The sequence below is a fragment of the Cupressus sempervirens genome, chromosome 1 (assembly GCF_028749045.1).
Source record: "Cupressus sempervirens isolate cs-2001-9-10 chromosome 1, ASM2874904v1, whole genome shotgun sequence".
Lineage (NCBI taxonomy): Eukaryota > Viridiplantae > Streptophyta > Pinopsida > Cupressales > Cupressaceae > Cupressus > Cupressus sempervirens.
In genome coordinates this window covers 339,179,880-339,324,058 of record NC_143118.1, presented here as the reverse complement: position 1 = coordinate 339,324,058, position 144,179 = coordinate 339,179,880, and the positions used below count along the sequence as shown (strand labels likewise).

General features: G+C 34.5%; 1 protein-coding gene across 1 annotated transcript; it reads left to right on the top strand.

Moving 5' to 3' along the window:
* Window positions 1–57,395: 57,395 nt before the first annotated feature.
* Window positions 57,396–119,496, top strand: LOC149577595 (ABC transporter B family member 20-like). Its single transcript, XM_089824593.1, has 11 exons — window positions 57,396–59,449; window positions 61,148–61,202; window positions 61,433–61,608; window positions 61,798–61,998; window positions 87,554–87,813; window positions 87,949–88,259; window positions 88,386–88,606; window positions 88,710–89,050; window positions 89,713–90,503; window positions 90,638–90,879; window positions 117,259–119,496. The coding sequence occupies exons 1-11, from the start codon at window positions 59,075–59,077 to the stop codon at window positions 118,486–118,488; spliced, it is 4,203 nt and encodes a 1,400-aa protein (XP_089680719.1). The 5' UTR covers window positions 57,396–59,074; the 3' UTR covers window positions 118,489–119,496.
* Window positions 119,497–144,179: the final 24,683 nt, after the last annotated feature.

Below are 144,179 nucleotides of genomic sequence, written 5' to 3'. Positions count from 1 at the left end.
ATCTATTATTTTCTGATATTGGTTATATTTGCATGTAATTGTTATTTCTATATGTGGTTTAATCCTAACACAATGGTTCTCTTTATATTACTACTAGGGTTGTTTGTAATGCCCCACCACATGACCTAAAAGAAATTAACCTAAAGTTTCACTAAGTGTGACAAACATTTTTTTTAAAGATAACATATACAATAGAAATAGAATAGTGAAAGCAATAACATACACTAAAATAATAACACATAAACAAGTTACAACTTTTAACGGTTCCATGATGTTGAATCACATTTAATTTTAACTAACACTAAATCCAATATATAATGAGTCCTCATCAAAGAATAATGTGCAAGTATGAATTCATTTAAATAATATACAGTTATCTCGAATGCCACTTGGCAATAATCATAATGCACCATCATCCACTATACAGGTCACAGGGTATGAAGGACCAAAATAATATACATCATGAAATAAATTACATCATCTTGTAAGATCTATGAAATCAAATACAATACACTAAGTATAACCATCCATCATAGAAATACAAGAATAGATAGAAAGGAACATCTACACAAACACATCCACCAATGACATCTGATGGTCGGGTCTCAATGGCATAAGATAAAGCACTACCACCCAACCTCATGGAAATCAAAAAGGTCTGCTCCCACCACGCTAAGGAGATAAACTCAAGTCCCAAATAGATAACAAACTCAAAAGTCAAAAACCACATCTAAGTTCAAGGAATCACCTGAAAGCAAACTATCTCAAAGGGTACCAAGACACAAGTATCATATAATTCTAGAGGCAACACAAACACCTAGGAAATCTATTATGCGTGCGGGCAAGTGTCATTGCATGAACCAACTCTAGGGTTACCTGGCTAGTCTTTTAATCCTCTGGCCCCCTAGTGACTTTGCGGCACTAGTATCCTTTTGTACTGACAAGGCATACTAATGATGCAAGGTCACAACCAAGCATCCTCTCTACTCCCATCCTAGCCTATACTAGCACTCGAGGCATGGGCAAGGAAAACAATGACTCTTATTAATTCATTTAAAACCCATTTAATGAAATGTTTTCACTTATTAAACAACCTACAATGGGTTACCCATCAACCTCTTCAGGGGCTCAACCTCCATTGCAAGCCACTTCCCAACACGGCATATAGATAACCTACCCTAAGCTCAGTAAAATCAAAATATCATAAAAGACCACATATCATACATCAGTTCTTAAACAAGCAACTGACAAGTACTAAAAATCATTGATCATAATTACAGATTCCACCAAAATGATCATCCTAACAAGACTAATCCCAAAATCAATTATACATAAACCAAACCATATCATAACATGACATCACCAAGAACAAACCATACAAACACCTCAATCCTATACAAGTGATTGAAAAGCAATCCAAAAACAACTGATCGAAGACTCAAAGGTTATATCAAATAGGTCACACCATTCACCTCAATTTCATACAAGAACACTAGAAAGCAATAACAATAAATACATCAAAACACCTCATAGAGCATACCAGACACATTACCATGGTTAAGTATAAAAGATCATATACAACGCATCATCAGGACATCATAGACAAAACTCCCAAGCCTCTGGTAAACATCCTGACTAGTCAAAGCTAGGTCAACCCGATACCCAATAGTATAGTCACATGTCATAAAAAGAGTATATACAAAAGCCATTTTCCAATTCATTATGTTTTGAAAACATAACAGTTCAAGTTTCACTTATAAGTTTTCAAGTTTCCATTTCGTTATCAATATATCAGTTCATAATGTTTGTGATCTCAAACAGGGTTCTAGTTTTCATTTTCTCAAAGTATTATAATTACTAAGGTTTTCAAATAATAAAATTTTCCTAATGTTGATTTGCTAATGTTTGTGAATACACAAGAATAATAGATTTATAAATCTTATTGGAAGTCAATTAAACATGACCTTGAGTTGTTAACCAAAACAGAGTTGCCAATTTTTCCCAAATCACAATAAAAATCATTTTCATATAAAATTCATCAAGGAAAAACCCAAGTTCACCCATTAATCATTCACAACTTATAGTTCTAATTTATTTTAATAATAATTTAATTAAATGCTCTAATTAAATATTATTAAAATTCAATAATCATTTTTACTCCCCAAATACATTTTAATAATAATTAATTAAAACTTTTAATTAAATATCATTAAACTTCAACCAAAATCATTAATTTATTAATGATTGTAATTACCTTATTGATAACTTATTTTAAATTATTAATAAAATAACTATTAATCTATCAATAAAATTATAATTAACATTAGTAACAATTTAATTAATAAATTATATTAATTAAATGAATTAACAACAAATACAATGAACCCTTTATTAAATTATTTAAAAATTAAAAAATTAAAAATATTAAATTATATATTAAAAAAATTATTAAAATTTAATAACATTAATTTATTTTTTAAAATACATAATAAAACAAGTATAGCGCTTAAGGCCCATGCGGCCGACAGTAAAGTTGTCATAGTAGTAAATCGCTGTCGATGTGGGAGATAAAAGGTAGAAAGGGGGGGTGGGGGGTTGGTGGCCCCCACCCACCTAATAATTTATTAATTAATTTTTTAATATATTTTATTTAATAAAATAAACATCATAACAAAAAAAAAGCCTCCCACAAATAGGCAAGAGCCTACAACACAACAGTAAATTGTAAGCCTTTTACCGAAGAGGTCTTGGGTTCGAATATACTCGTGCTTAATAAAATAATAATTAATAACAATACATAATAATTAATCTTGGTTTCGGCCTCTTACCGAGCAAAAAAAAAGCCTCCCACAAATGGCTCTTTAATATATTGAATAATATAATTACTATGTAATTATGTTATTTTATATGTATATATTTATATAAATTTTCCAATACATATCTGATATAAAAATCCGAACCAACCAGTCGAATATTGTAAAATAAAATTTGTTTTCTTTTCAAAACCCAAAACCTGATTTCAACATCCAAGTACAAAATAAAGTTCTCCAATACATTTGATCTATTATTCAAACCCTACCTGCAATAAAATATAATTCTCCAAAATACACAAAGCGAGGTTTTCAACTAAATCCATTCATAGATATTCTCAAGAACAAAGAGCGATAATTCCAATACAAGGGTTTGAAATTCTCAAAGCATGAACATATATTTCTCAATCAAGAACAATTAACTCGGATACAAGAGTTTCAACCTAAAGCATTCTGAAACCAACATATGCAACAGACACAGAGAAGACAAAAGTTTGAAGAGCGAAAACTACTGTACAAATAAACCACGAGATCCTACCTGGATCTGATACTAAAATGATAACCACATAGAATATGCAACCATTCTCTTTTTTCTGAAAACCTTCCCATCTGAAATTGCTCCTCCAAAACCCAGTTAATGAAAAAAGAACTCTCAATTTCTGATATGGAGCTCTGTCCTAAATTCGGGGCACAGATTGTGCTATCACGCGAGGGAACTCATTGATCATAATCTTTTAACTCTTTATTTACTTATCTTTTACGTTTTCATGCATGCTTTTTGCAATATAAAAATATCTTTATTAAATTTATTTACTTTTTTTTTAAATTAATTTATTATATTTTAATTTCATCCATAAAATTTATGCAATTTTATTAAAATAAACTTTATTTAAATTATGTTTTCTCTCTCTTATTCAATCATGAGACGCTTTAATAATATATTTATTAATTCAACTAACAATATCATTTAGAGTTTATTAATTAAAATAAAACTCCTAAATAAATTATTATTAAATTAAATAAATATAAAACACCAAAATTAGAACTATAACTTTATCTTTAAATTGAATTTTTTTATTTAATTAATTCACGAGATTTTTTTAATAATATATTTATTAACTTAATTAATATCATTATTTAGAGTTTTTTATTAAAATAAAACTACTAAATGGTCAATGTAAAAATTTTAAGTCGGAATATCTCTCTTGAAAAATGACAGAGCAATGGTGGACTAAAAATCAAAGAAGATTTTCAGTGAACAACAGGAATGTAGAGTGGTTTGGGAAGTCAAGAAATGGATGGGAACCATTCAAGAGACATAAAGGAAGGGTTTACTGGGGGAATAGGAATGGGAGATGGCAAAATGGGAACAAATCTTTTAACAATAGCTTTTGATGGAAGAAAGTGGAACAAAACAATGAAGATAAATGGCAAAATGGGAGAGCAAGACAGAATGAAAGTGGCTGGAGAACTCACCTAATGCAAAGATTTACTTCAGTGAATTTGGGCGGGAAAGTGGTTTTTGAAAAATATAGCTAAAAATTTGAGAAAACCACAAGCTATCAAAAATCAGGAGAAGCAAATGGTTGAGGATCAGCAATGGACTCAATGCACAATGGATAAAGTAGTGTTAGATAGTAGCCTGATAAAGGGGAGAAGTGACTTTATGGAGAAAAATGTTTTATTTTTGAAATGGGGTGGGCCAAAGTTTGCAATAGAGAAGGTTAAAAAATGGTGTGATGAGAAATGGGGGGGAAGTGAAAGATTTTAAAACTTTGAAAAATGGTTTATGCATGGTAATAGTTGAAATAGCACAAGATAGAGACTGGATTCTAAATAGTGGACCATATTTTATGGATGGGTGTGGATTCTATTTAAAGAAATGGACCATCAACTTTGACCCAACAAAGGAGGTAATAAAGGAACTCCCTATCTGGATAGGGTTAAGAAATTTGCCTTAGGAATATCGGCAGGAACATTGTTACAGAGTGATTGGAAGCAAACTCATAACATTTATTAAGGTAGTAGAAATGGTGGATAAGAAAACTTTGCAATGCTCCCAAGGATATGCATAATGTGGAATGACTACCACCCAATCCTATAAATGATTAAGATATTTAGTGATGGAGTTGTGTGGAGATAGCCAGTGTCTATGGAAGAAGGGTTAAAGGTTTGTGAGTTTTGTCTAAGTGAAGAACATGATTCTGAAGAGTGCAAACAAGATGGACATAATAAAGAAAAGGAAGTGGAAAGGCTACTAAGGAGGGCGACAGAGATTGCAAAGAGTTTAGAAGTGAAGAATGGGGAGAATAAACAATGGTGGAAGAGGGATAATGTAGAAATAGAAAATGTGATGATGGTAAAAAGGAGAGCAAATAAGTATCAGGAAAGAGTTTGGAAGGGTTGTGAGTTTATGGAGAGAGATCAAATGATGGGGACAGATTTGGAAGCAAATGGAGTCTTAAATGTACAACATAATAAACAAATGGGTGATGCAGACAAGCAGTGGAGGTGTGAGCTAAAGATTTGTTAGATAGGGTTTGATACGAAGGCAAGGGAAGAAGAAGAAAAAGGAAGGATAGATAGAAGTGTAGAAGAAACTAAAATAAGTATTCACGGGGTAGAGACAGGAATGAAAGAAACTCAGGGGAGTGATTGCCAGTTAATAATGGTGTCAGAAAGACCAAAGGAAGGACATAAAAAATGGGAGGAGACTAAAGGGTATATAACTAGGCAAGAAGGTGATGTGGATAGGGGGATGGGGGAGGTTTTTAAGGATATTGAAATCTCCCCAATCAGAAACTTAAAAGGAAGATCAAGGGATTCAATTTTGGAGGAAAGTCTTAATGAGGAGGAAATAGATGGGGGTGCAGAGGAGGAGGAAGATTTTTTTGGGCTGGAGGAAAATTTGATCCTTAAAGAAAATAAAACCATTGAGAAATCTGAAAGTAAAAAACATAAAGTGTCGACTGGGGAAAGCCAAAAAAGGGGAAGATGAACAATCAATGCATTGATTCAGATAGCTGGAAGTGCTAGAGGAAAAAGTAAATTGAAGTTGGGAAGGGGTAAGAACCCCTCCTAGAAAGGATGAAGATCCTCTCATAGAATCTCAGGGGATGCAATACCCCTGACAAAACACGCTTGATCAGGAGAGGCCTAGATCAAGCAAAATTGGATTTAGTGTTCTTGCAAGAAACCAAGGTAAAGATAAGTGAGGTAGAAGGCATGAGAAGAAAGTTTTGTAGATGGGAAAGTGAATGGATAGCTACTGAAGGAGCCTCGGGAGGTTTAGGTGTCTTTTGGAAAAAGGAAATAGTAAATGGAATTGTAATGCAATCTAAAAGGAACTGGCAATGGTTAAAGGTCTCCTCAAAATAATTGGGATATGATCTCAATGTTATTAATGTATATGGTCCAAATCAAAGTAGAGGGAAGAAAGAACTTTGGAAAACACTAACAATTTACAAGATGAAATTACCATAGTAGGGGAGGATTTCAATGCTATATTATACTCAGGAGAAATAAAAAGGGAGGAAAAGGATGGAAGTCAATTTCACAGGAGGACTTTTTAGCCTTTGCGATGGATAATGGAGTAATCAATATTCCTTTCAAATGGGGATAGTTTACATGGAAAAATTGGAGGTAAGGTTTTGTTAATATTGCTGAAAATTTGGATAGGTTCCTTTTGGGGGGTGGGGGGGGGAGGGGGGCAGGGGATTGGACTAAAGTTGATTGGTTTGAAGATGCAGAGATTATGCCTATCCATGGTTCTGACCATTTTCTCATTAGTCTCAGATTATAGGAGGAACTCACTCCTGACCGGTGCCCTTTTAAATTTGAAGCTATGTGGCTGAGGGTGGATGGTTCTAAGGAAATAGTTGACAGGTGGTGGCAGGAAGCTCCAAAGAGGGAGGGGAACATGGCTTTTAAAATAGTCAAGAAGCTTCAATTTATAAAACGAAAACTAAAGGTGTGGAATAGAGAATCGTTTCAAAACATTTTTAAAAGGAAAGAAGAATTGGAAACTGATTTGAAAATCTTGAATGATAAAATAATTCAGGGTGGAATCGATGCAGATGATTTTAAAAATGAAAAGCGGCTAAAAAAAGAGTATGAGGAAACCTTGTTAAGAGAAGAAATGTTTTGGAGGCAGAAATATAGGGAAACATGGTTGAATGAAGGGGATAGGAACACAAAGTTTTTTCATAACTCAGTAAAAATCAGAAGAGCTCATAATAAAATCTTCTCAATTAAAAATGAAGAAGATGAGATGATAAATGACCCCATCATGATAAAAAAAAATGTTGCAGTCAATTTCTTCAAGGATAGAGGTAGATCAAAGGATGGGGGAGACGATTTAGATGAGGAGGTTTTGGAATGCATTACAGATGAGCAAAATGCAAGGTTAAATGTTGTGGTCTCTAAAGAGGAAGTAAAAAAGGCACTTTGGGGCTTAGGGAAAGACAAGAGTCTAGGACCGGATGGATTCACAAGAAGTTTCTTTAGACTCATATGGGAATGTATTGAAGATGAAATTTGGGAGATGGTGGAGGAATCAAGAAGGGGTGGTTTTGTTCTAAAAGATTTGAATAACACTTTTATAGCCTGTGTCCCAAAAAAGGAGGAATGTAACTCCTTTGAGGATTTTAGAACTATCTCTTTATGCAATATTGTGTATAAAATTATATCAAAGGTTGTGGCGAATAGGCTAAAGGAGGTACTAAAAGATGTAATCTCAAAGGAACAAAGTGGATTTTCTCTAGGAGGATCAATTTTTGAAGGGGTGATTATAGCTCATGAAATGATCCATTCAATCAGAACAAACAAGCTTTGCAAAATGATGGTCAAGCTAGATATAAGAAGAGCTTATGATGAGCTAAATAGAGTCTTTTTATTTAAAGTTTTGAAAAAAAATTGGTTTTAAAGAAGAATGGATTAGTTGGGTAAAGGGTTGTTTAAATTCAGTTAGGTTTTTAGTGCTTGTTAATGGGATAAGACAAGGTGATCCTCTATCTCCTTTCCTATTCATTATTTTGGTAGAAGTTTTAAGAAGGCTACTTAAGGAAAAAAGGGTTAAAGGCCTATGGAAAGGGGTCAAGGTTGCAAGGGGAGTAGACCCAATATCACATCTATAGTTTGTGGATAACACATTCCTCACGGAAGAAGCCTCGAAATGGGAAGCCAAATTAATGAAGAAAACTTTGGAAATTTATGGGAAAGTTTCAACACAAAAAATAAATTGGGCAAAGTCTAAAATTTTCTTTTAACACCCCTCTTTATAGAAGAAGAGCTATAGGAAGAATTTTGAATATAAGACAAGGAGTTCTGTCGAGAAAATATTTGGGCATCCCTCTATCCAAGGATAAAATAAAAGTGAAGTTTGGAAGGGATTAGCTAAGAAGTGTTTGAGGAAGATGGAAGGTTGGAAAGGTACGTGGCTAACCTCTGTAGGAAGGATTTTGTTATTAAAATCTATTGTTTCAGCACTTCCGATATTCTTAATGATGTGTTTGAAAATTTTGAAAAAGGTGATTAATTTAGTGGAAAGCCAGATGAATAAATTCTTCTGGAGTCAGGCAGGAGAGGGGAAAAAATGGCCTTTACTAAAGTGGGGGGAAAAATGCAAGCCTAAGAAATTTGGAGGGGCAGGTATTAGAGATTGGACTAGAATGATTATTGCTTTAGGGGCTAAATTAGTGTGGCAGTTGGCAAATGATGTTGAGCAGGTGTGGATGAGGATTTTAAAGGCTAAATATTTGGATTCAAATGAGAATATAAGGATTTTAACTATTCAAAACCTGATAAGAGGGTTAGCAATTTGGAATTTTAGGCTTTCATGCAAGCATGTCACTATTGACCATACATCTTAGGTCATAGGAAATGGAAATAGGGCAAAGTTCTAGGAGGATTCTTGGAATGGATACAAATATTTAGATGAGGATTTAGGTGATGAAAAGTTGAAATAGAATTTATGTGAGAGGTGGGGCAGGAATATTTTAGATTATATGGAGGAAAGTGATGGGGTTCTTGGGAAAAATTGGAATTAGAAAGACTGGAGAGCGGAGGGCCTTTCAAATGGACAACAAAAATCCCTAAGGGAGATCTTCAAGAGTAGGAAGGTTTGCATATTAAATAAATAAGATAGGATAAGTTGGCATGCAACAGCCTTGGGTAAATATTCAGTTAAGGTGAGCTATGAAATTTTATATTCTAAGGTTGATGAATGTTTTGAAGCAAGGGACTCATGTTGGAGTAAAGAAATTCTCCCAAAGGATGGCACATTTGCATGGCTAGCAATTCAAGGAAGAATCTTAACAGGAGATAGAAGATGAAGATTTGGTTTCCAAGGCCCTACAAAGTGTGTAATGTGTGGAAAGGATGAGGAGAATGTGGATCATTTACTATTAAATTGTGAGATAGCAGCAAAATGTTGGAGTCACCTTCAAGGAAAGCTAGGCTAGTAGGACCTTGGAGCCCCTCTCTCAAGGCTTTTTTCATTACATGGTCCAGGGGAGGAAGAAAAAACTATTTTGAATTCATTTGGAGAATATGCCCCTCAATGGCAATATGGGAAATATGGAAGGAAAGAAATAGGAGGATTTTTCAGGATAAATTAGAATCAATTGATTAGCTTTTAAATTGAGTAGATCATTCTATTGAAGAAGTGGTGCAACAGTCTTTAGGAAATTTTTATCAAATTGTGTATTTATGGACTCTAATAGGGCAATTCAGAATAGATGGCCAAGGATTAAAATTTGAAAGACATGAGATACATGATTAGCAAATTCTAATGCCAAGAAAAGGGAGGAGGTGAAGTGGGAGGCTCCTGAAATAGGATGGCTAAAAGTAAATTTTGATGGAGCCTCCAAAGGCAATCCAGGAAATTCATGGGTTGGATGCATTGTAAGGGATAATCTAGGGGATATAGTGGCTTATAGAGCATTAAGACTGAAGGATGGGACAAATAATGAGGTGGAGTTCCAAGATGCCTTGTTAGCTTTAAAATGTATAAAAAGATGTGGGGAGAGGAAAATTATTTTAGAAGGAGATTGAGTGGTGGTGGTGCAAGTGGTGAGTAAAAAATCAATTAATGCATGGCACTTAGAAAATATGTTAGAAACAATTATGGAGGGGTTAAATGGGTTTGAGGAGTTTAAAATATGTCATGTGTTTAGAGAAGCTAACAAGGAGGCAGATGCTTTGTCAAAATGGGCAATAGGTTTAGCTGGTGATGGGAAGCCAATCTTTGAATATTCTGGCCATTGGAATATGATGGAGGAAGTACAATTTCACATTGATTAAAAGTTTATCTTTTTAAGGCAGGTTGAATGCATTGGAGATAGAATGACTTGATGACTGACGTCATAAAGGACTGTCAGTAAGAGAGGAAGAGATTTGAGAAATCGACATTTATTACACTCATTATGATCAAGGGTGGCAATTTGCTGGTTTTGATATGTGGCAGAGAATGATGGGGTGTTGCTTCAAGGGGAAGGCTGTTGAAAAGCAATATAAAGTAATGAATGGAATGAAATTTAACCACCTAAATAGTAATCAATAGAAGTTAAAGAGGCAAATTTGAAAGCAAATGGAGGTGACCTTTACCTTTCGAACTAGTTGACAGCAAAAAGCTCTTTTTGGGCCTATGGAGGACAAAGGATTAGTGGATGTCATGAAAGAGATGGTGAGCTTTTTCAAAACTCCACACATCATTGGAAGATCAATGTGGACATTGTGGCAATCTTAATGGCGTGGGGACTGGAAGTTGAATGCCTGGTGGATGAGATGGAGTGGGTGATGAAGAACTTGTTCCCTATGGATTTAATTGTAAGAATAGACTCCTTTTAGAGTGGGCATGGCCAAGGAAAGGCTTTAATTATAGCGAATGCTATGAAGATTACGAGGAAGGAATGAGAAGAGGTCGAGTGGGATTCCTGTGGTGGTCAACAAGAGTGGAGAAAGAAGTTTATAAAGAAAGAGCAAAGGTGGCATGGACAAAATTGGTGGCAGAAATTGAAGTCTTTCTAAAGGAGAGTGGGTAGAGGGTTAGAGATTTTTTCATAAACCAACCAAGGAAGAGGAGAAGTGCAGGGGAAAGAAGGATAAGGAGGATGGATAAGGAGAAATTCCTAGTGCGAGTGAAAGAATGATGAAGATGAAAGCGAAGAAGGGAAATTTTGCTAAAAAATTTGTGGCATAAGCGACAGTTGTGTTCTAAGTGATCAAGGGAAGGGACTTTTTGAGGAAAGCTATGGATTCAAAAAGTGAAACAAAGAAATTCAAAGAAAAAAAGGATAGTTTTTGATGGCATGTTGTAGACAGCTGAGATATTGATGCTGAGGAACACGTGTAGGAGAAAGGGATGAAATGAGGGAAGGACAAGGATAAAGGAAAAACCTAAAATTGCAAATGATAAACTTTAATTAGGTTTCCTTTTGTTTTTTTTATGTTTTTGATGAAGCCAATTATGAATGGCTATGACGTATATGGGATGAGCTTTCTTAATAGGGGGGCTGAAGGATTTAGGAGTGTTGGTTTGTACAATTCAAGGGCTTCTAGTAAAAGAAATGTGTATGTAAAAAGGGTGGCCACCTTGGGAAGCTGATTGTAATTCTGTAATATTGATATTTTATTAATATAAAAGAACTTACTACCGAAAAAGATAAAAACTCCTAAATAATTATCATTAAATTAAATAAATATAAAAATGTCAAAAATAGAACTTTAATCAAAACTTCTAAATTTAATTCTTTTATTTAATTAATTTCTCAATTAATTAAATATAATTAAATATGGAATTTTCTTTATAAAATTCCCATTAAATTAAATCATTAAATTATCTTTTAATTTGATCTAATTATAACATAAAATCATCATAGACCCACAAAACCAAAAATGACAACTCAACTGAAGATAAAGAACATAATCAAACTCAAGGGTAGAAATCACGAATTCATGTCACTTGACAAATTCGAAAAGGTGAAACTAACTCAGATACTTGTCATATTTTCTAGGACAATTTGCTTAGGTTTTAGGATTTGGACTCAAGAGTTATCTCCCCACTTATACCATTAAAATTATGCAATAGGTTATGCTCATACTGGAAATTCAGGGAAGTTGATACCCAGTACCTACAATCTACATAAAATCCATGTATGTACAAATAGATATATTGTAAACTAAACAAACAATGGTAGGAAGTGGTTCATCATGTAGATCCTGACTAGAAGGTGACTATGAATCTCTTCCTCAACCACATCAAAAATGTCAAACATAAAGAAAACATACACGCACACCATACACATGCAAGTATGGGATAAGTATCTATAGAATCCACATAAAAATCATTTGTTTAACTAACATCATTAAATAACTAAAAGTCACTAAATGAACATATTTATCATCATCGAAATAATCATGAAATAACTAGTACTAAAGTAACTCAACACATATATTAACTAAATATGAATTACAATTAATCAATTATGGTAATCCACCACTGCTAATCATAAAACATAATAATATAACATACCTAAAAGAATCTAGTCAAAACAAATCAGAAAAGTCAAGTAGGGGTAGGCATTACATTGTTCATATCCCTTCCCATGGTTTTTTGATTGATACCTCTTCTACAGTCAATGTTATCACTGAAGAGCATATTTTTAACCAAATTATTACATAAGGATACCTATGAACATATGAAGCATAGGTTCAAACTTGTAATGGTTTCCTCTATCTCCCTCAGGGTTCTATATATCTTCCAGTGACCCTTTATGATAAGGTTGTATATACTACCTTTTTCATCCCTACTTTTGATCAATTTTATTCTAATCTTGGTATCCCATGGCTTTCTTCCATACAATATGTAGGTTATCATATACATAAATGCATTAAATTTTCTCACAATGGAGAAATTGTCTCTATTAGTTATTTTCTCTATCATACTTCTCATCCTCAAGATTGTATTGAAATATATTTCTTTTGGTCTTCTCTACCCCAAAAACCACTTACTCATTCATATCATCTTTATCAATCCTATCAGTAATATTAAGTAGATAAGAATCTAGAGCTTAGTGTCCCTAAAGTTTATCTTTTTGTAGCTCTCTTGCCTGCTCCAACTATTCCTTCTTTACATAACATCTCTAAACCCATAGTTGTTCCATCTTTAGACCTATGTTAGTTGATCACAATCCTTCAACTTTATCTTGTAAGACTATCCATAACCAACATTATCATCAACATTCCAATAATCATCATTGTAAGGCCAAGGCATGTGCTCTTGCTTCTTAAACTATATTGCCTTCTCAATATTTTCTTTCCTTTGATAAACCCATGCTTAAGCCCATGGAGGAAGATAATTACATTAGAAAATGAAAATGTATAACATGATGATTATATTCATATTTTAGATTCTATTGTGATTAATTTTGATTAGGAACATTGTTGTTGCACATGTTAGTGATGATGAATATGAGAACATTGATATGGATCATGATTTTCCTAATATGCTTTCTAAGCAGTTAACACTTACTCCTAGTATCAAGTACAGTGACTCCCACAAGAGCCCTTTCATGGATCTGGTTATTGTTCCTACTAAATTGGATGTTACTCCTCTCACAAGTTTCCCACCTATCTCTAATGTTACAAACAAAGGGGGTAGGAAACATATTTTGCATGGACTTCTCTCACATGGTATTTTTTGTGTGTTTGTATTATGTTTCCCTTGTACTTTATTTCTTATTATATGTTGTGTCTAGATTACCTTAGATGATCCTTGTTGCTCCATTGTATAAAGTGATAAAGTAATTGAACACATTGTATGCATTCTTGTATTTGTATCTCTTTCCTTCTACACATTGTTACATGTTATGTTATATATGTGTTATTTTTCATAAATGTTCCCTTATATAGTTTTCTTGGATTCTCGTGACATGGAAACATTGGTTTATTTTGGTATATGTGATGTCGGTGGAAAAGGACTCTTCTTTGTATCTCTTACGTGATTTTCCTCCATTATGTTTTTGTTCTACTTCCTTTTTGGAATGATGACATTTCATACTTGATATAACATTACATATGATCATAATGACCCCAAAATCAGTAGATCACTCTTATACTCTCTCTTTGTCATGTGTATATTTCCCTTGAAGTGTTCTCTCTTGAGGGAATTTCATTGTGGAAACATTTCTAGAAGATACATGTACACTTGTGTTAAAGTTATTGCTCTTATTGAGACATTTGCAATTACTTTAACGTGGGGGCATACACTTTTCTCACTTGTGAACACATGCACTTCAATGGTTTTTTTTTAGCTCCCTAGATACCTTTATAGAACTATTAACAATTCATGGGGCTTGATCCCTATAATTCTTTTGAATTCCTCTATCAAACTATCAACAATCTAGGGGCCTTGATCCTTGATTTTGAACCCTCTTTGGATTACTATTAATCATGGAGGCCTGATTGCCACTTTTTTACCTCTCTTTGGGTTACTAATATAATGGAAGGCCTGATCCTTACTCTTGACCTCTCCTTGGATTACTGAAAAATCTAGTAGGCTTGATCATTTCTTTTGATCCTTCGTTGGACTACTACCAATCTGTGAATCCTAGTTTTGTTTTTGTTTCCTTAAGGATAAACACATCCTTATAACTACGTCATTTTTTATTCCCCTTTTTTGACATGAAATTCTAGAGTGAATCTTTAATGGATTGACTAGCATACCCCACACACATTTGAAATCATTCAATTCATCTTCAATGGGCTGAATAGCATGCCACACATACTTTCTAGACTATTAATGTCATTCTTTGTTGTAGAACAATTTTTCATGTAGTTCACAATAAGGAACACAAACCTTATTGGGCAAGCTGACTACACTCTTTTCTCTTTGTTTCTTCTCAATAACATCTCACTTGTTATTATTTTGGATATGATGAAGACTCAAGTCTATTGGGATCTTGGTAGCTTCTTCATCTACTTAGTCATGCTAATATTAACTATTGCTTTTGATCTACTTTACTATGAGCATTAGATAGCTCATACTCCTGCTAAAGTGGGGGCTAAATATACCATCTTAAAATAGAAGCACCCATCATTTAAGATCTTTATGTCCCATCCTTTATAGTAATTTTACGGACCGTAGATGCATTTGTTCTCATTCTACCTTTTATCTTGCTTAGTTCCTCCTTTTCAAATTTCATCAATGTAGTTTTTGAGACCACAAGGTTACACCTTCTCAAGATAGCTTTGGTATAGGTCAACCCAAATGACCTATATTGGTATAGATCAACTAGATTGACATGTTCCCTATGTTATTTTGGTCCCACCACTAGTTTCCCTTAGGGATTTAATTTGGAAATTTAGATGACTTCATTGATTTGCTCAATTTTCAATCCCAAAAACTAATATAAAAGGAATCTTAGGCACCTTATTTTCACATTAAAGGACATCCACTAAACATTAATAAGAAACAAAAACCATACTTAAAGACACTCAAGCTAACAAATTCAAGGCATTTTTAAGCATTCATCAAGTATTCAGGGAGTATTCAAGATTCAAGGATCCTTTATGAGCAATCTAGTATTTTTTTGGCCATCAAGGGAGGAGATCTACATTGTGAGATTTATCTTCTTCTTCTTTGGTGGATGTTTACATCCATTTCTTCATGATTTGGTATTAGATCCATTGTATTTGTGGAGATTTCATATATCTTTCATTGAATATTCAACATCTACAACATTCAAGCATTGCAAAATCCTTATTGACAAGGGTTTCATCAAGCAAGGTCAATATTTAGATTTGTCTTGCTTTCTTACATACTTTCCATTTTATTTCCTTTTAATGTTAATTCCTAAATGGGGGATTAACCAAAGCAAGCCCCTTCCCCCTAACAAAAAACATTTTTTTCTTGTGTGTGGCAACATCGTATTGAAATTGCAAATTTGGATCCAGAAAGTGTTAGTCATAAGCTCTCACAAAAATCTAGGTTGACTTTATTTTGATGCTCTAGTAACATGTTCATCATTTCTTAAACCTATTGACAGACATCATCCAAATTGACTTGCATGTGGAGATCTAAGATTTTTGAGTTTTCTAAGTTTTTTGTCTTAATTATAGATCTACTGTCAAATTCTCACCATAGTTTTAGATCTGCAATTTTCAAAGCAAAAATGCATTATCCTTTGCACATTTCAAGGTTAGTTTCCCACCCTTATTTTTATCACTTATCCTATACATATTTCCATATTTTAATTTGGTTGATTGTATATTTCTCCTAGATCTATTAGAGTTTTGTCACTTTATCAATTGGTTAAATTTACATTTGCATTTGTACATTTAAAATTAATTAACAATGCATGAAAAAGAACTCACTTGCGTACTTCCTTAATATAATTTGGATTTAATATTGACATCCCTCCATCATATACGAGATTTTCTAATCTAACTTGAGTTATATTGAGATTTATCTTCAGAAGCCCCTCTTTCCCTTGTATTGAATGACTTGGTCTAAAAGTATATTATTAATGAATTTGTCTAATATAGTTTGCATTGCTAAATTAATTGATGCACATTCCCCCCCTAAACAAAATAAACCATTAATGATGCATGTTTCATATTGTTTTCACTAGAATATAGGGTGGTAAAAGGGGAATAAAAATCATTTCATGCAATAGCCAACCATAGATCCCTTAAAAGAACACAAAATTAAATCTTAACCTTGCCATGAAAGACACTAAGATAGATCACATAAATATGAAAAAAAAATCAATTGTCAAAATAGATCCATGAGAGGAGTGTATCTTTTTAGGGCAAGAATAATCATTAATTGTGTTTTGTCTCTTGGATTGATGTTAGAAATTCTAGAAATGGGAGTAGTATAAATGGTGGATTGCAAAAAACAAAATGCAATAAATTGCTTTCCTCGACACAAGTTGTTTTTAGAAAAAATATTTTTCTTTGCCTATCAATTGAGGTTGTTGGTTGCAAATTTAAAGTGGGAGTGTGTCCTTTTTCCTCAAAGTCAAAGGGGAGAAGGAAGTTCGTTCTATTTGCCAATGGTGTTGCCTTAATGAAAATGGGAGAGATTATTAACATTATATGCTCATACACCTTCTTAAAATGGAAGCACCCATCATCTTAGAACTTCTATCTCCCATCAAGTAGTGATATTATGGACCATGAATGTGTTTGTGCTCAATCAACATTTTCTCCTGCTCCTTTTCCTCTTTTCCAATTCTTTCTATGCTATTTCTAAGACCTTTAGATCATCTCTCTTTGGGACAATCCTAGTATAAGTCACCCAAGTTAGCCTATAATGGTATAGGTCTGCCAGGTTGACTTGTACCTTGGGAATTTTTTGTCTCTGGGTCAATTTTGTCTCAAGGATTTATTTTTGAAAATCGTGTGATCTCGTCAAATTGCCTCATCTTTTATCCCAAAAACTAGTATAAAAGGAAGCTTGGGCACCTCATTTTCATATATACTATACATCAAGAAGAAACCATAATCACACTACAAAATACTCAAGCTAGTAGATTTCATAAGGCATTCAAACATTCATTAAACATTCAAGGTATTCTTGAGATTTAAGGTGTTGGGATAATGGGTGTTGCACACATTGCATAGTTTTATTATTTTATTTTATTATGTAATGTTGTATCTAGGAGCACCTAGATGGACGTGCAACATGTAAAGATTCCCATGGGATATACTTGATGAGTTGTATTATAACATTGTGATAATAGTTGATATAATTATTTAATATTGGAGAAAAGAATTAAATTTCTAATATTAAATGTGGGGTCAATGGTTTAGGTAGCACATAGTTTATGTAATACCACTTGGTGGTTATGTGGGACTTACTACTATATAAGTAGCCACAAGGGTAGTTGTAGAGACAATGAGAAGACAAAAGGGAAAAAAATAAGAGTCAAGTGGGATAAGGTTTGACAGGTTAGCCAAGGGAGCATTTGTGAAGGATGGAAGCATGACATGGGATGTGTGGATTTATGTTTGTTCACATGGATTGCTTGGTAGTGGCTATGAATTTGAAGACTTCCATGGCTGTATTACAATGGTTTTTTTGTTGGATAATACATGGTGATGGATACTTTTGGAGGTTGGGGTTTTCCCTCAATGAGGGTTTCCCAGGGTATATCTTGTATCACATTTTTGTGGGTATGTTGTCTATTCTCTTGCATGTGGATTTTAAGTACATGTTTATTTCAGATCTATTATGAGTTATGTAGAAACAATTATATTCTTTGTTGCAATTTTTCTTACAAGTGGTATCAAAACTATGATTTTATTATTATAACCCTAGTTTGAATCCATGGGAATGCATAAGAGGATAAAAGAAAGGGCAGGATATATGGATTTTATAAGTTATTTATTATAGATTTGATGGTTTTGGATCTATTATTATGATGAGATGTTAATAGATTTTGGGCATATGAAATTGTTGGACAAAAGGTTTTATCGAATGTTTCATTTAAATGAGGGTTTTAGGGGGTAGCTTGCGGAAAAGACCTCCTAGGTAAAAACAAACCTCACCATTGGATCTAGGTAGATGTTTCCATAAATTTTGATATATAATATGCTCTAGTTTGGCCATGTTTAGAAGAAATGAAGGAGTTTTTAAGTTTCAGCCCATGATGGCCATCAAATTTAATCTTGTCAGAATTTTCGTCACAAAAAAAAAGTTGCAGTGAAAATGGTAAAAAGACTATCTTACTAAAATAACCATAACTTTCTCTCAAGATATCGGATCTCAAACTTCTTATAGGCGTTGGAAAGATAATTTAGAGCACTACAACTTGGTGTAGGTTTGGTTCTATGATTTTGACATTTTGTTAGGTTTTAAGGGCTCAATATTTAGATTTTATTTATTTTGAGCACAAATTATGGCATAACTTGGGCAGACGAAGTCAAATTTTAGACTTTGAATAGTCAATAGAAAGCTCTTGGAGAGCTCTACACATTGTAGGTTTGGCATGATTTATTTTGTGATATATTAATCTAAACAATTTATGGTACATATTGACTGTGGTAGCATTGTGAGTTTATGGCATTGTATATTTTGGAAATTTGGATTTGATGTCATTATATTATCAGTTCACATTTCAAATTGGTCTCATGATGATATAGTTATCAGTATTTGGTTTAGATATGTATGATGACTTGTTGTGTCTACAAGTTATGCAACATTGTAAGCAGTGTATACTTACAAGTTGCATTTATAGCGTGGTTATGAGTTGTCTTTGCCTATTGATCTTTCATTATTGATGCATATTCAGATTGGTGGCTTGGATTTGGGTTGTCCATGCCATTACGTCACATGATTTGCTAATTTTTTCTTCATCTACAAGGGATGATATGTTACCAGGTATAGTCATGGTGGAGGATTATGGTTGACTATTTTATGCTGATAGGTTGGACACATTGAGAGTTAGATACTTGGTTCATGGATGTGATCATGATTTCATGGATTTTAGCATGACATGATTGGACATATAGGTACATTCTTGATGTTCACTGGTTTGGATTCTTGATTTGGTTATGGTGGTATATCTTCTTGGTTGAGGATCATGGTTATTTGGTTTCTTTTGAGAAGATCATGATGTGCACTTTGAGTTCTTTGATGGTTTGATGTCTTGGTTGATTCTCATGGGTGGAGGATGTTTTTTTTATTATGATGTCATGGATAGCTTAGATACACAGTTTAGTGGGAGCTTATGATAGTGATGGGGTGATAGTGCATGATTAGTTCCTAGTTTGGTTTGTATCTTCTTGGTTTGGAGATCTTGGTTTCACTTGGTATTGACACTTTAGTTGTGTGAGTGTAGACCTGGAGGATCTTCATGTAGGAGATGGATTTTATGATTCCTTAGTACCATGGTTGAGTGAGAGTTCTTGGCATTGATATATTTATTGAGTGTTTGCAAATGTTGGAGATTTGTCTTAGATCATGTTGTTACAGAAGCATCTTTAACATTTGCATGGTGTACTTGGTTATCTTCATGGTGTATGAAGAGGGTTAGATCTTGAGGACTCATAGAGTTCTTGGTTATCTTCATGGTGTATGGAGATGATTCTTCATGTATGTGGAGATGGTTTTCTTCATGGTGAGTGGAGATGGTTGCATCTAGAGGACTCATAGGGTTCTTGGTAAAGGTGTAGTTTATACTTTCATTTGGCAATGGTCTTAGCTTAGTTTCTTGGTATTAAGTACATTAATCATAAGTTGTGTAAGGAAACTTGGCAACACAAAATATAACCATTTCCACATAACCCATAATAGATCTGAAATAAACATGGAATTAAAATTCACATGCAAGAGAATAGACAACATACCCACAAAATGTGACACAAGATATACCCTAAGAAACCCTCATTGAGGAAAAACCCAGCCTCCAAAAGCATCCATCACCATATATTATTCAGCAAAAATACCATTGCCATACAACCATGGAAGCCTTCATGGCCATAGCCACAACCGAGCAAACTATGTGAACAAGCATGAATCCACACATCCCATGCCATGCTTTCAACTTTCACAAATGCTCTCTTGGCTAACCTGTCAAGCCTTGTCCCTCTCGACTCTTGCCTTTCTCACTCTTTCTCTCTACAACAACTACCCTTGTGGCTGCTGATATAGTAGCAAGTCCCACAAAACCACCAAGTGGTATTACATAAACCATGTGCTAAAACCATGTGCTACCTAACCCACTGACCCCACATTTAATATTGGGAATTTAATTCTTTTCCTCAATATTAAATAATTACATGAAATATTTTCACAATGTTACAATACAACTCATCAAGAATATTCCATGGGAATCTTTACATGTTGCACATCCATCTAGGCACAACATTACATAATAAAATAAAATAATAAAATATAACAATATTATGCAATGTGTGCAACACCCATTATCTCAACAATCTCCCACTTGTTGTATACATTGCATAGGGTCAATCCGTAGCCACATAAATGAATAAGGGAACCTCTCAGCACATCCACCATCATGGATCAAAATACACCAAGTGCTCCATCCTAGTACTCGCAAAAAATCAAAGTATCCAGCATCTCAAACATGACCTCACCTCCTATTATGCCAACCACTGGACATACATAGAACCCATGCAAAGAGAAAGTCACCCAACTTGTTACATTAAAAGATCATAAAATCTTGTACCAACTGAAATTCCAAGCACAAAAACTTGATCCAAAGGTAATCACATGTATTCGTAGTTGTCAAAATATCCATAGCTAAAATAGCACCCACAGCAAAGTGCCAACCCATCCAACTATCCATACCTCAAAGGTGTAACAAGTGAATCTCATATCACCGACATATCCAATCTATAACCTATAATCACAAGTCTCAAGAGCAATACCTGCCACATATATACCAAGAAGCTCCCATTGCAAAAGATAATGTCAAATCTATAACCAATCCACTCAACACATCTCAAAGAAGTGAATCCATGTAGTATCAAGGACATCTATAATACATAAACTGATATCCTGTAAGAACAACTCTTATAACAAGTCTCCAATAGTCTTCCAAATTCTCCACAACCAACAGAGGAAAGAGATAAAGGAATAACCATATCATCTCTCACATGACATACATGAGCACAAACTAGTGATCACAATCTCTAACCAATCTCAAATCCAATGTAAGCAAAACTGAACATCTAGGAAGATAACCAAGACCAAAAAAACCATGCAAATCATAACCTGTATCGTGTCCTTCTACACACACCTCTAGATATAAATTGTGCAAGTATGATCTCCTCTATTAAACCCCAACAAGAAGCTTCAACAACACCCAAACCATACCATATAACTAATCATGGATGTAAGCCTCTCACAAGAAGATCAAACTCAATAAACCCATTCCTAAACCAAGGAATAACCATTCCTAATCCAAAGAATATGCCCAATATAAAACCATCTCCCAAACTCAACCAATATAACAACATATGCAAATGGAGATAACCAACGCGAAACCATCTCTCAAATGAACCCTCTAGAACTAACTCATGTACCATAGCTCAAGATCCATATCCATGAAAGACAAGCATAAATATAATGCAACTGAGAGAAACAATGGGCTATACCTCTCAAGTAGCAAACTACCGAGTAGACCAAGAGTGGGGAATGAGAATGCTCATCGAGATACCCAAGTCTCTAACCAAGACTCATCTAAGAACAATCTCCTCTCAAGTCCATATCAGGTGACTGCCCCTCGGACTTCCTGTTGAAACCATCAACCATCCCAACAAACACTTCTCTAATCCAAGAGAAATCAGCATCACCACTGTCTCTAAGTATCCATGAGCACCTGTAACCAATCAATCCATGCCAACTCCAAATGCAACATAGCAATATCATGAAGTATCCAACTTATGATCAGTGTACTCAATACCAAGAAACTAAACCAAGATCAATGTCAAAGTTCCAACCATGGCCTCAGGAACATAAACATGACAACATGATCTAACCATCTCAACCAAAGAGATAACATGCTCCACATGAACATACTATAACATGTCACAACTTTAAATGTGTATCAAGAGTATACCATGACATAATAATGAAACCATCCTCATACCAAGGATAACATATCAAATAAAAGCATAAACCACACCTTTGCCAAGAACCTTGTGAGTCCTCAAGATGCAACCATCTCCATACACCATGAAGAAGACCATCTCCACATACCAAGAAGAACCATCTCCACACACCATGAAGATAACCAAGAACTCCATGAGTCCTCAAGATCTAACCATCTTCACACACCATGAAGATAACAAGTGCACCATGCAAATGTCAAAGATGCTTCTGCAGCAACAGGATCTAAGACAAACCTCCAACATCTGCAAACACTCAATAAATATATCAATGCCAACAACTCCCACTCAACCGTGGTACCAAGTCACCTATGGCATCATAAAATCCATCTACATAAAGATCCAAACTAAACCAGGAACTAATCCTGCACTGTCACCCCATCACTGTCACAAGCTCCCACTAAATCATGTATCCAAGCTATCCATGACATAATGATGAAAAACCATCATCTAACCATGAGAATCAACCAAAGCATCAAACCATCAAAGAACTCAAAGTGCACATCATGAGCTCCTCAAAAGAAACCAAATAACCATGATCCTCAACCAAGAAGATATACCACCATAACTGAATCAAAAATTCAAGTTAATGAACATCAAGGATGAACTTGTATAACCAATCATGTCATGCCAAAATCCATGGCACTATGATCACGTCCATGAACCGAGCATCTGGCTTTCAAAGTGTCCAACCTATCAACATAAAATAGTCAACCAAAATCTTCCACCATGACTATACCTGGTAACAACATCTCATCCCTTCTACATGAAGAAAAATATCAGAAAATCATGTGACTTAGGGCATAGACAACGCAAATCCAAGCCACCAATATAAATATGCATCAATAATGAAAGATCAATGGACAAAGACAACCCATAACTAAGCCATAAATGCAACCTGTAAGTATAGACTGCTTACAACACTGCACAACTTGTAGATCCAGCAAGTCATCATACATATCCAAACCAAACACTGATAACCATATCATCATGAGACCAATCTGAAATATGAACTGAGTATACAATGACATCAAATCTTAAATCTCCAATGTCATAAACTCACAATGTTACCATAGTCAAAATATATCTATAAACTATTCAAATCAATATATCAACAAATAAATCATGTTAAACCTACGCCAAATCTAAACCAATGTGTAGAGCTCTTCAAGAGCTTTTTGTTGACTACTTGAAGTTCAAAATCTGACTTTGTATGCCCAAGTTATGTCCTAATCCGTGCTCAAAATAAATAACATCTGACTTTAAGGCTCTTAAAACTTGAAAAAATATCAAAATCATAGAACCAAACCTATACCATGTTGTAGTGCTTTGAATTAGCTTTCCAACGCCTATAAGAACTCTAAAATCCAATATTCTGAGAGAAAGTTATGGTCATTTTACTAAGACAGTCTTTTTACCATTTTCACTGCGATTTTTCATTTGTTATTTTTTATTTGTGATGAAAATTTCGACGGGATTAAATTTGACGGCCATCAAGGGCTGAAACTAAAAAACTCTTTCATTTTCTCTAAACATGGCCGAACTAGGGCATATTATATATCAAAATTTATGGAAACATTAATCCGGACCCAATGGTGAGGTCTGTTTTTACCCAGGAGGTCATTTCTGCATGCTACCCCCCAAAACCCTCATTTTAAATTAAACATCCGAAAAATTCTTTTGTCCAAAAAATTTCACATGCCCAAATCTTTTAACATCTCATCATAACAGCAAATCCAAAACCCTTAGATCTACAATAAATCATTCATATATCTTGCCCTTTTCTTTTATCCTCTCATGCATTCTCATGGATTCAATCTAGGGTTACAATAATAAAACCATAGCTCTGATACCACTTGTAAGGAAACTTGGCAACACAAAATATAACTGTTTCCACATAACCCATAATAGATCTGAAATAAACATGAAATTAAAATCCACATGCAAGAGAATAGACAACATACCCACAAAATGTGACACAAGATATACCCTGGGAAACCCTCATTGAGGGAAAAACCCAGCCTCCAAAAGCATCCATCACCATATATTATTCAGCAAAAATACCATTGTCATACAACCATGGAAGCCTTCATGGCCATAGCCACAATCGAGTAAACTATGTAAACAAGCATGAATCCACACATCTCATGCCATGCTTTCAACTTTCACAAATGCTCCCTTAGCTAACCTGTCAAGCCTTGTCCCGCTTGACTCTTGCCTTTCTCACTCTTTCTCTCTATAACAACTACCCTTGTGGCTACTGATATAGTAGCAAGTCCCACAAAACCACCAAGTGGTATTACATAAATCATGTGCTAAAACCATGTGCTACCTAACCCACTGACCCCACATTTAATATTGGGCATTTAATTATTTTCCCCAATATTAAATAATTACATGAAATATTTTCACAATGTTACAATACAACTCATCAAGAATATTCTATGAGAATCTTTACATGTTGCACATCCATCTAGGCACAACATTATATAATAAAATAAAATAATAAAATATAACAATATTATGCAATGTGTGCAACATCCATTATCTCAACAAGTTGGATACTCCATGATATTGTTATGCTGCATTTGTAGTTGGCATGGATTGATTGGTTACATATGCTCACGACTATTTAGAGATAGTAAGCATGTTGATTTCTCTTGGATTCGAGATATATTTGTTGGGATGGTTGATGGTTTCAGTAGGAAGTACAAGGGGCATTCACTTGATATGGACTTGAGAGGAGATTGTTCTCAGTTGTGTCCTGATTGGTGACTTGGATATCTTGATGAGCATTCTCATCCCCCACTCTTGGTCTACTCGGCGGTTTACTACTTGAGACGTATAGCCCATTGTTTCGCTCAGGTGCATTATGTTTATGCTTATCTTTCATGGATATGGATCTTGAGCTATGGTATGAGTTATTTCTGGAGGGTTCATTTGAGAGATAGTTTAGCATTGGTTATCTCCTTGTGCATATGTTATTGTTATGTTGGTTGAGTTTGGGAGATAGTTTTATATTAGGCATTTTCCTTGGATTGGGAATGGTTTATATTAGGCATTTTCCTTGGATTGGGAATGGTTTATGAGTTTGATCTTCTTGTGAGAGGCTTACATCCATGATTAGTTATATGATATGGTTTGGATGTTGTTTTGGCTTCTTGGTTGGGGTTTTATGGAGGAGATCATACTTGCACAATTTACATCTAGAAATGTCTGCAGAAGGACACAAGCTATGATTTGCATGGTTTCTCTTTGGTCTTGGTTATCTTCCTAGATGTTCAATTTTCCTTACATTAGATTTGAGATTGGTTAGAGATTGTGATCATTGGTTTGTGTTCATGTATGTCATGTGAGAGATGAAATGGTTATTCTTTTATCTCTTTCCTTTGTTGGTTGTGGAAAGCTTGGGTGATAATTAGAGATTTTTTATGAGAGTTGTTCTTGCAGATTATTGGTTTATGTGTTGTGTATGTCCTTGAGACTACATGGATTCGCTTCTTTGTGATGTTGTGAGTGGATTGTTTATAGATTTGACATTATCTTTTGCAGTGGGAGCTTCTTGGTACATACGTTGCATGTATTGCTCTTAAGGCTTGTGATTGTAAGTTACAAATTAGATATGTTGATGATGTGAGATTCTCTCAGTATACCTTTGGAGGTATGGATAGTTGGATGGGTTTGGCACTTGTTGTGGGTGCTATTTCAGCTATGAAAATTTTGACAATTATAGATAAATGTGATTACCTTTGGATCAAGTTTTTATGCTTGGCATTTTCAGTTGGTATAGGATTTTATGATCTTCTAATGCGATAAGTTAGGTGGCTTTCTCTTTGGATGGCTTCTAGGTATGTTTGGTGGTAGTGGCATAATAGGAGGTGAGATTATTCATGTTGGAGATGCTAGATACTTTGATTTTGTTGCAAGTACCAAGATGGAGCACTTCATGTACTTTGATCCATGATGGTGGATATGCTAGGAGGGATTGTTCCCTTGTTCATTTATGTGGCTATAGATTGACCCTATGCAATCTATACAACAAGTAGGAGATTATTGAGATAATGGGTGTTGCACACATTGCATAATTTTATTATGTAATGTTGTATCTAGGAGCACCTAGATGGACATGCATTATGTAAAGATTCCCATAGGATATACTTGATGAGTTGTATTGTAACATTGTGATAATATTTGATGTAATTATTTAATATTGGGAAAAAGAATTAAATTTCCAATTTTAAATGTGGGGTCAATGGGTTAGGTAGCACATGGTTTATGTAATAGCACTTGGTGGTTATGTGAGACTTGCTACTATATAAGCAGCCACAAGGGTAGTTGTAGAGATAGTGAGAAGACAAAAGGGAAAAAAGAAAGAGTTGAGTGGGTCAAGGCTTGATAGGTTAGCCAAGGGAGCATTTGTGAAGGTTAGAAGCATGGCATGGAATGTGTGGATTCATGCTTGTTCACATGGATTGTTTGGTAGTGGCTATGGCTTTGAAGGCTTTCATGGTTGTATTGCAAGGGTGTTTTTGTTGAATAATAAATGGTGATGGATGCTTTTGGAGGCTAGGTTTTTCTCTCAATGAGGGTTTCCCAGAGTATATCTTGTGTCACATTTTTGTGGGTATGTTGTCTACTCTCTTGCATGTGGATTTTAAGTACATATTTATTTTAGATCTATTATGGATTATGTGGATGGTTATATTCTTTGTTGCAAGTTTCCTTGCATAATGATCCTTCGTGACCATTTTCTCTTTAAGATCTAACATTTTGTTGGTCATCAAGGGAGGAGATCTACATTGTGGCATTAATCATTTTCTTCATTTTTGTACATCTATATCTGCAGCTCTATGATTTGGTATTGATTAGATTCATTGCATTTGTGGATATTTCATGCATTCATATTGAAGAATCAACATCACCAAAATCTAGCAATAGCAAAAACTCTTCCTAACAAGGATTTCATGAAGTAAGGTAAATCATTGCAGTTATCTTATTGATTTACATACTTTTCCATACTTGTCCCTTTCAAGGTTAATTCCTAAATGGGGGCTTGACAAAGGAAAGCCCCTCTCCCCAAAAAAAACCAAATTTTCTTGTTTGCAGGAACAGGTTATCAAAATCATAAATTCAGATCAAAAGACTTACAATCGGGAGCTTCTCAAATGTTCTAGGTTGATTTTATTTTTGTGCTCTAAGAGCATGTTCACCATCCTATAAACGTGCTAGTATGCATCACCCAGGTCAAGCTATACGTAGAGATCTAATATTTTTAGGGTTTTTTGTTCATATTCTAGATACACGATCAAATTTTGTGTTGTAATTTTAGATCAATAATTTTTGAAGTAGAAAGAAAATTTCCCTTGCACATTCTAAGGTCATATTTATCCACTCTTTTATCTTATATCATAGATATGTTTTCATACTTTTATTGGACTAATTGCATACATATTGCTCCTAGATCTAATTTAGCTTTGTCATTTAATCGATTGGTTCAATTTACTTTCACATTACACATCTAAAGTTAATGAGCATTACATGAAAGAGGACTTCTTACATACTTCTGATGAGCCTATAAAATGTCATATCTATATCCATTTTTTATAACACTTTAACCCATAGTTTCAATATATATCCAAGCCATTTCCACATATTAACTTGGTTTATGAAGCATTAACTATGATAAATGATGTATTGATTAACAATTGCATGTATAGCTAGTTGATGCTAGATTATGATAATTTATTGTGACAAATGATTAACATTGAATAATAATATTCTTGAAGTGGTTAACATGTTGTATGTGAGTTATTTTGGTCATTCATGCAGCTGGAAACAAGGAAAAGAAAGTTGACACTTGTCAAAATTCAACAAGTGCACGAAATGAGAAAAAATTAAAAGCTAGTTCCAAAAAAATAGGCATATCTTGCTCAATTCTTAATGAAATTAAGAATGGCTTACGGTTTTGGAAAGCTAAGACAAAGGAACATAAACCCTTTTGAGCATTTGAGTTGGTTCGAAGCAGTTAATGAGCAACATGGATCAAAAGTTGGTTGAGAAAAAAGTGGCACGTTTTCAGGCAGCATAAAACCACTTTCAGCAAAACGACCATAACTTCCACATTACTTAATGAAATTAAGATTTTCAAAATGATTTGAAAATTTTAAAAGGAGGAAAATAACATGGTAAAGTGGTTTGGTATAATTCTTAATAATGAAGGAGAGCCATGCGTTTGAGTTGACTGCTGAAAATGTGGAACTGAAATTCAGCACTTTGTCATTACTTTTGTAATAAGATTCTTCCTTATTTAAAAGGATGATGGGGAAAATTGTTAAGTAGTTAGAGGATTGTTAGAGGTAGAAGTAGAGGTAGAGAACTAGAGAGATGCAAACATTTATAGAGATGTAAATAGTTTAGATAATATACAGTTCCTGCAGCAACTACTGTACAGTTTCATGCAGCCATTACTGTGTATTTAAATTTATTTTCAGCATTGTTATTTTGCAACGATAGAATAACTTAGAGAATTTCATGGTGCATATACTTTGTAGACTTGTTTCAAGTATACGTCCTCAGGTTGATAATTTAAATGAACCTCATAATGGGAGAAATAGTCCCTAGTTTGAATATATTATTCCTAAGCAAGGCCTAGTGCATGACTATGATACACTTATTGTGAGGTAGTCAGCATAGTACTTTGGTAGTGAAGGATGTCCAATCCTGTAGCTAAAAAGGTATTATATTGGCCAGTCAATTTCCTTAGTATAATTTAGATTTAGTATTATCGTCCCTTCATCTTATTTGGTTTTTTCTAATCTAACTTTAATTATATTGAGAATTATGTTTGGAAGCCCATCTTTCTCTTGTATTGAAAGCTTATGGTGAAAGTGTTTAACTAATGAACTCAACTCATCTAGTTTACATTTTAAAGCTCCTTGATGTCATTTCCCCACTAAACAACTTTGTATTGTCATTTACATTGACTAATGGTGACATTGATGTCGATTTGTTAAGGTCAAGGATTTGTTGAGTTTGCGAAGCTAGTAAAAACAAAGTATGATGGTACAAGTATCGATTGATAAAGAAGATTTGAAGAATAATATTTTGAAAACAACATTTTATGTTTGATATGTTGGGACTAGGGCTTGAAGGATAATAAGTTTTTGGTATTGAGTGTTCATACTATGACACTTAGACAATACAAGGAATATCTAGAAGATGAAAATTCATTAAGATGAAATATGCAAGGAAAAGTATTTGACGACCTTAGAATATTCCAGATTCCTCTGCATAAGATGATGAGTACTTGCACTTGTAGTCCTAATGACTTTGCATTGTAAATATTGCACTACTATACTTACAAGTTACCAACCATACTTTTGAAGAAGTTACGATGCACTTATTGACAATAAGGTTTGCTATTAGGGATTAACTGAACATGCTTATAAAATGCTCTACATTGGCATTTCACATTCTGCAATTTGGTGAACATGGTGAGATGGTTTATGCAATGTTTCATTTCAAATATTATTTGATAAATTACTCCATAGGTGAAGATTTCTTGTCAGAACTATAATATTGTTGTCTATGTAGGCTTTTGGCTAACTCATCTATTTGCAATGATTAAATTTGAGTCTTATTGGATTGTATATAGGATAAGAAAAGAGTTAAGAGATTAATGGTGGTCGTGTCATAATTCAAATGGTGTTATGTGTGAATAATGTTTTGGAACCGATTGATAACATGTTTTAATGCCTTTCTACATGTTACCTCTGGGATTGGCTTTGTAGAATGATGAGATGTATGTGTCTTATTCATATGATCTTAGGAAGATTTATCATGATATACTTGGGTCCCTTATTTCATGGAGTGGACTACATTTAATATTTATGCTTATAATGATAGACTATGTACTAATACCACATTTTTTTCAAGGTTAATTTTGATGATTTTCTAATGGACAACCACTATATATGTTTCAGCAAATAAATGAGATAAGTAAGATATTTAGCGAGATAATTGTGAAGTGCATGTGCTGAATTAGACAAAATGTAATGCCTACCCCTACTTGACTTTTCTGATTTATTTTGATTGGATTCTTTTAGACCTATTCTATTATTATGTTTTATGATTAGTGGTGTTGAATTATTAGAATTGATTAGTTGTATTTCATATTCAGTTGATATATATATACATACATATATATATGTATATGTATATGTATATGTATATGTATATGTATATATATATATATATATATATATATATATATATATATAGATATATATGTATGTATATATATATACATGTATGTATATATACATGTATGTATATATATATACATACATATATATGTATATATATGTATGTATATATATATACATACATGTATATATATATATATATACATATACATATACATACATATATATCTATATATATATATATATATACATACATATGTATGTATATATATGTATGTATACATATATACATGTATGTATATATATATACATACATATATATACATATATATGTATGTATATATATACATATACATGCATATATATATATATACATACATATATATATATACATACATATATATACATATATATGTATGTATATATATACATATATATGCATATATATGTATGTATATATGTATACATACATATACATACATATATATGCATATATATGTATATATATACATACATATATGTATGTATATATATACATACATATATGTATGTATATGTATATACATATATATACATATATATGTATGTATATGTACATACATATATATGTATATATGTATGTATATATATATGTATATATATATATGTACACATATACACATACACATACACATACACATATACATGTATATATATATATATGTGTGTGTGTGTATGTGTATGTGTATATGTATATGTATATATGTGTGTGTGTGTCTGTATATATATATATATATATATATATATATATTGAGTTACTTAGTGCTAGTTATTTCAGTTATTGAATGATGTTAGTTAGACAAATGATTTTTATGTGGTTTTTAGGGATACTTACCCCATACTTGCATGTGTATGTTTTTTTTATGCTTGACATTTCTAATGTGGTTGAGGAAGGGAGTCCTAGTCACCTGCTAGTCGAGATCTACACGATGAACCACTTCCTGCCATTACATGTTTAGTTTAGAATAGTGTGTTTGTACATGTGTGGATTTTATGCAAATTGCAGGTACCGGGTATCGACTTCCCTGAATTGCCAGGATGAGCATACCCTATCACAGTATTTCAATGGTATAAGTGGGGAGATAACTCTTGAGTCCAAATCCTAAACCCTAAGCCAATTGTCCTAGAAAATAGGACAAGTATATGAGTTAATTTACCCATATGAATTTGTCAAGTGACATGAATTTGTGATTTTGATCTTAAAGTTTGATTATGTTCATTGCCTTTAGTTGAGTTGTCATTTTTGGTTTTGTGAGTATGTGGTATTTTTTGTTATAATTAAATCAAATTAAAAGATAATTTAATGATTTAATTTAATAAAAAAATAATAAAGAAATTTGATATTTAATTATATTTAATTAATTAAGAAATTAATTAGATAAAAGAATTAAATTTAAAGATTTTATTAAAGTTCTATTTTTGACGTATTTATATTTATTTAATTTAATGGTAATTATTTAAGAGTTTTATTTTAATAATAAAGTCTAAATAATGTTATTAATTAAGTTAATAAATATATTATTAAAAATGTCTAGTGAATTACTTAAATAAATGAATAAAATTTAAAGATAAAGTTATAGTTCTCATTTTGGCATATTTATAATTATTTAATTTAATAATAATTTATTTAGGAGTTTTATTTTAATTAATAAACTCTAAATAATATTATTAGTTAAATTAATAAATATGATATTAAAAACATCTCATGATTAATTAAAGTGAGAAAGAAGATTAATTCAATAAAGATATTTTTATTTTAATTGCTTAAAGTTGTTGCATGAAAATTGTATGTAGAAAATTCAATATTTAATTATATTTAATTGATTGAAAATTTAATTAAATAAAAAAATTAAATTTAAAAAGATTAAATTAAAGTTCTAATTTTAGCATATTTATATTTATTTAATTTAATAATTATTATTTAAGAGTTTTATCTTAATAATAAACTCTAAATAAGGAAATGTTACAGATTGTGCAATATGGAGCGAGAGTGGGAGTGATTTGGGCGAGGGCAGCAACGACTACCTACAAATAGAGGGGGAAAAACTAGATGGCAAGCAAATGCGCATTCAGATTTTCAACAGCATGAAGGATGGTCTTACAAGTAGTACAGCAAAAAAATGTTGGCCTTTGAATAGATATGTAAAAACAAGAAATCAAAGACCCGTGCCCTATTTGTAGAATCACGATCATTTCATCCCACCACAAAGGATTTATAGACAAAAATGGGGGAATGATAGGAAATGGGGAAAATAGCTACACAATCAAAAGCTGATCTACATGAAGTTTGATAGATTCGACTTCACAAAAATTGCACACAAGTTCTATAGACCAAAGCAGCAGCAACATGCAAAGCCAAAGGAGGTAGAGGCAGTCAAAGACCCTCCCCAAAAACCAGATGAGCATATCACCTATGAGGTAATGTCTACTATTCACTTAGATAATGCAAAATGGCAAGAAACTATTGGTGAGATATAGGAGAAAGCTTTCTTTTTCAAATGACTAGGTCCATGGCCTTCTGTAATAACGATAAGATTGGGTTGTAAAGCAAAATGGGGTAAGGAATGTAGGTTGAAAACCCTAACAAATGGTTTTTACATGGGGATTGCATCCAAAAAAGTAGATAAATTGAACATCCTAAACAATGGCCCTTACCTTCTAGAAGGTCAAGGAATCTTTATGAAGGATTGGGAGCCAAATTTTGACTCAGGTAAAGAAATTTTTTAGATTTTTCCTATGTGGATAAATCTCTATAACTTGCCAGCGGAATATTTGGGGGAGGAGGTTTTAGCATAGATTGGGAATATGATTGGATCCTTTATCAGAGTAAAGGAAGTTCTAAACTTAAAAGATTCATCCTCTCACCCAAGGGTTCTTATAAATACGAAGGAAGGAAACCCTATCGTAGACTTCATCACTCTAAGCATGGAAAATGGAGTATGGAAACAACCTATTGAGGTATGGGAAGGGGAGGAAAATCCAATCCTGAAGAGGCTTTGCAGAGTAACAGATTTTTGAAGGGGAAGGGACTAGATGCTGACAAACTTTTGGAGGAGCTGGAACTGAGGGAGTGTTAGAACAAGAAGGAGAAAAGTTTAAATGATCAAAACCACCTTAAAGAGCTCAGCAAGCAACATGAGAGCTTAAACAATATAAATATTACAACTGCGAAGAAAGATTTTTTGGAAACAGATGTGAGGATCAAGAAGATAAAGAGATCTCAACCCAAGTGGTTACAAAAACTCCTATGGAACACTGGCAAGGAAATAAGGGAGAGGGTATGCAAAAGGACAGCAAGGAGGAGACAACAGCTATGCATGAAAATGTTAGTGATACTCCCTCTAAAGTCCTAGTGTTTGGTAATCAAATAGACAAAAGTCCACCTGAAAACCTAGAAGCATATCCCAAAGGAATTTTAGGAGCAATATTGGGGACACCCTTAATAATGCAAGATCAAAGGGAAATGACAATGCCAAGAGAGGAAAATAATGTCTTTAAGGATATAGAGGTCTCCCCAAGGTGAAAACTTTGTGACTCCTTTGAGGAATCAATGGATAGTAGTAGCTCGAAGGAAGTAGGAGAATCATCTCAAGAGGCTCTAGAGGGGGAGGATAACCTAAATGACTTAGGTTTATTAGAGTGTCTAGGTATTATGGATGAAAGATCTATAGAGCAAACAAGCTCTAAGAAGTGGAAACCAAATGTAGGGAGCAAAAAGAAAAGGGGCCGCAAATCTATCAAGTTGAAACTGGAATTGGCAGGCAATGCAGCAAGTCAATCAAAAATTTTAAGATTGGGAAAAGTTTTAGCCTTTTCCCTGGAACCATGAAAACACTATCATGGAATGTTAGGGGTTGCAATGCCCCTGACAAGATTCGATTGATCAAAAGATGTCTTGATCAATCGAAACCAAATCTGGTGCTTCTACGAGAAACAAAGATTAAGGAGGAGGATTTTACCAAATTCAAGAGTAAATTTAGAAGATGGGAATGTTTGTTGATAGGGGCTTAGGGTGCTTTAGGGGGCATGGCTATTTTATGGAGATCAAATATTCTGGAGGTAACTATTACCCATCTGGACATAAACTAGCAATGGATCAAAGTATATGTAAAACAATTACACTGTTCCTTTTCAGTGATAAATGTATATGATCCAAATAGTAATGCTCAAAAAAGGATCTTATGGAAAACCATATCTATTATATTGCAAGATTTAGATAATGAAGTGGCAATTTTAGGTGGTGACTTTAATGTTATTCTGAACCCGGAAGACAAAAAAGGTGGGCAAGGTTGGAGCTCAGAAAGCCAAAGAGATTTTAGTAATTTTGTTAATGATAGTGGATTAGTGGAAATCCTTTTCAAAAAAGGGAATTCACATGGACTAATAGAAGAGAGGGCTTTGTGCATATAGCTAAAAAGTTGGATAGATTTCTTGTAGCAGGCAACTGGGCAGAGGCAAATTGGTCATGTTCTGCAGAAATTCTCCCTTTTCAAGGTTTTGATCATTTCCTTATTTTTTTGAGAATTCAAGATGAAAAAGCTCTGGATAGTTGCCTTTTCAAATTTGAAGCTATGTAGCTTAAAACTAAAGGCTTTGGTAATTTGATTGCTAAATGGTGGAATAATGCTCCAACAAGAAAAGGTAATAAAGCTTTCATTTTCTTAAAAAAATTACAATATCTTAAGGAATAGTTGAAACTTTGGAACTGAGAGCACTTTGGAAATATCTTTGAAAAGAAAAAGGACATAGAGGAGAAATTAAAAAATTTAAGCCTACGAGTCATTGAAAATGACATGTTTGAAGAGGACTTTAAGGAAGAGAAAGTTCTCAGAAAGGAATTAGATGCATGTCTTATCAAAGAAGAAACTTTTTGGAGCCAAAAATCAAGAGAAGTATGGTTAAAAGAGGGAGATAGGAATACTCTATTTTTTCATAATTTGGTGAAAACTAGAAGGGCGGAAAATAAAATTTTTGAGATTCAAAATTCAGAAGGGGCTCTCATCCAAGATAGTGAGTAGATCAATCTAGAGGCAGTGAATTTCTTCTCTCATAGGAGACAACAGGAAGAACAAAACTAGAACAAGGTGGAAGATGTTTTGAATGTCATTCCAGCTTTGATTACAAAATCTCATAACAAAGCACTAATGGCTCCAATCATGGAGAGTGAAGTTATTGAAGCTTTGAAAGGTTTAGGTGGGGATAAAGCTCTGAGCCCAAATGGATTTCTTGCAATGTTCTTTCAAAAATTGGGGTTTATCTTTCAAAAAGAATTATGGGAAGTGGTTGAGGAATCAAGGCAAGGGGGCTTCATCCTTAAAGATTTCAACAACACCTTTATAGCTCTAGTGCCAAAAAAAGTGCCACGATTGACATTTGAAGACTTCAGACCAATATCGTTATGTATTACAGTATATGAGATTATTTCTAAGGTCATGGCTAATAGACTCAAATAGGTTTTAACCTCAATCATTTTGACAGAACAGAGTGGCTTCTTGCTAAGAAGATCCATATTTGAGGGGGTTGTTGTTGCACATGAAATAGTTCACACTATTTGAGCTTAAAAAATGCAAAACATGATGGTTAAATTAGACATAAAATGTGCCTATGATGACGTTGATAAAGGTTTCTTGCTAAATGTGTTAAGGAGGTTTGGGTTTGGATAGGAATGGGTGCAATGGGTAGAAAGCTGCCTATTTACACCTCATTTCTCAATATTGACAAATGGAAGCCCTTAAGGTTTTTTTGAACAAGCAAAAGGCATCAGACAAGGCGACCCCCTATCCCCTTTTCTCTTTATCATTATGGCAGAGCTTTTGGGAAGGCTAATCCATAGACAACAGGAACATGGATTGTGGAAAGGGATCAAAATAATAGAGACAGTAGAAGCCCTTACTCACTTACAATTTTTAGATGATACCTTTTTAGCAAGTATAGCAAGTGTTGAAGAAGCAAAGGCTATGAAGAACACTCTAGAACTCTATGGAAGGATTTTAGTGTAGTTCATTAATTGGAATAAATCAGAGATCTTCTTTTTCAACACCCCACAATGTGTTGAAATTAGAATCTGTAGGATCATGAACATAAAAATTGGGTTGATGCCAAGTAAGTATTTAGGGATACCTGTTTTTACAGGCAGAAATAAAGTAGAACTATGGAATAATTTGATAGATAAATGCCAGAATAAGATGGAGGGTTGGAAAGGAAAATGGTTATCTTCAGCAAGCTGAATCCTTATGCTTCAAACAGTAATCTCAACCATGCCAGTTTTTGCAATGATGTGTTTAGATATACCCAAAAAAGTTGTCTTCATTCTAGAGAAGAAGATGATAAAGTTCTTTTGGAATGGATTTAATGAAGGTGATAAAATACCCTTACTAGCATGGGAAAAGATTTGTCAACCCAAGGATGAGGGACGAGTGGGGATTAGAAATTGGCAACTTATGAATAAAGCGCTAGGAGCTAAACTAATATGGGAAATGTATGAAAATCCATAGCTCTACTAGATGAGAGTCTTGAAAGGTAAATATTTAGACTCTAATGAAGATCAAAGGATCTTTACGGTGTGAGATCCACCAAAACGATCAGCAATATGGAATTTCATGCTCTCTTGCAAATAGATTATTGTGAAGCATATCTCATGGCGTATTGGGGATGGGTAACAAGCTAAATTTTGGGAAGACTCTTGGAATGGACATAAAGTTTTGGGAAGGATGAAAGTTGTAATGAGCTAAAAACATACTTTAAAGAAAGATAGGGGGATTTTGTGTCTAACTATATGGTAGAAAAGGAAGGTTTGGTAGGGAAGGAATGGTGCTAGAAAGATGTTTCAAGAGAGGAGCTGACTGATGAGAAGAAGTAGAAAATGGAGAGCATCTTAAATGAAAGAAATTTTCTTGTGAGCATAAAGAAGGATAAAATTAGTTGGTGTGGATTTCTGTCAAGTAATTACTCAGTCAAATTAGGCTACAATATTTTGGCTAAAACAAATAGTAAAGTTTTTACCTCAAAAGATCTCTGTTGGAATAAGGATATATTACCCAAGGCAAGTGCCTTTGCATGGTTAGCTTATAATGGTAGAATTTTAACTATGTAAAGGCTAAGGAAAATAGGCATAATAGGACCATCAAGATGCTTTTTGTGTGAGAAGAATGAGGAAACATTAGATCACCTTCTGATTCAATGTCAGTATGCAAGGAAATGTTGGGATCTGGTTCAATTCAAATTGAGATGGCAAGGTTCGAGATCCCAAAATATCAAGGAGGTTTTTGATGGATGGCCAAGGGAGCAAAGAAAAACAACTCTCTCAAGCATTTGGTTAGTTGCCCTATCATTGATTATTTGGGAATTGTGGAAGGAACAAAATAGAAGGATTTTTTAAGGAGAAAAGGAGAATCTAAGAAGATGTTTAAATAGGATTATTAATGCAATAGAGGAGATAGTAAGTGCCTCAGCCACAAAAAGACAAGCGATGCAAATACCTTACACAAAAGAAGATAGTGTGTTACAATCATCATGGCTAGGGATAAGATTTAAATCCCCCTCGAGGGCACTAGTAACCAATGAGAAAAAGGTAAAGCCAGAAAAGATTGAATGGAGTGCTCCAATGGAAGGATGGGTAAATGCAAATTTTGATGGAGCTGCAAGTGGTAATCCAGGGGTCTCAGGTGTTGGGGTTGTTTTGAGAGATAGTGCAAGTCACATTTTATGAAAGGAGCAAAAAGTTACCCACATGCACCAATAACACATCAGAGTGTCAAGCAACCCTGTTAGCAAGAAAGGAGGGGATCAAGAAGTTGCATTTAGAAGGGGATTCCCTCATAGTGGTGTAGGAAATCTAAAAAATGCAAATTAATGAATGGCATCTCCAAATGGTAATTGACTCAATTGTGCAAGAATTAAGTAATTTTGAAGATTTTAAGATTACTCACATCAAACACGAAGGTAATATGGAGGTTGACATTCTGTCAAAATGGGCAATATCCTTAAATGATGAAATAGTTTGGATCGAACATTTAAATTGTGGAGTGGATTTGAACCACACAACTAATGATTATGGAATGTAGGTAACTTTAAATGAAAGCTCTCAAAGGAGGGGTAAGTCAGAAAAGGAGGATTTAGATGGGATTTTTTAAGGAGTGATTAGTCCCTGTTGATCATGTGGAAAATGAAAAACGTGCTACAATAGAGGCAAAATTTTAAAAAAGAATGTCGATGCATTAAAACTTGATAGAACCACATCAGCAAAGCGTGCAAGGGGCTCTTAAAATAAGAAGTGGGGTAGCTTTTCAAAGCATAAGTCTGAATTAAGAAAGAGAAATTGTGTAGTTTCAATAGAGTCAACATTCACCTTTAAGGCGGAGAAGCAACATAAAGCTTTGTTTGGGTGGGTGGCAAATCAGCATCTAAAGCTTTGTTTGGGTGAAATGCCCATTAGAAGAAGTCATTCGAGCGATGCAAGAAACCCTGGGCCCCCTCTTCTAAGAGGCATACCACTGATGGAAGGTTTAGGTGGATATCGCGGCGATGTTGATGGCTTGGGGTCTACATGTGGGAGACCATGAACAAAATGTGGCCTAGGTAACGAAGGCTCTCTTCGAAAAGGCCTTAATTTTGGAATTGGAGTCACTTTTGGAGTGGGCACACCCTAGGTGGGCCTTCAATTTCAAAGAAGGTTACGAAGATGACAACAAAGGGAGGGAAAAGGGCTTTTCCCTTTTGTTAATTGGCCACGGGGGCATATTGACAAAGATACTTACACTAATGAACGTCTCCAAGCATAGGAGAGCCTAAAGACTGCTATCTAATCTTATCAAGACAAACGGAGGAGGGCCACATTCTCAATTGATTTCCCAAAGAGAAAGAGGTTGGCTAGGAATATTTGTAGAGTTTAAAGCAAAGGTGGGCACCCATTTTTGATGAAGACAATGTAATCCCTTTTTGCAGGATGGCAAAGCGCGAGGGAGGGTTTTTTTATGGCAATGATAGAATGCAGCTACAAGAACAACACCATGTTTTGTCAGGAATGCAGGATCTTTGGAGCAGAAGGAAAAGAAAAGGGAGGTTTGAACGACTCTACAAATGGTGAAAAAACTTGAGAAGTTGAAAGAAAACAAAATAAATATATTTTTGATTTACACCACAGTGAAAGTTTTTTAATAATGCTAAGGTCATCATGACCGCAGTAGAAGATGCAGAGGATATAGTTGTAGGATGTGCAAATTAAACCATATTAGCCTGATAAAGAGGCATTTTTTGTAATGGATGTAATGGAGAAATAAGGCATAGTGTATATGATGGTCCTCTAAGATAGAAATATGGACCTTTTTGACTTCGATGTAAACCTAATTATATTAATAAAATACAAACTTATTACTGACCAAAAAAAAAAAAAAACTCTAAATAATATTATTAGTTGAGTAATAAATATTATTTGATTAAAAAGAAAATATTAAAATATGTGAATATTTGATTAATTAAAAACTAATTAAAATTATGCTTTAAATTAAAAGTCTAAATTTACATGTCTAAATTTAGAAAATTGGTTAAAGAAAGATTAGAATATTATGTTATTTAATTAATTATAAATTAATTAAATATGTATTTTAGTTTAAAATATTTATTTTAAAAGTCTAATTTAAGAAGTTGGATAAAAATATTTTTAATTATACCTTTAAAAAAAATGGCGAAGAGAGAACTAGCGAAATTAGTAGAGCAGAAAAGTGATTGCAAAAATTGGCAAACTAATGAATTCGCGCAAAAAAAAGAAGAGAAACAAGTCCACATTTTGATGGGTGCAAAAGAACCCTAGAATGGATTTTGAGGTTAAAACCTCAAATAGATTTGTTGCATTAGAGGAAGTGGAAGGCATTGACAAGTCTAGGCATAAAGTCACAAATAAACAAGACGCTCCTTTGCAGTAGCCGAGGCCCACCAAAGCAGCCCAAGAAGTGTCCACATACACTGGTCAGGGACGGCCATTCGACCAACACCCTCTTACATATTTTACACTGGACAGTTTAGAGAAGCAAATTAGAAATTTTCATCTAAACAAATATGCGCAGTCAATCCATGTTTAGCCAGTTATGCATCTCGCAAATCCGGATAGGGAAGATCCATCTCCATTGCTTACCCCTATTAGAGCTAGCAACTCATCCTATAGCACCCTCGATCGTCATGGCTCATATATCTTGTCACACCGTCATCCAAACTTATCAATTCCTAAGGCCTCCTTAAACCCTAAGGGTTCAGATTCCCCCAAAAACGTGGTTCTTTCCATCTTCATTCATGGGAAAGACATTGAAGATGCCTGGAATGATTGTCAAAAAGTTGGAATTTATGCAATTTGGTGTGGTCCGAAAGAAGATTTGCTTTTTCTTTCTAACTAGTTAGAAGAAAACTACGGATCTCAGGTAAGTATTTCTTTCTTCTTAGAATTTGCTCTGTACATACAATGTAGTGACGAAGGTGTTAAAAAATAATTTATCAAAGCATCTATGTGTTTTTTTAACGGGCATGCTATTAAATTTTTTGCTTGATATCCTAATTGTAAATTAGAAAATCTTGATATCATTTGTTTGCTTTGGTTTAATATTATGTCCATGCCCCCGAAGCTAAATCACATAGAGAGTCTTAAATCTCTGGGGTTTGGACTGGGAGATCTTGTAGGCATAGACTTCTCTTATCAGGATGATAACAATGTTAAATTGCTTATTAAGACTAAATTCAACCAATCATCCCTAGGATTGAGAAAAATTATGACAAAAAAAGCTTCATATGAATGTTACTTGCACCTCTTCAAAGGTGAGATCTTAGAGATTATTAAGATGGAAAAGGGTAAGAAAACAATTTTTTAAGTTATTTTGAGTACATCATATTTTTAGTAGTTATTCCCCAAGCTTAGAGAACAGAAAAGGAAATTGAGGGCCCAGTTATGTAGTTTAGATCCCTCTAATATGGAATATAAGCATTATCAGGGTAACATGGACTCCCAAAGAAGCAGTAAGGATCCTACTGAAAACTTTCCTGAACCATAGATAAGACTTAAATCTGTAATTGTTCAGAACTCGCAGTCGGATTCCCTAATTGTCAAAGATGGATTAGCCAATAGAAAATAGGGGATTATAAAGGCACATGATCATCTTGAAAGATCAGCAAAGAATCAAGGTTCTCCAACAGACAGTAAATGTAAGCAACAAATGGTTAATGATATGGTGTCATCAGCAAACAAGAACAAGCTTGATATTAAAGACACAATGGTTGAAGCCAATCTAATAAATGTTGAACAACAGAACAGAGATTTTGAGGCCTCTAAAAATGCCTATATTGAAGATATTGAAAATCTTATGTTATTTGAAGCAAAATCTGATTTTGAAGAGATCGATATTCCCATCAAGGAAACATCCATAGAAAGACAATGCTAGATATTGGATCAACCAGATTTCACTCCAATCAAAGAAAGCCATTATAAAGCGTCTAAATTCTGGCAGACTCCATTAGAGGTTTGAAGCTCTCCATTCACCCCAATAGAACATTCTCATAAAGAGAAGGAGTATAAATGCAAGGGCTCTTTGAAAAAAATGGTTCAAAAGTTTTTTAAACAGAGAAGACAATATAGAGGCAGATCTATTCGAGTTGAGTCCCAGAGATGAGAATTTGGAGTATTTAACAGATGATTTGGTTCAAGTATTTAATTTTAAAGAGATCAACAACAGTTCAGAGGCTCAAAAGGAAGAATTGATCCAGAGAATCATAAAATTAGGGGGAAGTAACTATACTTGTGATGACCTAAGAAGAGATGTGATGACTATAGAGGAAGAGGATAAAGCTAGAAGGCAAGACTAGAGTATTGGCGAGAAAGCAACAGATGGTGGGGATAGTGAAGATAACAAGATAATGAATGGTATAGAAGAAGATACTCATAAGGATATCATTAATAAGATCATGAGTGAGCTAGAATCTAAAAATATAGAAGGGAATGACATTCATAAGAAGATAAGTGACTTAAAGATTGGGAAACCTATAGAGCTCCTTGGGATCTAGTGAAATCAGGACAGCTTAAGTTCTCCCATCTTCGGTAAGATTAAAGGAAAGAGAGGTAGAAGATCTCTAAAGGACCTGAGAGAAGTAGAAGGTCTTAGTAGAGAGCAGTAGAAGATTGATAAGTTTTTTAATGCTCGGAAGGGGAAGTGCCTTCCCAAAGAGACATGAAGATAACAACGTGGAATGCTAGGGGATTAAACGCCCCCAGCAAGAAAAGGTTAGTAAAACAAAACCTCAAATCCTTTGATTCTAATATTGTTATAATTCAAGAAACTAAGCTTAACAAGGATGAATCAATTAAATTAGATAAAATGTTAGGCTTATGGAGTTCTTTTTTCCAAGAATCTGTGGGTGCGTCAGGTGGTTTAGGTGTCTTTTAGAACCATAGGAAAGTTTCTCTTAGCTTTCTTTATCATAATCCTATTTGGATTAGTTCAAATGTTAAGAGTCTAAAGTCTGATTTGCAATTCATTCTTATTAATGTGTATGGTCCTATTAGTCTCTTGAATATAAGGCAAGTTTGGAATAAGATTAGTAGTTTCATCCTAAAATTTAAGGATAATGTCTTTTTAATAGGTGGAGATTTCAATACTGTTTTAGACCTATCCAAAAAAATAGGTGGTATCAATCATCTTTCGCAATCTTCGTTAGACTTTAGAACTTGGGTTAATAAAAATGACATGATAGATGTCCCTATCAACAATGGGATCCACACATGGAACAACAGGAGAAGAGACTTTGCTTATATCACAAAAAAATTAGATAGATTTTTTTTTATCATAGGCAAGTTAGCTAGCAATAATTATAATTTTCAATCGACTATTCTACCTATTGCTGGGCCAGACCACTATCCAGTTCGATTGGAACTCTCTGAACCTCATAAACCCATCGAGAACCCTTTTAAATGCAAAAAAAGTGGTTCCTAGATCTGGATTTCATTGAAAACATTAAAATTTGGTGGGAGCAAGATAAAGTAGAAGGTTCGAAGATGTTTGTGTTTGTCTCTAAGCTAAAACTACTAAAAGAGTGAATCCTAAAATGGAATAAATGTCATTTCAACAATATTTTCAAAGAAAATATAGAAATAGAAAACCAACTTAAAAATCTAAATATGGATATTATAAATAATGGTATGAACAACAAAAGTTATCAATTAGAGAAAGAGTTAATGACTAAACAAGAGCTAATTCTAGCAAAAGAAGAAACCTTTTGGCAACAAAAATCTAGGGAAAAATGGTTGGAAGAGGGTGACCGCAACACCAAATTTTTTCATAACTTGACTTTATACAACAGATCTAAGAATAAAATTATTAGTATCTAAAATCACTTGAGTAATCAAGTTGAGAAGCCAAGTGAGATTGCAGATATCTTTGCAACTGATTTCAAGAATATTCTAAACAACTATGAAGGTTCAAATAAGGTGGCACAAGATAAGATGTTGAAATTCATCCCTAGATTGATCTCTGATGAGGATAATAAGATTTTAAATAGACCAATTACCTTGGAAGAGGTTAAAGTAGTAGTTTTTAACATGAAACCCAATAAATCGCCAGGACCTAATGGCTTTCAGGTCTTTTTCTTCCAGAAATGTTGGGACATTATTGGGATCAATCTATGGAAATCCATTGAAGCCTCAAGAAATGAAGGTGCTCAACTTTCAGAAATAATTTTTTCCTTTATTACTTTGATTCCTAAAAAACATGATTCTAAAACTGCGGGTGATTTTAGGCCTATTGTCTTATGTAATACAATTTATAAGATCTAGTCTAAGATTCTTGCCAATAGGCTTAAAGCTTTTCTGCCTAAACTAATTTCTAAGGAGCAAACATGCTTTGTTCTTGGGAGATCTATTCTCGATGGTATCATTACAATACAAGAGACGATTCATTCAGCCAAAAAAAGCAAAGAACCTTGTATGTTTATGAAACTTGATATTCAAAAAGCATACAATATGGTAGACTGGAGATTCCTGTGCAAGCTTCTCGAAACCTTTGGATTCTCCCATCAATGGATTAATCTCATTTTTAAATTCATATCTACACCTAAAATTTCTATTTTAATCAATGGAACGCCTGAAGGATTCTTTGAAATCTCCAGGGGTATTCGACAAGGTGATCCGCTATCACCTTCTCCCTTCATCATTATGGCTGAAGCTTTTGGGAGAGCATTAACAGCCGCTCATCAGAATCGACTACTTTCTGGTATAACCATCACTAGGAATATGTTGAATATCACTCATCAACAATACGCTGATGACACAATTCTCCCTGGTAAAAGTACTATGGTTGAAGCTTCTGAATTTAAGTCCATCATAAAATTGTATATGATGGCTTTAGGTCAGAAAGTGAATAAAGATAAGTCAGAGATTTTCTTTCTAAACAAAAAGGTAGAGATAAAAGACAAAATTTGTGAGTTGATGGGCTTTCGAAAAGGATAATTCCCTTGTAAATATTTGGGAATTGCACTTGAAAAAGGTTACAAATCTTGCAAATTCTGGCATAACACAATAGAGAAATTAGAGGCAAGGATTGGGGGATGGAAAGATAAGTGGCTCTCTAAAGCAGGTAGAGTCACTAAAATTGGTTCAATTCTTTCGACCATTCCAATTTATCCCCTATCATGTCTCCCTCTCTCAAAGAGTTACCATAATAAAATGGAATCTAAACTTAGGAATTTTCTTTGGAAGGACTGTGATGAAGACAAAAAATTGGCTTTAATTAAGTGGGAAAATATTTGTAAACCTAAACCATTGGGCAGACTTGGTATTAAAAACCTAGAATGGTAGAATGAAGCCCTGGGAGCAAAACTGATTTAGCATCTGTACAATGAGTTGGAACTTTACGCTAAGCTGTTGTGATCTTATTGGCAATTATCTCACATGGGATGTTGGTAGAGGTAATAAGGCCTTATTTTGGGAGGACTCATGGGATGGCTACCCCCCTCTAGTCTCCAAACCCTTTCCAAAACATTTAAAGGAAGTTCTAATCTCTTGCTGGGGTAAGGAAGTTGGTAATTATAAAACTAAGATTTTGGATAATGGTATGGATAAATGGGTTTGGAATCGGTAGAAGAACTAGATGTGGAATAGGCTGAAGTAAAAGCTTATGTCAAGATTATCTCTGAAAGGGTAGTCAAGTAGTCAGATAAACCAGATAAGCTTATCTGGGCTGTTGCCAATGATGGTAACTATAGAGTTCTCATAGCTGGGAAAGTATTGATATCCCTCTCAAGCTCTGTTGGGATGGAGCTTGTCTTTCTAAGGTTGGATTCTTCCTTTGGATAGCCTTCCAAAATAGGATCTTAACTGTCAAAAGGTTAAGAAAATTTGGGATACAAGGTCCTTCTAGTTGCGTTTTATGTAAACAGAGTTATGAGGATACTAATCGCTTGCTCTACAGGTGTCCTTATTCGTTAAATTGTTGGGAATGGCTCAGATCTAAACTAGGTTGGTCTACACCTCTCCCAAAATCGTATAAGGATATTCTCATTAGCTAGCCCTGTAATTTAGTTAAGGGCATTTACAGCAAACTCTGGAATATCTGCCTGTCTATTGTCTCTTGGGAGATTTGGAAGGAAAGGAACCGACACATTTTTTAGAATACTAAATTGAAGGTTGAGGAGCTAATTTTAAAAACTTGAGGTGTGTATTGTGGAAGTCATTAACTCACGTCTTAGAAAATGTACGAAAGAAGAAGGTTCCTTCTCGTTTTGGGATGGACTTATGAAGAAGAACTGGGTCAACCTGATCAACCCCCCTAGTCTATCTTAAGAAGAGCAAAGAAGATAGGGCTAATTGTAGATGGTCTCCTCCCCTACTGGGTTGGGCCAAGCTCAATTTTGATGGTACTGCTGGTGGTAATCCCAAGATTGTAGGAATTGGCTGTATTATCAACAATGATTATGGTCAATGGATAACTAAAAAGGCAATGGCCATTAGTCCCACCTCCAATAATCTGGCCAAACTTGAGGCATTGGAAGTGGGATTACTCTTGTGTATGGAGGTTAGGATTGCCAAAGTGGTTATTGAAGGAGACTCTTAGATCATTTTGAATGTGATCAGGAAGTGATCTACTTCTAATTGGGTCATTAATTCTAGATTAGATTATGTTCTTAAGCTTCTTGATCATTTCGAGGATTACCAAATATGCCATATCTATCACGAAGGTAACCTCAAAGCTAATCGATTAGCAAATAAAGGGGCTGATGGTATTAACATTCATACAATTAAGGACTCGTGCATTTAATTGGATTAATAAAACTTTAGAATATAGCTTACTCTATTAGCTTAAATATCCTTCAATTATTATATTGGATTTTAATTACTCTATCGAGTTATATATTGGCCCATATTATTGACAATTTTATTTGTCAATAATTTTTTATTTTATTTGTCTATTATATTTTATTTTATTGTAAGATTGTGGTCATATTTATCTTTTGAGCACTTTCACTATTAATATAGAGCTTGGGCTTGGAACTGGGTGTGGGTGTCTCATTGTACCAATTCACGATGGGTGTCTTCATTAATTATTAACTCCCAACCTTTACCTCCCACGTGACTTGGCCTAATGGTGTTAGTTCCATGACGAGGCTTGTTAATTACTTCTTGATTCATCTATGACAAGTTTTTATGGGATTGGTCATATTTGTATTTTGCCTTCTTCCTATCTCAATGACTATGGACACTAATGTGTTGGCTTTTCACACCAAAGAAGTGAGGACCATGGATTTTAGTGGTTCAGTAAAATTAGAACGTTGGAATAGGATCCTCAATCCTTTAGATGACATGACAAGGATTGTAGTGGGGAGTGCAATTGGTGAAGGCATATTTGACTATAGCTATACTTGGTGCACGAACAACAACATTATAGGAACCTTCATTGGTTGTTTAACCAGAGCTAAGATCGACCACGACTTAATCATTCATCTCTGCAATGATCTCTTCCAAGCCACATGGCGTAAGGGGTTGGAAAATGTAGTCAGAAGCATTGACAACAAACTGAGGATACTACTCCCTAAGAGATATATGGCCTTCCCTCCAGGCTCCTCCGAGCTGGACATGGCAGCCCATAGGCCTTCGTTGATCATTCGGGAAAGCCTTAAATTTTACACCCAGTGGCCCAAGATGGAGGCGGCTATTAGATTTTTGCTTCATTGGAGGGGTATAGTAGTCGAAGAGAATAGGTTGTGGTTGACTGAGTACCTGGAGGTATTTCATGCTTACATTCACCCTAGTGTCACATTTGATAACCTGGAGGCCCTCATTTTCTGCACCCTAAACTTTGATAAAATAAGTTGAAGTCTGGATTCGAGCTTCCCCCAAATTTCCAGGTGGAGAATCCCAATGACATTTCGAATGTCATTATGGTCTTTCCTAGGTAGGGTTTGCGGATGGATAGAATTGCAGCTCTTTTTTGATAGTTAGATAGTAATCAAGACTCTTATTATCACTTCAGGCTAGGGTTTATGTATGTAGCAGTTTCAACAATATGTGGGGTAAAACTACTGATTATATTTTGTATAAAAGAATGATAGATATTTTGGCTTTATATGTATAGCATTGCTCTGTAAAGAATCTCTTACTATTAAATATAAAGACCTAGTTATGGTAATTGGTTTATGGGCTCTAATTTTTCTCTATTCTGTAAATCATCTATGTCGTGTTTGTTCTTTAACTTCGGCTTCATGTAATGGTATTTCATTTAATATATTTGCCTTCCTACAATGGTGGAATGTGTGTCATCATCTGATATGGCTCATGCATTAGTTGCATTAGAGCTCTGATAATCATTTATGTCTCTTGAATGTTCCTGGGTATTTCAGAATTAAGTTAATTTTGTCTAAGTTCTTAATGTTTCCTATTAGGGTATAGCATAGTTTGGTCTGTATTTCTTCTCTTATCGATTCGGTCTGCTTAACAAATTATGTGAACTTTTGACTAGTGAGAGATTATTTTAGATGGGTTTGAGCAGTATGGATTAGGATGGGGATTCCCGAAATCCTATTTGGAAATGGGATTTGCAATCAATTTATTCCTTAACTTGTTTTTCGTCTCTTTCCCTCTGACTCTGTCTCATATAATTAATGGCAAAAGGGAATTACCATTTAGTTCTGATAAGAAACATTCTCAAATTTGCAAATCTTCTTCGAAGTAACTCTACAGTTGGCAGGTTGGGGCAATGTCTTCAAGTTCCCCCATGATTTCTTTCAGACTCAGATGTTTGTTAATGAGTGTGAGGGTTAGTTCTATTTTGGACAGAGCAAGACTGAAATACATTGCCTGGTAAGAAGGTGACACTGTATGAAAATTCTATTAGTTATGGATTAGATCTGTATATATGCTCACAACTATGTGGGTATTGTTTATGTTTGTATCAACAATTAGACTGTAAGTGTATAATTTTCAAGTAAATTCCTTTCTGTCACTGGCTTTGTTATGAAGGGGCATCCCTTTTTGTAAATAGAGCATTTCATAAAATTAGTAGGTCTTGGTTTTTTAGATTAACACATGTTGCGATGATTCTTGGTTCTAGTTGGTTTTAATATTCATTTTATCTTTTATATTGTGATTATTTGGATTAACACCCTTTAGGTGTCATCCTTATCATCATTATTTAGGTTCAGTTGTTCATAAAGGGCTTTGTTGTTTTATTTCTCATTTGTGGACCCTTGTTTTATTATTTCATTTGAAATGCTTTCATTGATAGCATTGTATAGATTGGTAATATTAATCTGACATTTATTCACAAGGTATGGATTCGATATACATATTATCTGGCTACAGATTTCATTCTTGTGGATTTGTTTGCTCGCTAACATGTTTTCTTCCTAGCTCATTTCAATTAAGGATGGCTCGAGGGGGAAGGTCCTTTTTCGACAAGGTTTCTAAGTATTTATTTGCTTAACTCTACAAGCTTATCATTCAAACATGTTGTATATTTTCATAGGCTTGTGATCCCTATAATTTGTAAAATTATTTATAAATATCAAAGTTCACTGGGGTATGCCCCTTTTAAATTTGTAATAATATAGGACATGTGTCCTAGGCTAGACTAGAGGTTTTCTTCTCTGTTCTTTCCTACTAGTGCCTGCTTGAACGAAGTTAAGCTTTTGTAAACTTTTATTTTTTATAAAATTAATCAAGGCCTCGATCGTTCACCGATTTTAAAAAAAAGAAAAAAAGTTGGATAAAAATAGAATTAAAATGTTAAAACATTAAAGATTTAATATTATTTTATTATGATTATTTAATTAATATTAGATTAGAGTTGCATTTAAATAATGAGATTTAATTATTCTTATTAATTTAGATAATAAACTATGCTTTAAATAGTGCTTACACTAATTAATAAGTGGAGGAAAAGAAAATATAAAAGAATATTTTAATTAAAAAGTTCTTTAAATGTGCATGAAATAATTAAATTTAAAAGATTTGATTAAATTTCTAATTTAGGTGTATTTATATTTATTTAGGAGTTTTATTTATAATAAACTCTAAATAATATTATTAGTTAAATTAATAAATATTATATTAAAAACATTGCATGATTTAATAAGGGAGAGAAAGCTTTAATTTAATAAAGTTTATTTTAATTAAATTGCATAAAGTGTGTGCATAAAAATTAAAATATAGTAATTAAAGAAAGAGAGTTTTCACATGATTGCATGATCAAAGCCTTGATTTGGGGGAAAAACTCTTTATTAAGGAAATTAGAGCTCATTTCTAGATTCAAAGTTTTAGAGGAGCCAATTTTCGAAAAGAGGGTTTTCGAAGGAAAAGGAAGATTCTTGCATGTTTGTGCATTCATTATTTTAGCATCAAATCTAAGTAGGATCTTGTGGGTTTGTGCAGTAGTTGCTCATTCTTTGAATTTCTGTCTTCTTCGTGTCTGTTGTGTTTCTGTTTTCAGAAGTACTCTAGGTTGAAACTCTTCTTTGAGAAAATTGATTTCCATTATAGAATTATCCGTGATTTAATATGAAAACTTTTAGTAAATATTGAACTTTAGGGTTTTCAAAACCTAATGAATTATGAAATTCACATTTGTATGCACTTTATGTAATGTGTGATTTACTGGTGTTGGGGTTTTCGGGTTTGCCTTAGCTTTGGCCAGTCAGGATGTTTACTAGAGGCTCGAGAGTTTTGTTTTGTGATGTCATGATGATGTTTTGATCTCGATCTTTTATATTCAACCATGGTAATGTGTCTGGTATGCTCTATGAGATGTTTTGATGCATTGATTGTTATTACTTTCCAATGTTCTTGTGTGAAACTTACGTGAATGGAGTGACCTATCTGATATAACCTTTGAGTCTTTGATCAGTTGTATTTGGATTTCTTTCTAGTCGCTGTTATAGGACTAAGGTGTTTGTATGATTTGTTCTTGGTGATGTCATGTTATGACATGGATTGGTTTATGTATACTTGATTTTGGTATCAATCTTGTTAGGATGATCGTGTTGGTGGAATCCGTGATTATGATCAGTATTTTTCAATACTTGTCAGGTGCTTATTTAAGAATTAATGTATGGTATGTGGTCTTTTGTGATCTTTTGATTTTACTCAGCTTAGGGTAGGTTGTTTATATGTCATGTCAGCAAGTGTCTTGTAATGGAGGCCGGGGCCCAAAGTGGTTGCCAGGGTAACCCATTGTAAGTTGTTTAATAAGTGAAAACATTATACTAAATGGGAATAAAATGAACCTAATAAGAGTCTTTCTATTTCCTTGCCCATGCCTTGAGTGCTAGTACAGACTAGGATGGGAGTAGAGAGGACACTTGGTTGTGACCATGCATTGTTAGTATGCCTTGTCAGTACGAAAAACTACTAGTGTTGCATAGAGTCACTAGGGGGTTGGGCTCAAGTTAGACTGCCAAGGTAACTCCAACGTTGATTCGTGCGATGACACTTGCCCACTTGCATAGTAGATTTCCTACGTGTCTGTGTTGCCTCTAGGATTAGTTGATACTTGTGTCTTGGTACCTTTGAGTTAGATTGCTTTCAGGTGATTCCTTGAACCTAGATGTTGGTTTTTGACTTTTGAGTTTGTTATCCTGTTTGGGACTTGAGACTATCTCCTTAGCGCGATGGGAGTGGACCTTTTTGGGTTCCACGAGGTCAAGTGGTAGTGCTTTTTCTTATACCATTGAGATCCAACCATCACATGTCGTTGCCGGATGTGTTTGTGTAGATGTTCCTTTCTATCTGTTTCTTGTATTTCTATGATGGATGGTTGTACTATTGTATTTTATTTGATTTCATAAGATCTTAAGAGGTGATGTAATTTATTTCATGATGTATATTATTTCAGCCTTTCATACCCTGTGACCTATACAGTGGATGATTGTGCATTCTGTTTATTGCCAAGTGGCATCATGTATAATTGTATATTATTTAAATTGATTCATACTGGTATATTATTATTTGATGTGGATTTATTATATATTAGATTTATTATTGATTAAACTTAAATGTGATTCAGCGTCATGGGACCCTTAAGAATTGTAATCTGTTTTATGGTATGTATTTATGTGAATGTTAATTGCTTTTGATATGTTATTACTATTGTTGTTAAGTTATTATCTTTAACATTTTAAAAAAAATAAAAATTGTTTGTCAAACTTAGTGAAACTTTAGGTTAACTTCTTTTGGGTCACATGGCGAGGTGTTACACAAAAATGTTACAAAAACTAATAAGATCCTACATCTTTTCAAAATTTATCTGTGCTTACTAAGATTTTGTGAACTTTTAGCAGTATTGTGAAGACCTATATTTCTTGTGAAATTTCGCTTTGGAATAGTGAGTTCTTTGGTAGTGTGCCTAAAATATTAGGGATATTGAGTTCGTTGACCTTTTGGCTTAGAACTTTGCAATCAATATTATTTTACTAGTCAGTAAGACTCTCACGGTGTTTTTTGTTAGATAACTAAGAGGGGGTAGGAGTGGGGTGAATCAATTATGTCCAGTTATCTCACAGTCCCTTTCAAACATTTCAACACCATCAAAGCATCATAAACCTAAACAACAAGTACTTCAATTACTTAGTATACACATCCAACTCAATACTCAATTCATTCATCTACTTCCTTGCAAATTGTTATCAAAGTTCCTTGCATTACCAACTATTAGTAAATTTTTAGTTATTACCTAGTGATATCTTAGTTATTATTGAGTTGCTGTAAACTGTAAAACATATAAAAAACAACTTGAAAAACAAAGAACAATCACACAATTTGACACCAAGACATTTAACGTGGAAACACTACTAAGGGAATAACCACCTGGTACTGACAACCCAAAATTTCACTCTTATGAAGTGATCTTTGTTAGGAGACAACCTTGTTAAAGGCTACATACACTTTGCTAAAGTGACCTTGTTAGAGGATTTCACCAAAAGATCATCTAGACCTTATTACTCCTTATCCCTAACTAAAAAGAGTGACCTGATTTAAAGGACTTACAAACACCACTAATTGATGTTACCATATAGGATTTCACAATCTTGTTAGGTCCACGTGATACTTCTGAGATTTTTTGCTACAGTGGTCAAACACTAATAGTATGAAGTGATCTGTTAAAAATAACAACTACCTTTGCTTGTGTAGATCTTTGTTCTTGCTAATTCATTGTCTGATCTCTCTCTTGGATCTTCCTTCACTATGTTCTCTGACTTGGCCGTATAAGTCCTCTTTCTCCTTTTTGCTACTTAGTTCACCTGGCTTAACGATCTCCTTTTTTCTTCTTCTCCTTCTCACTTTGATCTCCTCTTAGCAGTATGATCAATAACAAACTCAATAACATTAGCCAACAACAACAACAACTCAAAACTGTCTTGTTCTCCACCTTAAATAGATTTCTCAAGGCTTCTAGATCATTCCATCTTTTGTCGCTTAATCAACATCGACGATCTTAGGTTTACAATAGAATTCCTTCATGTAATGAACTTAAACACATAACAAGTATGACTTTACATAGAACTTTGTGTCCATCCTTATCCTTCTTTAATTTCCATCGTCAGATCCTTCTTGAATTTGCTCCATTGTTGATCACACAACACACTTTGTCTCTCACTTCAGACCTTCTTGATCTCTCCTTATCTCCATCAAAAGTTAGCCTCAAATTCTACTTTTCCAAACTTGTTCATCTAGCTATCACTCAATAAACACTACATTTAACGTCATTTGATTTCCATTATCCATTAGCAATACATAAGATTTTTTTCTAGAATTTGATTGTGTTTGATTTTTAAGCATCAACGTTTCAGATCACACACAGTGATCCATCATCAGGATGAAGGAGAGTGCATGGGAATAGAAAATTAAGTGATGGATCACTATGCGTGATCCAAAATGTTGATGCTTAAAAATTAGACACAATCAAAATCTAGAAAAAAACTTATGAAACACTACATTTACTTGGGAAACATATAACTCGATTGCTGACTCACTTGGGCAACATTGTGTTCTTCTTCCTTTACAAATCACTCGGACAATACTATAGTCACTCGGTGAATACAATCTCCCTTCACTAAACTTGTGACTCGATTAAGCTCATGATCTTCAATACTTCTCAACAACACACATGATTGTAAATAATCAAACCACTATTATTTAATCATTGTCCAATTCATTCAAATGAATACCTTACATATCAACTTTGACTTCATCATACAACTCTTCAAATCATCTTCATCAATCAAAATGATATGATACTTTCTTGATGTAGCATAATGTCTAGCCAATTAAGACTTTGACATCAATGGCAATATAACAACTAATATGACTCTTTTATATACATTCATATCACTTATCATCTAGCAATATCTCATTATCAATTACATTATTAGTTGGGGTTAACAAATTTTCCCATGTTTTTTTAAGGTGAATCTAGAGTTCATGCATGTACACTTTTATAACTATTATTTTATTGGTAATTAGTTGGATCAATAATTAATGATTAAGAACTATGACAAAATTATTAAATATTGGAACTTATGCTAAATCACACCCCTCTTAGTATCGAGAAGTGGTCATATTCATGTTTGTAAAAGTGTTTGATTTTCTTTTGACACAACCCTTCATAAAATAAGCTAACTATTTAATTTTTGAAACAAACTTTTTGTTTATACCTAAGCAAAAAAAATCAACATCTATAATAGAATTTGAAGAATAATTTTCTAAAAGCAACTTAACTTTCAACTTTTACATCTACAATATATTTCAAGGATTATAATTTCATATTAAGTAGTTAATTCATTTAGTTTGACCACCACAAATTTGCATAATGACCTAATACTTTTACACAAATCCAACAAGGCTAACTAGTAATAACAAGAGCTCTAGGAAAGCTTGAGTCCTTGCCTTGTGCAAGGGGTGGAAGGTATGAGAAGAGATGAGGTTTTTGGGGAAACTATCTCAGTGGGATTCGAACTACTGGCCTTTAACAACACATCATTGTTGTGATCTCAGTGGTCTATGATGTCGTAGAAACCTAGTTGCAAGGGCAAATGAAAAAAAGTAGCCACCTGTTTCACATCAATCTTTAGGGTTTTTTAAAACCATTTTCAGACTTCATCTATGCCATGTTTTTGTTATGTTTTCCATCACATCGTGCATTCAAGCTCTTCTCCCTCCACCATTGAAAAATGTAAGTATTGCTTGATCTGATAGGTTTGGAGGCTATCACTACACCATGGTTGTATTCAGACCTTATTGATGACTACATCATGGAGGAGTCTTCTGTTATGCAGGTAGTCAGGTGGACATTTGCAAGCATATTCCAAAATTGTGATGAGAAACTTCTAGAATGAGGCTGTTGTTTTTATGGGTTATTTTTTGAGTTCAAAATTTAATTTTAACCCTAGCAAAATTCAAAATAACCAATAAGAAATTAGAAATAAGTGTTCATAAATATATTTTAAAAATAAACTCTTAAAAACTTTAATGCTAGAAGATTATTATTGTTCAAAAATTTAATATGGAGGGTTCAATGAAAAATTAGTTCCCTACCTATTAGATAGGCAACGACTAATAAATTGTTAAATTGTTAGTAATCACCACCTTTTAATCTATATTTTCAATCAATTTAATTTGATTCACCAAGTTTATATTAGTTTCAATGTGTGTGTGTGTGTGTGTGTGTGTGTGTGTGTGTGTGTGTGTGTGTGTGTGTGTAAACATGCCATTCTACAAACTTGTTTTAACATGATTGTATTTTTTTTTAATGTATCTATTGAATATAGCTGTTACGCTTCAATTCTACAATCACATCAGCTCTATGTGGTCTGTCTGTGAACTTAATCAAGTCATATTCATAGGGAAAAATAAAGTTAACACCTAATTGTACAAAGTGGTTACTTACTATCAATCAATTCATAACATCAACTGAGTAAGTTCATTAAGTCCATTAACTCACCCCATTCCAATGATTATTGTGGATGATATCGTGATCTTTTTCATACACCTAATTTTTACTCACAACTAATAGTGAATGACTATTTAAAATATCGATGTAGGTAATGTGAGATGATTTGGTGGCATTCATTAATGTTTGATACTTGAAGTTCAAACCGTCATTCACACCGCACTCCATCATAAGATATTATCAAGTTGTTGTGATGGACTGAATTTTTAAGTTATAAATTACACATCAAGCTGTAGATATTATCATTCATACGAGCTCAGACATTGGCTGTGAATCCTTTCCTAAGAGCAAAATGTTTCCGGGAGCTTTATACAAAGGACGTTCATTTTCTTCTGGAGCTTATTCAGGTGAACTGCTTTAGTGTTTGGAATGTTCCAAATGTTTCTCTTGGTAATCAGATAATTAGAAATGGAACCAAAGATCATAGCGGCCGGTTAGGAATTGTAGATCTTAAATTGTACGAGATGATGCTTGCACAGATAAAGATAAAGCTGACTTAGAAGAATGAGACCAAAAGATTCACTCTATTTGCTCTCACATATGAGCCATTCTAATGTCTACGTTGAAGAACCAATGTGCTTTTGAGGCCGTCAACAATGACGAAGTTCCAAAATTTATTTTTTATAATTTTCTGTCACAAATAATCATTTTTACCCCAGGGAAAATGGGGATCGACCAATCATAAATAAGATTTTAAATTTTGAAAATTAAATTTAAAATAAATGATTTCAAAACATTAGTACTATTTTGAATTTGTTTTAAAAAATTAATGATGCACCACCACTGAAAACATTAATGTTCCCTACCTTATATAAGACAGGGACTAATAAAAACTCTTTAATTTACTAACTTATTTTCCCTTATTACACATACCTCCGAACAACTATTAATCCATCCATTTTTTTTAAAAATAATGTTTTTTGCATGGAGCTCCGAGATTTGACTCTATATTTTTAATCCAAATTAATCTCAAATTCTAATTGCTGAAATCAAATGTACCAAAAAAGTTATTCTGCTTTAAAATTATTGTTAAGCCACGAGGTAACGGCTTTCCAACCCGATACGATGAAACGGACGAGAGGGAATAAAAAACCAAAAATGGCGGAAAAGAGCAAAGCGGCAAACATCCACCAATTACAGCTAAAAGGGAAAACAAACAATTAACTTCAATAAAATAAACAGAAAATGAAATTTTATGGAAGAATTCCAAAAGACATGAGGTGGACGGGGTAATCAATTGTAAATGAAATTATAACTCTGGCAAGCACTAAGGTCGGCTGTTCGAATCGCACCAGCGCGCTTGACATGCAACACACAGTCAAATTCGTAAGGAAGAAGTAGCTGTTTCGATTCTTTGTCAGTGAAGGAGAAAAAAAATATAGGAAGAGCATAAAGGGATTGGATTTGACCGAGTCTTGCGATTGCATAACAGCGAGCTTCATTTGCTTGTCATTATTTTTGAGTCGGTAGGGTAGTTTGGGGAAGCTTTAGTGGTTGGGATTTGCCAATTTCATTTCAGCACAACATAAATTCTCCATATTTGTGTACGTGTTGTGGATCCGTTCGACTTCTGCGGATACTGCTGTTCGTCAATTTCTTGAACAGGTTCTTAAGCTCCTTAAGCCTTCCGAAATTCTGCAATGTTGTGGCCTCTTTTGGAAGGAAAACATTTGGCTTCGTCGAATGCGGTTATGGGGTCCCTTCAGATGACACTGTAGTGGGGTTGAGCTTGATTTTAAGTGGATATTAATTTTTGGGATTTAAGATGGAGTAACGTTTGTTAAAGGAATTTAATGGTTTTGATGAAGCAGTTTCTTGTGGGTTACGTTGCTTGAATAAATGTGTTTCTTGCGGCGCGTTATTGAGTACCGTTTTGGGTTTCGACTTGTTCGTAGTAGAGAACTGTAGCTGAAACCCTTAACTGGGCAGCTTGGTGTGTTTGAATTGTTTTCACAATTGGAGGGATGATACTTGGAATGGCTTATTTGATTGCTTTGAGGGTTTTAATTGGTTTTTGAATTCGAGAGGCACGGAGGGAACAATTGTATAGGAAAGGAACTTCTATGAGACTATGAAATATGATGAAAGAGCATAATTCAGGGGGATTTCTACTCGTCTGATGGTCTTCATGTCCTTTTCGTTAACTCCCTTTAGGTCATGAAATTATTGAAAGTTATCTCCTCTGTCACATCTACCAAGCTCAACTGCTCTTGAAGGCAGTGGCCATTCAACTCCAGGTTTTCGACCTAAGTCATTTAACTTCCGTCTTAACCCCGAGTCAAATCTTGAGAGGCTTGATGATCTTGCTGTTACTGTCAACACAGATGTAATGGTTTTTGATGTACTGTAAATGTTGCCAAAATGTTTCTTAGCTTCTCTAGAAGGAAACTTTTTTAATCAAACAATTGCAATCAGCCCGCACAAAGTTCACTGGCATGTTCGCGGATACTATCCGTTCAACTTTTCCCTTGAATTGGGCGTTTAACGGCTGTTTCGTTTGGTTGAAAGTGCCGTAGAACCGGGTGACCCGTAATTCTGCTGGAAGGGGGATGCAGAAATTTATTAGTGTTTCATTTGATATCGTGGCATATTGCATTTCCATGTAGGCAGGATAACTTTGACGATGATACCAGGGTTGTTGGTTCAACACGTTTCAGTCTTTTGGTTTGGGAAGATGTAATTGTTTTGTGCAAAAGATAAGAGAATGATTTTGTAGTTGGCGGTGATTGAGCTATCGCCTCTTGTGGTTTGGTGACTGGCCATGTAATGTTGGAGAAATAGCAGTTGGTAATTTCTGATAGTTGGGCTCAGCAGTTCTGAGGAGATGGGCCTTTCTATGGACAGATATCTTTGGGTTTCTTTAGTAGGTTGTGATTTTCCTTTGTAGAGGTGTACTTGATTCTCAGACTTTAATATGATGATTTCCAGAGGTCTGTTTGGGTGGTCTCCGCCGCACATACAGCCCTTGACACCAGTTTCTGAAGTGTCTGAACCGCCAGAGTCACCGTCCCCATATTTGGATTCCAGTGCAGAGGCTGTACAAGTTGAAGATGATGGAGCCGTTGATGAAACTGAAGACATGGAGCCACCTCCTGCAGCTGTGCCGTTTTTGAGGCTATTTGCATGTGCAGATGGGTTGGATTGTGTTTTGATGATTGTAGGATCCTTGGCAGCAGCAGCGCATGGTGCAGCACTGGTGGTGTATTTGCACTTTTTTGGGAAGGTCATAAACTTCCTCCACTTAAGACCGGATTTAACAAGGGATCAAGTATTTGATGAGTTTACGAAGGTTAGTTTTACTCATTACTTGTGTCTATGTTTTTTGCACACAAGTCTTAAATCTATCTCCATCTATTTGCATGAGGAAAAAGATAATTAAATTTTTTCTTTATTCCCACAATATTGACACACGCTCCTTTGTAAACTACTCAACCTGAGTTGGTTCTCTTCCAGCTGAAGTTGTCATGCTATATTCCTATCTTCCATGTTGGTTGTGACGGAAGATGGATTCTCCTCTGATTTGGTCAGCTGAATGTGTAAAAATTCAGTTATCTAGTTAATGAAAAAGATAACTCCTGCAAATTTGAAACGGCCATAGGTTTAAATGCTCTTCAGATTTTATTAGTGTATTTTTTCCTTGATAAGAATTATTTGGTCTGTTGTTCGAAGCCGACTTCGCCCTGTCCACTTCCCTAGTTCCTCTACTTCCACCTGCTGGTGGAAATGTATTGGAGAAATCCCTGCTATGAAAAAACCAAACTGTGGGATGTTCCCTCTCTAGGGGCAGCTAGGGGCAACTCAGTGCCACCCCCAGGACGCCTAGTAGATGGGACATACTGGGGACGGCAGGAGTCCCCAGATTTGACTCTTGTTTGTGAATTGCTTCAATGTTTATTTTAATTCTATGGGTGGTGCGCTGGTGTTAATCCAGCTTTTTGAACGAGGTTGTGTAAATGGAGAGAGGCATACTCTTAAGCGAAGGGCTCTTGTTCAGCTACTTGAGCAACTGTTAAAGTTACCTCATAGATCCATATGCTTCTCAACAGATATTGCTCTAGCAGCTACAGGCAGCAAATTAAGGTTTTGAACAATGCTTAGCTTCTTGCCTCGCTTTCCATCAAAATTGAGGAACTACTTGTATGTTTATGACTGCCTTTTGGAATTAATTAAACTGCATTCTTTGACACTTTATATTCAGTAATAAGTACATCATGGTTGCTCATCTCATCTAGCAGGTAAACTTTATCTAATACACTTGTGCGGATGCATCTCTTATCAACAAATTCAAGTTAGGTGTCTTGGAACTTGTTTTATCTCTAGTAAAACCTCAGATTCTCAGAGCATTTTATTTTGGGTTCAAAAGACTGAACTTTTCGATTTGGGTTTCAACCAAAAAGGCAGATACTTGTCTTATTCATTTATGACTCTTTATTATCTGTCAATCTGTCACTCAAAGTATATCATTTATTGTTTATAACTAATTTTTTCAAATACTATTTTATATTTGCATTGCAATTTCCCTACCACCCCTGAATTTTGTAACATAGTCACTCTCTCCGCGAAATCCAACTCTGCATCCCCTGGCTCTCCATTCTGAAACTTCATGGAACTATGTTATTCTCTGTTTTATTAGCACTTTGAACGTGTTGTTTCGTTTCAATTTTCAATTTTTTGTTTTGTTTCTGAACATATTACTATCAGTTACATTCTTAACTACAGTTTCACATTTTCTTCATAGCCTATTTGATAAATTGTATGGAATTTAAATCTCTCAATCAAATCATTTCTAAAAAGATTTGCCTAGCCCAAATACATACTTTGGCTCCTTCTAAAGAGATTAATAAAGCACGCTGTTTCATTTTTTGGGTTTGCTCCTTTTTATTTTTTTTCCCATTTTGCTCAATTTATGTTATCTACCTGGACATATTGTTTAGAACTTAATGAATTCAGTTACTTATATTTGTAAGATGATCTTGCTTCTCTGCAGCATGCTTTGTATATTGTGTACATAGCGGGTGGCGTTTTTGTGGCTGGTTGGATCGGTAAGCTTCTTCCTGTCTACAATATCAATCTCATTTTCATTTATCTTGATTGGAGTCCAGCAAAGCATGATTGTTGCTTTTTGCCTGGGACGTTTCAACTATATTGAGGCTCAATGCTGTCCTTTATTTTTTTGTTTCTGTATAATGTGCATGTGGTTTGGGTATTAAGGTGCATTTTACATTTTTTTCATGGTATTGCTGATATGGCTTCTGCAAAATGTTCTTGACAGAGGTTTCATGTTGGATTCTTACTGGAGAAAGGCAGACTGCAGTCATCAGGTCCAAATATGTTCAAGTATTGCTGAACCAGGACATGAGTTTTTTTGACACATATGGAAATAATGGAGATATAGTGAGCCAAGTCTTAAGTGATGTGCTACTTATTCAATCTGCTTTGAGTGAGAAAGTATGTTCCCATAACTCCTATATTATTGAAAAGACAAAGGTCTTTAATGGACGCTTATCAATTAATTAATTTACTTTTTATCGAGAAACCAATGTGCCTGTTCCCTGGGGAAAAATCCTATTGTATGTCACTCGAGGTTTGGTTGGTAAGAGGTTACAATATTGACAAACTGACCTGTTGTTGCAACAGGTGGGAAATTATGTGCATAACATGGCAACGTTTTTTGGAGGTCTTGCTGTGGGATTCATAAACAGTTGGCAAGTTGCTCTTGTAACTCTAGCTACTGGCCCATTTATTGTGGCTGCAGGAGGAGTTTCAAATATCTTTCTTCATAGGCTTGCCGAAAACATTCAAGATGCATATGCTGAAGCCGCTAGCATTGCAGAACAGGTTAATCAATTTCTTCAGTTAGATTGTTTAATTTGGTTCTTGAATAGGGATAATGGCTAGGCTAATTTCTTGGGTTTTTACCTTGTTAGATGAGTAGAGTTTTATTTTGTAATTGCATATTTCCCTTTATAACTGTCAAGGATATGACAACATACCTTAAAAGTAAACAGTGAGTACTAGTTTGTTAGGAAGGGGTGGCTTAGGTTTTGGCATTAAGCTGTTAAACTGAGCATACAGGGGAGTTGAGAGTGGGGATGTTTGATCAGTAATGATTATAATAATGATAACTTAAAGGGAAGAGAGTGAATATAAAGAACCTAAAAAGTAAAATAGCAATTAATAATAATACATTTTTCTAATTGAATATATATTGATAAGTAGGAGATATTTTCCAAAGCAAGTATTGCTATCAGTTTCCAACTGTGTGGATTTTGAGTCAAACTCATTGACCTATGTTGTATAAGTGGTGGTTCATAAGAACTCATCTCTTATGAGAATGAATATCTTATTGCATGAATATATATTTCTAAAAAAATTTATACTCGTAAAAGATAATAATGTTATATTTAGTATTTCTCATGCACTTTCTTTTGAACAGCAATAATATTAAAACATAAAAATTTCCAGTTCTAGTCAAATAAAATAATCCACGTAAAAACTAAAATAGGAAATAATGTTTTCTAATTCTCAAACAAGAAAAATATAATAATTATTCTTCTAATCTCATTAAGAAATTGTCCTGTGAAAAATAAATAAATCATTAACAAACTAAAAAAAACCCATATTGTTTTCCTAAAACAAATCAGTTATCAATATGGGGTTTAAAGATAGGTGAGACCTATTTAGCATTAAGGGTGTAACTGCCAACAAATAATGTTCAGGGTTAGAGATACCACACATGGAAAAATAACAGCAGGGAATCCTTATGACTGGAAGACGAAAGTGCCTATACAAAATTACAAAATAACATATAACCTCAGCTTCTGCAGCAACAAAAGAGAACCCAAGAAGATGGAACTAATAGAAATATCAATGCAAAAACTGAACAAACAAAAACTGTTAGCAGGCTAGGAAGGAATGACCAGGTGCTCTTGCATCATACATGTTGGGTAGGAAGTTTGCGAGCCTGGTTCACAAATGGTGCTGAATGGTAGAACCACCCTTTGGAATGTGTACATTCCTCAATTAACTTCATTGCTGAATTAAATACTTCTAAATATTTCTTTCTTTGCTCTTTCCAACACTTAGCTGGAATAAATCCCACTTCATTCTGCCATATTCCTTTACCATCTTTCTTGTTTGTTTTTAAGGGAATAAATCCCACTTCCTTCCGCTATATTCCTTTACCATCTTTCACAATAATTTTATTAAAAATAGATACTTCCTTTTCTACGACTTTATTAGGAAATCAGAAAATGTTATCCCCATCTTTATCTTCTTGTTTACTTCTATGCCACATGAGTGACTTTATTCAGCTTGCTAGTCTTTTCGCTTGTGCTTGTAAGAGGATTCTTTACTACCTCCTGTTTCACAAATGGACTCCCTCTTGTATGCCGGTTTGAGAACATTCCATTACCGTGGCCTTTTCACTCTCACTTCCTTCCGCTATATTCCTTTACCATCTTTCACAATAATTTTATTAAAAATAGATACTTCCTTTTCTACGACTTTATTAGGAAATCAGAAAATGTTATCCCCATCTTTATCTTCTTGTTTACTTCTATGCCACATGAGTGACTTTATTCAGCTTGCTAGTCTTTTCGCTTGTGCTTGTAAGAGGATTCTTTACTACCTCCTGTTTCACAAATGGACTCCCTCTTGTATGCCGGTTTGAGAACATTCCATTACCGTGGCCTTTTCACTCTCTTGCCTCCATGTTGAATTGAGGACAATCCTCTTTTACTGCCATTTCCTCACCAACAGCTCTTTAACTGCTGCTGCAACCTTGCCTTCTTGTTCTACCTCTTCACTTCGTATACAAATGAGCATGTAGGACTGTGCTCTCCCCCTTTCTGTGCATTCTTTACCTTTGTTTCTTCTGCACATTGAATGAACACACTAAGGGAATCAAAAGATCAAACAAACACTTTTTCTAGTTCTTCTTCATGCCTTGCAGACATGGTATTCAACTATTCTTCTTTTCTTCCATTTTTTTCTTATAATTTGTGCTCGCATGATGGACTGTAAATTGCCCACTCTCAACAACCTTTGTGGATATTCTATCTTCATATTTCTTTCTATTTTCATCTTTGTCGTATGTGTGGTCTTTAATCACAGCCAACTCATGTGCAATATTGTGCATGTTAGCCACCTTCACTGTGTCCTTCGCTCTTCATGCTGTCCTCATCCCTTCTTCCCAGCTAAAGAGAAATATTAAACTCTCTATATTTATCTTTCAGTGAAAGGACAGCCTTTACCCACTTACGGAATTCCATAATTTTTTTTCCCATTATCAAACAATAGGTCTCTTTTTTTCACAATCTATCTCCTTTAGAGCCTTATTCTGAAAATCTCTTCTCTTATGCATGCTGTTTTCGTTTCTGCAAATAATACCTTATGTTCTTTTAGTTCCCTTGAAAATTGCTTATGAGAAACCAGCATACCTTGAGATTGTTGCCCACTTCTTCCTTTCCATACTTGGATTTTTTTTGACATATTTGAATATTTCCTTTCCATCTTTAATGATGGTGTAGGCATTTGTGATTCTTCTTGCCTCCATGAATTGCCCTTATATTGCAAAACACGGTAAGTTTCTATAGGCATGGCATTGCACCAATTCTCATCTTGATATGTTTGTATATGAAAACGTACTAGAGATCGTCTACCAGATGTTGGTGTCCTCTTTGCAGCCATGATACCTTGTAAGAACTTGGATGTTTGATTCATTTTAGCTCCAGTTTTTCCACCATTTTAGTGGTTACCAAGTTATTTGTGCTCCAGCTACAATATCATAATACTTACTTTGGAATTTGGATTTGCAGGTAGTTCAAGACTAATTCTTTCTTTGTATTGGCTTTTGTTCGTCTTTTTTTTGTTTTAACATCTTCATTATAAGAAGGCTCTCCTCTCGTCAAATTTTGCAATAAATAATGGTTCTACCTCCATTCTAGTAAATGTTTCCTGAAATAACCCTCTGGCGGTTTTGTAGCTATCTTTTTGGTTCCACAAAGTATCTTTCTATCATCTTATTGGAACCGATGATTTATAAACATTAAAGATACCTTCTAATTACGGGATGACATCTTTTAGATAAGAAACATAATTAACTTAACAAGTGTCTTTTGGACAAGGGACCGCAGCTTCACATACTTCCACAATATGCTTATTATTCTACTCTTTATTTGATCTGTCGATGGACTCCATCTTAGGCTTGATTCAGCCTCGGTCAAAATAGGAAGGAGACTAATTCTTTCTTTGTATTGGCTTTTGTTCGTCTTTTTTTTGTTTTAACATCTTCATTATTGGAGCTTCTCCTTGTGTAATGTCTCCAGCTCAAACCAATACAATTACCAACAGTTGGTTGTCCTTTCCTTGGATTACCCAAGAGGAAGAGGACATAGAGCATCACTGGGTATAAAATGAAGTCCTTGACTTGTTCTAAATTCTAATTTTAAGTTAAGTGCATTTCTTTTGATGCAACTTAAGTGAACTTATGTTATTTCTATGTGAACTTATTGTAAGTTAGGCACGCCTTTCTAGGCAACTTAAGTGATGTCTAGCCAAGGGACTTAAGTTATCCCCTTTTTTATGTACTTAATTGACTTAATAAAACATAATGACAAAAGTCAAGGTGTGCCTCAGCTTCAAAAAGTTTCATTGGTACACACTAGGTTTTTATTTTGGTGTGTAGGATTGAGAAGTGGAAAATCAAGGCTGGAGATTGATTCATCTTTTTAGAAGGTGCTATAAAACACCCTAAGGGGCTCACTTAGATTCAAACACTTGAGTATCCCTGATTTTGGTGAGACATATTGGCTAACCCTAGTTAGAAGGGTGTGTTTTGGTGGAAGAAGTACACTTTGTGAAACTCTAGCACATTGCTAATTTTGGGCTGCAAGTGTTCATCAGGACTAGAGGCCAAATTAAGGACAATATTAGTGCTGTAGACTCAAATTTGGTAACATTCAGTACTGCTAATCACCTATTTCAGAGTTTTTTGTGGACAACTGTTAAAGAGCATCAATGTCAGACTTAATGCTGGTCAATTCTGGAGCCTATCATCAGTTTGGGAATGTCAGCTAGGGTTAGAAAATATTCTGATCTGAAGTTCAGGAATACTCTAATCCATATTTTGTTTAGCTGCAAAAATCAGATTTGAAATATTGACCAGAATTTTGGGTTTGTCATGAAGATATTTATATGCCCATAAATTTCCAGAGTTATGCCCTAGTTTGTAATAGTTTTTGTTATCAGATTTGCCCTAGTTTGCATAATTTATTGTTTCCTTTTCAGCACCCCATTTGGGGATGTCATGTAATAGTGGTACCAGAGCTGCAAGATTTGGCACCCTACTGAGTTTTGTTGCATGCAAGGAAAAGGTGGTTGCAATTTGGAAAAATTTAAAGGAACAATGGCAGGTTCAGATCAAGCCTCATTATCAAGTGAAGATGTTTTTGTTGGGATATGAAGCCCAATGGTCACACTATTCATTTTCTCATGGCTTTTCCGTTGAAGGCTTATGCAAATGTATAAATACACATAATGTACTGTATGGTATCAGATATTTTATTAATATAAAAATTCCCTGCTGGAGTGTGGAGGTAGCCACAAGTTGTGGTGAACCACAATAAATCTGTGTACTTGTATTTTGTATTCTTCACATGTTTATTAGTTTTAATCTGTTCGTTTAAATAACTAACAATTGGTATCAGAGCTTGGTGAGGTTGAGCAGAGATGGAAGAAAAAGATGATGATGCTGATTTTATCATCGAAAAATATCTTCAAAATTTGGATTCCACTAAAGAGGATGATGCTTAAGCAAGTGAGTATGAAGTTGAGGCTGAAGAGGAGGATGCTGAAGAAAGCGATGATGAAGTTGATGAAGCTGGTGCTTATATAACTCAGGAGGAGTTCCAACAAGAAAGATTTATGAGGTTGAAGGAAGAGAATTTCCTACTCACAGACCAACTGTTTTGTATGCACTATAAGTTGGAGGTTTTGTGTTGCATAATGAATATTGAAAAAGACAACTTTGAAAAAGAGAGAGTTTTTTGAAGAAAGTTTTTTGCAGGAAAAAGAGAATGATGGGAAGAGCTCTTCAGAGGACCTTTATCTTGCAAAAATGTATGACATTTTGAGAGAAAAGTTTCCTCTTGGTGAAAAGAAATCATAAGAGGATTTTGGGTGCCCGACAACTGAAGATCTAAGGAGCGCAGGGATGATAGAGCTCAAGGAGGCCAGAGAAAGCCCTTGGCTCAAGGCTGCACATGATCCAGAAGCCTTTGGCATGGCAGAGAATAAGGACTTTGATGATTTATTGTTGCAGACTGCAGCAATAGAAGCAGAGTGGAATGCATTAACAGCAGTTTCTTCTGTGCAAGAAGGTTAAGGGGCAAATGAAAAAGAGAGAAAGCAACGGGATAGAAATTCAAGCATCACCAAAGCAGTGAAATATTGGCATAAGGCTGAAGCGGTTGGACTTCCAGCTAGCTCTCCTGTTGATACTCTTACCACAGATAAGATGGAGGGGTAGTGTTGATAGCTCCAGCTACACCATGCAGTGGAGAAACAAGAGGAATTTTGTTAGCGTTATGAATATTTCTGAGGGTGCAAAGGATGCTGATAATATCAATGGTTACATCTATGATAATATCATTCTCATAGTTGAATAGTGAAGTGCAAAAGAGGGAGGTCTACACCAGTATGAAGAAGATATCTTGTTATCTTCTAATGTCACCATAAAAAAAAGTGCCCCATAAGGTCAACAATGATGCAATTCTGGCGGTTGACAGGGAATCTCCCGCAACAAAAGAAGTTGAAGAATTAAATCTTGGTTATGATGCTGCCAAGGGATAATATGTTAACATGGTTATAAATGATGATGGTTTGACTGGTTTATTATTTGGAAGACTGGGTTGTCAGCAGAAATGTTTTCTTCATATATATGGGTTATGGAATACTAAGGACCATAGCCTAAATGTGATAGAAGATGATATGGCATTTGCCCATACAAACATTCTTTCTACAGTCAATGGTGTTTGCACTCAAGACAGTGCTCCTTTCATTGGCAGGATGGAAAGAATGCAACAAGTTTTTTCTCATATGCAGGGAACAAACAAGACAGATCTGGACAGAGATAATTATAAAATTAGAATGCAGTTTATTTAACAGTCAAATGGTTTATGCGAGTGAGTATTCCAATGGTCTCTGAAACTGAAGATGACAGAGGAATTAATTCTGAATCTGCAAAAAGTGGTAATTCTAACCATGTGTTTGTGGCGAGTTCACAGGTGCAAAAATTGGAGAAGATATTTTCGTCTCTGATTTGACTTGGAGGAGGCTCATTTGGAGTGTGCTGGAGCAAAGTCTTGCAATCTTGAGATCGTCTCAAGGCCTCATTGTGCTGCAGTACATGGCGGTGTCGGTTGGTCTTCTTGGGGGAGACTGTTGGGATATGAAGCCCAATGGTCACTCTGACTATTCATTTTCTCATGGCTTTTGGGTTGAAGGCTTAAGCGAATGTATAAATACACATATGCTGCAATGTACTGTATGGTATCAGATATTTCATTAATATAATTATTCCTTGCTGGAGTGTGGACGTAGGCACAAGTTGTGTTGAACCACGATTAATCTGTGTACTTGTATTATGTCTTCTTCAAATGTTTATTAGTTTTAATCTGCTTGTTTAAATAACTAACAGTTTTCAGACATGATAAGACTGCTGAATGATAACAATCTGTATTCGAGTCAATTGGCTCATAACACAGTGAATGGTAGGACATTGGTGCATAGAGAAGGAGGAGGAAGCAAAATTACAGACAACAAGGCACATTCTACAGGCAGATCCTTACAGTCCAGACCATTTATGCCCACTTTTATACAAGAGGATGAACATGCACAAGTAGAATTGGTGGAAGAAAATGAGGATGTTGAAATATTAGCTAAATATAAGCCCTAGGACAAAATTTCCAGTCAACCAATCTCTTTCAAGGATTACTTAGTCACCAAACACACAAGACAAAATCAGAACAATCACAGGAAACAAAATTATGGGTTGCGAAAAAAGTTGGGAAGTTCGTCTATACCTAGTTTTGATGGATCAACTAATGTACAACGGGAGCTTGGGCAAATGAAGGAGAGTGAGGCCATAAAATTTGCTACACTCCACCTTGAAAGGGCTGCATATGAATGGTGGTTTCACAGTTTAGTAACACGAGGACATAGTGCCATAGTTTTTTATGACTTTTGCACTACATTGATGGAGAGATTTGACCGAAAGGATTTGGAGGCGCATTCTAGAGAGTTGGCTCAATTGACATAGGTTGGCACACTTGATGCATATATTTCAGAATTTCAACAATTATCAATTATGGTTACTGATGTATTTGAAAGGAGATTGAATTTTCGGTTCATTGAGGGTTTGGCTGAGCCTCTTAAAGACTGGGTCAAAGCTTTTGACCGACCTTTCTTGCAAGACACTCTTAAGTGTGCAAGGAATATAGAGTTATCCACACCATAGGCTAGGTTTCCCAACAAGTGTCCACAAAGATCCTCACCACAAAGTTGGCCACAGAAAATGGACAAGAAACTTGAATACGCCAAGCTAGTAGGAGAGATATCTAAACCAACCGGTGGATAACTCATGATACAAGGAATGAGCTGAGACAAAAGAGGCTTTGTTTGGTGAGCCTTGGACACTTGGACATAGGTGTAAGAGTGGGGGCAAATCCCATTGGATTGAGATCTTTGAGGAGCCTAGTGATAATGAGTTTGAGGAGTCACAGTTTCAGGATGCGCAACAAGAGAAAACATATTGAGATTCAAACACAGATGAGCATTAGGATGATTTGACATAGATGAAGGGTGCGATAGCAACTCTCTACCACTCCTCATTATAGTGCTTTCAAAATTAAGGGTATTGTGGAGGGACAATGAGTTGTATAGATTGATAGTGGGGCTACCTTTAACTTCATTGATGCACCTATGTAAAGAAGCAGGGTTTGAAAGTTGAGGAGCATGAAGAGTTCCATGTAAGGACAACGAATGACACACACTGCGTCGTGCAACTCTTGTTCCATGGTTGAGCATGGCATTGGATATTATACCCCTACAAATGACTTTTATGTGATGGACATTGAGGAGTCCACTGTTGTTTTGGCTATTCAATGGTTGCATGCTATAAGTTCACATTTGACCTATTTAAGACTATACCATTGATTTTTACAGCACATGGTAAATGGTGGTATTACGAGGTTTATCTTTAGATGCACCTAGAGTTGTTTTAGCTAGGAGAAGGGATATAATTTTTGCGACATTCAGAGGATGAGTGGGCAATGTAGTGTTTTATCACAGGCAAATCCATGAAAGCGAGACAACGATATCATGTTGGCACACAAGGCTTATTAGACAAGCATAGCTTGGTATTCTTATATTTACCCCATGGTTTACCTCCAAATTGTGGTTTTGAGCATGTCATTGAGCTTGTGGATAGCAAGCCAGCCGTCACAGATCCTTACTGTCATCTTAAACTATTTAAGGATGGGATTAGAAGGACTATTTGGGAGCTGTTGGATGCAAGACATATACGACCCAGTTTTTGGTGAAGTTGAAGGATGGAAGTATGAGGATGTGATTGATTATTGTGTACTTAATAAGAAGACCATCAAGCACAAATATCCTATTCCATGTATTAAGTTGGATGAGCTACATGGAGCAATCTATTTTTCCAAAATAGATCTTAGATTAGGATACCACTAGATTTGAGTTCGGAGCAGGGTGTGTACAAAACTTCTTTCAGGAGCCACTATGGACATTTTGAGTATTTAGTGACGCCCTTTAGACAAAACTGCTTTCAGGTGCCACTATGAACATTTTGAGTATTTAGTGACGCCCTTTAGATTATCTAATGCTCCAACCACTTTTCAGTCATGTATGAACCATGTGTCAACAAGTAATTGCAAAAATTTGTGTTGGTGTTCTTTGATGACATCCTAGTGTATAGCAAGACGTGGGAGGAGAACTTTTGTCACCTTGATGAGATATTGAATATTTTGACAGCTAATTACCTTGTTGCAAAAACATTTAAGTTTGAGTTTGGTATGATTGGGCTATTATATATTGGATGTCATTGGGAATGGTGTAGTAAAGGTCTACAGGGAAAAGATTCGAGCTATAGTTGATTGGCCACTATTGAAGAATATATCACAATTGAGGGGCGTCATTGGTTTATGCACATATTATAGAAGCTTGGTGAATGAATTTTTCTTCATTAACCTCTCCTTTGATAGGTTTGACCAAGAAGGATGTCTTTGTTTTGGATGGATGAGTCTCAAGGGATCATGGATCATATTAAGAAGGTAATGAGTACTTGTCTTGTTTGGCTTTACCAGATTTCTCTAAACCTTTTGTACTTGAATATGATGCATCTAGTATTGGTATTGAGGCTGTTTTGATGCAAGACAAGCTTCCCAATGCTTATGAGAGCAGAAAATTGAATGAAGTGGAAAGGAGGTTTTCTTGTGGGCAATCATGCACAAAGTTGAGAAGTTTTTTGCAATTTCTCATTGGCAGCTAATTTACAACGAGGACTCATCATAGCAAACTCAAGTATTTCATGCAAGGGTAAGATTATATTGAATTTGTTAGAGGGAAAAATAATGTTGTAGCTGATGCATTATTGGAAATCCTACATTTTGTTCACTATTATAAATTTTAGCCACTTGGAAGGATCACATATTAGCAAAAATGTCAAAAATCAGCATGCTTGTGACGTTTTAGATAGTAAAATAGATGATGAAAGGTATAAGGTGCTGCAAGATATCATCTATTACAAGGAACAAATCTATCTAGTACCAAAAAGTGATTATACAAAATTCGTGCTGCTGTTCACAACAATTAGGTGGCAGGTCACTCCGGGTATTTGAAAACATACAGAGATGTATTAGTGAAAGATTCTCATGGAAGGGAATGAAGATGACACTCTTAAACATGTAACAGAATGTCTTGATTGCCAGAGAAATAAGGCTGAAACTTCTTTTCCAGCAGGGCTGTTACAACCATTTTCAATTCCGAATAAAAAATGGTAGCAAATATCAATGGATTTCATTACTGGGCTGCCTAAGGTGAAGGTAAGGATTGTATTTTTGTTGTAGTTGACAGACTTATAAAGTATGCTCATTTTATGCCTATGCCTTCTGTATTCAAAGTACCACAAGTTTCTGGCTTCTTTTTTGATCAATTTTTCAGATTGCATGAAGTGCCAAAGAGGATTGTTAGTGATAGAGATTGCATATTCATAAATATTTTTTGGCAAGAATTGATGAAGCTAGCCAGAATGGAACGTGACCATAACACTAGTTATCATCCATCAAATAGACAGTCAAACTGAAATTGTAAACAAGTGGCTTAAAGATTACTTGATGAATTATTTTTCTGAGTAGCGAAGTATGGGCAAAATGGTTGCATTTGGCAGAATTTTGTTACAATACCACATATGATATGAGCATTAGCTATTGAAAAAAATTAAAAAAACCTTCAAGTGATTGATATTTGGTTTTCTCCTGGAGCATGCTTCCTTTGGGGTCTTTTTGATGGTTTGTGTAGGAGATTGATTTAGAATGTAAACTGCAGTGTATACCCACCCCCTCTGCCCAAAACGTTCCTAACCTTCAAGTGATTGATATTTGGTTTTCTCCTGGAGCATGCTTCCTTTGGGGTCTTTTTGATGGTTTGTGTAGGAGATTGATTTAGAATGTAAACTGCAGTGTATACCCACCCCCTCTGCCCAAAACGTTTTTGGAACATTTCTATGCACCAACATTCGATTGAGCCATTTTTGTAATGGTATGGTTCCTCCTCTTAACAAAAATATTTCGCTGAGGGGTGTAAGGTGCGGTAAGTTGACACTTAATACCGTTTTTAGCAGATACGTTAGTGAATTCATTGGAACATAAATCCCCCCTTGTAGTTATCTGATGCAAGAGTTATGATTTGACATCTTGATTCTTTTTTAACTAATTCTTTTAACTTTTAGAATTCTTTAAACACATCTCATTTTTCTTTTAGGAAAAATACCCATGTTTCTCTACTGAAATCATCTGCAAACAAAAGAAAACACCTATGTTACCCCGAGTTCCCCTGACGGGGATGGCAAGGGATGGTTTTTTGGGATGGCAAATATTTTTGCCGATTTGGGGGATAGAGGGAGACTACAAATGGGGATGGCTATCTCACAATAGGGAAAATTAAAATATATAGAGAAATTTAAAATATTTATACGACAACTTGTATAAAGCATGTACTTATAATAACAAAACCTTGAAATATAAGAATCAACAAAATTCATATGCCAGATTTTTTGTTACTTTGAGAGTCAAAGTCTAATTTTTTCTAGGAGTTAAAGTCAAAGTCCCCTAAGTGTCCCCAAGTCTCCGAGACATGTCCGCGACAGGGACGGCTGAAAATATACAGGGGATGCGTCCCTGGGTAACACTGGAAAATACATAGCACCATTGTCCATGCAGTATTCATTGATCCACAAACATTCACATGAATTGTTTGAAAGCCTTTGGGTCCTCATCAAGACTCTATATTTGAGAAGGGAGTGCAATGTTGCTTCCCCGGTTGATAAGTTCCGCAAATGCCTTGTGCCCCTCTCCTAAACCACTGAGAGATATATGTTGAGGTGATCATATTGCTGATTTCAAAGAGAACTAATGGTGAATTCTTTGTAACCATTGCAACTTCTTGAGATTCTCCATTGTCAATAAGGTCCTTGATCTTTGTGGCCGACAACAATTGTAGTTTTTGTCAACAATATGATAATTGTTTGTATTGAAGACAATACTCAACTTCAAACAATTGCGTGTTGATTCACCAAGAGATAATTGAGCTCCATGCTTGGAACATAGTATAAATTGAGAAATATCAAAATTTTGCCACTATAGGTAATCTGAACTTGTCCTTGTCAGCAAAAGATCATTGAATTAGAGCATGGTTTGTACTTTGTGAAACAGTTTTCTTTGTGCGAAGTGATGAGAAGCTCCAAAATCAATGTACTTAGACGTTGTTTTGACATGGTTTGCTGGTCTTTTGGCCATGAACGCATTAAATGTAGACTCTTGCTTATTATACTTTGTAACATGGGCCTTCTGTTAAGACCATCCTCAGTTGGATTTTTTGTTAGCTAATTGTTGATTCTTCATATGACTAAGATTACCACAATAAAAACATTTGATTACCATCATGAAACTCTCCTTGTGTTTGCTTTGTTCATTTTGCTAAACAAACTTGTCTTTGCCTTTGCCTTTGTCATTTGCTTTGGTAGTAAATGCTTTTTCCACGACAGTTGGCTGCTCCCAAACTGGTGTTTCCACCTATCCCACTACAGTAGCTTGTTGCATAAATCATCAAACTTGAGATCAACATTGATGGATGTAATGTTGAGAGTTTCGATGAATTGCTTGTAGGATGATAATTAGCTTTTTAGCATTATAACCATTACATCTTCTTCCATCTTGCGACCAATGGCTCTTGTTAATCACGAATATCCTTAATCTTCATAAGTTGCTACTACAAAGACAACTTATCATTTATCATAATGGAGTTTGACATACTCTTCATAAAGAATGCTTTGTCCTTGTTTGACTTTTCATGGCGATCCTTGAAATGGGTCCAATATTTTACAACTATCTTCCTAATGACAGTTTTGGAAGAATGTCATCGACAACCTATAATTTGATGAGCATAAGTGCTTCTTGATTGTTAATTATTAAATTTGTCCTGATCTTTGCTTGCCACAGTGAGACAAGTAGCTTTACCAAGTACAATGTGATCCAACTAATCACACGACACTTTCATGTGGTTTTTTTTTCAATAAACAAATAAAATAGAACACAATTTTTTATTTTATTTGCAAACCCTAGGTCTTTAGAATGACACTTAAATTTGTAAAAATTAAAAAAAAGGCAGAAGATCCCAGCTGTGGGTTTGGAAAAAAGTATCCACAAGTTAAAAAGATGCCTATGCAGAAAAGTTTCGTTTGCAAAAGAAATTCGTTGTTACACAAAAAAGCAGGAGGGAGATGGGTTGCGGTGGAAAAAATCATTGTAGGCCTAAGAAAGACGCGAACATGTGATTTGTAGGAATAAAAACAGCGCCAAAAGTATGGATTGCTTAGTAGAAACACCGTGCTTTTGAATGTGAACCCACTGCTTTGAGGAAAAGGCTTTGCACAAATAAAAAACCCTCGAAAATGCTCGCAAAACAACTCTAGCAAAATCTTTATATGCTGTAATTTGTCTTGAGGAAAAATCTGCACGAAAATATAAAAACCCAGGCCATGATTTTCCAAATAAACCCAAAAGGACTTGAGCAAAGAAAGCCCTTGGTTCTGCTTTGTGAAATTCTGCAATGTATAGATGAAATAAACTTTCAATCTTTAATTCAAAAAAAGATTGAATTAAGAAACTACTGTTATTTCAAAAAAATATCATTCAGGATTACCCACAATTTTTTGTGAGAAAATATTTGCCTAAAGTTAGACCTTGCTCTGATACCATGAAATGGTTGTCAATGAAAATTAAACTTAGGATCAGACTGTCAGACTGTGATATATTTGATAATATGAAGAGAACAGATTACTAACTTGTTTGTATTGTCTTGCAGATGAAATTTGCAAGTGCTTGGAGTTTATCTTCCTTTTGTCAATGTGATCACAGTAATATAAATCTGAATATCTATATATATAGATCTGCTCTGTAATCATGATCTAAAGAGAGAGAGTTCATTTATTGTTTTCGATGATCTCCTCTTTGTGATCGGTCAACATATATAGTGCCATCAAAAGACATAAGGAGAAATGGATGCGACTGTTCAGGCAAATGTCTCTTTGAAGAGACACAAAGGCAAATTCTAATTAATAAACAAACACTGATAGTTTGTGGATTAACCATTGTGCATTTTGCAAATGCACCCGATGGTTATCGGGTATGATTACATGCTAAACAGTTCATTCATATCCTCTGATCTGATTAATGTAGTGGATCATATTACACGAACCATCTTGATGCACATATGATCGATATAGATCAGGAATGTACAGTCCGATCCAAGAGATAACAATAATCTGGTTGCTCAGATTTTCATACTTAGGTTGATTAGTTAATGCAAGGATGATCCTAATGAATTTTATGGCAAGATAATTTATTGTCCAAGTGTGTGTATGCATGTATACCAGTTCATATGATGAACTAGTATACATACATGCACACACATATGCATACAGTTTGCTAGTTTATCCTTGAATTCTGACCGATGCTATCATGTTTTAACAATGGTAATCCATTGTATTGAGAATGGAGATAAAATGCGCCATTTAAAGGAATTACAAGAAACTTGTTTTTAAATGAAATAATTATGAATTGAAAGCAGAAATCTAAACTATTTAAACTGAGCAAAGTACATTAAGTGACCCTTAGATAAGAAATATAACAATATTAATCTAACATTCGGCCTCAACTTTGGCTTATTTGATCCATTCTATATTCTTGCCCAACTTTGTGGCACAAGGCTGAGTGAGTGGACGATACAAGTTGTTCAAGATATATGTGAAAATTGTACTCAACCAACATACTAAATGCTATGCAATTCTTTGTGTTGTTTGTCAACTTAGATAACATTGTGAATCTCTTTGGAGTATCATATGAGGATGTTAGCCATATATTGTGCATCCTTCACCTCCCCCTTGTTAGTTTATTAGGATTGCTGTAAGTGTAATGACATTGCCGGTATTGGTATATGCTTTCCAAATGCAGCTATCAATATATTTATATGGAAAATGAGTTATGAATAAAAGAGACATGTCTATTATATATATATATAATCTCTTTCTCTAATATATAAATAATAATAAAATGTATGTATGTGTATATATATATATATATATATATATATATGTACATCTCATATATATATATATATATATATATATATACATATACATATCTCCATTAGAGTTTATCAGACCAAAGCTACAAAACATTAACACTCCCTCTTAGCTAGGGATGATAAAGACAACCATATAATACCTAAGTGTAATATAAGAAAATTGAATGTCAGCTCATTTGACATTTTGGTTTCTCGAATGTCAACTCATTTGACATTTAAATGTCGACTCATTTGACATTCACTAGGTGCCTTCGAGTAATGGCCTCCTGAATGTCAAGTTTTCAAGATATTCACCAAGTATTGTGAGTAATGGCCTACTTAAGTCAACTTATTTGACATTCACCAAGTACTCTGTGTAATGGCCTCCTGAACATCAATTTGCATACCATTCACCATGTACTCAAAGTGTTTATAAGGTATGTGCACTCGCATTCTCATAATGCATACCATATAAACTTCCATCATGCAAAGTATCATCTATCATGATCTGCATAGATATTGTAAGATATCCTTCATAATAGATTAAGTTATTGAAAGATTGTCACCTTTCAATGACATGCAAATAAGTGATAATCATTTTTAAGTCGTCACTTCCTCATGATATACACAGGTAGGCCCATATAGTCGTGAAGAATATTTAGGAATCACAATCCTCTTGACTGCTACAATTTATTGATTACAGGAGAATCCATCTTCGACATGGTTCACTCCCTCTTAATCAATACGCCCAAGATCAATACGCCCAAGATCACTAAAGGTTGACAGAGCCATCTCCTCTATCTGCTTCCTCTCTTTCAAGGTTGCATCTATTGAAAATTTTGACTCCAATCTCCCTCTTCCAGCAATAACACACTCGAAGGAAAAGATCAAGGCACATAGCTCTTGAAAATAAAATAAGAGAGAGAGTCTACAAAATAAATAGTTTTGCATAATTATATAAAGATCATTCCAATAAAATATAGATAAATATCTAATTAAAAAATATAATTTGAGCATATATACATATATTCAATCCTCAATATATATATAATCTATATTTTAAACATATTATTTGATGATTATATCCCAAAAAATAAATTAAAAAAATAGCACATTAAACATCATACTTACCTTTCAAGAATCGGGCACCACTTTATAATGTGGCCTGCAAGGTCACCTCCACCACTTCTTAACACTCGAATGGAGCAATAGTGACTGGACGTTCAATCGGTAAAGAAACATTTGATTTTCAAAACGTTTCACACTGTGTATGCCACATAGGATAGTATGAGAGGTCTAGAGTTAATCTAATAACCGACTGTTCATATTCAGTGCCTGATTTTCACAGAATATTTCTCATACTTGAGCCTTTGAGGATCATGTCTATCCAGCATAATCACATTCAAGGAGTCAAAACAAGCGCTTCATGAATCTCCTCCCTACTTTTGATCTGCACCATTATGTATGAAAACGAAATCTCCAAGGATTGAGCAAAGTAATGGAGTCTTCTTTCGCTGTCTTTCAAATCATCGACACCCATTTCACACTGTGTATGCCACATAGGATAGTATGAGAGTTCTAGGGTTAATGTATCTTCGTTGGCAGTGATAACTGACTGTTCATATTTGGTGTCTGATTTTCACAGAATATTTCTCATACTTGAGCCTTCGAGGATCATGTCTATCCGGCATAATCGCATTCAAGGAGTCAAAACAAGTACTTCATGAATCTCCTCCATACTTTTGATCTGCACCATTATGTATGAAAATGAATCTCCTCCATACTTTTGATCTGCACCATTATGTATGAAAATGAAATCTCCAAGGATCGAGCAAAGTAATGGAGTCTTCTTGCGCTGTCTTTCAAATCATCATTGACACCCATTTCGAATTTCCATGTCTACTACAGTTTTATCGAATAAGGCCTTCGCTCTTGGCAACATTAATAATGGTTCTGCCACCTTAGTGGTCACACAGGATGAAATCATCTCATACAGTGGCAGTTAGATTCGCTGTTACAAACTCTTTTTCTTATCATGCTTTGTCATGTTAAAATCTCAATCACGCTCATGATAAATGAAGTGGCCTGAACTATGACAAACAGTGAATGTGGCAGATTTATCATTGTCTCGGGTGTTTGCTTCTCAAAGATGCTGGAAGTAATCAGAGATGGAATTTGATGAACTAGTTAGAGATAGAAATATTCTGTGCAGCTCAGGAGATAACTAGCTTCAACCGTATTCCTATAATATGCTTTGATCAACTAAGCTCTCAACTGCACTTAGACCAATGCTATCATTGATGAAAGTGCTCTTCCTCAGTTGCAGTTATGAGATTTAATTTGCAGTTCATGTTAGTTTCATGGATAAATTAGATTTAAATTGAATGTGGATGCAGATTCAAATGTTCAATCTCTCTTTACACTTGCAGTTCGGCTCTGATACCATGTTAAATTATCAGGATCGCTGTAAGTGTAATGACATTGCCAGTAGTGGTATATGCTTTCCAAATGCAGCTATGAATATTATATGGAGAATGAGTTATGAATAGACATGTCTCTTCAGGGACATGTCTATTCATAATATTAATCATTATAATATTATATATATAAACTTAATATTATCTCCTTCTCTAATAAATAAATAATAATAAAATGTATTTGTATATAAATATATATATTAATGTTCATCTCATATATATATATATATATATATATATATATTCACTAGAGTTTATCGGACCAAAGCTACAAAACATTAACACCCCTTACAAGACATGACATTCAAAAATATCGCCCTTTGAACACACATCAATCATGCGAATCAACTAGTAGTTTTTGACATTATTTTATTCATTGGAAATGATGGACACCCCGATTTGTTTCTGTGGCTGTTTGATGGGGGCTGATAAAGTCTGTATGTTTTTAACTTCCTTTGACATTAAAGTGCATAACACCTTCTCTTTATTTGGGTTTTTGAACCCCTTTGTAGCCTGATTTATGTTTGTCCAAATCCTGGAAATATGGTGATTGAATAACATTGACGGGTAAGGCATTTGCATAGATACATCTTGAACTGTATGACCAACCATTTCTGTAGTCTCATTTTGTCATGTCCTGACCTTTGAGATTGTTGCTTTTTAAAACCAGATCATAGCCTTAAATAAGTCCTAGATAATGAAATAAAAGAAGCCAATCTAGTTTAAATAGGATGTCATGCCCTTGCCATGATAGTAATAATCACAGTGTATTCAACTTTAGTTCACTGCCTCCATCCTTGATAAAAAGAGTAGCGATTCTAAAGAGGGTCAATTAAGGCCAGCGGTTCCAAAAAATAAACAAAAGATAACTAATCAAAGAATTGCAATACAGCAGGGGAGCAATTGTTTTGGAGGGGGTGCAAGAATATGGAAAAGAGTGACTTCTTCTCACTCCGTGTTTAAAGAGGAAGGAACTATGACTAGACAAGGGAATGCGTTCATTGAAAATAGAATAATTAAGCTTGAATTGAATAAGAATCAGAAATAAACCTCAGTAATTAAAAACAGCAGTCTATAATATTAAGGGAAATAATTGGTATGTAAAAATTATTGTATTCCAACATAAATATAGGTTACATAATAATTTACCTAATTTCCACCTAGAACCATCTTGGAACCAATGCAAAATGTTTCACAACTAGGAAGAAGCAGTGGTAGTGGTCTTCCCTCAGCAAGCACAACTAAAGAGGAAGGAACTATGATTAGACAAGGCAATGCGTTCATTGAAAATAGAATAATCAAGCTTGAATTGGATAAGAATCAGAAATAAACCGCCGTAATTAAAAACAGCAGTCTATAATATTAAGGGAAATAATTGGTATGTAAAAATTATTGTATTTCGACATAAATATAGGTTACATAATAATTTACCTAATTTCCACCTAGAACCATCTTGGAACCAATGCAAACTGTTTCACAACTAGGAAGAAGCGGCGGTAGTGGTTTTCCCTCAGCAAGCACAACACCCTGAGATGGATGGACTGGAGGTCTTGCAATACTTGTGGGCCAAGCGGCTGAATGGATCAGAGGTTCATACCGTACCCTTTGGCTTGGTCAAGGAAAGATAGTCTCCCAATATTCTATCAAGCTTTTCCATTGGATTGCTAATATGGTTGACTTCACAAATTATCTATGAAATAGATATGCACGATTTTGCAATACACTGTTTTAATAAAGATTAATAGCATACAATCATGGATTCTTGATATTAATGTGTTGATGGTACTTAATATTGTTTAAAAGGCCTAAATCAGGACTTTCTCTAGATTGTCATTACAATTATGTAATTTATTGTATACTTCTATTTGTAAATAAATTGCATTTGTTGGAATTGTAATTTTGGGCAAGTTCAGGGATATCTTAGAAGGGGACATTACACATTTTGAAATGCTCTTGTTAGTGCCCCCTCATTCTCTCCACATTAGTGGAATCTTTTTAATTCTCTCAAAAAACACGTCTCTCTACCACAATGCTAGGGATGATGCTATGATATGGGCAAGTGTAGGGCCTCTTTGACCTCCTCCTCCCCCTTGACACAACTGTTACATCTGTTATCTTTTACTATCTAATATACTCTATTATTTTATGAGTTCCCACCTGCACAGGTACACCATTCTTCCGTAGACAAGCTTTGATTTCTATTCTAGGAATGGAACACAGACGGGCTTTCACTTGGTTGTGTGAGTTTGTATATCTCTGACCACCCCAACTACTTATCCAATATATGTCTCATGATTTGGATTCTGCTCTACCATTTCTTCATGTCTTGACTAAGGTGAACTTTGGTTGATTTTAAGTGGGGTTGCCCAACATAGCTAGAAGGAACTGCCATTGTAATATAGAAGCAAATACAAGCAGCAAGATTGAAATAGACTTTGATAGTATGCTAAACTCTTAACTCCCAAATAATGTAAAATGCACCCTAACACCCAAACTACATGCACATTATAAGCAGCTTGAAATGGATTAATGATTTTTACATCAAACTTCAACGTCGTTGAAAGGGCCCAAGCAAAACAAAGTATTATGTTTTGCTGGGGTTTAGTGGAACATGTATTCTAACTTTGCAGGAGAAAGCTTACCAATCCAACCAGGCACAGGCTGCTGTGTATACTAATGAATAACTTCCATGCTGGAGTATTCACCCACTGTAAGTACTTACAAAATTAAGCGTTGATGTTATCCTGGTGAACGGAAATAATTATATTAGCGCTCTAAAGAAAAGTTAATAGCCATCTCTAGTGTTAAAGCGGGTAGTTGTTGCTAGACACATGGTTCAACATGGTTCACTTATGTTTCACAAATCATTTTTCCTCAACCATCTTCGAAAGCATAGAAGTTTTCTATTTTTGGCATTTTGCATGACAATTAGGTTTCGGCTAAGTCACTTAGATACCAATCCTAGTACTGGTACAGCTTTGAGTTTGCTGGTTTGTTCTGCTGATTTGGCCAAACGAAAATCAAGGGTCGGGTTTATTTTGGGTTCTTTAATAAAAAACATTTAAAAACAATAAGTATATACACATTTATTATCTAAAAGAAGGAATTAAATTTAAAATTTATATATATTACATCCATTGTTACATTGCCCTAGGGGGTGGGGGGATAGAAGGACTGGGAGACAAAGGAGCTTTATTTGGGGGTGGCAGGAGATGGTGGGGGGACGGTGTTGGGATGGGAGGGGTTGTATGTACCATATACTATACATATGGTACTTAAAATGCTAGTTATGAAAAGGTGTATTGCAATATAAGATATAAAGATGTAAAAGAGTAAATACTTGAACATTGCATTGAATTGGAACATCGAACATTGAACATAAATATTCGAATAAGCAAATATTCAACACTTGGACATCCCCCATCCTCGGTGGAGGTGGTAGAATCTAGTGGCGACGTTGGGGACAGGGGAACATAGTCCCCAAGTCCCAGGTGCGTCCCTGTCTCCAGGACGTGGGGCAAAAAGGGGGGGCACGTGTCCCTGTGTTACTATGATTACATCTAATTAAATAATATAAAATTTAGACATCATATCATAAAAACTAAAGGAGTGAAGCTTAATATAATTATATTAAATATAAATATATAAATTAAAATACAATAATTAGCCGATACGCTATTTCTCGGTGAAGAACACTCCGCCGGGATTTCCTCGAGTCTCAAATTGAAAAGCATTATCCGACACCGGAAAAATAATGATCATGGCAGCTGAGGACAGGTTTGCTGCACAATATATAATTTATAAACAAACATCTTTACTCCTGGAATCTCCTCTTCATGATATGGACACAACAGAAGAAACTAAACACTTTGAAAAAACACCAAACCCAAATACCCTGCTCTGTTATTGGATTTGTTCTTTTTAGGCAGAAAATTAGTTGGAAAAACAATTCACTCCATTTAAAAGTTAATGCTGTGTTTTGTTGTGTATTGGAAAAAATTGTGTCGAAATTGCCTGACGAGTTTTGGACACATTATTTTAAATTTATTTTACCCCCAAACAAAAACTGTGCATCGAGATGGCATCTTAAAACTTCTACATGACATTCAGTGATTTTCTCTTCTATGAGAGAATCACATCCAACACGTTTTAGGTGATCACTATAAATTTTTAAGATTTCTGAGCATAAATTTTAAAGACTATGAAGCTGGAGATAATGGGTGAAAGTAAGAAGTCACTTTGTTTAATGAAATAAATGGATTGTGTAGATGTTCAATCAATTTTAATTCTTAGTATAAATTCTAATTTCAATTATCATTTTTTTTGTTTTTTTTCACCTGCTATTTTTGGGCCTGGGCCTACTTGTGTGGATATTCATTTTATCTTCAGTTAAATATTGACTTAATTTATCTATGGTACATTTTGGTATAGAATTTGTTTTCCATTCTATAAAGGGTTTTAGACTAGTATAGATATCTTAAATAAATCTATCTAAAGAAATGTTGATAGATATGTACGACAAAATGATTAAAATTTAATTTACTACACTCAAAACTATTTATATGTTCTTTATCTGCTTTTTTTTTACTAACTTAAGCTTTTTTATTTTAATTTAAAAAAAAATGATGATTTATATCTCCAAACATTATAATTTTAACAAATATTTTATGTTTATTAAATTATTTTTAAAATTATATTCTGTATATAATTAAATTCTAAAAATTGACGTGTACATGGTTGTCAAATTTAACCTAGAAAGATCAAAGTTAATATTAAAACACACACCATTCCACTCCACCCATTCTGTCATTGTAGAATGCCTATCGGTATTAACAGTCGACATTAATCAAAATATAAAATTAATTGGTTTAGGAAAGAAAAAGTATAATTGTTAAATAAAAAAAGAATATTTTGTGTTTAAGTTTTCAATTTTGTTTATAATTCAGGAAGTCTAAAAGTCATTAGATAATTAGTAATTACTTCTTTATCATTTCATGTTTGGAATTCATATCTTTAGAAGTTGTTTCTTAAATCTCATAAAAAACTTGTTTCATAAACTTATTTTTTTAACTGTGTAGGAAAAATATAAAAATAAATATTAGGAATAATAGAAATATATAATGAAATAGTAATTAAAAAGTAATAAATATGATAATAATATATAATAATTAATAATATTATTATATAAACTATAGTCTAATAATCTAAACTCTTTAATATGTGCAATAAGAAATGATAAAATCCATATATTAATAAAAATAAATAAACTTTTAATATCAATCATTTTAAACATGATAGAATCTATTTTTCTATAATTTCATATATAATTTATTTCTTTATAGGTTGTTCTTAATCTCTCAAAAGTGAGTTTCGGAAATTTGCTTTTATTGCTTAAGAAGAATGTAAGAACATAATATTAAGAATAACATCTTTATAAGTTGTTCCTAATCTTTCAAAAGTGAGTTTCACAAATTTGCTTTTATTCCTGAAGAAGAATGTAAGAATATAATATAAAGAATAACATACCTGTATATTAATATAATAATAAAAAATTAATGAATATATATAGTTTAAAGAGGAGAAAATGCTTTGATTTGGGTTTATGAGTTGGTCAGGTCATAACTGTGGGACCTCATTTCTAGTGGTATTTGAACCTTGATGGTGAGAACAACACAATGACTTAACCATCACAACATACCACTGTTGGCAAATTAATAAATATGATAATACAATATAAAGATTAATAATACTACCATATCAATTACAATATAATATTCAAATTTCATTTTATTATGCTTGCAATTTTTTTGACTAATTAGGATATAATAGAAATAAAATATTGGATTATAACAAAAATGCTTATAACAAATTTGAAGAATTTGAGATGTGAATAAGAATTATAGATTGGACAATTAAACAAACATATTAGAAAAAAAAATGATTGGACAAAATGATTGTATTTTTGTGTTTTTTTTATCATAAAATGAAATAGAACTCTTAAGGGTAGAAAAATGGTTTGTTGTGAATCCAAAAAAAATCATAAAACAAAACGAATCAAGAGGGGAGAGAAGAAAGGTTGCTCTTAAAATGGAGAAGGAAAAAATATTTTTTTTTATAAAAAAAATAAAATAAAAAAAGCAACAAAGTAAATTAGAGAAATTGAGGAAAGGAAAAGAGAACACTTCGGTGAAAACAAGGCTAAAAAGACCTAAAAAAACACATGCAAAAAGAATAAGACAACTACTGAAAAAGAAATAATAAAATGATTGAGAAATAATAAAATGATTGTAGATAACAAGATCTGAAGTTACTTTTAGAGTTGATTTCATGTTATAGTTAAACTAGGGCTTTTAAATAAACCATGTAGACATATGTAGCACACTCAATTATATTTGCTTATTTTTTCTATGACAAGTCTTTAAAGTTTCACAATACCTACATGTTTGACATCTATAAAGAATTCGTATAGGTGCTCACAGGCTATTTAGATTGCTCTTTGACTTACAAACTCAAATTATGGCAAATTTAGAAATACCCTAGGATGTTATTAGCATTTTTATTATTTAGTGATTCAGAGAGACAAATATTCCTCCATCAATAGCAAATCATAATTGTTGCCTTGTAGTTGCTAATATGTGATAGCTCAGGCTATCATTTTCAAGGCACAAGACACATATTGTTCCATAAGCAGAGGCAAGTTGATATTTTATAATACAAAAGACATTTCCAAGCGTTACCTATGAAAGTTAAATTTTATACGATCACTTTTCAGTTTTTTTCCATTGTTCTTCTTCAGTTTTGTTCACTTTTCTCCAACTCTTCAAAATACTAAATAAATTATAAATTGCTATCGGTGTACTAATGCTCCTCTGTTGGTGCAAGTGCTAGTATATTACATTAAACTTGAATATATTAATAGATTAAATTAAAATCTAATATAATTTATATTAAATTGTAACAATTTAAAACTAAATTAACACATCTTTGCAGCATTAATAGACTAAATGCAGACTGTTTTTTTTGCACATATTTTGTTTTAGATGGATTTGAAGTATTATGCTTCCTATTTACACACTACATCCTTTTTGTAACTCTAGCAATTCTTACAAAATTTGTAATATTATAAGCTAAATGAATTCTTAACCCAAGACATTTGTTTATGACTGAGGCCGAACCCTAACCTGTAATTTGCACCTTTTGTGTTAAGAACCAGCAACCTTTCAATTTTTAAAATTTTTTGTGCTAGCCTCCATTCAGTTAACCCAACGTGATCCTAGGTAAATGGCACCAAACAGTACAAAGGAGTTAAAAATCCCATGGGTTCCCTGCAGTGTTCATGAAAATGCATCTTAATTTATTCTGGGTTTGTCCGGATTCATTTGGGATGAAACCATAGTGATTTTGCCATCAGTTGTACAATCTTCTGGCTGCATTGAGTAGGAATCCAAACTGGGTTGGGTCAGACCTGGAATTGGGGCTTTTAGCCGAGAAACCAGTAACATAGAATTTGTGCAATAGCTGTAATATAGAATGCTGATAATGATCATCACCTGCAAATATAATGATGATTTAATTGGTCTTCTGGAATGCCTTTCTGGCTTTTTGTTGATATGAATGAATTAAGAAGACATTCATTAAGCACATGGTTCACTTAGGTGTTGCAAGTCATTTTGATTTTACCCAAATCATTTCTAAACCCATGGCGTAGAAGTTTTGCATTTCTACATAGCAGTTATGTTCATGCAAGAATTGTGATTCAATATACTGATAGTGAACATGGTCTGTAACTTAATCATGATTTAAGTGGGTTTCTACTTTTGGTGCATGTGTTGCAATAAGAAGACATTACATCCATGACAATATAGAACATAAAATCTTTTTAGTTTTACTTTTTTTTGTGGGTTAAATTTTTTAATGGTTGGCAATTCTAGCTGAATGTAGCAGACCTTTGTGTATAGCTGTAAATAACTTATTATAATTGATCCCTGCAGGCCATAGCATATGTGAGAACACTTTATGCTTACACAAATGAGACATTAGCAAAGTATTCTTATGCAACTTCACTCCAGGCTACACTGAGATATGGTATCCAGATAAGTCTTGTACAAGGACTTGGACTGGGATTTACGTATGGGCTTGCCATATGCTCGTGCGCACTGCAACTTTGGTTCGGGAGGTTCTTGATCTCACATGGAAAAGCCAATGGTGGAGAAATTATTACAGCTCTTTTTGCTATAATTCTAAGTGGCCTGTAAGCATAAATTAAATTAACAATTTTAATATTTATCTATATCTGTGTATGCTTTTTAAGGCATTATAGTTATGTCAATTTTTTTCTGGTTGTGCATTGTTTCTTAATACTCTGTGTTTATATCTTTTTTTCCAGTGGTCTCAATCAAGCAGCTACAAACTTTTATTCATTCGAGCAAGGCAGGATTGCTGCATATAGGCTTTATGAGATGATAAGCCGGTCACCTGCAAGCATTAATCAAGAGGGAAAGACTTTGGACAGTGTGCAAGGAAATATTGAATTTAGGAATGTCTATTTCAGTTACCTATCGCGTCCCGATATTCCTATTTTAAGTGGTTTTTACTTAACAATACCTGCCAAAAAAACTGTTGCACTTGTTGGTAGAAATGGATCAGGGAAAAGTAGCATAATTCCGCTTATGGAGCGCTTCTATGATCCTACTTTAGGTGGGTTTACAAGCATTATCAAATTGTTTTTGGCAATGCTGCCTCTTGAATTCATTTTAAAAGTGTTTATCATTTCTTTTGAAATACTCTTGACATTAGCTCTGGGCCTTTGGCATATCCTTGCAGGAGAAGTTCTTCTAGATGGTGAGAATATTAAAAGCCTTAAAATTGAATGGTTAAGAAGCCAAATAGGATTGGTAACACAGGAACCTGCTCTCCTGAGTTTGAGCGTTAAGGAGAACATTGTTTATGGGCGATCTGCAACTTTTGATCAAATTGAAGAGGCAGCAAAGTTTGCACATGCCCATACATTTATCAGTTCACTTCCTAAAGGATATGAAACCCAGGTGTCTTGCGTAACTCACTTAAATAACATTTGAGAATGGAACTGTGCTGTCAGTTAACAGGATATTCCATTTGGTTGAATACTTAAGAGGTTTCATTTTGCAGGTTGGTAGTGGTGGTTTAATCCTGACAGAAGAACAAAAGATAAAGCTTGCAATCGCAAGAGCTGTGCTTTGCAAACCTCGCATTTTATTGCTTGATGAAGTCACTGGTGGTCTTGATTTTGAGGCAGAACGAGCTGTTCAGGAAGCTCTTGATATACTGATGATGGGTGTTTCAACAATCATCATTGCTCGGCGCCTTTTTCTGATAAGGAATGCTGACTATATTGCTGTCATGGAAGAGGGCCAGCTTGTAGAAATGGGTACACATGAGGAGTTATTAACTGCCGATGGCTTGTATGCCGAACTTATTCGGTGTGAAGAGGCAGCAAAACCTCCAAAAAGGTATTGGATGGTTACTTTTTAAATATTTAAGATAAGCAGATCCTTGGATCAAACGTGATTTTTGAGAATATAACTTAATATTGAAAAAAAGAAAAAAATGTTCATAATAAGAGGAAGAATACAATAGTAATGATAAAAATAAGAACAGCATTAAAAACAATAATAATAGTAGTAACTATTAAGAACAATAACAATAACATTAATTAGCATTATCAGATTTCCACAATCTATTTGTTATATGAAATTTTGCTTTTGGATTCGATTGTGTGTGTGTTTTTTAGCATCAACATTTCAGATCGCACTCTGTGATTCTTATATTCTCTCATCCGAATGATGGATTACTCAGAAACGTTGATGCTAAAAAACGCACTCACAATTGAATCCAAAAGCAAAATTTCAAATAACATTAATAACAATAACAATAACAATAACAACAGCAATAATAATTTTGTGTGTATGGGGAATAAATAACATATCCAGGTTTGAAAATCTTTGTTTTGTGCTGGGTATTCATATTTTTTGCCGTGTGTTATATGATCCCTTTTATTTTCTGTCAATGTTTCCTTTGTTTAAGATATTCTCAAAACTTTTTTTCTAGCATTTATAGAGCAGTGTACTATGAGAATATTGGTTTACTATATTTTCTGTTTCGTTTTCTACAGGACGCCAGTCAGGACTTACAAGGAGATTGCAACTTTCCACATACAAAAGGATCCGTCAGCAAGTCAAAGCCAGCAAGATCCATCTTCACCTAGGATGGTCAAGTCACCATCTCTTCAAAGACAGCATGGTGCTCATGGGTTAGGTCATTATCAGGCTAGCAATACTACACTAGATTCTCCTAAGCTGCAGAGCCCACCTTCTGAGCAGATGATAGAAAATGGGGTTTCTTCAGATGTGCAAGAAAATTTGAGTTCCTTGACAAGGCAGGATAGCTTTGAAGCATCTTTGCCTTCATTGCCAAGACTAGATGTGCATGCTATTCAGAGACAAACATCAAATAACTCAGATCCAGAGTCTCCTGTGTCTCCACTGTTGACATCTGATCCTAAAAATGAACGATCTCACTCGAAGACCTTCAGCAGATCACTCTCGGATTTTGAGGAGACACATATGGAACAGAGAGATGCTAGGGAAGCACAAAATCTTAGTACTCCATCTTTATGGAGACTAGCAGAATTGAGCTTGCCTGAATGGCTTTATGCTCTTCTGGGTAGCATAGGTGCAGCTATTTTTGGTTCATTTAATCCTCTTCTTGCATACATTCTTGTCCAGGTAGCAGAGGCCTATTATGGAAAATCTGGTAGGCACCTCCGGCATGAAGTGAATAAGTGGTGCCTTGTAATCTCATGTATGGGTCTCGTGACTGTGATTGCAAACTTTCTTCAACATTTCTACTTTGGCATTATGGGGGAGAAAATGACGGAGCGCATTCGAAGAATGATGTTTTCAGGTAAAATATAGTATTTCTGTGTTCCGTTGGATGAATCACAAAATATCATATTCGTTTACATGTATTCTGTTCAAGCTGCTAGAATATCTTAAAAAAATAGAGGGGAAATGAGTTTTTACTTTTTCTGTTTACAGCAATGTTGCGAAACGAAGTAGGCTGGTTTGATGAGGAAGAGAACAGTGCAGATGCATTATCAATGCATTTGGCAAATGATGCCACCTTTGTTCGTGCTGCATTTAGCAACCGCCTTTCTATTTTAATTCAGGATTTAACAGCTGTCATTGTTGCTGTTGTTATTGGGATGCTGCTAGAATGGCGAGTAGCTCTTGTAGCTTTGGGTACATTGCCCCTTTTGACTATTTCCGCAATTGCACAGGTATGCCTTCGACTCAACCAAACACGCTTTTAAAAAGAATTTTTGGAATTTATTTTTTGAATCAGAGACCTAGGTTTTCTAGCCAACTCAAAAAATTGAAATGCTAACTAGTTTATTTTTGCTGGTTGGCTAATATGTTCAAGCCTCTTGTAGTTTGCATCACCTGTTAAAAATTTAATTGAACAACAATTATTTTCTCTAATAAGGTATGTGTAATGACCCTTATTGGCATATTCCTAAATTTTTCCCTAAACCATAATTTCGTTAAAAATAAAAAAATGTAAAACATTTAAGAATATCAATTTACCAATTGAAATGCCCTTTAAGAGAATTCTTGGTTTATGTCGTGGATACAATATTATTCACTGTAAATTGACATTAAACTATAAGGCAATGTAATATCTGCTTTGAGTCTTGACTAAGCAATAGTATGCATCATGCATCCATGATATCTTGTAAACACTCTTCATATTAAATACCAATTAAGGCAATCACAATTCCAATGTGGATTCCTATAATGATCTCATTAGGAATTCTTTGAAATGTTTGCGAGACCATATTCTCAAGGTTGGTCACCCATGTATTCTGAGAGCATGGAAGGTTGGTCGCCTTTCCATCTCTTAGTTCACCTTGAGGGTTAGTCGTCCTCCTTGTTAAAGTCTAAGAACATGGAAGGTTTATGTCCACTTCAACTTGGGGTAACGTGCTTGATATGAGCATGAAAGCTGGTCTTCCTCTACCTCTTTTGATCTCGGAAGGCTGGCCGGACTTCCTACTTGCAATCTGTTTCTGTCAATTTAAAATGGTTTATTATATGAATCTATTTGTAAATATTTATAATAAAGTCAAGCATTTTGATTGCACACAAAGATCAATAATTCTGCAAGTAGCACTATGACATGAACACGCATATACCTTTAATTTACTCTATTCACAGAATTTATCGTTTAATCTATTTGCTGCTATCAAATATTTATTTCCACTTGTAGTTCAATTCTGGTTACTTAAGTCCTTTTCTACTTATTCTTTGATCAGTTGATGCCTTCACAAATGAGTCAGTCTCCTTTTTATATCTTCCATGGTGAGATGAAAAGACAAAACCTTTGTTATCATCACATCCTTTCCAAAGGAAGCATCACTTGAATAATACGATGCTGTTGAGGCTCTTAATTAAGGATTTGCTGCCAAGTAATCCTACCCTAGTAAATGTTAGTCAACTCACCTTTGAAGAATCACTACCTGGGAACTTTACTAATAATTTCCTTAAATTAATTTGGCCCTTATGTAATTGATAAGTAGGAGATAATTTGGTCCATATGTAATTGCCGCTTTATAAATTTCAGTTGGCCCTAGTGTTATTTTATTTATCTCATTGCCTGGGGTATTTTACAAGTCGGCCCTAGGAATTTCCATTAATTCATTATCTGAATTTCATATATTAAAGCTGCGATCTATTGTCAAGGGCAGGGGTATGACTGTCATTTGAAGTTAGGAGTCCAAAAATGTTTACAAACTTAAGTTGCTTATGATGGAAATAGAAGAAGCAACCTAATAGAAACCTTGTTGTTTTTAAGCTTCTAATATCTTAGTGTGCAGGTTTTGTCTACTGTATTCAGACACAGTAACTAGTATTGTGAAATGATCACTTTTCAACTTATTAGTATTAAATTACTCTAAAGGTAACATTAGCATAATGTACTATTGGGCAATTTTAGTTGTACAAATTGTCTGGAATTATTAGAAAGCGCCTTGCTTTCCATCAGTAGTGATTTGGAGGAACCTATGTATGTCTTAATTAGCAGATCTCTACTGTGATTAAAATACTGGAAAAACTAATATATATGATAACAAATCATAGATTTCATTTTAGACTAGAACCTGAAATCCATTTAACCATATGTCCAGTATTGAGAATACAGAATATTCACAAAATATTCTATTTAATGAGATATTCATTACATATTCTGGAACACAAATCTACATCACATTTCAAGAATATCTTCAGTTTTTTCAAAAATAGGCCATCATTCTTCCTAAAGCATGGAAACCTAGTGTGGACTGAGTCCCAAAGTAACGAGAATTGGAATCGGATTGGAATTGGCAAGGCCGAATCGAATCATGAATTGGCCATGAATCGGCTATGAATCGGCAAACAAATTTAAAAAAACCCTTAAAATTTAGAGATTTAAACAGTTTAAAACTTATTTCATGCACCCTTTATTGAATATAACTTAAACACACTATAACATCATCAAATAGAAGTTAAAACTTAACATACATAAACATGGAACATAAATAATAAATCCATCACATACATAACTATGTTATATGTAAAATGTAAATTGTAGGCTAGCTGAAGTAAATAGAAATCATATGATCATAATGATTTAAAAAATTTCAAATCATGGAATGTATGTAAGATGGAGATCCATAAGACATCAAATCATAAATATATGTAAGAATCTAAGATGAAGATCCATGAAACATATGTCTATCAGTATCAATATTTGTAAACAAAATGAAAAAACAAGGCTCCAGCTCAAGCCTCATCATCATCCTCAAGCTTGGTCGCAGCCTCAACCTCAGCCTCTGAGTATCTAGTTTGCCTACTAGAAAGGCGTCTAAGGTAGGTCCTAGAGGACTGCCGAGCCATATCGCCTACATGTAAGATGGGCTCATGAGCAACATCACTACAACCTGTGTCTGTGCGTGCGCCTGTACGTCTACCAATTCCTGAACATGCTCTAGCTGCCTCCTCTGCCATGTCCATAGCCTTAGCCTCTATATCCACCTAGTCAAACCACTCATGGTCTTTCTCAGTGAAGACTGGATCCATAGGCTCAGTGAGCCACTTTGAGTCTGGATCAATCTCCTCTAGAATGATCGGAGAGGAGTCAGCACCCAAAATCTGTCTGATCCTAAGACGAAAGTTGTAATGAATAAAGTCAAGATCATTCAACCTATTTCTCCTCTTCGAGTGGATGTGCTCGAACATGGACCAACTGCGCTCACATCTAGAAACGCTACTGGCTGACTCAGAATACGAATGGCAATTTTTTGAAGTTTTGGGGTTGTGGGCCCAAACATTTGCCACCATCTATCTGAAATAAGGGAAAACAAAAATAATTAGTCTCATTTACAACTTTAAAATTACATAATCAACAATTAAAATTTAAAATGCACAACTTATAAGTCATAAACTTTAGATTCATGAATATTTATTTAATTTATACCTGGTTGTATTGTTGTCTGAGCATCTATGGCCATCCTGCCAGAGAAAAGTGGCCCTTCGTTATTATTGAACTTGTCGAGCTCAATGGTTGCAGTTGTGCTATCCTCATCACTACTTAACCTCTGGATCATTGTCTATAAGCCGGTGAGAACCTCTTCATCCGCCTTGAAGTCAGGATGGAAACAAAATGCCGGATTCAAAAAGTAAGCTGCTGCATAGATGGGTCGGTGGAGCTGATTCTGCCATCTCCTATCAATGATATCCCAAATAGGGGCATACTTCTCCTGCACTCTTGCATACTGGGCTCTAATGGTCTCCTTGGCCCTATCCATGCCCTCATATATGTAGCCCATAGAGGGCTTCTTCCCATCAGTAGTTCGTAGGACATATATAAGGGGCTCAGTGACTTGCATATAAAGTAAAACAAAAATTTGAGTCAAAACTTAAATATAAGATAATTAACTTAAAGTAAAACTAAATCATTAAACAATTAAATATTAAATATTAAATACTAAATAGTAAAATACTAAATGTTAAATTGCAATAAATTTACCTTAGGATTTCTTTAGTAGGTTTCCAAAAACCATCATCATCAAAGATGCAATTTACCACAGCTACCCCTATAGTGGTTGTAGCATGGGAAGATGAAATCCACTCTTGCCCAACAAACATGCTCCTCAAATCATCCCTTGATGTCAACAAGGACTATAGTGTGATGAAATTTGAGGCAATCCTCGTGATGCTTGGACAAGATAACTCCTTGCCTTTTGTGTACTTCCTCATTGTGCTAAGGACAAATGAATGATTACAAATAAACTTGCATATGTTTTTTGCCTTTTCGACACATGATTTGACCCACTCAAGCTTGCCAATTTCCTCCAACATGAGGTCAATGCAGTGTGCCGCACAAGGGAACCAAAATATGGTGGGGTGCCTCTCCATCAAAAGTTTACCTACAACAATTTTAAGTTAATTAGAAATTCAAACATGTTAGAACTTAGGAAACTTAGAATTAGAAAAAGTTCAAATTTCAAATAAATTTATTTTCAAAACTTGAAAAGTTAAAAGTTTACCTGCAACAACATAACTTGCTGCATTATCCATCACCACCCGCACCACATGTTGTTCCCCCACCTTTGCTATGACTTCCTCAATAACCTCACATATGTATGTGGCATTTTTTATATGAGTGGAAGCATCAATGGATTTGAGGAACATGGTATATCGTACAAAACAATGAATTATAATGGACCATCAACAAATCAAAATTTGAAATATTCAATTACGATTCACAATTATGTATGTAGGAAAGTAGAATGATCAATCACCTCCATAGAAAACAAAAAAATTGAGGAGCATTCTATTCCTATCTATCCAACTATCAGTCATGATGGTGCAACCCTTTTCGATCCACTCCTTTCGGTGCTCCTCAAGGTCAACCTTCATATTCTCTACCATTTCATCCAAGAGGTATCCACTCAACTCAGCCTTAGTTGGGGCTTTAAACCTCGGACCACAAATAACAACTGCATCTATCATGTTTTGCTAATAAGGAGCCCTATCACAAATAGATATGATTAGAAATTTAGATGTCAAATCATTATGTAAGCTTGTAAAGCGAATCTATGATTAATCAATGAATCATAAAACAAGTAGATATAATTAAAGTTTTACTTTAAGTTTAACTTTAAAGAAAACAAAGAAAAAATAATCAATTACTTGGCTGCAACAAATGGAATGTTGCAAAAGTACCAAAATTTGCAAATCTCTTTTCTAGTAGCATCACAAATCTCCTTGTGCAAACCCATTCCCTCAAGTGTGGGTTGTGAGCCAGGATTAGTGTGGGGCACAAAGTAACTACCCATTCTATTTTTCTGCACTTTAGGCTGCAATAGGTTGGAGTTGGACTCAATCTTAGTATAAGACCAACTAGCATTAGCACTCGCATGAGCACTAGAACTAGGACGAAAAGGAACCCTGGAAGAACCCTCTCCAACACAACCTACGGATGCGGAAGCTGATGTAGATGCAGATGCGGCTATGGGAGCATGGGAGCCAATAGCCCTTAACCCTTCAAGTTGCATTTTCTCATTCAATTTCTCTTGTTCATATTTTTCTAATGCCACTAAACAAGTGCGTTTTGCCTCAACTGTTTGTTGAGTGCAAATTGTAAAATCATGTCCAGGTATAGGAGCAATGTGGTATTTGAATCTATAAATACCACTAGAATTTATTTCTTTGCAAAACATACATTTTGTTTGAAATTTGTTTCTTCCAGGAAACTCTTCAGTATATTTCCAACATTCATCTTTTTTACCCGTTGCGGAAAATCAAAGCAAAGGGCTGTTGCAATAAGAAAATTCAAGTAAAATATCAAAGTTTGAAACTAATAAACAAAACCTACAAAACAACAAACCCTAGTTTGCAATTTAGTAAAACTAAAAAACATTGAAGATTTACAAATGAAAACTAAAAAAATTTAACAAAAAATGCATAATACACTGACATGCAAAAAAAATTCAGCACTTACCTCTTGCAAATGAGTTGAGGAGTGTTGCTATTAACTCCTCAATGCTCCCAATGCAGTTTATGGCCTCCCTAGATGGACTTCTGATCTCTTTGGTGCTCTTCTTTCTTGTTGGTTAGAAACCTGTGGTTTTTCTTTTCTCTCACTTTTCCTCTCTTCTACTCATGCTTGACAATTAGAAGACCCTTTAGAGTTAAAACAAAGAGGAAAGGCCAAAAAGAAAACAATTTTTTTTTTGTTTTATTAAAAAAACAAGTCAACTTAAAGCCCTGCCGTGCGGCTGATTTAGGCGATTCATGGGAAAAAATTGGCGATTCCGATTCACGACTCATGAAAAATCGCCCAGGTTGAATCGAATCACCAAACCAGCGATTTAGGGAATTCCATGGCGATTCTTGGAACTTTGGGACTAACAAATGCATGTAAAGTTTTTCTTTAGGCAAGATTTGTCCATTATTTGGAAGTTTTAGAACATTTGTGACTTGAGTTGTATCATCCTAATCTGACATAATTGCTAACTAGTTGGCAAATATTTGTTTTGACGGACTTCCAATCATATGTGCTTTAAGGCACTCATAAACCTAGTCACCTTCTTTTATCTTTCTTTGCCTGTGATGTTCAAACTTTACCTAACTGTGGCTTTGTGCTATTATGCACATGTTCCAAACAATCTTTGAGAATTTAGACTCTCTTTTGCAATTTATTTTAAAACAATCCCCAATCGGATGATCACAATTGACCACCTTTGGTTTTTAAACATGTTCTTTTGGTCATAATACCTACAATTAGTGTGATGTCCCTTATTGGGATCTTTCATTATTTAAATGAGATTAATCAATTGAGCTTTTGCAGATCCAATTTTATGCATCTTATTTCATCTTGTATATTTCTCAATGTCTTTTTCTCAGTTTTAGTATTGCTCTATATACTTTGAAATGAGAAAAGATGTGTCTTATCATGCAATTAATTATACTGTTTATTAATATTTATATTATTCGTGTTTGTATTAATATGATTATTAATCTAATCATTATATGATATTATATTTCATCATTCTTTTTAATAATATTTAATTCTCATACAACATATATTATGCAATATTATAATATGATTAATATTATATTACTAATTTATTTATTTATTATTTATCTATATTTTAATTTCATTTTAACAGGGAAATCACAAACCTCCCCTCTCAAATTTTGCTTTTTGTAAGCAAGATCTTAAATTTTCTCGTAGAGCCAATATACAAAGCATATAATTGGATGCATGAAAACACGAACCATACACAAAGTAAACATGTAGTGCATGAAAACACGAAGTAAACACATGAATGCATTGAGACACGACATAGACATATGATGCATGCATTATCCATTAATGCCTTGCAATTTGCAATAAACTAAGGTTAAGAAAAAAATTTACAAAATTTACTTCTTCAATAGAATCCTGCAACCACAAGTAATCATTAGTACACATGTATATATAAGTTTCAAAGAAAATGTGAGTCATGATAAATTACTCCAAGCCGATCCCAAACTAAGTCAAAGAGTGGAACATTGACCCCTTGGCCTCGGTGCCCCCTTGGCCTCGGTGGCCTACTTAGCAGGATGCTTGTTTTGTTTTGCTCTTATTATCATTCTTAGTTGAGAAGAATACTTAGAATGTAAACAAATTGCTTACGCACCAAACTCAACAGTCTCCCTCGAGGTTTCTGTAGATCTAAGCCCTTAAGCCTGTCTTGGACATGTCCTCAAGGCATTCTCTAGGGACCTTGATCCTTATCCATCTCGGAATAACTTGTTGGCTGGATTTAAACTAGTCTCTCTCTGAATACACCTTGTTCTCTCTCCCGAGGTTACCTTTATAGGTAAGTTAGTAGTAACCTATTTATGAGTTGAAAAATCCATGCTATTCAGGTTATAACTTTGGTCTAGAAGGAATGCTAAGATGCAATAGGTCGCTTTGACACCAAACTCAATGGTCTCTCTCAAGGTTTGGTGGATCCAAGCCCTTAAGCCCATCTCAAGATAACTCAGTGAGATTTATACAGACGTTTCCCATATTGTATCCCTATCTATTTCTTGTAGCCTAGATTTTATAATGGGATTCAGCACAGATATTATTCAAGTGAATTGATTCTAATTGTTATAATAGATAATATACTTACCTTAGAGATGCATAGAAGTCCCTTCCTTCTATGTTGGTTATTGATGAAGGGCCACACCACCCTACCAACTCATAACCAAGAATGCAAGATCTGATATCAATTCACAACTCTTTATTCATAAAATAACTGTTACATGCAATGTGCCGGGTTGTAAGGCCTTCCCGGTTACGGCCAAATACAATAGCAATTACAATAACAGTTCTGCAAGATCCCTCGAGATCTAATCCAAACCCAAGCTAGTCTAGATCCACACTCTGGTAGAAACCTCCAAGATTTCAACTTGTGCTCGCAAGCCACCAAGCAATCTCCTTGTTTCTAAACCACAACCACTAGCACTTCTCAAACTCTATCCAAGATCCAAGTGTAAACTGCCTTACATTTGGCGCTTTGTCCACACACTTACAACTCCACCACAATCTTGCTGTAAATTGCCTCACATTCGGCGCTTTGTTCACAGACTCAGGAAAACTCGCCCTTTGCTTCCTCCCTGTCTCCAAGCTTCTACTAAGAAGAGATCACACCTTCAAGCATCACACCTTAAAGCTTCCACACCTTGAAGCTTTTCCTTCCAAAGCTTGATTAGAAATGCTCATATGCCTTGCTTAAGTAGGCACTTACCATCCAATACATGATTTATCCACAACTTTCTAAAATTCCACTTACACAATATCCACAACCTTCTAGGATTCCACCTACACAATATCCACAACCTTCTAGAATTCCACCTACACACCTCGATAAATGGAATGACAACCATTTTTTATTTTATTTTTCTATTACGCCACCTATGCACCTCGAAAATAGAAATTTCTTTTTTAAATTTTTAAAATTTTTTTTTCCTTCTATTTTCGTCACTTTCTCTTTCCTCCACAATTTTTTTTTTTTCCCCATGCGAGATGCTTTTGCATCAATTATGTATTTTTTGTCTGACTGTATCAAACCTAGATTGCGGAGTACTCCTTATCTTTTTACACCCTTCCCTGTGTATAAGAAGATGCCTCTCGGTTGTATGTGACATTTAGGCTAATGTGTATGTGTCTTTCTTTGGCTATTTGTCTTCAGAATCCTTTTTGTTTTATATTTCTCTCTTAATAATATTAATGTGTATATTCGTCATTGAGTATCTTGTATCTAATGTTGTAGACCTCAACATCAAAGACAGACTGTGTCAAATTGTGCAAGTTTTCCGTCACCTCAGATTTACGACAAGGAAGGATTTATTATCACCAAATAGGTTAGACACCAATAGGAGCCGATCTTGATGAGTATTAATATGTCTTTGCAGCTATTCTTTATAATGGTCTCAACTCCTTGGTCCCTATTAAAACCGTCTACCATTCACTACTCAATCTTCTTGAAGTATGTAAATTCCTTGCCCAAACTGTTGCTATTAAATTACACCATTATCTATGCACCAAAGTAAAGAGTGTTCAAATAGCTTTTGAAGTATATTTTGCATCAATAAGATTCATTATTTGATTTAAATATCCCAACGATTATTGTAGGTGGATCCCATAGTATAAAGAGAGATTCGTGTCATGAACAAGAACGCTCACCCAAACTTAATGTATTATGATTTGCTCCCCAGTTCCATTTTCTCTCTATCGTAAAAGATCCCAATGCTACTGATAATTACTATAGTTGTTGGTGATGTGAAATGGGTTGTTCGTTGTTCCGAATCAATATGAATACCCGGTTTAAAGCTTCAAACTTTGTTTGCCTAGTGTTTGTAGAGCCTATGCTGAGAAAATATAAAGATCACTGGGAGGAGTGTTTTAACTAGGTTCATGATATAGTTGTGCATAACGATATTTTTATTAATGTTTCTTAGAAGAATCTACCTTCATCAGGACTGACTTGATCAATATCTTCGTTCGCTGAGAAAAAATGTGAATTTCTCAGCATTCAATAATCCTTCAGAATCAAAATTTTCCAATGATCACCACCTAGGATAAATGTTGCTTGACTAAATTCACTCACAACCCACTTATTCAATTCAATATAATGGAAAATGGAAATGTTTGGTTGTCTTCATATGCAAGCCGCAATGGCGAATAACAATTGAATCCTTTTGTGTTGCTGAAGCTCTTGGCAATATGCTTCTAACTTCATTTCCCTACAAAATTTGCTCCCAAAGTCAATACTAAAAATGCTTTCTTCAATGTAAACTCTTCAGGCTGGCAGGATGTACTGCTCTGTAATGTCCCTTACCGGGATCTTTCATAATTTAAATGAGATTAATCTAAGTTGCCGATTTAGGTTTCGGGACAGATTTGGGTTCAAGTTCAGGTTTGCGGGTTTGGGAATTTTTTTTTCCCCATTTGGTTTTGTGGGTGGGTTCGTTAGTGTACATATATATATGTGTGTGTGTGTGTGTGTGTGTGTGTATATATGTGTATATATATATACACAAAAAAAAAGAGAAACGTGCATAATTGTAAAACTAAGTTGTTTCATAGTATGAATATATGTTACTTGATAATTGATCAATGCCAAATGTCAAAGATAAAACATTAAATATTCGCTCATTAATCTATGTTCATGATTGTAAAGAAATTCATACATTGAATTATTAAATTGCAAAATGAAATTTCAAAACATAGACTAGTTTATTAGATTGATAGATAATAAAGTGTGAAACATAATGATAAATGACAAATGTTTATTAGTTTATCAATGATCATAGACTCATAGTATCAAAGATGCAAATGCCCTTCAAGGGTCAAATGGGTCATCAAAAAATGAGGGATCAATGGCTTCATCCTCGACTATATCTAGATCCTCATCATTGGAATCCAAATTGGTTCCACTAGCCCCAAATACTATCACATCCTCCTCGTCCTCAACATCTAGCAAGACAATTCTAGCTAGATCGTGGACGGTCATATTCAAGTCAGCAGACTCGAGTAATACATCCCACAACTTCTCTAGTCCCTTCTTATATTTTGGATCCTTGTGTGACAGGACGTGCCAATTGTTGTGAATAAATACCAAGTTCTCTGCTTTCTTGGAACCCAACCAGCTACGCTTCACTAAATGGATAAAAGAGTATGTACTCTAATTCCGCTTAGTAGGATAAGAGCTCGCAACCTAGAGAGACAACCAACAAAATTTAAAAAAATTAGAAATTGTAAAATTATTATACAATATGAATTTAAGACTGCTAATTCTACAATCTAAGTAGCCACTAAAAAAGGGAAAAAAACTCATACTTACTTATGATAGGATCTTAATGGCAAGAGGTTGGAGGTATATCTAATCTTGCCCTTGTAAGTACCACCATCTAATGGCATCCATTCTACTTTGGTCATTGATTGCATCAAGGTTTGCATTTTTTCCTAAGACAAAGTCTGCAAACTCTCCTGACATTCGATGCCACCTCAGGATCGCTAAAGAGCCTACTAAATGCCTTCTTATACCCACTAGCAACCTTAGGATCTCTGGATGGTGCCAATCTACCAATAATAGAAAGCATCTCACCACTATAATAGACTGATTATTGGAAGGATTTGAGACCCCACAAACAATCTCTACAACCTTCTCTTCGAACTTGCAAAATGGGCACACCAAATTGAGAGAGCAAATGAGAGATTAGATGAATGAAAAGTTTCTTATTAGGCATCTTTTAGGGTTGCCAAAAATATATTAAAAAACTCAAATGTTTAAGTGTTTTAAGTGTCATTTTTTTGGGCCCCACAGCTGCAGGTTTGCGTGGGTCCTCCTTGGTCCACCCGGGTCCGCAAACCCAAACAGACCCACTATCCCCAACATGGACCCTATCTAGACCCATAGTGGACCCGGGCTCGAATCTGGGCTCGGACCCGAGCTCTAGGGTCCAAACCTGACTTCCCAAAGATTAATCAATTGAGCTTTTGCAGATCCAATTTTATATATCTTATTTCATCTTGCATATTTCTCATAGTTACACCGCCTTGGGGGACGGTGGGACAACAGAACAAGTTTCTAGGATGGGGGGGACAGAGGGGCCTTAATTTAGGAATGGTGGGGGACGGGAGGGGTTTGTATGTTACACCGCCCTAGGGGACGGTGGGACGACATTAGAGGGGGGCAAGTTTCCAGGATGGGGGGACAAAGGGGCCTTAATTTAGGGACGGTGGGGGACGGGAGGGGTTGTATATACTATACATATGGTAGTTAAAATGCTAGTTATGAAAAGTTGTATTGCAATATAAGATATAAAGATGTAAAAGAGTAAAAGTGTCTCTTTATACAATTAATTTTACTGTTTATTAATATTAATATTATTTGTTTATTATTAATATTAGTATGATTATCAATCTATTCATTTTATAATATTATATTTTATTATTTTATATAATAATATTTAAGGAATACGAGGCTCCTTGAAATGTCTTCTACTTTTGTGTACTCTATTAATCTGTAGACTTTTTAATGCTCCTCTCTGCTTTTATATCATTGGCATGTGCACAAACCTTCCTATTAGTTTAGTAAACAATCTTCATGTTATGCAATCTCACAGTTTACCACTTGCTTTTATTCTGTAGACTTGATTACCTATCTGAATGTGTTTAAGTTCTTGGAGACAGGACAGGATTACTTTAGGAGTGTCAACTTTTAGCATACTTAATATGTTGTATTTCTATTTTTCAAGGAGGGAGATCCCCCCTACCCTTTTCACCTCTCAAAAAAGGGAATTTTGAAATTTCTGAAATAGAGTCACTCTCAAGATGCAGGGACAGAGATGAAGCATTCCCCTTGCACCTCAACTACCGCCTGAAGGTGGGCAAATCTCTAAAATGTCCCTGCTGAAGCTAGTAATCTCCTAGTGGTGTCCCCCTCTACTAGCAACAGTGGATGGACTTCTTGATGATGACCATGGGATACTTAGGCATTCCTTGACTGTCCCTCAGATGGTGGGAAGTCCCCATGCTGAAACAAAGCAAAAAATCATTTAAAAGAAGAATTTTATTGATGGCTATAATCCTGTCATTCATCAAAAGCAGGTATTCTTATTCTGTTTTTCAGATTCAATCTTCACTCCTTGTTAATCTGCAAGCGCTGTTACATGCCTAGTCTTGGCAACTTCTATCTGTGTCTTTCAAGCGCCACTTCATCTGTTATGCCATTCTCCATGTTCTCAACTCTTAGCCTTTCAATTTGCATGTCTTGTGCTGCTTGCTAGTCTGCATTCTCTCCATATTTTAGTCTTAGCTCTTCAATAAGCCTTTTCAGCTGTCCAGATCCTTTAGGACTTGTACCTTCTCATTTCTGCAGCAGCCAATTGTTTCTTTAATACAGGTAGCATTCCTTGCCCTCTTTGAAGTTGAGATTCAACAAAATCATAAATTCTATTATCCATACAAATAAATTTCTTGTTAACTTTCCATATTGAAGAGCCCATTTCTGGAACTGAAGTGTAATGCACATAAACGACTGTCAAGTTCTAACAAATATAGCATTGTCAAGATTAATAATTGGCTGCTTATAAGAAATAATGTAAAACCATCAATTGCCATTTTAAAGTTTAAACAATAACTGACCCATAGAGCAGTCCTAATTGTATTAAGTGAAGATAGAGAAAATTCACATGGGTATTTAATGTATTGTTTACGATAAGCAATCTTACTTATAGATGATATTTTCTCTTATAATGAATAATAATTCAAAAGCCAGGGCTTAGCACCTTGATGTGCCTCCTTAATCTTCTTTTCTTGTGCTCTCTTCAGCTTTGTCAACAAATTACTCAGGAGAAATAGTTGATTTTTAAACATTTCAAAGTGTGAATTTTGACTATGCTACTTATTTTGACTAGGACAACTGTTGACTCTGTTTGAGAAGCGTTGATGTTTTGTAGCTTCTGTCTGATAAATCCTACAAGACTATTGAAGATATATATATATATATATATATATAGTCAATTATTATTATATTAATCTCACAATAATGAAGAGACATGTCCCTTCATGTCCCTTGAAGGGACATGTCTCTCTCCTTACCTCATTCTCAATATAAATGAAAGATAGATTGCCGCATTTGAAAAACACATACCGTACTGGTAGTGCTATTTTACATTTGCAGTGATACCAAAACTTAACATGGTATTAGAGCTAGGCCAGGCTGCAAATGTAAGGAAATGATTAAAGACCAAAGTAGAACCATCATAGACTCAACTCTTGGATCAATAATATTCAGCTGGAATAATTCAATTGACTGTTAGAACTCATTTCCTACGAAGAGGCCTTAAAACATGGATGCATTGTGATAAGACTTTACATCAGCACCGACACTGGGATCCTTGATCCCTCATGAAGATAATATCAGGGAGAAATAGGGAAAGCAATTACCTTGTCAAGAAATGCCAATTGGTTTTGTTATATACTACTCACTCGCTTGTGTTCTAGCTGTCACACTTGCCCTGCCGAAAATGAGAAAGAAGTCAACTTGTTGCCCTATATCAGACGAGTTCAATCAAAAGATGATCTAGAGAGCTAGGTGAACCAAGAATCCCCTGTTCCAGCAAAGGGTTCTGCGGAAATGTCTGTTGAGTTAATCTCTCTTTGTTAAACAAGCCATGGTCTAGAAAGTCATCTGCCAAGAGTTTGCCTTCTCTAAAATCTAATGCATCACTTTTGTGGTATTGTAATGAAAAGAAGGAAGCAGATAACTATGAAAGCTTAAAAAATGATGTTGACATTTTTGAGTCAAATATGTCAAAATATAGCTTTGGAAATGAGGACATGGGTAAAATCAGTGTGACCAACCTTGCTATATCTGGAAATGAAGAGGAAATGTTTATGGCCCGAGAAACTAGATTTGGTGTGGTGAAGCCTTCAATAGACATGGGAAGTGGAAGATGGGATGTAGATTTTACTCTCAAAGGAATTCCTAATGGCACTGGAAGAGATGAATATGATCAGAGAATGCAGGAAACGATGCATCAAACACATGGATAAATGAGGAAGGAAAGTGGCGAGCCCATAACATGGAGCACGAAAATGATATAAAATCTCTTAAACTCACCTGCCATGACTAGTCCACGCAAATACTACTGAATGGAGTATACCCGCCACATAAGGGAGTTTGTGGCCATTAAAAGGAGACAATCAAAGATTGTTTCAGTCACTTTCTGATACCCAACGTGAGGGGAGATTTAAACAAGGAAAGGACAACCCTTTAATCAATAACTCACCTGTTATGTGTACTCCCATGTAGACCCTACCAAAAGGGAGGTCAGGCCATCCTATAACTTACAATTTATATGCATTAAAACGATGATGTAATCTTTAGACATTCGAAGGAATGAATATAGACCATGTTTATAAATGTATATAAAATTAATAACATGAAATAAAAGGGAAATAAGAAGGAATTTAGAAAGAGAACAATGCCATTAATTTCTTTTATGATGTCTGATATAGATCATAATATATTATAACTTGCATGGTGGACTAAGTTCTTTAAACAGACCATGACTTTCTATTGTGATAGACATTTTATAATGTCTGAAACATATCATAATAGATTATATCTTTTATGGTGGGTTAAGTTCCATAAACAAACCATGACCTTCTATTGCGATGGACATCTTATGATGTCTAAAGCAGATCATGATAGATTATATCTTGCAAATCAACAACTAAGTGATAGATGTCATTGCATTGACAGTCTGAGTTGTTTGTAACTTTGTATAGATATGTCGTAGGTACTTGGTGAATATCAGGTGATGCGATATTCAGGAGGCCATTATCTTAAAACTATTGGAGTACTTGGTGAATGTCACGTGCCTAGAGATTTAAGAGGCCATTACTCTTGATATAATGAGACGATATCTAAATGGTGGATATCTTCTGATCAAAGATATTCTTAAAACTTGCCATTCTTGATATTACGCTGAGGTAATATCATATCGTGTGTTTATCCTTTCTAGCTAAGAGGGAGTGTTGATATTTTGTAGCTTTTGTCGGATAAATCCTATGAGACTATTGAAGATATATATCTTATGTGAGATATAGTATATATATAGATATATATCTAAATTCTTTTAGGAGATATATATTAATCCCACATTAATGAATAGATATGTCCCATGAAGGGACATGTCTCTCTCCTTACCTCATTCTCAATATAAATGCAAGATAGATTGCTGCATTCGAAAAACACATAATGTACAGGCAGTGCTATTACATTTGTAGTGATCCCAAATTGTAATAAGAAGAATGTTAATCTTGAAAGCCAAATAATTGTAATTGGAAAAACTTCTTCCTTTTGAATTGAGACTTGGGGCGATGAGGTATTGGTGCAAATGTAGCTCATTATTTGTGGAAACAAGGAGAAACCTCACTTGATGTATACGACAAGTCTGAGTATTGGTACATCTCAAAAGAGACAAGATGGGGATTGAGATCTCTACAATGTCACAAAGACTTCATTTTTAAGTCTCTTCAGGGTGACTACCTAAAAAGGCCAATATTTTACGAAATATATTAAACATTTCTTTTTTGCCATAGTTGTTGTGGGTCTGTCGTGGTAATTACAAAACTCACATGGTAATTACAGAACTTTCATGGTAGTAATTTCTCTGAGGTGTTAGTTTCACCTTGTGCTTTGTGGCACTTTTGCTAGGTTGATATGAGCATTCAGAGTCTGCTAACAAATGATAGTTCTTCCAATATATTTTTCTCGGTTCCCAGGTTTGGGCCTAAACTGAAAATTGCTATGAACCAAAGTTGAAGGGAAATGGATCCAATATTGGATGTGGATGCAGTATTGGATATAGATTTGGTATCTTGTGTGGATACAGCGAACTCTCAAGATCTCCTGATTCGGATATGGCTATTTAAAATTGTTGTGATATAGAAATCTATTCAATCATATATCTATCTTGGCATAAGGAACACATCACTTAGATATATCATATTTATTGTTTTATTTACATATATTTCAAGTTTACAATATTTATGTCTTTAGTGACGTGTGTGTACAGTTCTTTTATATATATATATGTATGTATGTATATATGTATATATACAAACTCTAGATATGGTAATAGATAGTGTGGTGCTCTCTCTCTCTCACACACACACACACACACCACTAATGACATAAAATATTGTTAACTTAAAATATATGTGAATGAGTGTGTGTGTGTGTGCACATGTTTACATTCGCTTAATATTTAATTTTATTTTTTGCAAGTCTTGAATTATTTTCATAAATAGCCTAAATATGGCACTAGTGTGGTGCTTTATCCAGCAATGGCACTAGATAGTGTGGTGCTCTATCCAAATGTATCACATACAACCCAAATATAGGTTTGTTTATGGAGATGGTAACCATGCTGTATTTGAGAGTATTGTTTTTTTGTCGTTTATCTGATACACGTGTTTTTAGATAGGTGAGGATAATATTTGTTTACTCTGATGCAAGCATGCTCATAGTGGTTATTGGAAGCCTCTTGTGTTTTTTAAATTAATGTTCCAAGTGAACTGGTGTATAGGGAGTTGATTTTCATAGAGCCTGTATGAATATTTTTAGGAAGAAGAAAGAAAGAAAATTATATTAATATCAATGGGTGACCAAAAATAAGTCAGCGGAACATGAAGTACATAAATATACAATATAAATTTTAGGAAGAGAAAATCCTAAAGAGGCCAAAAAAGGGTAAGGAACAAGGTCACCGGGAGACTGGGAGACTTCGAGGTCTCCAGTACTGGTACTGGTACCGGTACGGCAATTTTTCAAATAGGAGACGGCGGTACTTGGAGACGGCAAATTTTTTTAAATTTTTTTTTTAATAGTTTAAAGAGTCTAATACTAAAAGTAAATACAAAATTTGAAAATAGTAATATTGTAAGACTAAAGTAAATAATAATAGTAATGTCACATTCAAAATTAAAATAGACTCATAGAGTCAAAGATTTCAAAACCCACATGATCACAATATTGTATCTCATTAACATATTTGTTTTTCGAATATTGCATATGATCACCATCGTATCAGATTGATAATCGCTGAGATTATCATTACATATTCAAATTTTAAATTCAAAAAAGTATAGTTTGATGCTGAATTGCCGATATGCAAACAAAAATGAACACTATGTACAATAAACAAAAAACAGAAATATATCTAGTATTAGTATGTCGATGGTACTATCATCTACTCCACAAGGTTTTGATCATCCATCTCAAGGTCTTTAGCTATCATGCTCTCCAAAAAATCATCACTCTCCAAAAATATTTTAAATGATTTAATCATTTAAATTGTCGAAAAAAAATAATTTTTTAAAAGTGTTTCTAATGTTTTTAAAGTTATTAATTTATTAAATAAAATATTTTAAATGATTTAATCATTTAAATTGTCAATGGTCTTAATTTTTGCATTATAAACATTAAAATGAGGGCTAAAATATATAAAATTATTTAATATTATATTTTACATTTATATTTTATCAGGAGACTTAGGGGAGACTTCACTTTTTGGTTTAGGAGACGGGGAGACTTCAAGAGACTTCATCTTTTTGAGGTCTCCGGAGACGCGAAAAGTCTCCGAGACGCAACTTTTAGGGGGCAGACGGGTCTCCCAGTAACCATGGTAAGGAACTAAAACAAAAATACAATACAAATGCAGACCACTAAAATGTGTGGTCAAGAAACCAATACAAATGGCCAAGTAGGGGATTGAGACCTCCAAAGTGCACGAGCTGAGGAATACTGGAGAGATAGGAGACATGTCTTATTGAATTTCTCTATTTGCACATGACATGGAGGAGTTGTCAAGGTCACTGTCAATCAGTGTGAGGGAACTGACACGAGACTGATAGTGCTCATAGAGAATCATCTTGTCATTGTCAATAAGTGTAAGGGAACAGACACGAGACTGATAGTGCTCATAGAGAATCATCTTGTCATTGTCAATAAGTGTGAGGGAACTGACACGAGACTGATAGTACTCACAGAGGATCGTCTTGTCATTGTCAATTAGTGTGAAGTAACTGACACAAGACTGATAGTGCTCACAGAGGATCGTCTTTTGTCAGGAGGGCTGAACTGGGGGATCCCAAGAGGACAGAGATTTGCAAGTTCTAGGATACAAGTTTGCAACTTTAGTGAAGATTGGCATCCTTATATGACTCAAAAAGGCAAAAGACTTTTGATTGCAGCAAAAATGGTGGCAAAAGAAGGAAAATTGTTTCACCTTTCTAGAGTTGTTTTCCACATTGGATATGCTATAGTACATTTCCTATGTTTTGCTCTATTTTTGGTTTCCTGTTCTGTTCATTTATTGCATATAAATAACTTCATTCTAACTCATTTGTAGTCACCAAGAAAGCATAAGAAAATCAGGAAGTTTATAACCAATAGGTTTTTAAGAAGGATTAAGGATGCAATTAGGAATTAGTTATGATAGGGTCAAATCTCTGTAGAACATAGTAACTTCCTCTCTACAAGGTACAAACTCAGGTATCTTGCACTTTAAAAGGGGATGGGATTATTGGAGTGTATTGTGACAAAACACCAAAAGGTGCTAGAACTGTTTCACATAATTTAACAATAAAAATATAAAACAGTAGACTTCCCATACTATTAATATTATTGTCTATGATAATAAAAATATAAAACAGTAGACTTCCCATACTATTAATATTATTGTCTATGATAATAAAAATATAAAACAGTAGACTTCCCATACTATTAATATTATTGTCTATGATAATCAGAAATTACATCTCATTACATATATATCAAATACTAACAATGATACAACATCATTGCGCCATCAAGATGTGCAAAGGGTAAAATACTACAACCTTCGCCAACAATGATAGATACATAAAGCCATAGAGCCAACATCACAAGTACAAAGTGACCCAAGTATTTCTTAAGTAAATATCTAAAGGACTGTGAAAGTTTGAATGCATTGAGAGGATGTCCCTGTCCTTCCTAATCATCTGTTTGGCAATGACACATCCAACTAGTGTTCTAAGATTGAAAATTACGTGCTACACTAGTGATCATCTATTAAATTAATTCCTTATCCTTTAAATCCAATCAAGGAAGCCATTTGATACATCATCCAAATAAGAACATGGTAGTAACACTCAAACATAACATGAAGAATACCCACACGATCTAGGTCAGAAACAATCTAGAAAATTAATCGCTTTAATGAAGACCAATCATTCTCAATATAGACTCAATGTTCTAGGAACCCATCAAGACGTGTTGCTCAATGGTGCTAAGTACCAACATTAGCTCACATCTAATAAGATAAGAAGGTTAACTATACTGATCACAGACAAACAATAAGCATAGTATAAACAAGTTAATTTGTTATCCTATAGACCAGTTAAGCATACATAATACACAAGGATTCAAATACATCGTTCAAGGCAAGATAAGCTAAGATAAATTTATTAATGTCGAAAAAAAGACCAACAAAAGGGTCCAAGGGACTGTAGATACAAAGCAGAAGGACAATCTATCGTGGGAGCACCAAATGGTGTCGGGGAAAGAAGATATACTTAAGAGATATCTTAACTACTAGTGATGAATGACAAGCACATTACATAAGCTGCACATGGACCTTCTAACATTGAGAGCACTAAAGCTTCAATGTGATGTGCTTCTCATGGTGAGATGTGTAATTCAACTTCCTACTTCTTTAATCCTATCAACTCCAATTGAAGTAAGGATATCAACTATCCTACCCAATGGGAGGTGTCAAAAGGCTTTGAGATAACTCTGATAAACCACTTACACATATATCCACTTCCCTAATTTCATGAATAGAACCATGACACAAATGATGTCATATAATTAACTATGGCACAAAGGATGTCACAAAATCGGCCATTTAAGTCTAGTTTACCTATGGGATAGTACATTACTAACCCAAGTTGAATTTTCATAAATATAATTAGGATAACCTTAATCCACATCAATAGTCAGAAAGCATTACACAATGCAATTATTGTGGACCATTTATATAGTCAAAACAAAGTCACAGACAATCAATTTTTTTTTAACCTTTAGGCTCCATAGTTAGCATAGACAACACTATGTTTGGAGACAGTGTGTCAACTTGCCGATTGTGTATATGCACACAAGAACCAGTAGAGTTGGATCACATCACATTAGATGGACTTCAACCAAATGTGACTATATGCTTAGTGCTTATTAATGGCTTACAAAACTAATTCCACAGCTCCTTTGGCTGGTAACAAAACTGCACAGCTCCTTTGGCTGGTAACAAAACTGCAATAATGTCCAGCTCCCCACAAGCCAATTAAAGTTGGATTCTTCCTTTTGAATTGCAATAGGTTTCTTTGCAAGGGTTTCTTTCATGGGCTGCTGGCTAGTTGAGCTTATATGAAAATGCACTTTGCAAAGCTTTTCAAGTTTGATGGCATTTTAAGTTGCCATTTTTGTGACAAATAGTGAGGAAATTCTCTCTTCAAATTATAGGGTAGGATTTTTTTTTTACTTAATCTATTCCTAAAATCTGAAACAAGTAAACAGATTGCAGATTATGTACCTCGTACAAATAACTTTCTAGGGGTTTTGCATTTGAACAAAATACTTGAAAGAAACAATGTAGATCATCTTTTGATCTTGAAGGTCAGATTACAAGATTGGAGTACTTGTCTCGTTTCTTTGCATATAAATAATATGACTATGTGTGTGTCTATATATATATACACACACACACACACATCTGCACCCCCCCCGGCCCTGCCCCAAGAAAAACACAACTTTTTTTTTGCTTCTCGCATCAGAATCTGCATCCAAATTGGTGCTCCCAAAACATTCCCCCAGCCCAAAAAAACCACAACTTTGTTCTTGCTTCCCGCATCAGAATCCGCATCCAAATTGGCGCTCCCAAAACATTTACTTGGTTTGTACTATCCCGTTTGTAATGTCACCTTTTTGAAATAGGGTTTTTTTAATTAAAAAAAATAAAAATCTTAAGGTTTTCAGTATCATTAGAAATCTAATTAAATTTAGTGAATGGTCAAAAGGCATAAAATGAAGAGTTGTGACTCCCTCAAACACGAGATATAAAAGGGAGGAGAGTTCATTTGGAAGGGAATCTGGAAAAAGGAAGAAAGAGGGAGGAAAGGAATCAGGAAAACATTTATGGAAGAAGATAAGGAAGTGACTTTTTTAAAGGGGCAACAATGATGATGGTTGTGACGTCTTTCAAGGGTGGTAACTGTGAATGATTCTGAACTTGTGACCATTTTGGAGATGTGTGACTCTCCCTCACGTTGGAGGATATAAAGGGGAGAAGGTTTCATTTGAGGAGGAGATAAAAGGGGAGAACAATTTGGGGATTAATATATTATTCTTAAAGGCAACAGTGAGACCCTTCCAACAATAAGGTATGGGGGAGAATTCATTCCAAGCATCAAAAGGGATATCTTAAATAAAACAGGCCAAAAGCAGACTTAGAGCAGAAGAGAAATAAGACAAGCAATTCAAGGAATTCAGATCAGATCATTTTTAATATAAGTAAACTATATTCTATACAGAAATCTGTTTTTAGAATTAATCAAAGGAGTCAGCAGAGTTTGATCGGTGTTTGGTCATCGTAATTGGGAGACCTGTCTCCCACCCCCTGAGACATGTCTCAGAGACAGGGACACTTCTCCTGTACTGGAGACGTCTCTGTAAATTCTCTGATGCACATGGTTCTTGGCTGCAATCTCCTGCCATCATCAAAGTCTTTCAACCTAGAAATTGATGTCTTCTGCCAAAAAATTAGGGCAGAATGCGTTAAAAGGCCAAAAAGGAAGGGAGATCTGCATAGTGTCTCATGTTGATATTTGGATGATATAAAATTCCATGCAAAGTTATAGTAATCAAACCTACTGACAATGTAGGCTTTTTGAAAGGAACAAACAGTTGTACTTCTGATTTCTTGTCATTGTAATGGTATACAGAGGAATTGCCTTCGTGATTTACTGCGTTTGCATGACTGAATTACCATTAGTGTTTTCAAAGTTCCATCTCATGATATTTTCTGGAAATTATTAAATTATATCAAATATGGCATCTCCAAGTACCTCCATCTTCTCTTTTTGAAAACTAGCCATATTAGTACTGGTAGTAGTCTTCAGCATCTCCAAATATCCCCGTCTTCTGGTGGCTATGTGTATGGTACTATACCTAATGCATAGAGCTCTTGTCTTGCTGATTTGTTATCATGTCTTCACTTAATAGCTTAGATTCCAGTTTGGGCTTCCTGATTGCAGAGGGGGAAGTGGATGCGGCCAGAAGCGGATTTGGGAGCGGAGGTGGGTGGAAGCTGGCTGGAAGTCATTTACAGCAGGCGGATGGATGGCTTCCGCCCGCCTCCAGCTGGCTGGAAGTGGCTTCTATCTAGCTTCCACGAGCATATGGGTGCCTCCGGTAGCCTCCACAGGCCTAGACAGCTGAAAAGCCCATTTTAAAAATTTTTGCCGCTCAAAACACTTTATTAGCACATGAGAAAATACATCTTTCAACCTATTGTTTGCTCCTAAGCCCTAAAACGATCCTCAAAGAGATGATCCGGATTTTTCTGCGAAGCAATATGATTTGGATTCAGTTTGATAAACATTGAATGATGAACTATATATTGATTTTGTAATTGGGATGATTTGCTGATTTGTATTGGAATCGTGAACATAGACATATGACATGGTTTATAATCTTAGTGTATATTTAAATTTCAATGTGAATATGTGTGGTGAAGTTTCAAGTATCATACTATCAAATGTTTTAATTTTGTATATCATTTCTTTGCATATATATATATATATATATATATATATATATATCAATAAGCACCTGCTTCCTGCATCCCGCATCCGCTTTCGGATCCGCATCCGAATCAGTAAATAAGCTGAATAGTATGTAGGAATGATAAGCACTTAACATATTGTTATTGATGATATCTATACATAATAAATTATACATGTAAGACTCTTCAATACTTTAATTAATGAACAGTTTCATTATGGAGGATAGAATGGAATACATAATAAGGGATGCAAGTAGCACAAGCTCCATTCAAGTATAGAAACCATGAGTAGGGCTGGGAGGCCAAATGGCAGGTGTCACTCTGTGCTTCTGGGCTTGATTGATAAGCTTGAGGCGCCTTATATGTTGTTCCCAAGAAACTCCATAAAGAGCATAGGTTATTAGGGAAAGTATTATTGAATTCCACATGCCCATTATGGAGGGGAAATTGTACAAATTAGGGATGCAAGTAGCAAGGGTTCTATCCAAATAGAGTAACCTTGAGTGAGGCTGGGAGGCTAAATGACAGGTGTCATTCTGTGCTTCTAAGCTTGATGGATAGGCTCAATACGCCTTGAATGATCTCCCATTGTGCTCCATTAGGTGGATGGGTTGTTGGGAAAAGCCTCAAGGAAAACCACATGTACCTCGTGTAAATTTTAATGATGATTAGAATTCTATTTATAACATTGCTGGAAGATATGTTTATTCATGTTTCATAATGATAACTAATTAGGTTGCAGGCTCTAAATAAAGGTATAAAGTTGACAGTTTACATTTCTAAATACAATCCATACCTTATTTGGGAATTCTAGGGCAGTTTAGAGAGAGTCCTAATAAGGGGGACATTACACTAAAATCAATAAAATGTCATTTCTAGAGATTAGAAACCAAAAAAATGTCCTATACAAAATGTTTAGTACAATTTTAAGATACCAATATTCTCATGATTTAATCATAAATCTTAAAATTGTATTAAACATTTTTAACGAGTCTAAATTTTTTCATATAAAATAACTTGTTTAATGAGTCTAATATTATTTCTATGAAACTCAACACAATAGTATTTCACTAAAGATCTTACCGAAACAATTAATTCAATGGATCTACAATTAATACTAAAGCCTTTTTTGGCTTAAAGAAACCACAATGTATTTTCCAACAATTTAAATTCATTTATTAACTAAAAAAATGTTCTTTAAATCCTTCAACGACAAGAATCCCATCTCAATCTTTATGCCTAATTCAATAAACAATGAAGACAAATCAAATCACCACCCCTATTAATTTCACAAAAAAAGCAGAATTGCATGTATCGGCGGGCTTCTACATCCCATTTTTCTTCTTTCAATTGTATACTAATAATGAAAGCCACCTTTTAATTTAGAAGAAAAATAATCGCAAGAATTGCGCAGTTTCAACATCCTGTTTTTGGTTCTCTCAGTTGCATTATAATAATGACCACCACCATTTAATTTCACTGAAAAATAAAACTTGCAAAAATCCTCAAGATTTCAACATCTTGTTTTTCCTTCTCTCAATTGTAATATAATAACATAAAGAGAAGACAGACTGAATATAAAGAACCTAAAAAGCAAAACAGCAAAATATAATTTTTCTTTAATTGAACATAAGTGATAGTAAAAGATATGTTTCATAGCAAGTTAAACAATGATACTACATGATACTACTATCAGCATTCAAGCTATGTTTTATGAGCAATGCTTCATAAGAACTAATCTTTCATTAGAATGAATGATACACGCAGCACTCATTGAGTGTATAAATGACTTATTACTAAAAGTATTTAAAACAAATATTTTTTTTATAAAAAAATAATATTAAAGACTATCAGAACATCTTTAATCTTCCTCGCACACTTTCTTTTGGTAAACAATAATATTAAAATGTCCAATTCTGACCAAATAAAATAATTCACTTAAGAACTAATATTAGGAAAATATATTTTCTAATTCTTAAACTATATAAATATAATAATAATTTGCTTCCTAATAAAAAAAAATTGCAATGTGAAAAATTCATAAATTAACCTTGAAACAAACTTTATTCTTTTCCTGGAACATATTAGTAATCACACTTAGAAAATTTACTCATTTACCAGCATTAATTAATTAATTATTTTATATATCTGTTTGTACACTAGGACCATAAGATTAAAGTTGAAAAACATCAAACCCAAAACTCAGTTCACTTTCCCCATTATCTTTACCTTTTGTACAATATAATCTTGTCACACAAAATCTTAGTATTATTTGTTAGTTACAGCAAATACATAGTTTGACATGTGACCAACTACGAAAAGCTCTTGCGCTTCCTCGCTCACTAGATCTCTGTTCATTTTCCTTGCGTTAATTATGGTTTGACATGCATTGGCTTTTACTTTAGGAGCTATGTAGAAGCTTCTCCCGACAAAAGCATAGATAGCTGAAATATCATAGTTTCTACCCTTATTAATTTGATTACTTCTGCTGCATTCGTTTCTCAGCTGTAAACTGGAAAGATCTTAAATGGCGAGTTGTACTGCACATGTGCTTCTCCGATGACATGAAATCTCTAATATAAGATTGATCTGGCTAATGCTTAGTTTTCTCTTATAACATTTTATTCTATCAAGTTTATATCTTGCAGTAGCAGGACTGATTTATTGTGTTCTATTTGCAGAAAATGTGGCTTGCTGGATTTTCGAAAGGGATCCAGGAAATGCATAAAAATGCTTCCTTGGTTCTTGAGGATGCAGTCAGAAATATATATACAGTGGTTGCATTTTGTTCTGGTAAAAAGGTGATGGAGCTCTATAAATTGCAGCTTAAGAAAATCCTAGTACATAGTTTCCTGCGTGGGCAACTTTGCGGATTTGCTTTTGGTGCGTCCCAGTTCCTGCTTTTTTCTTGCAATGCTCTCCTCTTATGGTATTCGGCTATAGCTATCAAGAGAGGTCATGTCAGTTTGCCGACAGCATTGAAAGAATATATGATCTTTTCTTTTGCAACATTTGCTCTTGTGGAACCCTTTGGACTAGCTCCTTACATCTTGAAACGCCGAAAATCTCTTGTATCTGTTTTTGGGATTATTGATCGTAAGCCTAAAATTGATTCAGATGAGTCTTCTGGCATAAAGCTACCCAATGTGTATGGTACAATTGAATTGAAAAATGTGGACTTCTACTATCCAACACGTCCTGAAGTGATGGTCTTAAGCAATTTCAATCTTAAAGTGACTGGAGGTCAAACAGTTGCAGTGGTAGGTGCATCAGGATCAGGCAAAAGTACAATAATTGCATTGATAGAACGATTTTATGATCCTGCTTCTGGACAGATTTTCTTAGATGGGAAGGAGTTGAAATCCTTCAACTTGCGCTGGCTTCGAAATCACATGGGCTTGGTTCAACAGGAGCCTATTCTTTTCTCTACGACCGTAAGAGAGAACATTATATATGCTAGACACAACGCAACTGAGGCTGAGATGAAAGAGGCTGCACGAATAGCAAACGCGCATCACTTTATTAGCAGCTTACCTCATGGGTATGATACCCATGTTGGTATGAGGGGTTTGGATTTAACTCCTGGACAGAAGCAACGTATTGCCATTGCTCGGGTGGTGTTAAAGAATGCCCCAATCTTGTTACTAGACGAGGCAAGCTCAGCAATTGAATCTGAGTCTAGCCGAGTGGTACAAGAAGCTCTTGATACACTAATAATGGGGAATAAAACAACAATCCTTATTGCCCATCGGGTTGCTATGATGCGTCATGTGGATACGATAGTTGTTCTGAATGGGGGTCGTATAGTTGAGGAGGGAAGTCATGATTCTCTAGTGGAAAAAAATGGTCTGTATGTGCGGTTGATGCAGCCACACTTCAATAAAAACTTAAGGCAACACAGACTAATTTGAGGATTTGTGATGATGCCTGTATTACTGAATCCGGAATTTTTCTATCCCAGGCCGTGTAACGTAATGCCACTGACACATTTTTCTGTGCGTGATTGATTGTTTATTAGATGCTCACAGTTTGGTTTTAACAAGGAGCTATCCAGTGTGACACATGTAAGTTAGGTTTTGGCATCACGGCTACAGTCCCTTGTTTGGGGAGCTTGAGTTTAGGACGTTCTAATTCTCACCCTATAGTTGCCAATCCTAAGCTGCAAATGGTGCACACTGCTGGGTTGACACCTGTGTACAACTTTTCTGCGTGTTTTTTTTTCAGTCTTTGTGATCGGGTGTTTGGAATGGAGGTATAGTATATTTCTTAATATTCATGGTTGGGGGAACTTAGATGTAGAGTATTATTATTTTTTGGGGAGGGGATTCACAAGAGAAGAAAGTCTAGATGTACAAGTGTACATAAGCCATATCAGGCGATTTCATGGGGTAATTCGACAATGTTCCCCTTTCAGTTGTGCCACACAGTAGCTGATTTGAATGTGACTGGGATGATATCAACATATCTACAGCTATCTCAGTTTTAACCAATTGATCATCATAGTTGAGTTGGTAGCACTTCATTTGGAGTTATTCTTTTGAAGATCAGGAGGTGCCATATTGTATTTGTGTTTTCTTTTCATTCTTGGAATTCATTAGATTACATATCTTGTATCTATGTATTGATTGCATATCTTGTATATGCCTGGTGAGCATATATGCCTTCTTGCTTAAAATAACCGTCCTTATTGTTTGCTAGATAAAGTTTCATTGTATTAGTCTATATATTTAATCTGCTTAAGAATCCCCTTGATGTGCCGCACTTATTCAAGCCTGTTCAGCGTAATCACGTGGAGGAAACTTTGGTGATTGTTTGATTTATATACAAATAAATCTGTACCAATTAGTCTTCCCATTCATTTACGACACACTGTTACAGAGGTCTTTGAGAAATTATAAGGCAGGCTGTGAACTCTATTATATCGAGTCATCTTGGGTATGCTTTTCAATTTGTTTTCTAAGAACGAAGTTAAAATGACTGCAATATTTCATTTTGCCATTATTTATTTATGTTGCAATACCTCAATTTTTAGCAAGAAGATCCAACCATTTTAATTTTTAGTTTGGTATTCTAGACAATGCATTAGTATTACACATTGTTGAATAATAATTAGTTGTTTTAATATTATTTTACATTAATTAATTATATTTCAATGTATTTATTTATTTGGGTCTATTATAAACTATTAGATGCATGATTATTTATTTTAGAGGTAAGATGAAATAACAAGCACAATCGGTTTTTATTGGGAGGATAAACTTTATTCAATAATAGTCTTTGATTGATAGTCTTTAATTGAGTAAATGTTACAGATGAGATCATACTAATACTAAACTATAGGTCTAAACTATAGGTTGGCATAATAGGAATGGTATGTTGTTCTTATTTGTTATTTAATTTGTAGCTACAGTAATTGTAGCACAACAAATACCAAATTCAAATAATTATAAGTTAGCCTAAAAGTTAAAATGATTTAGGAAGTAGATTTTGAATTAATATTTTCCCTACACCTATTGTGTGTGAAAGTGTTTTTGGGACACTACTCTCCGGGCCTCCCACTTCTCGCCGCTATACTTCTGCAGGGTGGGAACCATCCAAGGGAGGATGGGCAAAGATCGTGGACGACCTGAACGTGGTGGTATCATTGATTTTCCACTTTTAAGCGAGTTACTGTTCATGTTACATGTGATATAAATTTGAAAATATAAATTCATTTTCTTTGTATAAGCATGACCAATATTGTTGTCCAATATTTATTTAAAAATAGATTTATGCATCAAGTTTTGCACCCAAAATTGGAAATTTGGGCTTTACATCTGTGCATTCTCATTCACATCATACATGTGTTTCATTCCTCCCATGTTGAATGTTTTTTAGTAGAAGATATGAAAGAAGGTGGTCTTTGCAGGGGCATATCAGATTGACGTATTATGTAGTTACAAAGGAAGCTGCCCGTTTTGTCATTTCAACGTCAAAGATGAAGATGCGAGTTAAATAGATTAATGGGATGTTATTTTTGTTCTCATATATAATCTGAACTGATATCCGTGGGATGCATATTTGTTTCTTATATCTACTAGCAGTATAATCTAGATAAATATGTTCACGGGGAGATGTTTCAAACTGTGCAATCAATTATATTGACGCTTCTGACCAAATGCTCGCACAGGGAGATGATACAAAGCAGTGCAATACTTCTATAAAAACTGGAAGTTTTGGGCTGTTAATTAAATTGATGCTAAACACCGAATTATATTGATGCTAAACACCGTAGTTTTTATTTTAATGCTTGTGGTTTTCAATTGTATCAAGTTTTTTAATCAAATGGATTGTGGAAAACTGATGTTCTTAATGCAATTATTGTAATTCTTCTGTGGAATAAGCGTTAGAAATCCAAAAGTTTTGGATAGAGCTATTAATTGTACTCGTGCTAAATAATGAAATCTTAAACTGTAATTTGAAACTGTTTGATCTAAGTTTTTAGTTTTGAATTTCTAGTTGCTTTTAGAAGAGTTGAGTCATTTTGAAGTTAAAGAAGAAAACAATATATTTTATGCCAAAATCAGAAACTCTGGACCATGATCATTGTCATGGTATACCTTATGTGAACGAGAGAATCAAGGTTATCCTTGCTTTCATAGAATATATTTGTACTATTTGTTTTCCTTCGAGAGAAGAATTTTCCAAAGGTTTCATTTTAGTACATTTATCATAAAACAGGGAGAACAGACATAACAAGGTTGGGATCGCACACATTCTAAGCACAGTGAATAATAAACAAGGCAGTGCAAATCCTGAAAGAAGAGTAAAATGACGGAGAGCGAATATATATCTATGAGAGAGCATGCGTGTAAGGGATCAATCTATCATTTGATTTTAAAGCTCACATTTAATTACTGAGGACCCTTTCAATTGTAGGAAAACCTTTGAGACTACTATTTGAGAAAATAATGTCTAAATTTAATAATTATTAATCTCCACTTTGAGTCTTTCTTAAAATCTGGTTCTCATTTCAACCGTTGAGTAATTTTGCATTCATACCTTTGAGTGCATTGGTCACATATAAAACTGACAAAATCAATAGCAAAATGAGATCTGGTTTTTCTTCCCAATGAGAAATGATTGACAATTGTCATCATAATAACAGATTAATTGAACAGTAAATATTAGCCTTGTAACTTCCTTATCAATCACATTCATCTGTGTATCCTGTTGTTTGTTACTCATATTACGAGTAAATTTTGTTTGTTGGCATCATTAGCTTACAGACTAAATGTTGTTGTTATGTTTTCAAAATGAGAGGCAATGGAAGGATAAGGGTTTGCCTCTGTAGAGAAATCTCATTTGAATATAATCACTGGTCATACTCAAAGTTACTAATTAAATTATAGTTTATATAGAGTTTAAGTAATTGTAGCTCAGGCATCCATGTTTAATTAGGTTTTTCGTATTTGTGGAATTTTAATTCTACCTCGGGTGAGCAATTATTAGTTCCTGCAGGATACTATTGCAGTCGTTGAGAGCCACATTAACGAATTAGTTCCTGCCGACTAGCCAATAGAAATGGAGAATTTTTGTATGTCTCAACTATTTTACAAAGTTCAATTTATTTGTTTATTTATTGAAATATAAAAATGCTATTTATTTCGAAGCGCATTGGTCATTGCGGAAAATGGTAGGGAGAAAAATAATTATTATCAATAAAAAATTAGAAAAAATCTGGCACGCAAGCCCTCGCGAGCACCGCTTCCAAATCCTCTTCCGCTTCCTCCACTTCGACTTCCATGGAAGGCAAATGCAAATAGGAAAAGTGGCCTTACGAACCACTCTGCATCGGATTTGGGAAGCAGATTCGGGAGGGAGCGGAGGGCTTAGAATCCAACTGGGAAAGAATGGCAGAAGCGGCGGAGGTCTTTGAAGGAGGGAAGGGAGGCAGAGGAATTCGACTCCAACCACACACTTTTCCCCAACATTCTTCACAAAATTCTTCACCGGAGCACCCAAATTCCAAACCCTAGCCTCCTTGATTCTCCACCATGCTCTGGTATGAATACATTTGGGCGCGCCATTGAAGCCGCTGGTGGTATGGTGAATACTAATGCAAATGTTAGTATGCAGTCGCCCAATATTTTCTTTATTCTAACGCAGCAAACTGTAAAAACCGCTACCAGAGAAACAACAAACACAGAGCACAGAAAAATGCTAAACTATATCACAATGTTACCACGGTCGCATCTTCGCTGGATCTCGATGGTACGTTTGCCCAAGATGTACGCACAAAATACAAAATACAGCAAGTAAATTGTTCATTGAAATCAAATTTCCCCTTAAGACATTATAATTGCAAATTAGATTGTCATTGGACACAAATGGAGCTGAGGACGCTTTTTATATAGTATATCTTTTCCACTCCTCTTTTCAGTCTCTGCTTGTGCGTGTGCGCTTTGTTCTTTCTGAGGAGGAGAAAGAGGGAAAACAAGTACGAAGAAGGAGAAAGAAGACGAAGAACAGTATCAAAATGATGAGTAGGATTATCCCCTAGTAAGATTTGCCTAAAACCCCCGCGTTGCTGTGTATCTGGCGACCAGACGATCAAAATTTAGCGGAGGTTTAGGGAAAGTGTGAGATTGGACGCCATGTCTGGAAAGAACAAGCTACTTAGCGCGGACAAATCCAAGAGCATCGAGCTTCAGGGCAAGCGGAAAGTAGATAATGCCTGGCATGACTGCGAGGTTTCGTTGAGGTATGCCGAAGAAGCTCTGTTAATGCTGGATATGTTAAACTTTGCTGTCTCAGATATTGACTTACTTGATGCCTACTTGCGCTTAGATTTTGTTCAATGTAGTGCATCCAGCTTTAAAAGTGACACGATTTTCGTCGCTTGTAAGTACTCCGTGCGTCGTAATAGGGAAACTGAAACGTGTCCACTGAAGTCGCTGCAAACGCCTCACAGAACGCACACGTTGACAGATACCGTGTCTTTTCCCAATTTTCCCACTAAAAACCCCCTCTAACTTTAGCGGCAGGAACTATGACGCCACGCGTCTCTTGTTATTAATAGATTTTGCCTGGGTTTTGAGCTTTGAGCTTTCTACTTCTTAAATAAAAACTTACTTTTTAATGAAAGCTGAAATCACTTTATTTATATTAATTTTGTTGTGTAAAGTTTGATATATTCTTACTTATTTAATTATCTTTTATTTATATGTATGGTGAATTTTTAAAAAATTTATTTTGTATTTTGTGGTTTTTATATTTACTACTAAGCATAAATTCATTTACTTTGACAATTTGGTGTATCAAGTGACAATAATTTATTTTTCAACCTCTTTCTTAATGGAAGAGAAAACATAAAATATTAGAAAACAACTAATCAAGGAACAATTGTTTGAAGGTAGATTTCAAGGGAGCACTCAAAGTAAGGATTTATCCACCTATCACCACCAAATGCCATTATGCACCACGACTTGAGAACCACACTCACAAGTAATCTTACTTTGATTGTGAGCACGTCGTTTTTCAAGGGCCAAGTGAACTGCTAGAGCTTCCATATAATTATTGGTACACAAGCCCATATAGATAAAAAAAGAAGAAAATTACCTTTTCTAAGTTATTGCTACCAACTCCTCTAACTTTTGCATGCTTGAAATTTCCTCTAGAACATCAATCAATAGTTATGTTTAGGGACCTTAGAGGTGGGGAGCACTTACCATCGTGTTAGAATTTCTTTATAGCATGCTTATTCCTAACCTTATCGTTTCTTGGCTAAGGCATCTCAATAATTTGCACCAAAAACATTCAAATTTTGAATACTTTCAAGTCTCTAGGGTTTGTTAATATTTGGTAGTTTTAGTTGGATAAACTTATGAGACTAAATTGAAGTATATATATATATATATATTTGTGTGTAGTATTAAATAATAAACTAATATATTAATTAAATATTAATGAATCCATATCTCATCCATAATAATAAGAGATTGATGCACTTGGAACATATACACCAAGAAGGCAGTGCAATTACATTTGTAGTGATTCATGATAAATCAACATGATTTCATAGCTAAGCTGCAAATGTAAGAAAAATAAAGAGGTTGATTCAAAACTAATGTTATAATATTGATTCAAGAAATGACATAAGATATGAGGAAAGAATAAGATCCACAAATATCATATCCATTCACACCCTTGGAAAATGTTGTTGAAGCGTGACAACGAGATAAAAGTATGCAAAAAATTATCTAGGGACAACATAATGCCTATATACCTGAATACCTTACATCTATATTGACTAGTTGTACTTATTCCTAAAACTATAACTTCACTCTTATATTCAAACGTGTCGATTGACATGCAAACATTCAAGATTTGAATCGTTGTTGATTGACATGCAAACATTCAGGCTCTGAATCGCTTTGTTGTGAATATGAATTCACAACAAAGGCAAGTTGCTGCATAATGATATTCATTAGGATCAACTTGAAATTTAGCTACAATCCCAATTGCATTTGCTATATCTAATCTGGTGTGAGTCAAATATTGCAAACCTCCAATCATTGATTTGTACTTCTTCTCAACTGTAGGTGTCTCATCTTTGTTATATAATTTGTGAACAGTTATCATTGGTGTACCAACAGGCTCAAAACTTTCCAAGCCAAACATTTTCAACAAATATTTCATATACTTAGCTTGTGAAATGAAAATACCACCACTATTTTGCACAATCTGTAAACCTAATAAAAAATTCATCTCACCAGTCATGCTCATCTCATTCATTTTCATTTCTTCACAAAACTTATCATTTGCCTCATCATTACCTCGAATTATTATGTCATCAACAAATATCACAATGATTAACAAAGTATTGTCAATTTATTTCAAATATAGATTGCTATCTATCATAATTTTATTAAATCCAAGCTTTTCCAAATACTTGTCCAATCTTGCATATTAGGTTCTAGGTGCTTTCTTTCAGGTTCTAGGTGCTTTCTTTAAACCATATATCTGCATATCATGTCCTTGCCTTCTGTCAAATGGAATCCTTTACGCTGCTCAATATAAACCTCTTCTTCAAATTCTCCGTTTAGAAAGGCTGATTTGATATTCATTTGATACACTTGAATTTCTTATTTGTGGCATAAACCAAAAACATTCTCATTGCTCCCATTCTGGTTATAGGGGCATATGTCTCTTCATAATCTATTTCTTCTTGCCGTGAATAACCTTTGCATACCAGTCTATCTTTTTTTCTTAAAACTTCACTTTATTCATTCATCTTGTTTTCGAATATCCATTTAGTTCCTATAACATTCTTGTCTTTAGGTCTCAGAACCAATTCCCATGTCTCATTCTTTATAATCTGATCTAGGTCCTCCTTCATTGCTTGAATCCAATGATCGTCTTTGTATTCCTCATCTACACTCTTATGTTCTACTTGAGAAATCAAACATAATTCCTCATTTACTCTTTTTCTTGTCATCACTCCTTTGTCTTTTCTTCCAATGATCTGCTCTGGAGGGTGATTCGTTGTCAGATTCTTGTTAGGAGTAGGAGTTGTTTTCTCAACTCTCATTTCTTCTCTTGGTTCTGATCTCTATTTTCCTCTTTGCTCTACATCATTCTGCAAGTCATTGTTATCTCAAGGAAAGCTTTTTCATTTTCTCTAACAATTCTAGGATTGTCTTATTCCTCATCAGAATTGTAATCCATCACTTTCTCCTTAATTCCAAACTTTTCATTGACTTTCATATTTGCACACTCGATAATTGTCTTAGTTCTATGATTAAAATATTTGTAAGCTTTGCTTTTCAATGAGTAACCATGGAACATACCTTCATCGCTTCTTGGATCAAACTTACCAATATCATCATCTCTATTTATGTAACACTTGCTTCCAAAAATTCTAAAATGCTTTACTGAATGTGTATGACCAAACCACAATTCATAAGGAGTCTTATTCATACCTTTTCTAATCTATACTCTGTTCATGGTGTATATTATTGTATTGGTTGCTTCTCTCCAAAATGTCTTGGATAGATTATTCTCAAACATCATTTCTCTTGCTGCCTCCAATACTGATATATTTCTCCTTTCTACTATCCCATTTTGCTCAGGGGTCTTAGGTGATGATAATTGTCTCTTAATCCCATTTTTTTCACAAAACATGTTAAACTCTCTAGAAGTAAAGTCTCTACCTCTATATGATCCCAAACATTTAATCTTAGCACCAAATTCATTCTCAAATCTATCTTTAAATGTCTTGAACTTTTCAAATGCTTTATATTTTTTGTTCATAAATGCTACTCACATCATTCTAGTGAAATTATCAACAAAAATCATAAAGTACCTTTCTCCATAGAATCCTTTTGTTTTGGTAGGGCTACTAAGATATGTATGAACAATCTTCAACTTCTTTGTAATAGTGAACTTCTTGCTGGGAAACAATACCTTCTTCTGCTTAGCCATGATACATTCTTTGCAAACAACATTAGTAGGCTTCACGATCTTGGGAAAATATCTAATTGCAAATGTGTTACTAATCTTCACTATGTTATCAAAGTTTATATGACAAAACCTTTTATGCCACAACCAATTGTTATCCACTTTTGCAACCAAGCATGTCATCTCAGTAGGATTCAATTGAAGCACATTACCTTCGGATCTTGTACCTGTTCCAATTAGCTTCCCATTAGGTTATCTTTGATGATATAAGTCTATCTCTATAAACTGTAACTGATAACCTTTATCCACCAATTGTCCAATAAGTTGTGTTTTAATCCATCAATAAAGTAAACATCATCATAGTTAGTCTTTCCATCAAGAGTAATAGATCCTATCACTGTTGTTAATGTATAGATTAGTGAAGAGTTATTGATGACTCTTATATTCATATTTATGTTATTCATATTCTATATGTATAAGGTATTACACAGACACACACACACATATGCACACACACATATATACATATATGTGTATATATATACATATATATACATACATACATACATATATGTGTGTGTACATATATGTATATATACATACATGCACACACACACACACACACACACACACACACACACACACACACACACACACACACACACACACACATATACGAATACATAAATAAGATAATGAATAAAGTAATCTATTTTCATTGACTTCATTCATTGGTATAATATAATCTTAATCGATATTAATTAGGCATCGATTATTAAGTTAATTGTCGGCACATATGATAACAACTTTGGTTTACTTTAGCTATGCTGATAGACGTGACTACTCTTGTTTTAAGTTTTCCACATATATATTCTATCGCTCATACCTATTTCTGACATACAACGAACACATACATTCACAAGTCTAAAAGTATAGCAGAGCAGTAGATTCTTTACTCTCATCCTTCAATATATTTTGCAGAGCATCGAATCTTCATACCACTTTCAGTATTATATCACTTTCAATAATATTAGTATTTAGTCTGATACTTTAACATGGTATCAGAGTAGGTTTACTATTTGAAAAAAAAGAGAGTAATCTTGATATCAGATTTTTAAACAAATATTATTTAAAATAAAAATGGTGAACGGTATGAGACTAGAGGACAGATTAGAAAGGAATTTAGATTTTGCAGGCTAGAAGCTTTGGCTGAAACTCTTACTTAAAGAACATGGCCTAAATAAATTTATTGAAAAATATGATTCATCACCTAAGGGGAATGATGAAAAATGGGAGAGTGACAACAATAAAGCTATGAAAATTATTGTGGATGGTGTTAAAACTCATCTACTCCCTGTAATCTCAGAACTGGACACTGCACATGAGATGTACAATGCTCTTGAAAATATGTTTGAGATAAACAATGCTGTTCGGATTATTACATTAAAAGGCAAAATGTCAAATATTAAAATGAATAAAGGAGAGATAATTTCTTCTTACTTCATGAGAATAACTGAACTTCGAAATCAACTCTCATCCATAGGACACATCTGTGATGGAAAGGAGTTAACAATAATGGCTCTTAAAGGTCTTCCATCATCATGGAATACTTTTAGACAAGGGGTATGCTCTCGGTCAAAACTACCTAAATTTGAAAGACTTAAAGATGATTGTATACAAGAAGAGTGTATGCAAATAGCTCGAGGTCAAACTGTTTCCTCCTCAAAAGGAGATTGACAAGTTCTCTCAACTCTAGTAAATAAGAAGAAAAGGAAATTCAAAGGAAAAAGGAAGCCACCTAATTTCTCCAAAATGCAATGTTATAGGTATGATAAAATTGGACATCCAACATCTAGATGTCTTGATAGAGTTAAGCCACAAGCTTCATTTGCAACCACTCAAAAATCTAATGGAAATTTTGAACACAATGCTTTCTATTTAGCACTCCTCAGTGAAGCATCAACCAGATCAAGTACTTGGGTAATTGATAGCGGAGCCTCTCGACATATCATAGGTTTTAAAGGACAATTAGACTCTTTACCAGAAGACTATGTTGATGAAGTAACCATTGGAGATGATACAAGCTATCCCGTAATGGGAATAGGAACATGTACTATTCATCTAAAATCAAGGAAAATAATTGAACTTACTAAGGTACTATATGTACTTGGCATAAAAAGAAACTTGCTTTCTATCTCTGCTCTTGAAGATGGACTCAGAATTACATTTATAGAAGGAAAGGTCTTAGCTTGGCCTAAGAATTTTAACATAAAAAATGCATACAAAATTAGCTCTAGACATGGATGTCTTTATCACATTAACTTTGTCTCTCATTCAGCTCTAATTCATGATTCCTTCAAAGAAAATGAAATCTGGCATAGGAGATCAGGTCATCTTCATTTTCGAGGATTATCTTCTATAGGAAAAATGGTAACTTGTATACCTAGACTTAATCCATATCATGAAGGAACCTATAAAGGTTGTGCTCTAGGGAAGAATATTAAAACTACACTCCATAATAGTCAAACCAAATCCAAAGAAATTCTAGAACTTATTCATTTAGACTTATGTGGTCATATGCCAGTTCTATCTCTAGGAGGTTCTCTATACTACATCATATTTGTGGATGATTTCTCTAGGAAGACATGGATTTATTTTCTTAAATGTAAAGAATATGAGGAAATCTTGACCAAATTTAAAGAGTTTAAAGCCCTTGTAGAAAACCTTTTTGGAAAGAAAATAAAAGTATTAAGAATAGACAATGGTAAAGAGTACATTTATGATATCTTTATTAATTATTGTTAAATTGTTGGGATCAAGAGGGAGTGTTCTGTTCCTCATAATCCTCAATAGAATGGAATAGCTGAGAGGAAGAATAGATCCATAGTTCATTTTGCTAAAGCAATGCTTCATGATCAAAATCTTCAAACTTTTCTTTTGGGGTGAAGCTTCAAATATTGTTGTTTTCTTTCAAAATAGGTGTCCCCACTCTTATCTTGAATTTAAGACCCCTGAAGAGGTATTTAATGGGAAGAAACCTGATCTTAAATACCTAAGAATTTTTGGTTGTCCTGTCTATGTACATATTCCTAAAGAGAAGAGAACCAAACTAGAGCCCTCAAGAAAGAAAGAAATCTTTGTAGGTTATAGTGAAACCTCAAAAGCATATCGCATCTATATCCCTAGACAAAGGAGTATTGAACTAAGTCGAGATGTAATACTTGATGAAGATTTGGCCTACAAAAAATCAAAAGATGAGTCAAATTCAGAAGAAACTCTAGAAGAACAAAACTCTGATAATGAGAGGGAGTCTCTAATGGAGGAAGGTAAATCAATTGAACCCATGGAAATTACTCACACCTCCGAGGAAAAGAAAATACCGCTATGGGCCAAAAAGCTAATTGAAGAAAACAATTCCATTCCTTCATTTTTCATTAGGGAGAGAAAACGTCCTAATATATACTCAAGTTACATTGCATTAATGAGTGAAATCTCCAAATCTAAACCATTTGATGTAAAAGAAGCTATAAAAATCAACATTGGAAAGATGCCATGATAGAGGAATATAACTCCATACTTAAAAATGATGTTTGGGATATTGTTCCTAGACCCAAAAATAAATCAGTTGTCTCCTCAAAATGGCTATTTAAAATTAAACATGTTGCAGATGGAGGTATTGACAAGTACAAAGCAAGGTTTGTAGCAAGAGGATTTTCCCAAAAGGAAGGAATAGACTATGAGGAAACTTTTGCTCCAGTAGCTAGATATACCTAAGTTAAAATTGTTTTAGCCATTGCTGCACCCAAGGGATGGAAAATTAGTCAAATGGACATAAAGATTGCATTTTTGAATGGTGTTATAGAAGAGGAAGTTTATCTTGAACAACCAGAAGGATTTGAAGTACACAATAAGCAATCTCATGTATGCAAATTGAAAAAGGCTTTATATGGATTGAAACAAGCTCCTTCAGCTTGGTATGAATGGATAGATCACATCTAACTAAACTTGACTTCTCTAAAAAAAATGCAAATCCAAATTTATATTACAAAGTAATACAGGGGGATATGTTAATCATGGCTTTATATGTTGATGATCTTTTGATTATAGGAGAAGATCATCTAATTGAAAAATGTAAACAAGATCTCATATCTAAATTTGAAATGAAAGATCTAGGAATACTACACTATTTCTTGGGACTAGAAGTATGGGAGCATTCAAAAGAAATCTTCCTAAATCAAGGCAAGTACACTCTAGATCTACTCAAAATTTTTGGCATGTTGGATAGCAAGGCAATAAAAACTCCTATGGAAACAAACCTCCTAAAATTAAAAGAAGCAACTGAAGATTTTGAAAGTGTTGATCCTACTCTATATCGACAGATAATTGGTTCTTTAATGTATTTGGTGAACACAAGACCTGACATTTGTTATGTTGTAAATGTTCTCAGTTAGTTCATGTGCAAACCTAAACAAACTCATTTAGTAGCAGCAAAACACATTCTCAGGTATCTCAGTGGTACTATTGGATATGGTCTCAAATACACTAAAACATAATTAAATCTAAAGAGATATACAGATTCTGATTGGGTAGGAAATTCAGAGAATCGTAAGAGCACTTCAAGATGTTGTTTTACATTGGGCTCAGCAATGATATCTTGGTTTAGTCAGAAGTTGTCTTCAATAGCACAAAGTTCTACAGAAGCTGAGTACATAGCTGCATCTATAGGAGCAAGAGAAGCTATATGGTTGAGGAAACTTCTATTTGGATTATTTGGGAAGCCACTTCCACCTACTACTATTTATTGTGATAACCAGAGCTACATCAAGCTATCTCTTAATCATGTGTTTCATAACAGATCAAAACACATCGAGATACCTTACCGCTATGTTCGAGACATGGTTAGAAGGATGTAATCAAGCTAGAATATATTAGTACAGAGGATCAAATTACAAACACTCTTACCAAACCACTTGCTAAGACAAAAGTGGAACATTTTCGCAAAGAACTTGGTATGATTGTAAAATTTGAGAACATGTCTCAAAGAAATTGATTATTATATATATATATATATATATATATATATATAAACCTATGTTAATCTTTAAGAAGTGACAATTTCAAAAGGATTTCACTTGTATTAGGAGAAGTTGTTGTAAAGTGATGTCCTTACAATAACTTGTAGCATGATTCATTTTTGTGAAAGTTTTTCATGTAAAGGCTTTATCTTGTAAATCAACAACTAGGCAGTTGATATCATTAATTTGATTATCTACAAGTTGTTTGTATAGATATATTTTTGGTATTTGGTGTATATCTTGCCTTGATATTCTGATAGGCCATTACCACACTAAATATTTAGTGATCATCATTAAGTTGATGTTTCTGATAGGCCATTGCTCTTGAGAGCTTGGTGAATATCATGTAATTGATATTCTGATAGGCCAACTCTTACATGTCACGATGTCTTATATTTGACATTATATAAAAGAAGTCTTCTGATCAAAGACCTCTTATGTGTGTTTATCTTACTAATCTAAGAGGGAGTGTTAATGTATAGATTAGTGAAGAGTTATTGATGACTCTTATATTCATATTTATGTTATTCATATTCTATATGTATAAGGTATTTAACACACACACACACACGCGCGTGCGCGAATACATAAATAAGATAATGAATAAAGTAATCTATTTTCATTGACTTCATTCATTGGTATAATATAATCTTAATCGATATAAATTAGGCATCGATTATTAAGTTGACTGTCGACATATATCATAATGACTTTGGTTTACTTTAGTCACGCTGATAGACGTGACTCAAGTATGAGTCACGACTATTAGTCATGACTCTTGTTTTAAGTTTGTTGCATATATATTATATCGCTCATACTTGTTTTTGACATACAACGAACACATACATTCACAAGTCTTCTGGTATAGCACAGTAGTAGATTCTTTACTCTCATCCTTCAATATATTTTGCAGAGTATCAAATCTTCATCACACTTCTAGTATTATATCACTTTCAATAATATTAGTATTCAGTCTAATACTTTAACAACTATAATGTGATAGGCCACATTGTTACCAACTCTAACTATACCTCCATGATTTCTAAATTTAACAAACTTGTTCATATCACCAATCATATGATGTGAACAACCACTGCCTATAATCCAGTTTGATTTCTTTTCAACTTAAGAAACTAAAGCCTTTTCTTTTCTAATTTCTTTATCAAGACCATCTTCCTTTATGTCTACAAATCCTAACTCATCATCACTTTCACTTTGAGGTCTTTCTTCAAATTCATCATCTTCATTAGCATACAAACAATCTCTAAGTCTTCTAGGCTTGAAATTTCTTTAATTTTTTTTCTCTTTTAGGACACTTAGATGCATAATGAAAAAATTCATTACAAGTCCAACATTAAATTTTTTTCTTACCATCTGGTTCTCTCCTCACAACCAAGGCTATACCTTCTTCAAGCTTTTTGTCCTCTTTAGATCTTGTTCTACTATTGCTAGCATAATCTCCATGTGTGCTTGCACTTTTGGATAAGCATGGACAAACACTTAAGACACTAAAAATTGTCTCCACTCTTGTCAATTCTCCAGACTGTCTTGGAATAGCTTTTGTTGCTTCCTATCTTCCAAGAAAAGTCTCCTTGGTAAACTTCTTAGTACAGGGTTTAATAGCTCAATCATCTGTACTACTTGTTTGAATGGTGGTGTTAAAGTTTTCAGAATCTTCCAAACAACCTCATCTTCTTCCTTAGATCCACTGCATGATTTGATTCTTGCAACAATCTCAAAATCAGATTCATCTTCCAACATTTTTGCATCTTGAAATAGACATATCCAATTTTGTAACCTTATTCTCTTTGTATGTTTATCTCCTTCAAAAGTAGATTCTAAAGCTTGCCAAATCTTATGAGATGTTTCTAGTGACTTTACCTAACCGTAATCATTCTAAGGAAGAGCTATTAGTAAGGTTTCTCTGGCTCTCATATTGCACATAAAAAAATCTCTTTCTTCTTCATTGCATTCTTTGAGTTACTTTCTTCCACAATCTTCTTGTTACTCTTTGTCAAAATCCGATATCCTAGACCCATACATAGCAGATGAGTCTTCATATTTTCTTTCCAACTATCATAGTTAACCCCACTAAACTTAGGACTATCTTTTCTGAAGTGACTCATCATTGATCTCCTAAAGTTGTTAAGCTTTCTCTTCAAGGACCTGAAGCTCTGATACCAATTGTTAGAATATAAAGTCCACCAATATAATTGAGGGGTGGGGGGGGGGGGGGGGGGTGGTGAATCAATTATCCAACTATTACAAAAATTATCAACCTTATTAATCCTTAATCATATGAGAAATATAATCAACAACCATAACAAGATACTCATACACAATAAAATCAGATATGTTAACTAGGGAAACCCTTGATCAGAGGGAAAACTCGATGGGGATGGTACCCAAAAAATAATGTACTAATATAAATATTCCTTATTAGAGGATGGATATTGTTAGGAGTCAATAAAAACATTTAGTACATATCAGTCCTTGTTAGGAGATTTTGAATCCCTATTAGGAGATTCCAACTCTATTAGGACTTGTGAGACAACCCTATTAAAAGTTGTAGAAGACAGATGGACCCACTATCCAAATAGCTCAAGGGGAAAGACCAATGAACCTACTGTCCAAATGATCTCTGTATTACTCCTTGCAGAATAATAGAAATGAACTATACTTGAACTTCCTCTTCCTTTGTCTTGACAACCAAACTTTTGCTCCTTTTGATCTTGATACTAGATCACCAACTTTGGATCCAATAATCCCTTGGATCACTTACTCGCATTCTTCAAATACTCTGCTCTTATTCACCTTTTTTAATTGCGCTTCATACTTACACTCTATTTTCAAAAAATGAAAATATACTTCCTTTATACCATGTCCTCAAAATAATTCCTTGAGTCGGCCTTGAGGCTTTCCCAATTAATTTTAATATGACCACATTAAGATAATTAACTATTTCATAATCAAACAACATTTCTGGCTCACAGTCTTTACAAAATATCACATGTGCAACTCTAGACTTTTCTCACTCACTAACATCATCACCAGACTATCCTCTATCACTATATAACTTCACATATCCTATTTATATCTCTATTAGGAGATATAATCCAATCATCACAAACTTCTTATCAGGTACTCTATCTCTGTATCATTCTATGTAAATCAAATATATCTTTTGTATGTCTTTAACTAACTTGATGCACACTTAATCTCAACATTAAGACTTAGTGTAGAACATGTCCTTAACCATGCTTCACCTGAACATCAAACCTTTGTCCGTATGATCACAATATTTGTCTGCTACTCTGCCAGTCTTCATAGAAACCATACTATGTTGTCATCAATGACAAACACAATGATGAATCCAACATGTCAATCATCCTACATTGTCTCTAATGCTTAGGATAACCCCCTAAAGGAATACCATCAACATTCATGCTAACACAAACCACCATTTTCTTTGATCTAGACATAGAATCTCATTTGACCAAACTCCACTTAGAGGAAAGTAAATTGCTTGTCCATAAGAAGTGCTTGAACCACTAACGTCAAGAGTCATTCTACCAAAATTTGAGAGCCAAATACTTATCCAAAACTTCTCACCAAAGTCCCCAAGGCAATCAACATGTTGAAAGATGGATTTTAAGATAGACAAAATGAAGATGTCCAATTTGAAACCTCAAAATCTTCACAATGTTGGCTTGAATAGGAGAAAGATTATTAAAGAAAAATAAATGATAATTTCCTTCACTTATATTTTTTCTTCTAATGCTTTCATACAGATGTCTAAAGTTATTTTGAAATCAAGCACCTCATTGATTCTTACAACACCAATTAAGGCATTGTTCCTCACAAATTGAAGATTGGAAGGAGGAGGGCCATAACTCTACTTCCATGGACCATTGAATCAATTCTTTCCTAACCCAAGACTTGAAGAATTTCCCCAATTCTACAACAATTAAAATAAACAATGGTAGAGGGGATCACCTTACCAAAGGCCTCTAGGAGCATCAAATATGGTTGTTGGTTGACTGTTGATAAGAACTATTTAGCGGGAAAATGGAAATAGTGAATTTACAATGTAAACTATGTGGGATGAATTCATTAGTTAACAACTTTCACACTAAATTATTCAATATAAAATAAAGAGGGATTTCTAAACATAACTCTCAATATAACCCAAGTTAGATTAACAAAACTTGAGTCCGATGAAGGGCTTCCAATACTAAACCTGAATTCTATCAAGAAAGTACACAAGTATGTCCCCTTTCATGCAATGTTAATTCACTTTAAGATGTGTAACATGAATGTATATTAAACCAATTGATTTAATAACAAGATTAAAATATATCTAGTAGTTATATGAATGCTATATGTAATAGGCCTATGCTAAGAGATACAAGTAAGAGTGGAAAACTTACCTTGAAATATGCAAGAGAATATATTTTTTCACTTTAAAAATTGTGAATCTCCAACCATGTTTGTGATTTTGATTGCAATTATATGATCAAAGAATGAAACCACATAAATTTTTGAAAAGAAGAAGTCTTTAAGCACAAGCCAACCAAAAGAAGAATGACTGATATGTTTATGGAAAGTTGGACATGTTTTTGGGACATTGTAACAAAATTGACCTAGGTTCTCCTGAAAGACCTCAAAAAGTAGTTTACATATTCAAAATCACAATTCTGAATCCTACTCCTTTATACAAGAAAAAATGATTTTGTTTGTTGAGGGAGGGATTCCCTTGGTAAATCTCTAGATTGAGGAATCAAACTTGAAATATAAAGTAGGTAAGGATGTACGAAAAATGTAAATATTCACCTTGTTTGAATGTTGTAGATGTTAAATCTTCTATAATGAATGTAGGAAAATTTCACAAATGAAATAGTCTATGAAAACTAAATCATGGAGCCATGGATGAAAATGTGCACCAAGAAGAAGAAAATGAATTCTAAAATGTAGGTCTCCTCCCTTGATAGCCAACAAAATGATAGATCTTGAAGAGGAAATGCTCACAAAGAATCCTTGAATCTTTGAGAACACCTTCAATGCTTAAAATGCCTTAGAAAATCTACTAGTTTGAGTTCTTTAATTAGCTTGAGTGTCATTTTGAATTGATAGATGTTCATGGATAGTAGTGGATGTGATAATGAGGTACTTGGACTTCCTTTTATAGTAGTCTTTAGGTGTGACAAAAAGTAAGCTAATGAGCTCACCTAATTTTGAAATTTGAATCTCTAAGACAAAACTGTTCCTGTGACCTAAAATGTGTGGGGTACAAGTCGACTTGGTTCAACCTATACTAGGCTTATCTTAAGAAGAGGTAACCCTGAGTTTTTTTGAAACTATAGAGCTGAAAATAAAATAAAAAGAACCAAATGAGAAAAAGAGTTGATTGAGCACAAATCCATCCATGGTCTACAAAATCATTAACAAGTGAGAGCTAAAAGGTTTTAAATGATGGGTGCTTCCATTTTAAGATGATACATTTAACCCCTAGTTTAGTGGGAGTATGAGTTACCTCATACTTTCGGTAAAGTAGATTAAAAACAAGAGTTGATCTAATCATGAATAAGGAGAGAAAGAAACTACCAAGCTCCCAATAAACTCAAGTCTTCATCAGATCCAAAATCATAACAAGACTTATGTCATTGATCCACAACATCTATTCTAAACACCATCAAAAACTATATTGTTTGGACAATGCATAAACTTGAGCACATCTTTTGTCTCTCTGTATGCTTTAAAGCATCCTCTATATCACCATCAATCTAAATGTCAGATATAGTATTGAATATTTTTGGTATTGTCTCCATCTTGCTATAGTTTCTACTTACTCTATGGAGGCGCTGATTTGGATCCTATCCATTATTTCCCTTTATTGAATGGAATACCATGGAAATTTTCCCCTTTCCATCAATTTCATCCATCTTGTCCTTCATTCTACCATATGATTTCTTATTGAATGTTCAAAAAGTGCATTGGTCATCTTTATTGAGTCCCAAGTTAAGCTTAAGAGCTCAACAAATGGTTCAAGGGCTCACTTTTCTATTGTTTCTCTCCATTTTTTATTTCATATCTAGTATTCAAAAGCTAGTTGTTTAACATTTCAAACCTGATAACAAGGTTGAAACATCAAAGGATGTTGTTCAAAATAAAAATCAATACTACAGAACTTGAGACTTGATATAGATGACCAATGCCCTTTCTTGATGTTCAATAAGAAATCATATGATAGAATGAAGGGCAAGATGGATGAAGCTAATGAAAAGGGGAAAAATTGCATGGTATTCCATTTAATTATGGGAAAAAGTGGAATAGATCCAAATCGATGCCTCTGAAGAGTAAGTCAAAATTATAGATGGATGGAGACAATATCAAAAATATCCAGTGCTATAACTGATATCAAGATGGTTGTGATATGGAGGATGCTTTAGAAGCATACAAAAAGACACAAGATGTGCTCAAGTTTTTGCATTCTCTAGGCAACATAGTTGTGGATCTACACCATCAAAAGCTTAAGACTAATGCCTAATTATTGATTCAAACATTTGATACAATATATGGGTAAATGCAAGAAATTGAGCACCAAAACCACATAAGTCCTTGAGGAAAAAACTTTTTTCACTAGAACGGGTACTTGTGTTGGATACAATTGTTCAATTGTGTATTTTCTTTGATGTTACACAAATGTCATATTAGTTATCAGATAGAGTCTACCGAGCTCAGTTGGTCAGCAAAGCAAAAGACAGAGTCTACGTAGCTCAGATGGTCAGCAAAGTGAATTATAAAGTCTACTGAGTGTTCTTGAATGTTACTCTATGGAAAAAATTTCTATCGAGCTCACTCGAGCTTTGAAGGATTTTGTGACAGAAGATAGTTTCTACCGAGCTCACAAGGTCAATGAAGGAAAGTCAGTGTTTACCGAGTTCACTCGGTCTCCAAAGGATTTTGCAAAATTTGCAGTGTTTACCGAGCTTCAGTTGGTTAACACTAGAAATCATTTTTGGAATAGTGTTTACCAAGCAAGGTCGGCCAATGAAAGATTTTATTGTTTTGAGAAATAAAATTTAATTGTTTCATGTAATGATTGTAGCCGACTGATGTAATGTTTATTGGTAAATGAGCTGACTTGACAATTTGCAAGGTATAAATAAAAGGTCAAGTTGTGAATTCTAAGTTTTAATGAGAAGCATGGAAGTGAGTTGATTGTGTGAAGAGGAAAGTGTGAGTGAATTTGAAGAAGGATCAGATATCCTTGAGGAGTAGCAAAGTTGTATTCGATTAGAGAGGATCTAGTGAAGCAGAATAGAGATCTATAACAAAAAAGTTCAGTTGCATCTCATTCAAGTCACTTCATTGTTACTTTTTCATCATTGTAGTAGTGATTCCTAAATCTCTTAATAGAGTTGGTTTAACAACCATTTTTTTAAATCCTCTAACAAGGTGGACAGTTCTATTGAATTGTTCTAAAGTTCTCTAGCAAGGCCACTCCTAGCAGGGTGATTAAATCCTCTAATAGGGTCACACCTAACAGTGTGTTTTGTAACCTTTAACAGGATTGGCTCCTAATAGGGCTCAGTTTAGAAGAGTGAAAATCAGTAGATAGTTACTTGGTGGTTTTTCCCATATTGGGTTTCCACATTAAATCTAGTGTCTTGTGTTGATGTTATTTCTTTTATGCATGCATGTTAAATCTTTGTGAATGCTTAAAGACCAGTAATAAGTTAATACACAATACATCTATTGAGTTACAACATTTTTTTGTGTGGCTACCGAGTGACAAAAGTAACTAGTTTTATAAGACATCTAAGGTATTTGTGGATTTGTTTTTGAGTAATTGATTCACCCCCCCTCTTACTTACTCCATCTATATTTCCAACAATTGGTATCAAAGCTTTTGGTGCTTGGAGGAAGGATTTCAAGGATCTAAGCTAAAGATCAGGATGTCTTACAAGAGGGAAATTCCAAGACTTAACATGGATAACTTTTCAGTATGGCAAGGTCTCATGAGACTCCATCTAGCTTCCATTCGAGATACATGATTGAAATATCTTGATGAAGCATAGGCAACTCCTTCTGGTACACTATCTGTCAACGAAATTGCTAAGAAGAAGACTCTTAACACCATGATGATAGAAATTGCATCTGCCCTAAGCTATGAAGAATTTGATGATGTCAAGGACTACAAAACTGCCTTTGAAATGTGGAACAAGCTGAAGGATATCTATGGAGGTGATGACAATGTGAGAAGAGCCAAAACATAAAGTCTAAGAGGACAATTTGATCAGATGAGGAAGAGAGAGGATGAAAATATTGCCAAATATGTTGAAAGATTCAAAGTAGTCATCAGTGTAATCAAGGCTTCTGGAGGAGATATCGAGGAGGAAACAATTGTAAGTAAAGTTCTTAGAACATTACTTCCTATTTATGCAATTAGAGTTTTTGCAATTCAAGAAAGAAGATGTGAAGCAAATCATAAGATAAATTTAGAGGCCATTGTAGGAAGATTGACTGCATTTGAGCTAGATAACTATGACAACTATGTTCCAGCTTCCAAGAACATTGAATTAGCATTTGAAGCCAAGCTTTCACTCAAAGAGAAGGGCAAGAAGATAAAATATTCTTAGTCAGAAAGTGAAGAAGAATTAGAATAGAGTTCTGATAGTGATCTTGAGGTGGTTGAAGCTCTGCTAGCAAGGAAATATTCTAGAGGCAAAGGAAAATACAAAGGTAAGGTTCCTCTAATCTATTTTTCATGTGAGGAAATTGGACATATTGTTGCTAGGTACCCAAACAAGAAAAATAAGGATGAGAAGAAAGGTTACAAGTGAAATGGCAAGAAAGACTTCAAATCATTCAAGGAAAAAGGTAAGAAAACATGTTTCATGGCTAAAGATTCTAATGATTCTGATGATGGTGAAGATGAAATTGTATACATTGCTGTGAAAGATGAATTTGATAATGATGAGGAAGATAAGATGGCACTTATCTCTCATGTGAGAAAAAATGATACATGGATCATAAACAGTGGTTGTTCACATTATATGACTTGTGACAAAACAAAGTTTGAATATTTTGAAGACTATGATGGTGGTAGTGTGAGGTTTGGTAATAATGAACCTTGTTGCATAAAAGGAAGAGGAAGAATCTCACTAACAAAAGAACTTGTATGTGATAATGCCTATTGATTTGAAGGACTAAAACATAATCTATTAAGTGTGGCACAACTAATCAATATTGGATTGAAAGTGGAATTCATGCATGAAAAAGAAAGACTGCTAGATGACAAAGGAAAGCTGATTAGATTAGGCATACAGACAAAAGGTAACTTGTTCTATTTTGAACTTGGTGAATGTTCATGTTTTATTGCTCAAGTTGAAGAAAGTTGGTTATGGCATAGAAGGTTATGTCATGTGAATTTTGATAACCTGGTGAAAATAAGAAAATTCAGAAAAGTAAGAGGCATTCCTAGTATAACGAAACCTGATGTTGGTCTATTCAAGAATTGTTAGATTGGTAAGATGGGAAAGACTAGCTTTAAAAGTAAGAACTATCAATCTGAAGAAGTTTTAAAAATTGTGCATACATATTTGTGTGGACCTATTGAAATTGAGAGCTATACTGGAGAAAAGTTCTTCATTCTTTTTGTTGATGATTATTCTAGAATGATGACTGTCATGTATTTGAGAGAGAAATCAGAAACATTTGAGAAATTCAAATGGTATTTGGCTAGAGTAGAGAAGGAAACAGGGAAAAGACTGAAATGCTCGAGGTTAGACAGAGATGGTGAATTCATCTCCCATGAATTCAATAACTTTTGCATTGAAAGAGGAATCAAAAGATAGGTATCAGCCCCTAGAGCATGGTATGAAAGATTGCATAACTATCTTATTCATATTGTTTTTTAGAGAACTAATGATAACAATAGCTTGTATATCAAGGAAGGACCAGATGACAAGATTTTTTTGGTAGAAATATTTGTGGATGACACTTTGTTTACAAGAAATGATGATCTATGCAAATAATTTTCAGAGCAAATGAACAAGGAATTTGAGATGTCTATGTTTGGTGAGATTAAATTCTTTGTTGGTCTTCAAATTCAACAAAGTAAGAATGGTATCTACATCACTCAATCTAAATACATCAAGGAGATACTCAAAAAGTTTGGCATGGAAGATTGTAAACCAGTTGGAACTCCTATGTGCACTGGACTAAAGCTTACCAAGGATGATGAATCAACAGAGGTAGATCAGACATTATATAGATCAATGATTGGAAAGCTGCAGTATGTATTTCATACAAGGTCCGATATTGCTCTTACAGTTGATATTGTAGCAAGATTTTCAGCAAAACCAAGAGAAAATCACATGATGGCAATCAAAAGAATCACGAGATACTTGAAAGGCACTGAAGATTATAGATTGTGGTACAAATTTTGAGGTAATCTAGACTTGAAAGTATTTACTAATGCAGATTAGGTAGGAAACATTGATGACAGAAAAAATACAAGTGGAGGAGCATTCTTTCTTGGAAAGAGGTTGGTTTATTGGACAAGCAAAAAGCAAAATTGCACATCCCAATCCACAGTAGAAGCAGAGTGTGTTGCAGCAGTAGTAAACTGTTTTAATATTATTTGGTTTAAGCAGTTATTGGAAGGCATGAAGGTGGAAACCAAAGAACCTGTTGTTATGTTTTGTGACAATACAAGTGCAATTAACATATCAAAGAATTTAGTAATGCATTCCAAAACCAAGCACATTGCAATAAAATATCACTTTGTCAGAGAATTGGTGCAGGATAAGGAGATCAAATTGGAATATGTCCATACAAAAGAAAAAATTGCTAACATATTCACCAAACCATTACCTAAGGATGCATTCTTGTATCTAAGAGGTAAGCTAGGGGTCATTCCCCTATCTGAAGCTCACTAAAATGAAATTTTAGTGATGCATCAACAGGTATCAAGTTGAAGATCTATTAGTTGATGCAACATAATCATGGAAACATTGTATATGAATCAGTACTTAAGGTACATTGTTACTCATTTGGTTTGTGTTGTCTTTGGCATGTGTTGTCAAAGAGGGAGAGTGTACTATCATATCCTTTTAAAATTTGAATTTGTTTGTGGAAAGTTTTCTATTTGAAAAGAAGCTATGTAATTTCTTCACAGAGGGAGATTACTATATTTGAGAAGTTTGTGGCATAAAACCTAAGAGGGAGAAATATTCTATCAGAAAAAGACTTGTTCTCAAATTTCATCTGCTATGACATGTTGTGTTGCCATCAATGCCAAAGAGGGAGATTGTTGGATACAATTGTTCAATTGTGTTTTGTCTTTGATGTTATACAAATGTCATATTAGTTATCAGACAGAGTCTACCAAGCTCAGTTGGTTAGTAAAGCAAAAGACAGAGTCTACCGAGCTCATATGGTCAGCAAAGTGAATTACAGAGTCTACCAATTGTTCCTGAATGTTACTCTATGGAAACAGTTTCTACCAAGCTCACTTGAGCGTTGAAGGATTCTGTGACAGAAGTTAGTTTCTACCGAGCTCACAAGGTCAGCAAAGGAAAGTCAGTGTTTACCAAGTTCACTTGATCTCCAAAGGATTTTGCAAAATTTGTAGTGTTTACCACAGTTTCTACCAAGCTCACTTGAGCGTTGAAGGATTCTGTGACAGAAGTTAGTTTCTACCGAGCTCACAAGGTCAGCAAAGGAAAGTCAGTGTTTACCAAGTTCACTTGATCTCCAAAGGATTTTGCAAAATTTGTAGTGTTTACCGAGCTTCATTTGGTTAACACTGGAAATCATTTCTGGAACAATGTTTACTGAGCAAGGTTGGCCAATGAAGGATTTTATTGTTTTGAGAAATAAAGTTTAATTGTTTCATGTAATGATTGTAGCCAGCTAATGTAATGTTTATTGGTAAATGTAACTTGTAAATGAGCCAACTTGACAATTTGTAAGGTATAAATAAAAGGTCAAGTTGTGAATTCTAAGTTTTAATGAGGAGCATGCAAGTGAGTTGATTGTGTGAAGAGGAAAGTGTGAGAAAATTTGAAAAAGGATAA

Excerpts from the sequence above, each read along its gene's own strand:
- LOC149577595 (XM_089824593.1), top strand. The coding sequence starts at position 59,075 with ATGATGATTTCCAGAGGTCTGTTTGGGTGGTCTCCGCCGCACATACAG. Across the intron at positions 61,999-87,553 it reads CCGCTAGCATTGCAGAACAG|GCCATAGCATATGTGAGAAC; the intron begins GTTAATCAATTT and ends TGATCCCTGCAG. Across the intron at positions 88,260-88,385 it reads CTTCTATGATCCTACTTTAG|GAGAAGTTCTTCTAGATGGT; the intron begins GTGGGTTTACAA and ends ATATCCTTGCAG.